At 39.3% G+C, this 133223-nt stretch overlaps 2 long non-coding RNA genes and 2 pseudogenes across 4 annotated transcripts; 2 read left to right on the forward strand and 2 right to left on the reverse strand.

The window, feature by feature from the left end:
* The first annotated feature begins 22651 nt into the window (after window positions 1–22651).
* On the forward strand, window positions 22652–87461 carry LOC144293717 (uncharacterized). Of its 2 annotated transcripts, XR_013360950.1 has the most exons (5): window positions 22652–23484; window positions 28928–29167; window positions 49877–50134; window positions 59855–59926; window positions 84527–87461. It is a non-coding gene; the product is annotated as an uncharacterized LOC144293717 (long non-coding RNA). The 2 variants fall into 2 exon arrangements; XR_013360951.1 differs by lacking the exon at window positions 59855–59926 and having other exon boundaries at window positions 22963–23484.
* Window positions 45529–106534, reverse strand: LOC144293719 (uncharacterized). 2 transcript variants are annotated; one of them, XR_013360952.1, is made up of 6 exons: window positions 106269–106534; window positions 104780–104844; window positions 101520–101669; window positions 76092–76290; window positions 48246–48348; window positions 45529–45638 (listed from the first exon to the last, which is right to left on the reverse strand). It is a non-coding gene; the product is annotated as an uncharacterized LOC144293719 (long non-coding RNA). The 2 variants fall into 2 exon arrangements; XR_013360953.1 differs by lacking the exon at window positions 106269–106534 and adding an exon at window positions 105146–105308.
* Window positions 56439–57211, forward strand: LOC144293580 (protein SET-like; annotated as a pseudogene).
* Window positions 57466–57534, reverse strand: LOC144294418 (U4 spliceosomal RNA; annotated as a pseudogene).
* Window positions 106535–133223: the final 26689 nt, after the last annotated feature.

The raw sequence follows: 133223 nt of genomic DNA on the forward strand, positions 1-133223 counted from the left end.
CACAGAACCATGGATTAAAATATTTATATTTTATACCTTAGTTTAAAAATGGCATGAGATTTTATCACAAAGGGCAAAATAGTATCTCTTAGGTGGAGAAGTGGAGAATAGTACCTTCTAAAAAATGTAGACAAATATCCATTCTGAACCATGAACTTACTAATTTTACTTAAATGCATCAAACTGAATATGATTTCATTGGTTGTTGATCAGCATTCAGGCTGTATATGATAACTGATAATAAAACAACATTTTTTTAAAAAGATACCCAATTTAGCAGTGTTTATATACTTAAAAGAAAAGTAGGTAATATTTTTGATAAAAAATGTTTTCCAAATAAATACATAATCAGAATAGTATTTCATAAGCAATAATTAAGATGGTCAACTGCTATAGCTTTGTTGTATAGCTTACATATTAGACTAAAACCTCCCTAAGAACATTGGCTATTCTATGACATGTCTCAGTATGCATAAAATGTCATTCTCTAGCTTCTAAAGTATTGTGTTTTTTTAAAATATTTTTATTTATTTATTCATGATAGAGGGGGAGGGGCAGAGGGAAAAGCAGGCTCCCTGCTGGGAGCCCAATGCGGGACTCCATCCTGGGACCCCAGGATCACACCCTGGGCCAAAGGTAGGCGCTAAACCGCTGAGCCACCCAGGGATCCTGTAAAGTATTGTTTTTTAAAAATATATTATCACCCAAATCTGCAGGATTAAAAGATTATTTATATTTACTAAACATTGTGAACATTAGGAAATGATCATTTTTAATAACTTTATTTTGAAATTTTTATAATTTTGAATTTTTAATAATTCCAAATACATAGAAAAGTAGAATTATATAACAAATGACACTATTTGCATATTCAACAGGGTTCCTAGAAAATGGAGAAAAAGTGGGCAGCAGAGAGAGAGTAGAAAAGAGTTCTTAAAATGTGTGCCAGGCAGTGTGGTAGATCCTTAAAGGTGTCTTCGTTTAATCTCTATAGCAACTCCATGAGATAACCATTAGCATCTCCAGTTTAGAGATGAAGAAATTGAGCCTTAGAGAGATTGAAGACTTCTTCAAGAGTTTAGAACTAGAACCATATTTGCACTGGGTCTGCATGTTCTTCAGGCCCGTGTTCTCTATATTACTCCATTTTATAATTTATGAGCCAGCAGATTAGATATTCCCAAACTTGTGAAGACAAACTACTTTCTGGGTTTTGGTCTTGTTTTGCGATCTCATGATGGTGGAAGGAGAGGCCAAGATAAAGGGATTGAACCTTTTATGGATGGCTTTGAGGAGAAGAGCTGATAGGTTCTTGGGTGGGAAGGAAGTGGGCAGGAGGTCATTGCCTGGCACATGAAAGAAACGATAGACCAGTACAGGCTTTGGGTTGTACTAGTTAATTAGGCTAGTGTGTTGGGAACCACTGCTGTGGTTGAGTAAGCTTCTCTGGAGAACTTTCTATTTACTTATATTAAGAAGTAGAATTTTTATAATATGAGATAAAGAATTTTATTTTTCTATTCTTAAAAAAAAAAAGAAAACAACTGGAGGTATTGGTCCGCCATTCTATTAAAATGAAGATGCATCTTTAGCAGGAATGTATGTGTAACTGTCTTGGAATTAGACTCTCCAAGGTCAGACTATCTCCACACAGCAGACAAGCAAATTCCCGGGATACCAGGCAATGTTTTCAGCAGGCTGCTGCTGCTTCCTGTCCCAGAGAAGAGGAGACATTGGTTCTCATCCCAGCTCTGGAACTGGCAAATCATCTCACCTCCCTGGGCCTCTGTTTTCCCTCCTCTGAAAAATAAAGAGGCTGCAGTGGACAATTCCTAGACCCCCTTCCAGGCCTTTTATTCTGTGGTTTTATGAGAACAGAAATCACAGCTATTCCTTAGGCCCTGTGGGGAGAATAAAACCAAAATAATTACCTTGCATGGTAAAATCCTCTGTCTGCTACACAAATTTTAGTGTCCAAAGATTTAAAGAACGTTTATCCTATAGACTTGCTGGGAAGCAGGTCAGTTGACATTTTCCTACACTTATTTGAATGTGTTTGAGCATTGTTCGAAAATTGTTCTGTAGGCTGAAACTTTGCTGGGAGTTTTTTTGCTTTGTTTTACATCTCATATTGAAGTTCAAAGTAATTGACTTGTTCTGTGTGTCTTATTTAGGTGCTTTCCAAATCTCAAATAATTTTGTCGGACACTCCAAAAATTGTACTCTGCTCTCAGAAATTGTCTGGGACAACTGCTTGTTACATGAAATGGGATAGATGAAAACTTAAATGTTATAATATTTCAGTTACTCAAACATTCACAACTTAGCGATGGATTCAAGCTAAGTGGAGACATATCTCACTATCATATGACTTTATGCTTTTCTACAGCATAAGGTTCATTTGTTCGTGAATGGGTGGATAAGCTTGGTGAGAAAATGAAAAGATTTTTGCATGTGTGAAAATGTAGACTCATCTTCTTTTGGAGTTATTGCTTGCTCAGCACACATATGTTGACTTCCTGCTCACTTGATAAGCACTGACCACTGACTGAGATGACTACTTTCACAGATGAGTAAGATATGCTCTCTGCCCCCTGGTAAATCAAGGCTAGTAGAAGATGCTTGTAGTTTGTACAGAAAAAGAGCTGATAAAGTTTTTCCACTCTATTATCTCATTGGAGCTCATGAAGTAGTATTATTGTTTTCTTTATTTTACTCTCAAGGAAACTGAGTCTTATAGAGGATAAATTATTGTAATGGTCTACTTGTTATTTACTTGCTCAGTATTTGTTGTCCTGTTTCTCAAGGCCTGGGACCATGTCTGTCCTTTTCACTCTATAGCGCTAGTGCCTAACACAGCACATGGAACCTAATAGGTGCTCAATACATAGTTAGTGGATTAGTAAATATTAGATTATTAGTATATCTAACAAATCTGATATCCCAGATTGGCATTAGTAGCATTAATCTTCTCCCTCTTCCAGCAAGTGTTTTTTCACTATGCCTTGCTGCCTCTTTAATTATATCTGTTTAGTATTAACAGAATGGATGCTTGAGGTCTGGAAAAAGAATTACGTACTACCTAATTATAAATAAGGAAAGAGATTGCCTTTGAAAAGCAGAAGCTGAACATCCTTGCAAAGCACCACAATAAATCCCCCAGAACTTGGACTTTGAAACTCAACAAAGTAGTACTCTTTCCTTCATAAAGAAACAATTATGTCATATGTATCAGAATTTCCAATTGTTTAATGGTTTGAAATACTTTTGAATTAGCCATTAAAAGAGATGGCAGCAAGTTTGAGAGTCTAGAAGAACTTGTGTGCAGTGTTAGTAATTTGCATGATATTTATGAAGTTCAGTTTACGGCGGAAGCTAAGATATTGGGTTATTAGCACTTTAGAATATAAGAATGGAATTCAAAATGACCTTGGCAAAACAGAGTTGTTAATCCTAAATAGGAACACATGTAGGCAGGAAAGACAAATGTACAATAACTGTAATATGCGACTTTGGCAGGAAGGAATTTAGAGTTCTAAATTCAGTAATCACAAAGTAATTCTTGTATTGCATTCTTCAGACTGTTACTAGAATACTCTGGCCAGTTGTGGGTCTACCTGTTTAAGAGATTTGTAACAAATCATATGAGATTCAGAGGATATAGAAAATAATTGAAGGTTGGAGATTTGGGAACATAAAAACATAGAAAATAAATTGAATTTCAATCATGTAAGGCCTCAAAAATTTTCACCTCTCATACACCCATTCTCAGAAGCTATGTTAGGACTTGCTGCACCAAAATGAGGGAATGAAGACAGAGAAAGGCAATGGAGACAGGATACAGGGAAGGGGGAGCCAGGGTGGCAAGTGGGTCTCCAGTGTCCAGGACTATCCAGCTGATCAATGCACATTACAAGGCTCAAGGAGAAGCTTCTTTAGAAAGATGAAATTAAAAGAATCCTGATGTGTTTGAACATTTTAAGAAAAAGGTTAAATAATTAATGGAGACCTTGGAGTTAAATTAGTGATAATACATAGAGTACTTGGCAAAACAAACAGAAAGTAACCCTAGGGAGACAAAAGTCTGAGCCAAAAAGAATAGGAGAAATATAGTATATATGGCAAATCTTAGCTGTAAATAACATTTATATATTTACTATAATATAAACACTAAGTATTAATTGAACCAAAATTGTGATCTTGTGATACTGAGTGCATGAAGAGGTGAGAAGGGGAGCTGTGCCTGACGGGGTGGAAGAAGGAGCTGAAAGGAAACTTTGTCCTTATCGTCCACAGTGAAGAGTCATGTTAATCAAATTAACAATCTGAACAAATATAGTATATTTAGAATTGTGGAAGTTAACACCAAAAACATCATTCAGCCAATTAATCAAATAGACAAAACAAATAGCTAAAAATGTTGGATATGGTTGCCTTTGGAATGGGGAGAAAGGTGCTGGGGGAGGGATGAGGGACTGCTGTTTTTCACAATAGACCATCTAAATTGCATTCTTTTTTTTTTTTTTTTTAAAGATTTATTTATTTGAGAGAGAGAGAATGTGAGTGGGGGAAAGGACAGAGGCTGGAGGGAGAAGGAGAGAGTCCTCAAGCACACTTCCCACTGAGCAATGAGTCCCAACATGGGGCTCAATTTCAGAATCTTGAGATTATGACCTGAGCCAAAATCAAGAGTCAGGCACTCAACCAACTGAGCCACCCCCTAAATTGGATTCTTTACACTGTGTGTGGGCATAGCTTTGATTAAAACTATAAAAAATCAAGTTATTTAACTACCAAAAAATATATTTAAGAGGTGACCTAATAATATCCAAACATGGAGAAATTTGTCTTTTCTCAAGGTGATAGCTCACTGCTTGTTGTATTTGTGAAGTCAAGCTTTTGCTTAATGCTGCATTCTGGTAAGGATTGTTCTGCTGGAGTTTCTAAACAGATGAGGCATTTCCTTTCCTGGAGCTGTGCGGCACTAGCAATCCACACTCAACAGTCTGGCATGGCTCGCCTTATATGCAGTTATGGAGTAAGGCCCCAGTGCATTGCCCTGGCTTATCTCCTGGGTTCCTTATAATTCTGTGGGCCTCTGGCAGGGGTGTGATGTAAAGGACAGAGCACTGGCCTTGTAGACACACAGACCCAAGGTCAAACTCGAGCTCAATCATATGCTATTCATGTGACCTCTTCAGGAAAGTTACCTAATCTCTCTGAACCATGATTTCATCATCTGTAAAATGGGTCTGTGCAATACATACCTCATAGTGCTGCTGAGGGATTAAATGCAATTATAAAGCACTTGAAAGATGCTCTAAAAATAATCCCTTCCCTCCCCTCTGACATAGTAATCTCACAGGTTCAGAGAAGTAATCATTTGAATCATATTATCATGGTATCTGTTTAACTCTAATACAATCAGGTAGAAAATTTTAAATATGTGTTTAAATACATGCTTGTTCTTTTCATTTACATGAGGCAAAAACAATCGGTTCTTCCACCCTAGATGAATATGCTTTAAAAATAGTCGATTTGTTCAAATTAGATAACTATTTTGATGTCTTGTAGACATAATTGGAGTGTTTATGTGTTACATGTGGTTTCGTAGCATGAAAAGACTCCAGAAATGCTCAAGGCCTGTAGGTGATGGAATAGTCAAAACATGCCCCATCCAACCAGTCTCCCAAATTGCTACATAACCCCTTGAGAGCCAGTGAATCATAGTTTGTAAACAACTATTTATGGATCCAGGTATTTCCCCTAGGGTAATTTTTATGTGAGGCTGCTAAAGAGCAATTTGGGGGAGGGGGTACTTGTTAGTGTTAACTCTAGTGCCTGGCTCACAAAGGCAAAGGGATGCAAGCGTGGAGAAGAATCCACTTAAGAAGAGCTAAAGAGACCCCTTGCAGAGCAAAGATGGCAAAAATTAAAAATAAATAAATTTAAAAAGTCAGCCTTTGAAGAAAAGTCTTCTTAAGGAACGGAAACCATGTGGTCCTATGGTCCTCCATAATCCAGATGCCAAGAATAAATGATCCTGCTTGATGAAGCACCTACCACTGACTTGATTTCATAATTCTGCCCAAAATGGATTTCCAGATGAAAGATTAAAAATAAATATTCTATGTTGCTGCCTCTCAAATCCACAAGATATTGACTATCTTCAGTGCCTATTTCCACATTGAATTTGTCATTTAATAAAAATATTTTCATCTTATATACCCTTAAAAAATGCAATCCCTAATTTTTCCAGAATTGGCTTAGGTTAAAAAAGATTTCTCACCTTTGATCTAGGTGAGAAAGGGCATGGAGTTCCTACTTTGAGTTATTCCATTTTCTTTGCCTCAAACAGGAACAAAAATCCTTTCCATCATTCTTCAGTTGAATTCATCAGTTCCTTGGATTGAGCACCTGCTGGACTCTGGGAATACTAAATGGTTGTGACAGAGTAACTGGCCAGGAGGAGCTCATTTTCTGTTTAGGGTTGATGGTGGAGGGAGAAGAACCCAGATTTGGAAATAGTGATGGTGAAGATAACAGAATATACAAAGGTTAAGATAGTATAAAAGCTAATAAGGCCAACCATGGGGTTTTCCGGAAAGGCTTCCACAGATGCCCATCAGTCAAAGGGAAATTGAGGACATTTATGAAGGATAGCAAAGGAGTGGTGTATGGTCAAGGAATCGAGTTTAGGACCAAACAGTATTTTAGGGAATGGCATGAAGCTCCCTGTGGCTCAGGTGAGAAGTAAATATAGGAAGGTGGTAGGAGTTGAGAACCAGGAAGTCAGTACAAAAGTGACAGGCTCCAAGATGCAATGCTGACAGGGCTGGAGTAGGTGAGACACTAGTTAGGAGTCATTATGGTGAGGGATATGGAGTTCCTGAGCTATGGCCATAAGCACATCAGCAGGAAATGAAAAGTCATCAGAAATCATTGACAAATGTGAAGTACTATGCAAAATCATAAAAAAGATATTAATTATTGGTGTTATTATCTGTCCTAACTTGGAGTGTGTTGGGACAACCCTTCCCCAGTTTAACTAGTCCCTATGGCCAATCTAATGTACAATGTCATCTACAGTAGGTAGGTGCTAGTATCACAGTCCCCTCATGGCTTCCCGGAATTTCTTAGGAAGGCTATTTATGGAATAAGCTCATTTTAGTCTCTTTAAACATCATAAAACACACTTAGATTGCCCGCTTCATTTTCTTTAAGTACCCCGCAGAAGATGATTAACTTTGCTACTAGCACAAAAGATAATGTCAATATAACTTTTGTGGAATTGATAGGATAGTGAAATTTAAGGATGTGGCCAAAGATGCCTGTGATTTATAGGCTTTTTCACTCAGATGAATGAATTGATGGTTTTGCCACAGCATTTTTAGCATTCCAGGCTTGTGATAAAATGGTATCCAGTTGGAGTTTCTTTAGCCTTCATTTTAAGGAGCCAAGTGGCACTTGTGAGTAGATGTGTAAACATTTGTCAATATACATGCTTGGATTTGAGAATGATTTAAATTCTGACCAAATACCTATGCTAAATCCATCAATAAGGCAGCTGAGGAAATAATTTCTGGAAGAATTTTTACTGTTCTTCAGTGTCCCTGGGCAGGAAGTCACAGGAAATAATGTATTGTGGTGCATATTTCCCTGCAGGATTTGGTGTGTCATTCATTGTGCAGAATTTTGCTTTCCAGCTGCCTGTAGTTCACGTTTTTGTACTTGCTTTTCCCTCCAGGATAATTCGATGAAGTCAGTTCCTCAGAGATAGAATATGTCTTTTTATTATTATTTTTTTAAGATCAGGCACTTCCCTCCCCCCCCACCCCAGTTGAGAGATAAACTTAATTAAACAAAATATTGAAGTAGCCAGAATTATTTTGACCTATGAAATAACCATGATTGCAATATGAAATAGTCATTAGATAATTTGAATAATCTAATTGGATAAATGTTTTTGATTAAATGGAAAAATAAGGTCTGTCAAAATCGGGGTAGTTGAAGATGTAGTAAATTAGAACCTGGAATTGGAAATGAAAACCACCCCTTCCGAGAGAACCTCACTATTCTTTTATTAGGTATGGTTTTTACCCTAAAGTTTCTTTGTGCTTTTCTTCTCACTTTCCTTCACACTGTCTTTATTGAAAAGTGAAACATTTTCCCCAGTCTTACATGGGAAAGTAGTAGACCAGAATGCTTTTAAGTCAGGACGGATATTCTCCAGTGAAGTAACTCTTTTCTTTTGAACACCTATACCGCTGATTTTTCAACCCTGTCCACCTGTTAGAATCACCTGGGAAATTAAAAAAAAAAAAAAAAACAAAAAAAAACGACTCACAGACCCCACCTCCAGAATTACTAATTAGTTGGTGTGGGGAGGGGCCTGGGTGTTCACATTTCTTAAAACCTCCTAGGCTGACTCTAAAGTACAGCAGAATCGAGACCACTGACCTCTATCATTCTTTGTACTCTTTGGACGAGTATCCCCAGGTTCATTTTCAACCTGCCAAACTTGGCCCCTGAGCCCCGCTTAAAGACTGCTCTCGGAATAACTGTGGCAATTAAGAGCAGTAGTCTCCAAGGAGAGGACCATGATGATTTATTAGGGTATGGGGGAAAAAATGAAAACTTCTGTCTCTGTTTTTAAATCCCATTCTCTAATGGTAGCTGTTCTTAAAATACTTTATGCTGCACGTACTATAGTAGCATAATAGACTTTATTTTTCAGAGGAGGATGCGCTATCAAAAAAGTTGACAACCTTTGAGGTAAGTGGAACAGAAAATGTTCTTTTCCCTGTCACTTGGGTCCCATAATTCTTTGCTGTCATCAAAAGTAGCTCAAATATTTTTGTGGCAACTAATTGACGTAGTTATTTATTTATGATTTTATTTTATTTTTTTAATCTCTATACCCAAGGTGGGGTTCAAACCCACAACCCTGAGATGAAGAGTTGCATGCTCCACAGGCTGAGCCAGCCAGGCACGCTGTAGCAGAGTCTTTTAGAGCTGTTGTATGGAGTCTTCTGGTCCCTTCTCTTAGTAAAGTTTCCTTAGCTTTTCTAGGTTGTTTTAAAATGCATAAGCCCTTTTGGGTACAGCAACAAAAGGAAAGGCTTTATCATAGAAATGACTTCAAAGTAGCCCCTGATATCAAGAAATTGTTTTTATGGTATAATAATGATATTGTGACTATTTAAAAAGAATAAAAGTAATCTTGATCTTTTAGATACATACTATATTTCCTGATGAAATGGAACAGTAGTTGGAGTATGCCTTCAACTAGTGTGAGAGTATTTTTAACCACAAAAATTAAAAAAACAAAAATCTAGTATGAGAATGAGGGAAATAGATGGAAGTTGGATGAGGCATGATTAGCTGCAATTTGACAATTATTGCAGTAATAGGTATATGAAGGCCATTTTTATATTCTGCTTACTTTTTTGTATGTTGATTTTTTTCTATGATGGAAAGTTAAAAAAAAAGTTTGGATCCTTTATGGTTCATTTATTTATTTACTTTGAAAGATTTTCTTTATTTATTTGAGAGAAAGAGCATGAGCAGGGGAGGGGCAGAGGGAGAGGAGAAGCAGACTCCTTGCTGGGGCTGGATCCCAGGACCCCAAGATCATGACCTGAGCCACCCAGCGCCCCGACGGTTCACTTATTTAGAGACAATCCTCAGCCCAATAATAAGAGCATCCCAAACCACAACTCTTGGGCCTGTACAATTTCAGATTGTGTTCTGCTGTGAATTCCACTCCTTCTGGGGGTGTTTCTTCTCCTCTCTCTTTCCTGTTGCTTTTTCTTCCTGACACCCCCCAGCCTCCCTCTCTCTCAACCTGCTGACTCACTTGCCTACAGTGAGTAGCCCCTCTTCTACCTTTTCTCCTTCACCTGCCTTCATGGTTCTCTATCAAATCATTTCAGTTTCTGCTTCACCTCAAAGCCCTCTCAGACATCAAACAGTCGAACCTAGTTGGTGCTCCCAGGCCATTTTCTCGAACCACCACCTAGTTTTGCCAAGTGGGCTGACCAAGCACCAAACCAATCCTCCTTTGCTGTGCTTCTGTCCCTGGGGGACTGGCCTTCCAGCAAGGTGAGAAGAACAATTTCCCAGCTTCTTTTGGGGGCTGATTCTTGATCTCACAGCTCTGGCCTGGAATCTCATCCTGTAGTGTCCTGTGTCCTTGGGCCTCGTATCACAATCCTGCCTGAGGGGATTTCAGATATTTGCTGACTGGGAGAAGGTGACCTTTCTGCTCCCTTCTGCTGGGCTCAGTGGAAACCACCCCCCACCTTCCATGTCCCCATGAAACGGAAAGTCTTTATGCAGGTTTCAGAGTTTGTTGGGGGGAATTTCTAGGATGCCTATTAATCTTCCCGAGTTTTTGTACTCTTTTTAAATATGAGTTGCTCTGAAAGTCCCTGAAGCATTTATCTTCATAATTGTAATTCATCCATGATATTTGGAGAATTTCAGGGTTTTCAAACAAGTTGGATGTATGTCATCTCATTTAAACAATTATTTCTTGTTCTTTCGTGAGGCACACAGCACCTGCTTTGCACGGGCCATGATGATAGGTGAAAAGGGCCACCCTCAGCCACGTGGATACAGGCTCCATTCACTGTCCGGATCTTGGTTATTTTCCTAACAGCTTTCTGGTCCCCTACCCCTCGCCTGGCTATTAGATATTGCATCACCACTTCCCTTTCCCCTACTGCTCTGTGACCTACCATGTGAAAAGTGGTCAGTGTGAACAAGCTGGCATCACAGGGTTGGCAGCTGCATTCATCTTGACCTATAGCTGGGCCTGTGTTGGGAAACTGAGTGGGGAGGAGCCAGAGCTGGGAGAGGGGAGAAGAAACTGAGAATTGTTCACTTTCTCTTCTCTCTCTGCACTTTCAGTTTTAGAGTGGAGCCTCCTCTTCAGCTTGTGTTTCAAGGACACTAGGAGAGTACAGCTTAGGACCTTCCAGCCTCACTTGCAGCCCCAAGACTGAGACCAAATAGGGGAGGGAGGTGGAGGGAAGGGAAGACACCAGGGCAAGGCAGTCCTAGGGAGGGGGAGGAAGGAGGAAGAGAAGTGGGAGGGGAGGCAGCCAAAGAGGGAGAAAGAGAAAATATTTACTTGTTGATTTGCTTCTTATTCAGAAGAAAGCTGGATTATCCTGTGCCTTATTTAATTAAAATGCATTTCATGAGACTTCTGATGAGGTATTTAAAATGTCTAAATGGTAGGTGAGTTACTGATATGCTAGGATGTGGGAGGCAAAATAAGGCAATTTTTCAGATGCTTCGTAAAGCAAGAAGATCCTGACATTGAAGAGACAGTCATCTGTTGACCATATTTTCCAAGTTTCCTTCACAGCTCCTCAATAATATTCTGCATAATATGTATTTCATATCAGGCTGATGTTTTAACTCAATTTTCCAGGCCATTGAAGATAATTGCTTAAAATTCTTTCTTTTGCCTCTATAGACAAAGCCTGTGTGTTGATAACATTGGTTTATTCTTTTTGTCTAAATCCTGGCAGGAGCCTATATATAACATTTACCTTTTTACCTTTTTGTGTAATCTGGCCGCCTAAGGAAATCCAGAAAAAGTACCAAAAAAAAAAAAAAAGGAAAAAGAAAAGAAAAGAAAAGAAAGGGTCGAAAGCTCAGAGAATTGCTGTTACTATTTGGTGTGTATCTGGTCCACCTGCTGGATGGATACATATACCCACTTCTCGCTCTCTTCCTCTCCCAGTAGGGACCATGGTGTTCATTTTAGCCTACATCCCTCTTATTTAACACTGTACTCCAGACACATGCCTGGGTACGTAACAGAATTTTTTTTAATAATAAATTTATTTTTTATTGGTGTTCAATTTGCCAACATACAGAATAACACCCAGTGCTCATCCCATCAAGTGCCTCCCTCAGTGCCTGCCACCCAGTCACCCCCACCCCCCACCCCCCCACTCTCCTTCCCTTCCACCACCCCTAGTTCGTTTCCCAGAGTTAGGAGTCTTCCATGTTCTGTCTCCCTTTCTGATATTTCCCACTTATTTTTTCTCCTTTCCCCTTTATTCCCTTTCACTATTACTTATATTCCCCAAATGAATGAGACCATATAATGTTTGTGCTTCTCCGATTGACTTATTTCACTCAGCATAATATCCTCCAGTTCCATCCACGTCGAAGCAAATGGTGGGTATTTGTCGTTTCTAATGGCTGAGGAATATTCCATTGTATACATAGACCACAGCTTCTTTATCCATTCATCTTTCGATGGACACCGAGGCTCCTTCCACAGTTTGGCTATTGTGGACATTGCTGCTATAAACATCGGGGTGCAGGTGTCCCGGCGTTTCATTGCATCTACGTAACAGAATTTTTAAAGTATGGATTTGGTTGCAGTGTAACACAAAAGTGCAAATACACAAACTGTGAGCAGTTTGACAAATGTTAACAAAGCGAATGCACCCACATAACCAACACGTGCAAAAGAGGCACCCCAGAAACAGGACGCGCCAGCTTTCCAAAAGCCTCCCCCATGCCCCCTTCTAGGCACTGTGCTCCATCTCAGGTCTTCCCACTAGCCCACCTTCTAAAGCATAGATGCTTCCCCGCCCCTGATTTTGAACTTTATACAAACAGTATATTTATAAAATGGATGATCTGTTATAAAATATTTATAAAGACTATAGTATGTATTTTTCACTTTTGTTTTTTTGTCTAGCTTCTCTCATCCTTATGTTCAGAGCAGCACCATTCATAATAGCTCAGGAGAGGCCAACACCACAAATGCACATGGAAAATAGAATGGTTAAATACTTTGTGGTGAAATACTATGCAACAAATCTTCTAGCAGACATACATACTCCTTTCTCTCCTAGAAAATGGATTGTTGGGTTGTATGGTAGGCATATGGTTAGCATTACTAGATGATGCTGAACAGTTCTCAAGTGGCCATACCAATTTCAGGCTCTCACCAGCAACGTATGTTTAAGGGTTCCACTTGTTTCTCATTCTTGCCAACACTTGGGATTCTCAGTTTAAAAAGGCCAGACCATTGAAGATAATCTGTTGAAGCTCTTCTTTTATGTACACTGATAAGGCCTATGTATATGTTTATCTTTTTTTGGATAAACTCTACAGAAGCTTGTAGATAATATTTGTCGTTTTTATTACCATGATGATATGTTCACTTAAAGAAATACAGGACAATTTTGGTCGTTTGGATGGGTGGGTAGTGGTACCTCATTGTGGTTTTAATTTTCATTGCACGTATTTACTGGTCATTTGGATGCACTGTTTTGTGAAATGTCTATTCAAATCTTTTGCTTATTTTTCTCTTGAGTTGTCTGCTTTTTTTGTATTGACCTGTAGAAGTTCTTGATATCTTTGAATGAGTCCTTTGTCAGATATGTAGTACAAATATATTCTCCCATTCTATGGCTTGCCTCCTAATGGTGACTTTTCATGGAAGGCAAGTTCTTATATTTAATGTAGTCGAAATTTATCACTTTTTTATGATTAGTAATTTCTATGTCCTGTTTGAGAAATCTTGGCCTATTTTAAGGCCATGAAGATATTCTCTTATGTTTTTTCTGAAAGTCACATATTTTACCTTTCACATTTAGGTCTATAATATATCTAAAGTTTATTTTTATATGTAGTTTGTGGTAGACGATCAAGATTTTTTTTCACATGTGTAGCTGATTGACCCAGTGTCACTTATTAAAAAATTCCTTTCCACACAACATGTCTTTTATGTAAACCTATGATATTTCACCGTATGAACGGAGAGGTACTATTTAACTAATTGAGAAAGCATTTTAAATGAGTATTTTCTTGTATATATTCTTCTTTAACATGAGACCCGAGTAACTGCCAAAAAAAAAAAAAAAAAAAAGAAAAATTACTGCAGAGTGCTAAAGCACTTTATCCTATAAAGAATAAATACTGAGATGCTAAAAACAGCCATGTGTGTTAAAATATGATAAAAATTCTTAGTTATAATTTTGAATTGACCGTTAAGAGACAAACAAAAGGTAGACTTTAAAAAGTGAATTTTTTAAAGAATATTTTATTCATTTATTTATGAGAGACACAGAGAGAGGCAGAGACACAGGAAGAGGGAGAAGCAGGCTCCCTGTGGGGAGCGCAATCCGGGACTCGATCTCCTGACCCAGGATCACACCCGGAGCCAAAGGCAGACACTCAGCCACTGAGCCACCCAGGCATCCCTAAAAAGTGAATTTTGACTTAAGGCTTGTATAAAGCAATAATTTGGGAGGTTTAGGTTAATTCTAATTAACAATGACATTGTTATTCTATTAGCTGTACATTAATCAGCTGAATAATTAAGCTAGTGTTTCACATTTTGATAACCAGTTTGGAAATGTAACAAATTATGTGATATTTACCAGAAGAAACTTGGTTTGAAAATACATAAATACTATTAGCATTTTTGGTTATTTCACTATTAGCATTCATTTCCCCAGTAACTTATTTTGAGGTCTCCACTTTATTTGATATGACTCATAATTGTAAAGGTTTTAGAAAAATGGAAACTTGTGAAGAGTTATTTGACAAAGATGGCTATAATTAAAACTTAGTTAGGAAGTGGGTTTTGGGGGTGCCTGGGTGGCTCAGTAGGTTAAGCATGTGCCTTTGACTCTGGTCATGATCCCAGGATCCCGGGATAGAGCCCTGCATTGAGCTTCCTGCTCAGTGGGGAGTCTGCTTCTCCTTCTCCCTCTGCTGTTCCCCCTGCTTGTGCTCACTTGCTCGCTCTCTATGTCAAATAAAAATCTAAAAAAACAAGGGAATTAAAAAAGGAAGTGGGTTTTGTATATGCTCACGATATATATGTGAACTTTATGATTAAAATTTGACATTTTCATATGGTTAGAACAACCATTTTGCATAGTTTATGAAAATACATTAATCAGGAAAGAATGCCAATTTTTCAATGGACATTAAATATATTATAAAATGGTATTGGAGGAAATTGCTATTAATCTTATTTTTAGTTACTGAAAGAGTATCAGTGGTATTAATTAGCCTTTGACATGGTTTTTTTTCCCCTCTATTTATATTCTTATGAAATCTGATTTCATGTATCTGATTTTTAAAACATAATCTTAGAGTATGCTTGATAGTTTTTGCCATTTAAAATGGTTGTAATCAGGGGTGTCTGGGTGGCTCAGTCGGTTGGGCATCTGCCTTCAGCTCGGGTCCCGTTCTTGGGATCTTGGGATCAGGCCTCACACTGAGTTCCCTGCTCAGAAAAGGGATCTGCTTCTCCCTCTCCCCCTGCCTCTTCCGCAGCTTGTGCTTCTTCTCACTCTCACATTCCCTGTCAAATAATAAAATTTTTTAAAAAATAAAATAAAATAGTTGTAATCAAAATAACCAAGCTGGATTTGTGATATTTTTTTTTGCGTTTGGTTGAGCAAAAACCATTAATTTTAATTTAAAAAATCTGACTAATCTGCAGTGCATAAAAATGCATTTAAATTGAATTTTAACCTTTAGCAATAAACTTCTTGTTTTTCTGTAGCATTTACATTAGTTTATAGTCACATATATTTATCATTACACCTATTAATCATTTTTAATTTTGTTGAAATTATTTTAAGGTGAATAAATTTGTGAATTAGATTTGTTGTAACTCATGTACTCTTTTATCTTTATACTTGCAAACCAAACTATTTTATCTTCTAAAGAATCCTATCTCCTTATTTATCCCTGAACAAAATGGAATTGGAAGCTAGAAATTACCACTGCAAGGCTTGTGAGCTATGGAGAGTGATTTAGACCAGAGCTTCCTGAAGTCCTGGTTCTCAGGACTTAAGCATTGCTGTGTTCAAACAAAGCAAAACAAAATAAAACACGTACAAACACGTACAATGGTCAAACTAATTGGGAAATCAAAATTAACCAGTTTTTCAAAATGCTGAATTATTCAGAGACCTTAATATGCTAAGGTACATTATGAGTGCCCCAGTGGTTGGGGGATGAGGGTTGGGAGAGTAGTGCTAGGAGGAGCAATATTTCCCCAAAAGACTTGAAGGTGACCTGGGATCTAGTCTGGCATTTCTGGAACATTCTTCAGGAAATCTTGTTTTACAGAAAGCTTCTTCATTTACCTGTTCTTCCCAGTTCACCCCCACTGCCCCCCAACCCTTAAAGGCCCCAAGTCTAAAATGGACTTGATCATTTTGGTGCTTTTCTCTGTCTTATACTCCCGAACTGAAAAGTTCGTATAATTCCAGTTCCCAAACAAGAGGAGTTTGAATCTCCTTTACATCCCAACCAATCCCTTCCTTCCAAAAGCATTTTGAGCTCTTACTTTTTTCCTTTAGCCTGGAATAATCTCATCCTTCATATTCCTTGACATGACTGGCCTCTCATCAGTTTATTACTCAAATGCCGCGATTAGGCCACTTTATCTTATGTTGTTCTTCCCCTCTCTTACCACATTTTAGCATATTATGCCATTTTGTTATCTTCACAGCTCTTGTCCCTATCTAAAAATATTTATTGTTGCACTTAACTTTGTTAATTGTCTGTTTTAACCCACTGGGCCATGAGCTCAGAGACATCAGGGACTTTCTCTTGCTTGTTCTTTGCATTCTTAATTCCTACACCTGTGCCCTGACACATAATGGGTCCGGGATCTGCGGTCAAGGAATGTACATTCTAGAGGGAGGGAGATACAAACACAGAATCCTCTATGTTCCCAGTTGTGCTTGAGGTTCATGTAGGCTGCTCTGGGACCTCTAAGGAGGGATGCTGCTCTTGGGCATAAGGGCTGGGATGGGCAAAGGGTATCATAGAAGACTCCCCACAGGCAACCTCCGAATTGACTCTTGAAGGCCAAGTAGGACATATAATGTTTATGGCCAAGGATACAGCCCATGCACAGGGCTGAAGGTGAGTTAGATAACTCAGATATGTGCAGTCAGGGAGGGCAGTGGCAGAGTAGTGGAATTGAAGATGGCAAGGCTGGTAGAAAGAGATAGGGACGGGGCTAAAGGACTGTGCTAAGGAGCTAGGACTTTATTCTGAATGTGATGGGGAGCAGTAAAATTGGAAGGATTATAATCACGTTGAAATTAGTATTTTATTTCTGGCAGCTGCAGGGATGCTGGATAGAATGGCATGAGACTATAGGTAGGGAAGCCAATTTGAAGCCTCTGAAACCAAATTAATTCATGTGTGAGAGACCCCCAGCATACCTTGCCCTTTTTCTTCTTTGTTCACAGTCATTTCTTGGGTGGAAACCATCTTTTCTTCCATTTCCACAGCTCTAGTGCTACCTGTTGTTTGAGGGCCAGCTTGAATGAATGAATATGGGTGCTGTGGGCCAAAGAGAACCAAATATATAACCCTGGATCTGTTTCTGAGGGCATGTGGCAGGAGATTATCCTGACCATTCATGAATTCACTCTGGGCATTTGGGACTACCTAGAGCATTTCAATGTCTTGTTGTTTCCCACATGCCAGTCACCGTGTAGAATGCTATATTTATAAGGATTATCTGTTTAATCCTCACAACCTCCTGTACACTAGGTATTATTATTATTAGCTTTACATTGTGGATTAATCAACTGATTAATCAATTTATTTTCAGTTTTGTACATAAATTGCTCAAAGTCACACCATCATTAGTAAAGATTAAATATAGAATCTTGAAAGATTGGCACTAGAACCATAGTAACAGCATTATCTTATACAGAGCATTAGGCTAAAATTCAACGGAGCTGGATTCTAGTTAATAATTAATAATGACTGTATATCCAGCTTCATAATCCAGCAAGGTAGGTGTTATCATCCCCTTTTTAATAGTAAGAGTATCATGGATTAGAGGGTTTAAATTAATTGTACAAGGGCACATAGCTTTGGATTTGAACCCAAGTGTATATGACTCCAAAGTTAATTATTATAATCACTTGGAAATGCTCTTCCCAGTAGCTCTGGTCTGGATTCAGATGAATGGTCTATAACATTGGACTCTGAGGTCCCAGCACTGTCATCTGTAAAATGGCAGAATTGGACTAGATGCCATCAAGGATTACTCTGCTTTATGATCTGCGATCTAAGAGCATCCCAAGCCCTCACTGATTTCTTCCTCTGTTACCTATCCTCTCTGCTTTGGGTTGGGTTTACTCTTTTGATCAAAGAGAAATATGAAGAAAAGGATGACCTGGATTGGTAATATGCAAGGTGATTATGGGGAAGAGGGCCAAGGGCTGGCTCTCAGCCAACTGGAAATTAAAAAAGGAATTAAGGTGGTAACAAACCTGAAGCCAAGCTCCATATAGCCAAAGTATTGGAGGAGAACACTGGGGAAATGATTAGGGAGTTTCAAGGTCACTCCGAGACCCTGTGAGAATCGTGAGGGAATAAAGAGGATGCTAGCAATGAGTGCACGTGGCAGGTGTGGTGGTGTATGGATAGGGCTGAGAATGGAAGTCAGTGAAGAAAAACCAGGACTTAGAGGATAGTCTGTTGAGACAACATTGTGTTGAGAATAAAGGTAGAGAAAAGCAGGTCAGTTGGGTGACACCCGATCAAGGCAGCTTGTCTAAAATGGAAAGATCACATGCCATCTGGGGACATTTCCTAGGAAATGTGTTTGTAGAAAATCCAAGCTTTAGTAGATAAATTGCTAGGAAAGTTTTCAGAAGAAGAGATGCAGGTCATGTTTATGGGGCTAATTATATCATACGTAGTTGAGACTTTGAGGTATACAGTTAGCAATTTGCCTTCTTAGAGTTTTTATGTCACAGACACAAAAGCATAAGAGAAGAGAAAGGGTGAAGTTTTAAGAGAGTGAAGGAAAAAGGCATAATTGACACATGATAAAGAAAAAAAGTAGGAAAATAGAAGCCTTTGTTGTGCAATCGATGTGCAATTCAACTGAAATAGATCATTAGGAAGGAAGGCCCCATTCCCAAGTCTCTCAGGCCTCCCTACAATTGCTTAACTCTCTCTGTCTGAAATACAAAGTTATAATGAGAACAAGTTGTCAGAGACCCAGAAACATTCTTGTATTGGAATGCTTTTTTTGCATTATAAATGTGATGAGAGTCAGTTCTTTTTAGAAGGATAAACCTAGTCACATTTTCCCAACTGGGGCCTGATAATTAGAGATATCCATTTCATTATCCTTCTGTCTCCTTTTCTCCATATCAAGTAAGGCTCATTTAAGGAAAGCATGCTTAACATAGGTTAGAGAGACCGATTACAAACTGATGTAAGAAATAAAGATTTGAGACATTTTGACATGTAGATGAAGTGATAGGAAAACATCATTTTCATTTCTGGGGTCCCAAACACTGTGATGTGAAGTTCTGAAAATGTGACCTGTGACAATGACATAACCAGCTACACTTCTGTGTCAACACTAGGAGTCTATGAAGATGAAAACAGGAGGAAAGAAATTGTTTTAGGGTGAATGATGATATAATGTAACATAGTTCTCCAGAGGTGAATGCATTAATAATAAGGAAAAAAACTTGAGTCTTCACAGATGTTTAAGTGAAAAAGGAAAATATAGAGCCTTCCTTAAGCAAAGTAACACACATAACAGTGCCTGATACTCAGTAGATCTTCCTTTTTCTCCCTTTCACGACTCCTAACTAGTGAACTTGGGAACAGAGAGACTGTGGGCTTAATTTTCCAACACTTTCCAACACGTAAACCAGGTTTACATGAGGATACTGCAGGGAAGAGAACTGGCGTCTATAGAAACAGGGCAAATCCTTTTAGGAATGGAGCGAGTAAATTAGATGCAATATTTATTGCAACATTTATGCAATATTTATTTTGTTCCAGGGGCTTTAGTATGTATTAGTGATTTCATTTTATGCTCACAACAGTCCAGTCTTAATCTTGAAAATGAGGAACCAGAAAATCAAAAGTGTAAAAATATGCCCAACATCACCTAGCTGCTATTAAGGCAAAATTGGGGATTGTCTCTAACCCTAATTGCATGATTTCTCAAACTACCCAACCTTGGCAATCATCATGAAAGCCATTAAAGGGCAACTGTGATGCAAGAGGTAGATGGTGCAGAAAGATCACCTGGGTGATGTGCTTCAGGGATGATGTAGAGACCTCTCTTGCTTCCACCTTTACATGCAGTTAAATAAAACAATACTAATCTTTCTTCATGCAGAGATAATACAAGTTATTTGAGCCAAGGGACAAGTAAAATAAGAAAATAAAAGTCACTCAAATTCTGACACCCAGAGGTAAGCAGGATTAACATTTTTATCACATCTCGTGAATTTTTTTCTGTACTTATGCATTTATTAGTACTGTGTTTATACAAATATATATTCTACAAAAAATGATCAAAATGTACATACTTGATTTGCAAACTGATTTTCACTCAAATAGATGGCATGTGAAAGAAGCTTTTCTACCTTAAAATTATTAAGACTGGATATTAGAACAATATTTTGACAAATCCATTCATATGAATGGAAGTGTTACAATATTTATTAGAGTTTTTGAGAGTGCCAGAGAAGTAAAACTAATCAGTATTAATGCTATTTATGTCGACTAAAATAATATTTATTCTGTGAAGCATAATAGCTTCATCTCATACAGATTTGATGTCCATTTAATAATTAATTAATATTAATATCAGAGTGCTGACAAGGCTAGGTACACAAAGTCTAACTGTATTTCCTTTGTAACTGGAGTTATTATATTCCTTCAATCAAAGACAAAATCACCAGAGTAACTTCTTTTTTGATAGTATAAGACCTTAAATTATGTTATCACATCAGTCTGGCTGAAAGAAAAAATATTTGGAGACCACTAAGGGACATATTATTCATCTTCTCTAGGGTATTCTGAGTTCTATCCTTGGATCAAATAAGGTGTTTGGACTATCACATATATTTCTTTTTTAAAAAATTTTATTTATTTATTCATGAGAGACACACTGAGAGAGAGGCAGAGACACAGACAGAGGGAGAAGCAGGCTCCATGCAGGGAGCCCGACATTGGACTCGATCCCGGGTCTCCAGGATCAAACCCTGGCTTGAAGGTGGCGCTAAACTACTGAGCCACCTGGGCTGCCCCCTGTCGCATATATTTCTATCTTGAAACCCTGTACTGACAGTAATGAGGATCCTTATAAGAAACATATGTGAAATATGTTCCTATGTTTGCTATAGAAATGCTATTGAGGACAGTGTCTATCATACCACTTGATGATCCCTACTACTAAACTCCTTCAGAGAATTTGTTTTACATTTCAGTGCCAGGAAATAATGTCTGACTGAGAGTCTGATATATAATTCTTCCTTCATCATAGTTATGGCAGTTTTAATGACTGTGAGTCCTAACCTTTTCATCACCAACCAGGAAGCATAGAGCCAAATTTCATGCCAAATCATATAAATTATGTTAAAGGCGTAACCATGTTGGCATTTCCTTTTTCATAGCATGGTTTTCTATCTCCAGTTTATTATCCTCATTATTATATTTGTATATAAAGGACATTATTTTCTCTCTTAGGAAGCTGAAGCAAATATCTTTATGTTAAAGGAACGTAATATTATAAATATTGTGCTTTACCATCTTACTAATTTATTTTGTTCATTTTATTTTGCTGTGTGTGTCATCTCATGCGATTTTTCTCCTCTTGATCCTTGAAATTTACAAAGTGCATCAGGATGTAGCTGACTGTGACTCCCTTTTCAATGATCCTATCTTGCTGTTGGTGAATTCTTGACCTGAAGAGTAAAATCTCTCTTCAGCTCAGAGAAATTTTCTTCTTTTGTTTCTTTGAGGATTGTTTCCCCTTCGTCTGATCTATCCTCCCATGGAGTTAACTTTTTCTTGGAATTAAAACACTTGTAGGGTGGCCAACTCATCCTGGTTAAACCTGGGACTTTGCCAGGTTTAGTGCAAACCAGGACGGTTGGTTACCCTACACTTAGCTAAGCTATTGTGTCCCTGAAGACAGTGGTTTTTTATAGTGACAGGGGAGCTTTTCATTTTTAATTTTGAATCCGTTGTAGACTGCTTTTTTTGAAAATACAATAAAAATAAATACAACAGAAGTTAAATTAAAAAAAGACGTACAAAACACCAGTCCAATTTAAAAAGTTATTTTTAGATGCAAAAGACAATCACCCTGTCAAAATGTTCCAGAAGTTTTAAATACTTTCTTTCTGTTTCTGTAGGTAGCTTGTAAGATCTGGTGTCACCTTGCGGACCACACTTTGAGTAGCCCTGCTCTAGGATTTCTCTAATCTGCTCCGATAATCCCTTCCATCTCCTCCACTCCACATTCTGTTCTCTCCAGCCTGTACTAAATGCCTCTTTTGTGTTCAAATACCCCCTTACATTAAGCTGTGCGCTTCTTAAGGGAGACAGTTGGAATCTTATTTATCTTTCTATGCCCAGCATCCACCACGCTCCCTGACAAAAGTTTGCTAGGCTGCTATATTCATTCTTTATTGAGAGTGGGAGAAATTGACAAAGTTTTAGTTATGATTTTTTGGGAGAAGGATCAGATTGTGGGGGGCTTTCCTTCCTTTTTGTACTTTTCAGTATTTCCTAAATTTTTTCAAACACACATGTAATACTTTTTAAATGGGAACCTTTAAGCATTATTTTAACAATGGATATTATGGAATAAGTGATATCCACCTCGTGGTTTGCGGTCAGTAAAAAGTCCCCTTTCACAGTGTAGTTGAATTGTAGGACAGAGGCCAACTTGTGGAAGAAAGAAAAAAACAATGCTAAATAATCCCTGTCTTCGCTGAGAAACAGGATCCTATTCTCATGCTATTTGGATTTGGAAAATCATCAAGCGGTTGGAATGACTAATTGGAGGCTACAGTCCAGAAAATATTGTACAAATTTTCCCTTAAAAATGGAAGATAGAAAGTGTTTCCTTTTCACACTGTGTCCCTTTTCAAGTGGCCTGTGCTGTTATGAAGTTCGATAACCACTTCATTTGCATGATTCAGATGCTAGAGTCACTGGATGTAATCATTTAAACTATGAGTGATGGGGCCCCGACTTCCCTAACTAGACAATAGTGCTATTTGAACTGGCAGTTAATCAGTTTAAAAGTGACTTATCGGTAACGTACAATATGACTAATTTAGCAGCTAAGCAGTTTCATTGTGATCTTGGTGTCAGTGGAATTCCTGTCACCTATCCAACAGTTAAGTCATATTGCATAATTGTTGGGTGACATCACTGGGCTGCAAGATCATTGGCTGAAGAAATGAAAAAAAAGTTTCCTGGAGTGTCAGCCTTTCCGGCATCTGAGCGAATGACTTGTACTGTGACTGCAGTGCAGCCGGAGAGCAAAGTAAAAATGCGGGTTGAAGTGGCTGGCTTTTGGTGTGTCATTGAAAATCACAGTCTGTAGATTCGCCAACACGCCTAATGATGAGGTCTCTTCCCTTTATGTGGGACTTCACGATGCCAGTCATTAAGGTATGGGGTGAGGGAGCAGAGACAATGGCACTCTCTTGTAATGAGGGCATTTCATTTTTCTGAGAACTTTACAGTCTTCTCTTTGGAGAGAACAGTTTTGAAAATGCAGCTCACCATCTGCTATACACATAGACCCTGAAAAGATGGTCAGCTGGGACCCAGTTGAAAACCTTTTATGGTTAAAAACCTGGCTTATTTCCAAGGGAACTGGTAGTTCAGGTTAATTACCACAGAATACATAAACTTTAAGTTTATTTAATTGTACAAAATGTCAAGCTTTACCACAACCCACAGAAATGCACAAAAACTGGAGCTATGGGTGATTGGAATTTATAGGACTAATGACTAATATTTATTGTTTACTGTGCATCAGCTTCATACATATGAATTTATTTCATCTTTATGAAGAAGATACTATTATCCCCAATTTACAGATGAGAGAATGGAGACTCTGGGATCATACAACTGGTAAAGAGTAGAACAAGGATCGGAAGCCAGCTAGTTCAGCACTAGAGCACACAGTCTTAACCTTTGCCCTCCACTACATCTTTTTAAATCAAAACAACAACAACAACTACTACTGCTGCTGCTGCTGCTGCTGCTGCTGCTGCGGCTGCTACTACTACTACTTCCACCTACTGAATACCTTTCATGTGACAGGCACTGTACTGTAACCATTGTATCCTCTCATCAGCTCTGTGAGATACTGGCTGCACTATTATCCCCATTGATAGATTCGGAAAGTGAATCACAGAAAGTAAGTTATACAGAGAGTAGGTAATTAAAAAAGGATTCAAACCCAGACAATCCAGACCCAGACTCCATGCTTTTAACCACCATGCAAGACAAGACTGCTTTTCATAGTTACTATTTATCATCTACTGATATGTAATCTTTATAATAATCCTGTGATACCTGTGATCCACAAAAATATCTGCACTATAGGAATTATTAACCCCAATTTATAGATGAGAAAACTGAGGCTACAGGCCATTAGGTAACCTGCCAGCTTCTAGGTAGCAAGCAGAGCCAGAAGTCTTCCATTGGACTCCACCCTCCCACACTGCAATTCTGATGCAGGGCGACCAATAGTATGTCAGGTAAAGGGCTGGGATCTCAGGAGTCACTGAGTGTGAGGAATAGTATCTTGGTCTGGGCATCCCCAAAGGATGGAACCTGCTAAAGAGATGCCAGAAAGGTCCTGAGAGTCAGCAGTGCTCTGATGAAGAGGCTTCCTTCTTTGATGCACTCTCTCCATTTGTGGATCCTGGGTGATCTCCTGAATGTGGTCAGACTCCCCTCTCTCCCTTAAATTCCTTTTCTGTTTGCCTTCTTGATATTTCCAAAACTGCACTTCCCTGCCCTCCTTTGGTTAGTACAGAAACTCGCACATGCTCAGTTCTCTTGCCTTGTAAGGGTTTCCTCCCCACCCCCAAGCCTCCTCTCCTTTCGTAGCACATATTCAGTTCTGTGGAATGTGGCCACCCATAAGCATGACACACATTTTCAGAAGGCTTTAGAAATGAATGTGATCAGCAAACTTAATTTTGTTAAAGGGGAAAGGCATCAACAAGGCACATGTGTAACCCATTACTTTTACAGTATCAATGTCCTGCCTTCAAGGGTGTAATAATTTAAAAAACCTGAAATCACAACAAAAAGCCAACAGAAACTAAAAAACAAACAAAAGATTGAAAAGGAGTTTGAGTATTGCAAAAGTATTTACCTTCAAGTTTTCAAAAGTAAAGAGTTCTTCTTAAATGTTATTCTAGTAAAGGATATCCAATGTATCTATTTGTTCATTTAAAGACTATTTATTATGGAAAAAAAGAATATTTTATTTTGGGGAAGTAGAGATTAAAATATGTATGACACATCCTGCATATACCTAAATGCTTAAAGAACAGACTCAAAGGCTAAGAGTGAAACAAATTGTAGGATAGGGTTGGTCCAATTAGGAAGTGAACTCCCTGGAGGGAATGATCAGGGAAACTTCTTGTAGGAGCAGATTCTTGGCTGGAACTAGAAGAACTAGTAGAATTAGAATAGGTTGATATAAAAGTGAAGGGAAGGACAGTCCATACAGGGAACTAGTCATACAGAAAGACAACATGAAGGTATAAGGCTGTGAATCCTTCTCAGAAGTACACAGCTAGTAAGTAATATGAGAATCTTCAATAAAAATTTGCAGAAATGGCCAGTTATTTGTTCTGCTTTTATACCAAAGATTAGGACGTAATGGAAAAGTGTGTCTCATACCAAAATTAGGAAAGGGAAAATCTTAACATTTTGATGTCTGTGAGCTGGCCATCCCTTGCACATATGAACCTCTCTTTAATGAAAATAGGAGAAGACTCAGCATTCTTTTTTTTTTTTATTAAAGATTTTATTTATTTATTCATGAGAGACACAGAAAGAGAGGCAGAGACACAGGCAGAGGGAGAAGCAGGCTCCATGCAGGGAGCCCAGTGTGGGACTCGATCCCGGGACCCCAGGGTCATGCCCTGAGCCAAAGGGAGTCTCTCAACTACTGAGCCACCCAGGGATCCCAAGACTCAGCATTCTAAACAGCTCAACACCATCCAGAAGGTGTGCTCATCTAAAACTCTTCAGTGGACAGGGAGTCTACTATTGGGTCATCTGACCTTTGTAGTGACCTCAGGTCAATCGCTCTGCCTTTCCTGATCTGAGTCCATATTCCTGAAAAATGATAATAAGATCCTTCAATTAGGAGAGTGGGTGAATAATGCATTGGGAACCTCTCTCAAGTGCTTTTTGTGGTCCTGGTCAGTGTCTTGGGAGACTATTATAGTTGAGACTGCCTTAAGATACGTAAGTTCGTTTTGGTTGTTTAATCAGTAAGTGCTTTGGGATATGGTCCAGAGGTGGTTCATTCATTCATTCATTCATTCATTCATCCATTTAGACATTGAATAAGTGCCTACTATGTTTTTCAACCCCTAAGATGGCTCCCAATGATTCCTGCCTCCTGGTATGCGTGCTCTGTATGGTGCTCTTCCACCTTACCAGGGTAGCTTTGTGTGCTGATATGTAACTTCTGAGATAGTTTATTGAAAAAAAATTGTGGCTTCTGCCTTCCTTTCTCTCTTGGATCACTTGTTCTGGAAGAAGCCAGCTGCCATGTCATGAGGACAGTCAGTGACCTATGAAGAGTCCCATGCGGTGAAACTGAGGCCTTCTGTCAACAGATGGACAAGAACTGAGGCCTTTTGTCAAGAGTTATGTGAATAAGCCATCCCCGAAGCAGATCCAACAGCCCTAGTCAAGCCTTTGGATGATTGCCGCCCTGCCTAACACCTTGATTTGGGCCTTAGGAGAACCTGAGACAGAATCCATCCTTCTACACTGCTCTTGGACTTACATATTTATTGCTTTAAGTGGCTTTAATTTTGTTTTTTTCACATTGCAATAAATAATATGTCTACCATTGGTTTGTTACTATGACGATGCTGAGAATGAACAGAGCTTGATTTGACTCTCTAGAAGCTAACAGTACCCAGAAAAGCAACAACAACAGATATACAAGCACCTATGTACAACAGAGTACAACAGATCCTACAAGGGAGATCCCTTACAAAATGCCATAGAGGCAGGAGATAACAATTAACTGCATTTGGAGAGAAAAGGGTCCCTAAAAAGACAGAAAAACAGATATTTGGAAGCTAATCTCCAAGAAAAATCAGAACTTTCCCAGTGAAGAAGAGGGAATAGCAAATGCAAAGATCCAGAAGTGAGAAACCATTGCATATCTTCTGAGAATGTGTTCTCTTAGCTATGGCCAAGGATTTCTGTGAGGATGCCTTGCTAGGAAAGATGGATTTCTTTTAAGATATGAGAAGCCCTTGATAGGGTTTAAGTAGGAGATTGACATGACCATATACCGTCTAGCTGTTTTAGATGAACTGCTATTGCAGATATCACCAGAAAGGCCTAGTCACTAGGACTTGAAGCAGGAAGAAATGGAATTCATACAGAAAACTGTTGCAGTTCTTCTCAGCAGCTATTCCTATTAGAGACTAGTGAACTTATTTTTTTTTCTCTAAGATTTTATTTATTTATTCCTGAGAAACACACAGAGAGAGGCAGAGACATAGGCAGAGGGAGAAGCAGGTTCCCCATGGGAAGCCTGATGTGGGACTCGATCCCAGGGACCCCGAGATAACGACCGGAGTTGAAGGTAGATGCTCAACCACTGAGCCACCCAGGTGTCCCTGAGACTAGTGAGCTTCTGATGTGACTATATCACTCATATCTTTTTATTGATCCTTTAATTAAGATACATATTTTTACAATAATTTTTATTTTTTGTTTTCATTGATTTACTAAAGGTTTACAAAACTAGAACAAGGAATTCCTATATACTGTTCACCCAGATTCCTCAAATGTTAACATCTTATATAACCACAGTACAATTATGAAAATGAGGACATCAACATAGCACTTTAAACTAGCCTACTATACTTAATTCAAATTTTGCCAATTTCTGATTAATATGCTTTTTTTCTGGTCCAAGATCACATTTTGTTTTTATATCTCCTTAGTCTCCTTAATCTCTTTTAATCTGGAACAACTTCTCAACCCGTCTTTGTCTTTCATGACCTTGATACTACTGAAGAGTACTACCCAGTTATTTTGTAAAATGTTCGTCAACTTGGATTTAGCTTATCTGATATTTACCCATGATTAAATTTAAGTTATGCATTTTTTGGCAAGAATACCACAGAAATGATGTTACGTGTCCTCAGTGCATCATATTGGAAGTCACCTGATATGTCTCATTGTGATGTTAATTTTGATAATTTGGTCAAGGTCACGTTTGCTAAGTTTTTCCATGTAAAGTCATTATGATTCCCTTTGTAATTAGTAAATATCTTGTAAGAAGATACTTTGAGACTATGCATGTTTTCTGTTTTCTTTTTTTAAAGATTTTATTTATTCATGAGAGACACACACACACAGGGAGAGAGAGAGAGAGAGAGAGAGAGAGGCAGAGACACAGGCAGAGGGAGAAGTCGGCTCCATGCAGGGAGCCTGACGTGGGAGTCGATCCCAAGACTCCAGGATCACGCCCTGGGCCAAAGGCAGGTGCTAAACCACAGAGCCACCCAGGGATTCCCCCTGTTTTGTTTTTTTAAATCAAACTTTTGCCCAAGAATTTTAATGCCCATTAATGCCTGAAAGAATGATTACTTTGGTGCTTGCCAGATGGTGACAGTCAAGAGATTTTGAATTGTGTTGTGTGGTCATTTTAAAACATGTACACAAGTTCTTTGATGCTCCATTTTTCAAGACACAAAGCCTAATTCTCCTCTCCTTTATTGTCTACATTTAGTGCCTCTCTTGTAAGGAACAGAATGTCAGAAGTGACTTCAAAGACCAGGTCGGAAAGGGCATTGTGATTGCCTCTTTGCTCCTCTCTTAGATCCCCCGCACGTAGAAGTTGGCCGCCATGCATGAAGACACTTGAGCGCTCTATGGTGGCTGCATTAACTTGTAAGGTGTCTGAGTGAGCTACCATAGAAGTGAATCCTCTGGCCCCAGGGAAGCCTTCAGACTGCAGCCCTGGCAAATACCTTGACTGCATCCTCGTAAGAAATCCTGAGCCTGAACCACCCAGCTAAGGCACTCCTGGATTCCTGACCTACACTGATGAGTGTGAAAGGTAATATGTATTTGTTGTTTGAAGCCACTAATTTTTGGTATAATTTGCTCCACGGCAATAGGTAATGAATTCGTGCTGGTAAGTAGAAATTAAATCATGAGGAAAATGTTAAGGAAGAGCAAACAGTAGGAAAGAAAATGTACCCCAAAGAGGGGGGAGTAGGCATGCATATTAAAATGGTAATGAGATCCTGCTTCTTCCCGGATAAGCTAAAAGTCTGATAGTACCAGGTATAAAGAATTCTCAAACACTGCTGGTCAGATTGTAAATTGGTGGTCATTTCAGAAAGCAGTTTGACATTATCTAATAAAGGTGAAGATACACATACCACCAGGTAAGTTATCAGAATCCTACTCTGAGACACACACACACACACACACACACACACACACACACACAACAGAAATAGGTGCATTTGTATGTCAGGAGACACGTACATGAAATGTTCACAGCATTATTACTCATAATATCCCGAAACTGGAAACAACCCAAGTATCCATCAACGGGAGAATGTGTAAACAAATTGTGGGACATTCATTCACTAGAATACTGTATATAAATAAAAGTATATAAATACTGTATGTAATAAAATATTGCAGCTACAAGCAATAATGTGGATAAATCTTAAGAACGATGTTGAGAGGAAGAAATCCAGCATGAAGAAATATATGTTGTATGATTCCATTTGTGGAAAGTTTAAAAACTGACAAAATTAAAGTTTTGTTTTTTTTTAGAGAGGCATACTTAGGTGATAAATCCATTAAGGAAAGCAAGAAAAGGGGCGCCTGGGTGATGTAGTTGGTTAGGCATCGGACTCTTGGTTTCAGCTCAGGTTGTGATCTCACGGTCTCTGTCTGAGGCTGAGTCCCATCAGGCTCTGCATTCAGTGCAGAGTCTCCTTAGGATTCTCTCTCTTCCTCTAACCCTCCTCCTGCCCCCCACTCTCACTTTCTCACAAATAAATAAATACATCTTAAAAAAAAAGAGAGAAAAGAAAAGCAAGCAAAGTGAATGCCATCAAAGTGAGAATAATGGTTCTTTTAGGGAGGGTTGTAGGAATTGTGGTTGGACAGGGGCCATGGGTAGGGTCTTTTGGAGGTATTTACAATATATCATTTCTATTTGTTTTTCCTTTAAAAATTCTTCCTATTGTGGTTTAACTGAAATGCAATAAAATTATTGTAATATTTTATATATGTATAATATATACATATGCAATGTAAATATAAACTGTGTTTTAGTCACATAAATATTGACTTTATGATAATTCATTAAACTATTCATTTATATTCTATGCACTGTGTATGTTATATTATATAGTTTAAAAAGTTAAGAATAGGGGAGTCTGGGTGGCTCGGTCGGTTCAGCTCAGGTCATGATCCCTGGTCATGGGATTGAGCCCCTTGTCAGGCTCCCGGTAGAGCCCTCTCCCTCTCCCTCTGCCCCCAACTGGTGCTTGCTCTGTCTCTCTAGTGCCCTGTCTCCCAAATAAATAAATTAAATATTTTTTAAAAAGTTAAAAATAGGATTTGCATACAGTCAAGGCTCTTGGGAACAGACTGGATCAAAGGTGAACATGAATTAGCAGTTAGGGTTCTGGTTAAAAAAATTAACATATGTTGGGAAATAAGAATGAAGGAAGCACACAGTAGACAAGAAGCTCTCCTCCCAGCTCATATGGGAAAACATCACTGGGTGGACCAGTGATAGATGGTGACTGCCAAGGCAGGTCTTAAACCCGGGCAGTATGCTTCATGAGCTTCTTACCCTGAGAGCAGAAAGCAAATGGGCCCTAGGGAAGGTAGGCTTGACACTAGCAAGTTTAGGAAGAAGATGAAGCCTTCAACATCTTATCCCATCTGTGTCTCTGCTTTTGCTTCACTTCTCCAACACCTTCTTCGGATCATCAGCAGCCCGTGTATTTATCCCCCTTCCTTCCTGCCATACCCATATCCGAAGTCAAGGCAGGTCTAAAGGTCAGCTTTGTTGACACTTGGTCTAGTCAGTGGTATCACACTGGTGGAAGGTATTTGAACCCTAATCTTTATCTCTGATTATGAATGGAAGGTTTTGTGTCCTTTGGTGAAATTTTTGTCACTAGTGACTGGTTGTAGGGGGTGTGTTTTGGGTGAAGTAGACCTTCCTGCCCCAGACAGCACACTGTAAGATCTGGTAGTTACACCGTGGGGAGAAGGTGTCAGGTAACTTAAAAAAAAAATCACCCCAGGTGATTCATATATGACACCCTGTATCCTGTATGACAGTCTGCCTTCTTTCCACACCCCATCCCTCACTGAGAACCACCCATTTACAGGAAGACCATTCACTAAGAAGATATAATATCTATCTATCTATCTATCCATTCATTCACTCATTCATTCAACAACTATTTCTTGAACTCTAACTATGTGTCTGGCTCTGGGCTAGCACTGATTCAGGGTTCAACAAAAACAGGCACGGGCCCTGCCTTCTTAGAATGGTTTAGTACACAAATTAATGAAACCAAGCAGGTAAATGTAAAATCACCAGTCAGGTAAGTGTTACAAATCTGGGCTTATTCATCAAGAAGAGAGCTAAATGGAAGAGGAGCTTAATAATTAGGATATAAAAAAAAATAAGTAGGATATAAGATGAGGAAATTATATGGAGGAGAATGACTAGTTATTTTAAATTGAGAAAAGACATTAAAAAGGAGGTTTGCTCTGTAACAACTAAAACTGATGAAGATCATTATTATTGATACTTAAGAATCCTGTTTATCTGCTCCAGTTATTCTCTCAAACTATCTTGAAAAATATTAGGCTGTAAAATTAATATCCCCCCCAAATCACAGGAAGTTTGCTGTAGCATAAAGAATTTAGCACCATAGCTATCATTATCAGAAAATTTGTCCTGTGCCAGGTACAGTATTATATATAAATATATATAAGGTATCTAAAAATATTATAAAGATATAAATATATTTATTATATATTGGTGATGATGTATATGTACATACATATATATCAATGGTTATATATATGATAGTGATTATATATCAGTATTAAATATATATCGGATATACATATTAGTAGAACCACACAGTACCCTATAGAAAAAAGAAATTAAGACTCAGGTTAAATAACCTGTTGAAGGTTACACAGCTAGTATATATATATTTTAATAACACTTTTTTGATACATAATTCACATAGCATAAAATTCATTCTTTTAAAGTGCACAATTGGGGCAGCCTGGGTGGCTTAGCGGTTTAGCAACTGCCTTCAGCCCCGGGTGTGATCCTGGAGACCCGGAATCGAGTCCCACATCGGGCTCCCTGCATGGTGCCTGCTTCTCCCTCTGCCTGTGTCTCTGCCTCTCTCTCTCTCTCATGAATAAATAAATAAAATCTTTAAAAATATATTAAAAAAAATAAAGTGCACAATTGGATGGTTTCTAGTATGGTTCACAGAGTTATAAATTGCTGCTAATTTCTAGATCGTTTTCATCACCCTGAAAGAAAACTGTCTGGACTTAACTTTTCTCTCGTCATTCCTCCTCCTCTTCCCAGCCCTAGTAATCACAGACTCTATTTTCTTTCTACATGGATTTGCCTATTCTGGATGTATCATATAAATGTAATCACAATATGAAGCCTTTTGTATTTGGCTTCTTAGAGTGATTCTTTTTTCTTTTTAAGGATTTTATTTTTAAATTACCTCTACGCCCAATGTGGGGCTTGAACCTACAACCCCAAAGAGTCCCGTGCTCTCTTGTCTGAGCCAACCAGGTGCCCCTAGGGTGATTTTAAAATAGCAATTCATGTTGTAGCATACATTAATTCTTCATTTCTTCTTATTTCCAAATGAGATTCCGTTACATGGGTGTATACCACATTTTACTCATCCATTTATCAATTGATGGACATTTGAGCTGTTCCCACCTTTTGGCTATCATGAAAATGCTGCTATGAACATGTGTGTACAAGTTTTGTGTGGACATAGGTTTTCATTTCTCTTGGGTATAATTTAGACATGGAATTTCTAGATCACATGGCAACTGTATCTCAACCTTTTGAGGAACTGCCAGGCTACCACTTTCCATTCCAATCAGTTGTGTATAAGGGTCCTAACTTCTCTGCACCCTCACGAGTACCTGTTATTTATTATCTGTCTTTCTGAAGATAGCTGTTCTAGTGGGTGTGAAATGGTATTTCACTGTGATTTTGGTTTGCATTTCCCTAAGGGCTAATGGTATCGAACATCTTTTTATGTGTTTATTGGCAGGAAACTATATATGATATGATTACTTTTTTAAAATGCAAGTTACCAACACTTACTAAAAGCATAAGAAGATTATGTACCAAACTGTTAGCAGTGAGTATGGCTGTTGAATAGAATCACCGGAGACGTTGACTTCTTAAATTTTACCTTCTGCATTATTAATTTTCATAGCAACAGGCATACATTCCTTTTATACTCAGAAAAACAAAGCACAGTTAATTAAGCAAACAAAGAAAAACAACAGAGACAGACCATCTCTAACCCTGGAGGCTCAGAGCATTCCCCCAGACACTGCGTTGCCTCCTTCTTGTGTCCAAAAGTGCAGGAAAGCATGGAGGAAGGGTAGTTAAATGATTTCTGAGCCATGGTTGGGAATGCATGTCCTCAGTGGTGAATTTCCAAGGCTAGCCCATTCTGCTATGGGGTAGGTATAGGCTTCTGAGGCTATCTGGTAAACTCAACTACCAAATTCAATATTGATCCTAAGGATATATGTGTTCTATTGTCAGAATGCTCAGCTTTTGAAATGCATCCTTAAAATCAGTAGAGAACTACCTAGACAAGTAAATAAAATGAATAAATACAAGAAGTTTGAGTGTGAATGTGGCATGTTATGGCAATGTGTTCAGTATTTTTAATTCTCTTTCACCATGGAACGTTTCTTTGATTTCTCACTTGCTGTTTGTGTAGCTTATGAAGGCAATTATATTTCTATTTTAGTATTGTGAGAAACAAAGTTGATAACAGAATGCATAAACCTTCAGAATGTATAATACATTCTTGTTTTCAAACAGATCAATTTTTCAGAATATGGTGAAAATAAGCAGTTCTTTTGGGAATGGAATTTTTTTCACTCCCAGACAGTTATCCTGGAGTGAATATTTATGGTCTAAATAGAATCCCCCGAAAACAGAAATGTTGTCATATTCTTATTTGTATGTAACACTTATTTATTACAAATGGCAGGAAATGCTAATTTAAAACTAACTCTTAAAAATGAGTTCAGAGAAGCTTAGTTCAGAATTAATTTATAACTTGAACACTGGGAATATTTGGGTCAATTTATTATTCACTGAGATTGTTGAAAATTTATATGATGATTATTCTGATTCCATCTCTAGGCAGAAGGTTACTCTCAGTGGAAAAAACCCAACAACATCCAAGGTTATTGAAATGCTACGCATATAAGCATCCAAGCTCCATCAGCAATTTGCATATGTATGTGTTCCCACCCCCACACACAATTCTTAAAATTACCTGGAATATTAACAAATAATATCCTTCCGTTCCACGTTAGTAATAGAGAGAGATGGTCATTTGTGAGAGTCTGTGACCATCTTGCTAATGACTAGTTTTATATCCCGACTCTACCATTCTGAGCCCACAGTGGTTTGCCCACATTCAGACAGTGAGCTAGTGACAGGCTCTGTGGAGAACAGAGCACTTCTCTGTCCACAAAATTCCAGGCACTGGGATGAACACATATGCACTGTATACTTTGAGTATTTTTATATGACTCAGTATAAATGTATACATTCATAGCTTCATGAGCGCATGTCTGTAAATATGGGGGTCTCAATAGCTTCATGCATTTTCCTCACTAACCAGTAAGTTCTCTGGTATATTTTATAAATCCTCTACTATTCCTGGATAGGAAGTACTAAATTTCTGAGGTTTTTTAAGAAATATCATGTTTCACTTAAACCATGTAGAAATTATCCCAGTATAAGTACTTTAAAAAATGTTTTTGATTAAAATTTTATTTAAAAATAATATAAGTTAATTCATGTTCATAGTGGAAACATATAAAATATAGGTAAGTAAAAAAAAAAATCACACCTGATCCCACCACCTGGAGATAATAACAATCATAATAAATTCGATGTATAATTTTTTAGATTTTTTTCTATGTACCTTTATGCATGCGTATTCATAAAAATAGATTATCATACATATGTCTTAAAACTTCCAAACTCTGCTTTTAAAATTTAATATGCCATGCATACTTTTCCATTTCCAACATAACGTTGAATGGCTGTGAGCCCAAGGGATTCCAGTTACATGGTACCGGGAATTCCTCATCCCAAAGAACTCAGCCCCCTCCAGGGCCTTATGGCCTAAGGGAGTGGGCTACATCACTATGGAATCGAGGGGCAGCTATCTCAGGTGGCTGGATGTTCACATAAATGTGAGTGAGTGAGTGCATGTGGGTGTTACTTCACAGTGTAGAACTGGGGCAGAAGGAGGAGTAGACTACAGGCCAGGGGCCAGGGACCAAGAGCTAGGGTCTAAGATTGAATACCCCTACGCTACCAATGAGAATTCTAAATTTAATCCTAGTTTCCAGATGGTTATGAAGCTATCTTTTTCAAGACAAAAAGAGTATATTTAATTGAATAGTTTGTTAGACTGCCTTTGAAACTTCAAAATATTTTGTATGCGAGTCTCCATTTATTTTCTAGGTGGGCCCCCAAAATGTGAGGAACAGGCTCACAGCATATATATTCTATGACTACTACTTTCTAGAAAATATATTTTGTTTTGTTTGTTTAATTTAATTTTAATTTTCCTTATGGATGAAAGGGAGTAGTATGTAAAAGGGCTCATTTATTTATTAGGTAAGATTTAGCGTAATGTATTTATTGAAGCTTTACCATACTTCACATTCCACCAGGTGTAGGGATAAGGATTAAAAATACACAGCCAGCCTGTTATGGAGTTCACGATATCCTACAGATCTCAGACATGTGAAATGATTACTACATGGGTGATAAGTAAATCAGTCAAGTGTAGACATGGGTACAGAAATCACAGAGAGAAAGGAGGGAAAATCTGTAGGTCAGGATCCTGAGATCAATTAATTAACCTGGTCAACTGTAACCTCACAGATATCTTAAAAAGGCTGTAGAAATAATCCCATCCAAGATGAATTGTTGTGAACTTTCTCCTTTCTTTCTTTCTTTCTTTCTTTCTTTCTTTCTTTCTTTCTTTCTTTCTTTCTTTCTCTTTCTTTCTTTCTTTCTCTTTCTTTCTTTCTTCTTTCTTTCTTTCTTTCTTTCTTTCTTTCTTTCTTTCTTCCTTTCTTTCTTTCTTTCTTTCTTCTTTCTTTCTTTCTTTCTTTCTTCCTTCCTTTCTTTCTTTCTTTCTTTCTTTCTTTCTTTCTTTCTTTCTTTCTTTCTTTCTTTTGATTTTATTTATTTATTCATGAGAGACAGAGAGAGAGAGAGAGAGAGAGAGAGAGGCAGAGACACAGGCAGGGGGAGAAGCAGGCTCCATGCAGGGAGCCCGATGTGGGACTCAATCCCGGGACTCCAAGATCACTCTCCGGGCTGAAGGCAGTGCTAAACTGCTGAGCCACCTGGGCTGCCTTGTTGTAAACTTTCTAAGTGGTTTAAAGTTTTTGATAAATTTGGTAAACTGGTCACTTGACAAAGTAAGCATTCAGGAATTCACTTTCAGCAAGTCACTTTTTAGCTAACTGGCTTGCTTCTTTGAGGGGAAGCTTCATTCAAGCGAGGGTATGATGCATGCACACACGTTTGAATGGGAAGGAATGTGGTGCCTTACTGAAGAAAAATATTCTGTGAAGAGAGAACAGCACATGTGTCATCTTGAAGGCATGAAATGGAATGACATGTTCTGAGACCAGTATTTAGAAGTGCTAGATTAAAAAGAGTGAGGTAGGGAAGCAAAAGGATTCAAAAGGCCCTGCCTTTCTCTGATCTGGAGGGTTTTGTGGCCCTGTGTCCCACAGAGTTTTATCCTATAGGAAATGGAAGCTGAGGTTGAAGAATTTGAAGTCAGGAAATGAGAACATCAGATTGCATTTTAGACAGATTTTTATGGCAATAGTACAGAGGAAGAATTGGAAGTGAGTAGTCCGGAAGGAGGGAGCCCCCTGCCAAGAAATCAGAATAACTCCAGGGTCATGATGAGAGCAAGTTCTGGATTCAGACTGCTGGGAATCACCACCTGTTTCTCCCACTTAGCACCTGTGTCTTTGGGCAAGTTCCTTAGCCTCTTTGTTGACCTGGTTTCCTCATCTGTAAAATGCAAATTATAATAGCTGTGAAGATTAAAGGCAACAATACCTATAAAGTGCTCAGGGCGGACACTGCCCTATGGAACACTCTCAATACCTGCTAAGTAGTAGTAGCAGTAGCAGTAATGGTAACAGTAAAAAATAATAATCTTTCAGTAGTTCAAAAGAGAGATAACAATGCTCAGAACTGGGGTATAGGCAGTGGAAATTGTGAGGAGGGGAAGGGGATGAGAAAGACAAGGAGTGGATTCGATAGGACTTGTAGTTGATTAGATTCAGAGGTGAGGAAGGAGATCTCTTGATCTCTAGCTTGAATGGCTGAGTGGAAGGTGTTGGCGCCAAAGAAGTTTGGGAAGACAGGAGTAAGGACAAGCTGGGTGATAGAAGATAACAAATTTTGTTTTGGAGATTCTGAGTTTTAGATACTCGTGGTTTCTAAAGGTGGAGATGTCCAGAAGGCAGAGAGATATGCAGGCTGGAGTTCAGGAAAGGGAAATAAAGGCCACATGAGCAGAGTGTCAGAGTAACAGGCATATTGATTAGAAATAGCTGCCCTCATGTATAAACTTCTTTTCATCTATTTGGCCTTTGATGCATGACTTCTGTTAGTATCCAGAAGGGAGGGCACCTTAATAGCTACCTCAGATGCAACTTGCATCATTAAATATTTGCTGATCAACCCAACCGGGTAGGGTCTCTTTAGTCTGAGACCCTATGCGAAGGACTGAATGTTTATGTCCCTCCCCACCCACAAATTCACATATTGAAGTCTTAACCCCAAGGCGTGGTGGTATTTAGAGAAAGGTCTTGGAGAGGTGATTACGATTAGAAAAGGTCTTGAGGATGGGGCACTGTCCTGACAGGATTAACACCCTTATAGGAAGAGACACCAGAGAGCTTGCTGTCTCACTCTGCGTACACCAAGGAAAGGCCACACAGCTGTGAGCACACAGCAAGAAGGCAGCTGTCTACAAGCCGAGAAGAGAGCTCTCAGTAGAAACCGGTACTGCTGGATCTTGGTCTGGGACTTCTGGCTTCCAGAACTGTGAGAAATAGTTTTGTTGCGTAAGCTATGCTATCTATTTTGTTATAGCATCCTGAACTACCTAAAATACTCTTGTATGAAGAGTTTGCTGCATTTCTCCCATAGGTAGGCCCTCCTTTCACTCTAAAAATGCACATTTCCTCTTACTGCTTTGAGATGGGTGGGTCTGGAGCCCAGGTCCTTCATACTTATGGTACATTGCTCTGCAAGGCCCTGTTTTGCCCACAGGAGATGTTTAATAAACATTTGATAACCTGAAGTCAGCTTGGCATGACTCAAGACCATGCAACACTTTGTTTGAAGAGGGTCACAGAGAATGTGCTTAGTGCGGGATATGAGGCAGATTCATGGGGTAAATCAAGACTGGAATTTAGGTGGAAGCAGGATGGTCTCAATATGCATCGGGGAGATTACCAAGATTGCCAGGAAAAAAGGGTTTCCCAAAGATCAGTGGGGAGAGTGAAATGGCCAATGTGTCCACATGAGGCATATTTTTCATGAGCATTTGGTACTGTGCAAACCATTATGTAAGATGACATGGTGGCTTATCTATTTCAAATTGATTTGAAAAATCATTTAGTTTTTGAGTTAGGATTTTTCTAAAGCAAATGAATTTAAGGGTTAAAATCAACAATAGTTCAGGCCCTTAATAGTTTGATGCTCTTCTGTTTAAAGAACAATCAACCAACCAACCAACCAACCAATCCAACAGTGACAGTTTCCCTCCAACGAGATGAAACAAAACAAAACATATTTTTGTTTATTTTATTTCAAACTCTCATCAACATCACTGGGAATCATTTAAAGTTGACTGAGTGCTCTTAAGTGAAGTCTCAGGGGTGATGCTGTGAGTCTTTGTATTCTCTGGGGGATGCCAAGTGTGTGCTGGCAATCACGGTAAGAAATACAGGGAACTTGCCCCAAATGTGTCAAGACACTCCTCTGTGAGGATGAGAGAAGTGGAAAGATTTATTTTTTTCTTTAGAGCGTCTTCCATTACCATCTTGCTAATCTCTTAAGAGCTACTAGAAGCAGGGACTTTCTAGAAGCATCCTCTCTAAAGCCCAACAGTACAGAGGAGAAGAGTGGAGCATATTTGTGCTGACCTGTCCACCTAAGAGAAACCAGAGGCACATGGACCAATGGATGACACTTACAACCTGGAGCTTTGAGAACTTCTAGACTTGAACTCTCATACAAGGGCCACTAGCCACAAGTGGCTAAGGAACACTGGACACCTGGCTAGTCAAACTCAGGATATTCTTTGAGTATAAAACATATACCAGATTTCAATTCCTTAGTATTAAAAAAAAAGAACATAAAATGCTCATTAATACTTGCTTATATTTATGACAGGTTGAAATAACATTTTGAGGTATATTGAGCTAAATCAAATATATTATTAAAACTATTTTACCTGTTTATTTTTATTTATTTTTATTTATTTTTTAATTTGGCAACTAGAAAACTTAAAATTACATATGTGGGTGAAGTTATATTTCTGTTGGACATAGTCTAAGGTTTACACCATCAAGGGGCAGATATACATTCTGGCCTTGACAGGATATAGAGCTTACAAGAATTTGTCTCTTCTCACGTGAATCATGCCCAGCTGTGCATAAAAGCAGTTTTATTATTTGTGTAATAGCCCTATACACATTCAGAGAGTCTTTCATCTGAGGATCTCAAACGTTAATTAATTCTCATTGAACAGCCGAGGAAGACTGGTAGTCTTAGTTCTATTTTACAGATGAGAAAACCGAGGCATGGGGAAATTTAAACAATTTGCCCAGGGCTACCCAAGGTAGAATGGCAGAGCTCAGAATAGAAACTGTGAATCATTATAATTAATCACGCATCTAGCCAGCAAACAATATTTTTTCTTCCTGATTAGGTGAATTCCTTCAAGGTGGGGACCATGCTTTTAGCATCCTATTCCCAACTCGTAAAATACCGAATCCTCAGTGAACATTACAGAACCGTAGGAGTCATTGCTTCCAGAATAACACATTTGGGCATAACGAATAGGTAACGTAGAAGAGGTAAGTAAATGGTCTTTTTCCTTCTGAGGAAGGAATCGTTATTATGCCTTCCTTTGGAAGCAGGTAAACAAATCCTACCTTTGATTAGTTCACTTGTTTTTAAAACTAGATTTTGAGGTCTTATTTTGATATTTTGAAGAGACGACATTCTGAACAAAAAGCACGTTGGTCTAGATTTGGATTCCATCTGGTAGAGGAAGGAAGTGCCTTTAGAGCTGTGTGGTGTATCTAACCAACGTTCTTCCATCAACTTCTTACCTGTGATATAAGCTTCCATTTTCAAGCTCAGGCATTACAGCTCTGGTGCATGAGTTCTCTCAAAAGAATACACATCTATCCAACTTATTTTGGAGAGAAGACCATCAGAAACAGACATCAGATTTCCCAAGCAAAAGCTACATGAAGCAAACCATTTCTTTTCCCCAATCTTCATGTTAATCTTCCTTATACAGCGTAGGGGGGAAAAAGAAAAATCTACTACCAACTTGTGATTACACTCCCTTTGACTGAGGCAGATTTTCAGTGTTACTCTAATATTGGGCCAATAAAGTACATGAGTTAAGATAAAAGTGAAGTACGTGAGCTTAAGAGTAGATTTAGGGGAGCACCTGGCTGGCTCAGTTGGTAGAGTATGCAAGTTTTGATCTTGGGGTCGTGAGTTAAAGCCCCATGATGGATGTAGAGCTTACTTAAAAAAAAATAAAGATTAAAAAAAAAAGTAAAAGTAAGTAAAATGTGTATATGGGTGGATTTAGGGAGTTCTAGAAACCATCCATCCATCTGTCCATTCATTTGACAATGCATATCCTCTTTTATGTATTCCAAAAATGTTTATTGTGACATGAGTGAAAGGTTACTATATATATAATTCTGCTTCTTATAAAAACAATATGAATAAAATGTACTATTTTTCAAGAATGGTTGAGGGATGATCATTTTTGCCAATGCATACATACGTGCACGAGGGAGTATGTCCACATGATGCCCTCTCTATCTTCATTGCCAGCAGCGTTAAACCTAGATCAGTGTGTCATCCTGTCCTTGTGACAGGAAGTATGACTGGAGTGCTGAAAGATTTTTAATTATACTCGCACTCAAATAATGATAGCCTACTTGTGGGCACACGTCTTAGAGGAGATTCATAGTCTGTGCTCTGTGCATCAGATTCCTTCATTTCCTTTGCCTTTTGCTTGAACCAGAAAAATGACTTAGAGAAATTCATGCACACTTCCCTGCCATCCCCACCCACGGTGGTGAGGCTGAGTCAGTAGGGGAAGAGTTTCAATATCTTTGGTGTCTTTGACACTCCAGGCTAAGAATGGGGGGGAGGGGGTGAGCGCGAGAGGAGGAGGAGGGTTGAAAACATTGGAGACTCCACCCTAGACAATCCCACACTTGACGTTTCTCATGCCTTCAAAGCTGATGAATTCCACTTTTGGAGGGTCAGGGTGAGGGGGAGGAGAAAGGGTGAAGTAGAGGAGATGGTATGTGCATGTTGGATCCTTTACAAAAATTTCCCCCAAATGGTCTTTGCATATCTTGGTCACCACTTCCCATCATTCAACTTGCCCAGATACAGACAGTCTCTGATTGCTACAAAGCATCCCACCACCAGAATCGTGTGACCCTGGTTCAAGCACATCTCTTTTGGTGGAGAAATTGAGGAGACTTTTTAGCAGTGGTCATTTATGAGTTCATGCCAATGAGAAAGCGCAGAGAGCTGCATCTTCCATACCTGGAGCAAAGAGGGAGTCATTGCACGGACTGATGCCTCACAAGCATCTAGTCTAGAAAAGGTCTGTGAAAACAGACTGTCTTCATTCATCCAGCAACTGGGCTAAATCTGTAGCAGCTAACCTAGCAGGGAGCACTATCTGAATGACAGTTGAACAGACAATGGAGAGAATTGTTTCCAACTTAGCTCTTTATTTGATAAAACTTTATGCATCCATTGCATAAAGAAATGATAAATGGAAGTAGTGAGAAAATAATCATACTTGAGTGGGGTTAATGAAATGATGCTATTTTGCAGCAGGGGTGGTGGGGAAGATGGGGGGAAATAATAGACTAATGGAATTTAAGGGTGTTCTAAATTCGGGAAACAAATGTTTCCCCCTTATTGATGAGCCCTCTAGGGACAATTCTTGGAACGTGGCCCACGAAAGTTCTGTCCGACAGCAGCCCCCTCTCCTTCCCAGCAGCAGCAAGGCATTGCTGGGGCAGGAGTGTGGCGCCTTCTGCCCAGGCTCTGATTCATGCCTGCAGAATAACAATCTGCTCTCGGAGCACCAGGCACAATGAAGGCCCTCTAAGCTGCCACTCAAGCGGGGCCTGCTAACACTCCCGGCCCTTGTTTCTGGCTCTTGGCATTGTTGGGGCAGGGGGTGTGGGGAGAGCTGCACACTTCCATGCTGGGAAAGGCAGGGCCCCTGGCGGGCCCAGCCGGTCATGGGATGGTCAGACAACAGCCGTGGCCAGACGAGCTAGCAGGGCTCTTACACCTCTGGGCAAACTTGCCAAACCTTCAGGAATTTGGAGATTATGGTTTCAGAGAGTCTGACCTCTGCAGCCTCATCCCCCAACTCCAAAACCAACACCCACCTGCCCCAAAAACCCCCAACTCATAAAAATTCTTTTGGCATGACAGACTGCTACAAAGTTTGATGATGGCACCAATGTCTTTCTAACACCCTTTAAATGACAGGGCTGACAAATTTCCAACAGCACTGGGGCAGCTCTCAAACTATATAATCTTGACCTGGGTTGGCTAGAAAGTGATGCTAGCGAAGATGACTGATGGGGGATTAGGATAAGCAGACAGATGACATGGTGAATTTTGGAAGTAGCAGGCTTATTGCTAATCTTTACACTGTAGGCAAAGGACGTGACATGCCAAAAACATCACACCCAGAATGTATTCATTATAGGAGGGAGCAAAACATGCGTAAACTCAGAGTGTAGTTGTGTATCGGAGGTAATCCTCAAAGCTTGTCTCCAAGCAAAGACTTGTGTTGGTTCCCAGCCAATCAGAAGGATGAAAGGGGCCATGAGACTATTTTAGGATACAAATAACTATCACTTTTTGAGCCCATGTTCCGGGGATTTTAAATATATTAGCTAATTTAGGCCTAATGGCAGCCTTGTGAGATAGAAACCATTGCTCCCAATTTATATACAACTGGGGATTGTGAGGCCTGCAACAGTTAGGAAAGTGCTGCCTGGCCCCGAAGCCAGTGCTCTTAGATTCACTGTATTAATATGCCTCTCTGGGGCTAAGAGGAGACACGAAGCTATGGCCATGAGACAAATATTTGTTTTGTTTCTGAAGAATTCCAGTTTTTCCTTCAGCCTAGCTTAGAGCTTCATCTCAGAGAAGTAATCAGCGTTGCTCTTTACAGGCAAGATGCAACAGATAATATCGAGAAAAGCAAGGGAGCATTTCCATTTCTGCTGAATGTGCCAAAACTGAACCAATAAAGTCTAGCCTTTGTGACAGTTCTTTGTCTCTTCCGAGGCTAAAAATGTCTGGACACACTGAGTCAGTTGGAGTGTCAGCACTCTCTTGACCTGGCACACAACTTAACATGAGTCACTAAAAGGATTCGAAACTCAGGGTCAGGAAAACACTGCTGTTAAGTTGGTACAGCCAAAAATATTCGGGCGTCAACCTTGTGCTCCTGGATGTACCTTATTCATTCATCTGCTTGTTTATTCATTCAATAAGTGTCTCTTCTACTCGCATAAATATAAAACACAGGGCAAAAAAGTTTAATAAATACAAAGCAAGTTTCACATCCCTGTCTTCCAGATTTTCTGTTTAAGGACCACCCCTCACACCAATTTTCTGGTAGATCCTTCTAGAGGTGTCCAAGGCATAAATGTACCTTTCACTTGCCTCTCATACCTGTTATTGAATCCTTGCTATAGCTTGGATATTGGTTCATATAAAGTGATGGCCAAGACCTGGTCCTAGCCCCTATGGTTGTGTAGGTACCTAAACCAATGGCCACCATACGATTGAGGAGTGCTGAGGTTTATGGGGATGGTAGTTGCCTGCGTAGATTAGGACTGAAATGCCAACGTGTCTGATCAGCTGTCACAGTTAATTGTTGTTACCAGTGTTTGCGAATTAGTTTAAGAGATTTTATTTATTTATTCATGAGACACACACAGAGAGAGAAGCAGAGACACAGGCAGAGGGAGAAGCAGGCTCCCTACAGGGAGCCTGATGTGGGACTTGATCCCAGGACCCCAGGATCACGACCTGAGCCAAAGGCAGACTCTCAAACACTGAGCCATCCAGGTGCCCCTGCAAATTTTATTTTATTTTAAAATTTATTTTATTTTAAATTTTATTTTATTTTTTAAAAATTAGAGTTAATTCCTGTGATATGGCTTATTCCTGTGATATGGCTTATTTCTGTGCTATCAAATTAATACACTAATTTGCTTTTGAGAGTGAGAGGGAAAGACACGGAGATCAAACTGGTTCACTGAGAATTGTATATGACCCTGGGTATGGAAATGTCCAGGGTATGTCCTCTTGCAAAGGTGATCTGATGCACATGCTGGGAGGTTGAAAAATTCAGCCATCCCGTGGTCAAGGGGGGGCCATAATATCCTCATCTTCTGGGAGACCCCCTAGAAAGCTTTCCCCAAATATTATATGCCTCTCATTCAGTTGGGCTCTCCGTCTCCTAGTTGCCTGGTTTCAAAATATTCATTCTTGTAATAGCAGGGAAGTCAGGAAGTGGCGAAGCCGCCCATCTGGATTGAATACAGTTTGGGACAGTAGTTTGTGCACAGTGAGACAGATAACATTTTGCAGATTTAAGAGACAGCTGAATCTGATGCATGTGGATGCAAGCTACTGGTGGAAGGCTCGGAGCAAACCCTTTCAGTGCAGCCTGGATTTATGGGAACTACTCAGGCGCTGGTAGGCTTTGAGGGAGGACATACAGTGGTTATTTTGTTCACAAAGAGTTTACTTCAGTTGACCTGGATTCTTACCCCATATTGAGTTTGACTTCCAGTATGAATGTAAACCAGCTCCAGACTCAGACACAACCTCTGCTCAATGTCTGATGGGGAGTTAAAGAGAGAAAATAAAAAAATGGTATAAATAAGTTTCACATGATTTCCAATCCAAGCTAGGAGTTGGCTCTTTTTCACTCAATCAACCAGGGGCAGAGAAAATTTTGCGAAATCAGGGGCCCTTTCAGAAAGCCTGGTCTATATCCTGTTTTCAAAAGAAAACCCAGAACCTGTCAGATGTGCCCTATTTCTGTTTCTGTGGCAGCTCGCCTCGTAGCTGTTCTAGGATAGAACGTGGCTTGAGTACATTCGTTCTCTTGTTTTTCCAAAGGTGCTCCTCTGAGGGGCAAGACATTTTGCTGGTTATTTGAACACGGGAGGCAGAAATGCATCTTTGAATGAATCACAGCTGAACTGTTGAGGATAGGACCATAAAATACAGTCCTTTGCAAAGGATTTCTTTCCCTGGGAGCTCAGGTGGGAGCCAGCTTGACAGCAGGGTCTCTGTGCTCACTTAGGTTCTCATTTCATGTCAGGAAAATAGAAATATAATAATTTTTGCCTCTCATTAAAAAACAAAACAAGACCATCATTCAAATTTGTATAGTTAAAGCACAAATCTTAAAGTCTCTTTTACAAGTGTACTGCAAATGCTAGGATACAGGGCATGGAGTTGGAGAGGGTTTTTCTCCCCCTGCCCCCCTCCCTCCTTCCATTCCTTCCTTCCTTCCTTCAACATGAAGCAAATCTGAGTGAAATCTTGCCTTCTTGCTCGGTTGGGTTTTTTTCCCCTAGCTGAGCTAAAGCACAAAAAGAATGTATTTTCCAAGTACCTTATGGGAGCCTGACAATTTACTTCTTCCTCTTGCTTTGAAAATGACCCCCAAAGAGATAAAATTGTTTGCATTAATTCTTACAGAAAAGCAGCCAAGGTTTTATTAAAAACATTGCCCTTCGTATTCTTGCATATTTTCTTTCTCTCTCTAATATGGGAAGATATCAAATGTGAAAGAAACACAAACATAAGACACTGCTCCTTTCATCTTTGCTCAGTTTCCAATATCTTCCAACATATTACCTTATTCTTCTTATTAAACTTTAAAAAGGACCAAGTGGAATGCTGCATTTGAATTTTGAAGGGTGAGGACCTGGGATAGGCTCTCTGCATTGTGTCCATTCATTAGATTCTCCTAAGATCTTCCCACCCTGTATTGGGACTGGCAAAGCATGATTATACCTTGGGAAACACATTCAGACTAACTGAGTTCCCATGAAACTCAATTCTGGAAGTTCATTTTCTTTGATGTGACTGGGTTCTTTAATTTTTAAGGAAAAAAGATGAAAAGTATCATTGCTGCCTGGTGGAGCAAATAAACTTTAAAACAAGTTCAGGATTTCCCTTAAACATATCTGATGTATAATTGAGTACTGCTTAGAACAGCAATACTCTGAAATACATATAAGAAATAATTCAATGATGAGCTATGGTAATGGAAAATAATATAATGAAAAATATGTGATGGCCTCAATTTTTCTTTTTTTTTTTTTTTAAATTCCCAGCCTAATTTTGTTCACTAAAACCTGGCCCTGTCAAAGCTACCTCTAAAAGCCATAGTTATGAAGTAGACTCTGTAACAAAATGGGTGTAAAATCTTGTGATCACAGGGGCACCTGGGTGCCTCAGTAGGTTAAGCATCTGCCTTCGGCTCAGGTTGTGATCCCAGCGGTCCTGGGATCGAGCCCTGCATCGGGCTCCCTGTTCTGCAGGAGAGTCTGCTTCTCCTTTTCTCTCAGCCTTTCCTCTCCACTCATGCATTCTCTTTCTCTCAAGCAAATAAAATCTTAAAAAATAAGATCTTGTGGTAATAGATCAAGCAGAAAAAAAAATCAAAATTTTATGTTTTTTAAAGAAGACTAAAAAAAAATAAATAAATAAGACTAAAAGGAAACACACCAAAGACTATCCTGGAATTATTTCTTGTATTCTTCTTTCTTTTCCTTTTTTTTATTTTTTGTATTTTTTGTAATTTGGGACAATTACTTTTCCAACAACAACAAAAAGACCAGCGTAGCCCTTATCTTTTTTGTAGATCTGATTTATCCTGGACCACCCTGTACTTGGAGATGTAGTCCCCTGGGATTTTTTTTTTTAAAGTACTTTAAACTTTGAATAGCTTATCAAAAGCTGTAATGGCAGCTGATAGAATCTCAGCCCTAAAAGAAAAAAAATATTGGAGGGGTACAGTATGTACGTGCTGGGATAAACAGTTTGAAACCAAGTGGATAATGAGGTTACTGATTCAGTGATGAGCACACCTGAGTTTTGATAAGCATGACCCAACCGCATGTGGTGAAATCCTCGATCCACAGAGAGTGTCTCATCTTTATGGAACTCACCAGAAGGAGCCTTTAGTCCCTATCAAGCAGGGTGCAATAAATCAGGAGAAAGCTGCAGATCCTGTCAGACCTGCCTGCATTCCTCTCCCCTCAGTGATTCCTTAGTTCCAGAGGATTCATCCTTTGGGAATATTCCAACACCCTTTTGGAAGCTATGCCAAAATCCAGGGATTTGACAGCTTGATAAAACCTTATTTTATCCTGAGCTAGAGAACAACCTGACTCTGGGAAGGCCTAAATTATCAAAGGCAGTATACCGTGTAGCAGCTGTAAGTTAACCGGCAGATCTGGTGGGGATGAGAGTGCCTTTGAACTTGCTGGGAAGTTTAACAGCAACAGTGCAGGTTCCTGGGAGAAAATCTGTTATAAAAGAAGACAAAGAACTAGTAAGTAGCTTTCCAGCTGGACAGAAAGGCAGGAGATAGAATCCATCCTCTCCAGAATCCGTGTTCCACTCTTACACCCGGGGAGAGAGTAAATGCAGAGAAATCTATGGGATGGTGTTGAAAACAGATGCCACAAACAAGAACTGGGGCAGATTCATTTTCCTTTAGTATTAAGGGCTAGAATTTAAAATATCAGAAGAGGGGATTAATTGGATGTGGTAAAATGACAAGTCAGGAGCCGTTGGTGATCTACTGATGCCAAGGCTGAGTTCAGCTCTCTTCCTGGGGACTCTCTTTGAAGTCAGGGGAAGTTGGGCACTTACAGGACAAAGGAAAAACTGGGAAATAGGATGAGAATGGCCTTTGTAGTTGTTTCATTTCCCTCACACATTTATTGCTTTTTCCCTTCCTTCTTCATGCAGCAAATATTTCATGACCTTCTCTCTGTACCTAGCATTCTACTGGGCATTTGGGATTTGAAATGAATGCAAGAGAATTCCTGGTCTTGAAGAGTCCACGGGTAATGGCAAATACTGACCAACTCCCATCCCCTTTCTGATGAGGAGTAGCTCTGAGGAAGTGATGCACTGCCCCATGTTTCTATAGTTCTATGTCTCAAATTTCAAGACATTTCTCATTTCACGTAATTTTAATCTTATTATCAAAGGCAATTCATTAAATGTATTAAAGCGAGTTTAATTTTGATGATATTTACAAGGTTTTTTCATCTAAATAAATTAGTTCATTTGAAAAGAAAATCCCAAGTCAGACAGACCTTCCATTCTGCTTGTTGTTTTTTTTAACAATATAGCTTCCGCATTGGTTTCATGAGCTGCCTTTTGCATATGTCGGAATCTGTGGAGAGTATTACAGAATTGAGGGGGGAGGTGTATTTTTTTTAATCAGTTAGACATCTAGCCAGTCTGAAAACAGTCACTAAAGAGTGTTTGTTTTGTTTTGCCTATAGAAATATTGACAACCATGCAATCAAAATGCTAAGATTTGTAAACAAACCCTGCCCCCTCCCCAAACTCTACTTTGTCCTGCTTGATCTTCTCTGAAGAGAGTGGGGAAAAAATTTCTGTAATGTTCCAAGAAGTGAAGCCAATTGACATTTTAAAAAGTCACTTATACTCATGACCAGTAACATAGTAAGTTTTCAGAGAAGCTGTTCCTGATCATCACAATACAAAATAGGGTTCAAATACCTATTTCCTTCAAAGGCTTAGGTTATTTTGACTAACAATCTCAATATACCTTAATGTATGGCAAAATTTTAGTTTCCCAACGATGCCATGGGGATAGGTCATTGAGGGCCCCTCATGATCCCTGCCTCGTGCCCTGGGTAGCTGCCTCCTACAGTCCACCACATCAGGATTGGCCCGTGTGACCAAAGAATATGACAAAAGTGATGGTATGTCCTTTCCTGGGCTAAATCATAGAAGACAGTCTGGCTTCTGCCTCTCAATCTCTCTCTTTGTGTCTTTGATCATTCCCTCCAGGAGACACCAGCTGTTGTGTTGTGAGGACAGTCAGGCAGCCCTGTGAATCATCGTGTGGTAAGGTAGTGAGGCTCCCTGCCAACAGCCATATGAACGAGCCATCTTGAGGCAGATCCTCCAGTGCCACAGAAGCCTTCAGATGACTGCAGCCTCTGCCAGACAGCTTGACTGCAACCTCGACAGACACTCTGAGCCAGAACCAGTCAGCTAAGTCATGACCAGATTCCTAAGCCACGGGAACTGTGTGAGATAATAAAGGTTTGTTGGGTTAGGCTGCTAAGTTTTGGAGTAATTTGTTATACAGCAGTAGATAATGAATACAAGGGTCCTTCCAAACCTGAGATTCATTGATTTTCTGATTCTCATATCACACTCATAATGTCTACCATGTGAAATACTCTTACTGGGAGTCTTGGGAAGCTTTAAGTCTCCTTGGTTGCCTGCATAGCTCATGCATTAATTTATACATATATCATATATGCATATATATATATGTAGTTAATGCATTTTTTCTAAACACTACTTATTTATCTATTTTTTAAAGATTTTATTTATTCATGAGAGACACACAGAGAGAGGCAGAGACACAGGCAGAGGGGGAAGCAGGCTCCATGCAGGGAGCCCGATGTGGGACTCCATCCTGGGACTCCAGGATCATGCTCTGGGCCAAAGGCAGGCACCAAACCGCTGAGCCACCCAGGCGCCCCTATTTATCTATTTTTAGAGAAAGGAAGGGAGAGCATGCACCTGTGAGCAGTGGGAGTGCGGGGAGGCGTGGGAGGAAGGGTAGAAGGACAAGGAGAAAGAGAATCTTAAACAGGCTCCATCCATGCCCAGTGTGGAGCTGGATGGGGGGCTCTATCCCACACCCCGAGATCATGACCAGAGCTGAAATCAAGAGTCGGATGCTTAACCAACTGAGCCACCCAGGCACCCCTTCTGAATGCTTTTTAAAGTTTATTTTTCATTTTAAAGACAATACATGCTTGTTAAAGAAAATGTAGTGGGTAAGTTAAAATAAATTACCCACGGTTTTAACACCCAAAGAGAACTATTGTTAAGATTTGCATGTTCTTCTCTCGATTTTTTTGTTTTGTTTTCTTTAAAAAGAAGTTGTGGCCATACACTATATGCCATGCTTTCAACAAGCCAAATTCATTTTCTTTAATAACAAAACCCAATAATGTGCCTTGCTCATTCTTGTCATTCAGCTCCCTGCTCCGAGTGACAGGTTCCCAGGGAAATCAGATGCGACCGTTCCCTGAGTGTGCAGAAGACCCGTGAGAGTGTCATGGGTTTGGAGCCAGAGCCTGGCAGGGAGTGATCAGTGCCTGGGGGTGCCAGACACATGGAAGATGATTTATACCAACGACCAGTCATCTCTGCACACATTCTTTTTATTTTCAGTACTAACATGTGTGTGAAGGGCCCCTCCCTGCCCAACAACTCATATTTATATCCACAAACTTCTTAAGAAAATCTACACTCCTTTATTCTCTGTTCCTCTTCAAATAGGGCTGTGTAGAGATGTGAATTTACTAAGATGCTGATGAAGCATAAACAGCAGGGCCCTTTCCAAGACCCTGGGAGGGGTGCTAGCAATGTGTTCATATGGTCATGTATTTATACAAAATTTGCAAAAGTAAGCAACTTTAATTACAATTGCTTAAGATTGCCATCTCTTCCCACTCTGCTCCTGCCCTGCAACATGCTCATACCTTCCTTTATGCAGGGTGGCATCACATGGTCATGACCATTTTATTCTTATAAATTTTGTATCTTTATTTTTTTGGCCAGGACCCCAAAATTGTATGATTCAGGACCTAAGATGTTGGATATATGTCTTGGCCTCTGAACTGCAAAAAATGTACATGTAAACTTTTTCAATTGCTTTGTACTGTAAACAGAATTTTTTTATTATTTGTTAATCTTAAGTGTGAAGTCATTGGGAATTTTGGAGCTGCGGGAGTCACAGAGTTAGAAGGCTCAATCTATTCTACGTGGTTGTATGTAATTCCTGAGACTGTTTCATCAGAATCCATAGATCCTCAAGAGATGCTCCTCTTTGCTGACTCCATTCTTCTATTCTATTTCTTCGTTGACTCTGATTCCTTGACCAAATGGATATTTTTTGGAAACAATGGCTGCCTCATCAGTTTTTCACTGTGACCCTTTTCAATTAAAAAAAAAAAAAAAAAAAAGAGTGCCTAGGTAGCTCAGGCAGTTAAGCGTCTAACTTCGGCTCAGGTCAGATCCCAAGGTCCTGGGATCCAGCTCCAAATTGGGCTCCCTGCTAAGCAGGGAGCCTGCTTCTCCCTCTCCCTCTGCCCTCTTCCCTGCTCATGCTCTCTCTCATAAATAAATAAATAAATAAATAAATAAATAAATAAATAAATAAAATCTTAAAAAAAGAAAAACAAATAAATTTATCCGACTCCATGCAACACCTTTGAACAAAAAAAAGGAATGCAAAATGAATAGTACCAACCAGGTGGCTGATGGACTTTATAAAAGACTGTGCAAAGAAAAACCCAACAGAGAAAAAAAGTGACAAACCAAAAAACCAGACTCTTAAATACAGAGAACAAACTGGTGGTTGTCAGAGGGCAGGGGATGGGGGATGTGAGGGGAATAGGTGAAGGGAAGTCAGAGAGCACTTACCATGATGAGCACTGAGTAATGTAGAGAATTGTTGAAAAAGTAAAAGAAAAAACAGGAAAAAAAAAGAGACTGGGTCACCCTGAATGTTTATTCATGTTACCTGCTGATTATAAGATTATTTGTCCTTTAATAAACTTTTGAACAATGTAAACATCAAATCAATGCCTACCATGGCAGCCATGGAGATGCATACAGATGTGCCTTTAAGAGAAGCTGCTGCGGGTGCCTGAGGAATGGCAAGCCCAGCTGCCACATCTTTGGAGCCTATGGCACTCACCTGAGCCCACCCTTCTAGGCTGCTGCCAGCCACTGACCGGACACCGCTGAGGTGCCAGGGTACCCACGCTGGCCCACCCTGCCTAATGAAGGATCCCCCTCTGGGACAACCTCTGCGCACACCCTCCCCACCAGCCCGGCTTTGCTTTCTCAGAACTGGGTGGGGTTCTGGGGCCCTTCCTACCCAAGGTTTCCTTCCCCCTCTCCCTTCACAGGCAGCAGGCTGGATCACAGCCTGACCCTCTCCCTGTCTATTCCCTTTTAGCAGTTACCATATCTCTAGGAGAATATATTTGTGACATATTGTTTACTATTTATATATTTTGTTATGTATTGTTTGTTATATATTTCACATACCTGTTATGTGTTAGGTATATTATATGTGTAAATATATCTTTATAATTCCCGCAACCATTGACAGTACCCCTTGACTCTTCACCTTGTGAGGTGAACCCATGAATGCCCTTATCTTTTCTTTCATCTCATTTCCTTCTAAGCACAATCGAATGCTTCCTTTCAATTTATGGTGTCAAGAAAGAAAACATGAATCTTGTTTTGCCACCAGACCTGAGTCTTCCTTTTGTCTGGCCTGTGGGTTGATTCCAAAAGCTGCAAATTGGTCAACAGCATTTACAACATTTTTTCTACGTAAAGATTGTTCACAGGTCAGCCGCATAGTACACTACAATTACACATCTTTTATACATCGTCTTGTGTGTTTCTTGGAATTTCTATTTGTCTCTTTTTCCTCACTCATTTCCTGCATTGCTGCATTTTTTTACAACTTCATTTTCCAACTTCTTCAAGATAGTATCAAATCTCGGAATTCTTTCTGGTCATATACATTTCCTTTCTAGACACCTACTTTCTGGAGCTCTTGCTCCACCAGCTCCAAACTGGACCTCTGTGCTCTACATTTGGTGAAAAGTTGCTACCCTAGGTCTTACTTCCATTTTCTCCTGATTGGCTTGTTTCTTGAATTCCATTTTTTTTAAGTATTTTTTTCTCTTATTTTGCTTGAATACATTCTCTCTCTCTCTCTCTCTCTCTCTCTCTCTCTTTTTTAAAGATTTTATTTAATCACTCATGAGAGACACAGAGAAAGGCAGAGACAGAGGGAGAAACAATCTCTTCACGGGGAACCAGATGTGGGACTCGATCCCGGAACTTTAGGACCACACCCTGAGCCACCCAGGCATCCCTGCTTGAATACATTCTCGAATCATTTCTATAGAAAGGGGATATGGTAGGTAAACTTACTGAGTCTTCCCATGACTTAGAATGTCTTTATTCTACTCTCAAATTTAATTAATAATTTGATTTAATATTGAATTTTTCACTTAAAATCATTTTCTCTCAGAACTTTGAAGGCACATCTCCACTGTATTATAGCATTTGGTGTTGCTAAAGAGAAGTTTGATGCCAATTTGATTTTTTTAAAAAGAAGACAATTTGGTTTTTTTCCTCTGAAAATTTTTGGATTTTAAAAAATCTTTGTTATTCTTTTAAGGATTTCACTAAATGTGTAGATAGCTTTGGTTAGTATAGACATTTTAACAATACTTGTTCTTCCAATTCTTGAGCATGGAATTTCTTGGTGGGGATGCAAACTGGTGCAGTCACTCTAGAAAGCAGCATGGAGGTTCCTCAAAAAGTTAAAAATAGAGCTACCCTACAATCCAGCAATTGCACTACTAAATATCACCCAAAAGATACAAAAATACTAATTCAAAGGGATACATGAACCTCAGTGTATATTATGGCAGCATTATCTACAATAGCTAAAATATGGAAACAGCCCAAGTGTCCATCTATTGATGGATAATGAAGAGGTGGTATACACACACACACACACACACACACACACACACTGAAATATTACTCAGCCATAAAAAGAATGAAATCTTGCCATTTGCAACAATGTGGGTAAAGCTAGACCATATTATGCTAAGCAAAATAAGTCAGAGAAAGACAAATACTATATAATTTCACTCATGTGGAATTTAAGAAATAAAACCAATGGGTAGAGGAGGAAAAAAGAGGGGGTGAGAGAGGGGCAAACCAAGAAATAGACTCTTAACTATAGAGAACAAATTGATGGTTACTAGAGGGGAGTTGGATGAGGGGATGGGTGAAATAGGTGATGAGGATTAGAGTGCACTTGTGATGAGCACTAGGCGTTGTATAGAAGTGTTGAGTCACTAGATTTTACATCTGAAGCTAATATTACATTATATGTTAACTAACTGGAATTTAAATAAAAGTCTTAAAAAATATTTGACATTCTGAAATTTCACCATTCTGTGACTGTGGTTCATTTTTAATTCATTGTGTCCGGCATTACAGCATTTGTTTCTTCTCTCTCTCTCTTCAGTCTAGAGACTCATGTCTTTCAGCCAAAAAATTCTCTTTATTATTTTTTGTTTTTATTTTCCTATCATTTTGTCTGTTCCCTCTGGAGATTCTAGTCATTGAACATTAGCCTCTTGGATTTACAGCTTACAATTTAGCCTTTCTTTTATATTTTCAATCTACCTGAATTTTTTTTCTTAGCAAATTCTTTGACTTTATCCTTCCATCTGTTTATCAAATTTCTGCTTAAATTATCATATTTTTAAGTTCTAAGAACTTTTTAAATTTTTGAACCATGCCTTTTTATAAATCATATTTAGCTCTTAAATTATAACCTTAATTATTTTTAAAATTCTCTCTGAGGATACTACTTATAGTTAAGATATAATTTTCTAGTAAATGTTCTTAAAATGTGCAAGTTTGTGTATATTTTACATGGTCATTGAGTCTGGACATGGCCATGGACTTACAGTTTTACTTGAAAATGTCATTTGTAAAATCTACCAAAAGATGTTATTTTTTCTCCTGGTAGATGTAAATTTCTTCAGCATGAGCTGAGTTTTCAAAATATGGAGTCCACATGTTCAGTGTATGTACTTTCTCACTGTACTAGACCAGCTGCTGCACTGAGTTAGCCATAGTAAAAGTTACTTTTCTCCTTTCAAAAATTTGGGAGGTCCTTTCCTTTTTACTGTATATTTATATTTGGCCTGTCAGTTGATAATCTGAGGCCAAGTGGTCAATACTGGAATAATGTTTGACTGGAGACAAATGGGGAGACTTAGCAACCAGGAAAGAAACTCTTGCAAGAGTTTGGAAACTGATTGATATGGTCCCTTAGAGTGTTCCTGGACATGAAGGGTAATGGAGGAGGTCATTAACCTGGTAGTTGGACCTCTCAGCATCTGCCTTTCTTTTAGATAGAATAGTTGGGTGATCTGACTACATGGTAATTCAGAGATTTAAAAAACATATGTAAGTTGATAAACTATGCATCCAAATGTTAGCCATGCTTAATTCTGGGTTTCAGCTTCTGGGGTATTATCTTTCCTTGTTAAAAAAATATATATACGGGGTGCCTTTTTGGCTCAGTCACAATAGCATGCAACTCTTGATCTCAGGGTCATGAATTCAAGCCCCATGGTAGGTGTAGAGGTGACTTAAATAAATAAAACTTAAAAAAATAAAAAATACATGTCTGTAGTAATCAAAGCCTCTTCCAGACATGTGTCTGCCCTTGTTTCATTGACTTCCCTCACAACATGGCCCCCAAATGCCACTCTTTTCTCCTGCTCAAAAGAAGAAACTGAGACTGCCTCCTGACCCCAAGCTGGAGGCAATGACCTCTCAGCACTTTCCAAAGGGAGAAAGCAAGAAGCAATTAAGCAATTAAATATAAAGATAAAGTACAAAATGAAATAGATTGGCTTAACAAGCCAGTGAAGAGATTTTGAACGTAGAACAGAAATATAATACATGCCACCAACCATTTTTTCAAAAGACGTCAGAATTGATTACCAAAATCCCAAATTTGGGGTAAGAGCATTTGTCAACTATCCACAAGTGTCTGCTGCTTGTGGTGGAGGATGAAGACATGCTGCATTATTTGACAAGAGTTGCAGTGATAGAATTTGAAGATATTGAATCAGGTTACAGACCAGGTTTTTATTTTGATGAAAATCTTTACTTTAAAATAAAGATCTGTCCAAAGAATTTCCTCTCATTGAGAGTGGTGATCCATCTCCAAAGTCCACTGAAATCTAATGGAATTCTGAAAAAGACTTGATGAAATGTTCAAATCAAACACAGGATAAAGCCAGCAGGAAGATACAGCTTGAGGAACCAAAGAGCTTCTTCCCCTGGTTTACTGACCACTCTGATGCAGGTGCAGGTGAGTTAGGAGAGGTCATCAAAGATGATATTTGGCCAAGTCCATTATAATACTACTTAGGTCCCAATATGGATGATGAAGGGGAAGGAGAAGAAGAAGATGATGATGAAGAAGAAGATGATGATGAAGAAGAAGGATTGGAAGATATTGATTAAGGAGATGAAGATGATGAGGAGAGAGAGGAAGGAGAGGATGAAAGAGAAGCTGACTAATGGAACACTGATGGGTTCTGACCTTTCTTTTTTTAATTTTCTCTGGGAGCAAGTTGCAGTCTTTTATTCCCCCTTGTGTTCATTTGCCATTTTTTTGAAGGTTCTTTTCTTTTCCTTTATACTATGGTTCTCAACATATTTGGGGAGGAGGAATTACCCTGAGCAAAATAAAGTGGAAAAGAATTTCTGCCCATTTCTGTTCCAATTAGCAATAATCACGCCTCGGATAAACCTCATTGGCTATGATACTGCCACTGTGCAAAGCTCCATTTCTGTTCCAAATTCATCTTTATCCCTTCCTGTGTCAACAAAAATTTTATGGGATCAACACCACTGTGTTCTGTGAGAAAAAAAAAAATCTGCTCCCTTAGCTCTGCTGGAAGCTGGAGGGTGCTAGGCCCCTGTGTAGTAGTGCACAGACTTGTAGCCTTTTCCCTCCTCTCTCTGTATATTGGGCTCAGAGATTACGCTGTGTCTCTATGTGAATATGGATGGTTAGCATTTACCATTGACCAATATGTATCTGGCTACTTTCTCTTGTTAAAAAAAAAAAAAAAAAACCTAAAGAAATGGAGTTACAGAAGTTCAGCAAAGTTCAGAAGTTAGGTTTGAGATGTTTGTGTGGGTTAACCGGGCATTTTGACAACACGGTTTCTCCTTTGGCACATTTAATTGTGATGTTTAGTGGAGATCCTTGCAATTTAAGATGACACTTTTAAAATAAAATTCTCTCCTAATGATGACTTTAGTCCTGACAAGGGCTAGAAGAATCAGGAAAACCTATAGAAATTTATTTGAAATTGACATTCTCTACTGTAATATTGTTCTGTTTATTTTTAAATTTTCTTTTTTATTTCACTGGAAAAGAAATATGCTCAGTTTTATTTTTTTTTCTTTTTTTTTAAGATTTTATGTATTATGAGAGACAGAGAGAAAGTGAGAGAGGCAGAGAGACAGGCAGAGAGAGAAGCAGGCTCCATGCAGGGAGCCCAATGTAGGACTCGATCACAGGACCCCAGGATCACACTCTGGGCAAAAGGCAGGTGCTCAACTGCTGAGCCACCCAGGCGTCCTTGATGCTCAGGTTTAAACATTGAAAGTGTACAGGTTGGGGCACCTGGGTGGCTCAGTGGTTGAGAGTCTGCCTTTGGCTAAGGTTGTGATTCTGGGTTCCTGGAATCGATTCCCACATTGGGTTCCCCGTAGGGAGCCTGCTTCTCCCTCTGCCTATGTCTCTGCCTCTCTCTGTGTCTCTCATGAATAACTAAATGAAATCTTAAAAAAAAAAAGTTTACAAGTGGTTTTGTTAAAACTAAATATGTATACACACAAAAATTTTAAAAATTTAAAAATACATCTGTATTTCTAAATTTTTTTACAATGACCATGATTACTTTCATAGTAAGAAAATAATTTATTTTTAAAGTATATATAAAGCTTTCTTCTGAATCTTCATTTACCCTATGAAAATTAGCAGGAAAAAAACCCAAACAAAACAAAATAAGATAAAAAACCAATTTTAACCACAAGGCTGATGGCTATACCTAAAACAGAAAGATGAAATCCTGCAATCTTCAGGCTCAACATACCTGAACCAAACAGGTGATGAAGAAGAGAGGGGCAGGGAGAAGGGAAGAGAATGTTGGGAGGATGTAGGGAAGCAGATGGGAGCAGAGAAAAGAGGCCTCAGCTATACCCTCTTGCCCTTCTCAAAGCTCACAAATGATGGAAGCATGACTTTGGAGAAAAGTCTGGATTTGCAGATTGAATATAATTGAAATAGTATATCTGAACTTCGAGGGTTACGGTGGTACATACTTATGAGGTAGGTTTCCTGACCTGGTATAATAATTCAGAAATAAGCCACACATGTGGTTGGATGGTATGCGCATCACTGACCGCCCATTTAAACAGGCGATATTCAGATCACCCATACCACCCAAGCAGCCTCTGCTTTGAAGAGGGCTTTTGACAGGATACCGACATCTCCCTACTGAAGATCTATTCATTTGTAAAATCAACAAATGCAACGGGACCTGCGCTGAAATTTTTACTCAGAGGCCAGAATTTAAAATGCCGTCAGGACTGAAAGGAATGTATAAACCGTATCACCACAGAACTGCACTCATGAATGATTTAGGAGACAAACTAAAAATAAAATGTTGATAGATTCTCAAGAGAATGAGAACAAAACATTGAGAACTGGCTTTTTCTTTCCCCTTTTGTTAAAAAGAATGGTAAATATTATCTCACCAGAGAGACTTTTTTTGTTGTTGTAGGGATCCTTATAAATCAGGGATTTGCATCCCTGGGCATTATTAGGAAATACTTATGTTTATAAATTTTGTGACTTGAATGGTTTATTGGACTATATTTCAGTGGTTGAGTCACACAACCATCAACTTGCCTCTAGACTGAGTTAAAAATCCTAACTCTAGGATATCTAAGAAGACTTTGAAACCAATCCCTTGTTTAAAAGAAGTCAAATTCCAGAATTGCAGAAGTCAAGCTATAATCTTTTATGGTACTTTTAATTTGGTGGTTGTTGCTAAAAATGTATTAACAATACCTAATAATAAATTGCAGGATAAATTCTAATGGTGGCGCACCTCTCAATGTATGGCATACCCCTCAAACTGAGTCATTTTCAAGCTTATGGTGAGTGCAATAACTTGCTATTTTTTTTGCCATACCTTCTATTGTATTATTAATGTCAGAAACTCACACTTGCTTCATTTTGCTATATCCTGAGAACGAGGACTGAAACCATCACCACTTCTCTTCAACCACTGCCCCAAAACAACGATACTGAACAGTGTAATTTCCTGTGACTTATTTTTAAGGGTCACCTTGGTATAAGACTTTAAGAAGTATAACAATATCATCTAGTGTTTTTAAAAACTTGCAGTATAACAGGCACTGTTCTTAAATGTTTTACATGTACTAATTCATTTTATCCTCATAAAAATCTGAGTAGGCAATATAGTTATGGGTTGAATTGTGTTCTCTTCCCAAAAAAGGTATGCTGGAGTCCTAACTCCCAATATCTTGAAGGTGACCTTATTTGGAGATAGAGTCTTTATAAATGTAATCAAGTTAAACCGAAGTCATTAGGGTGAGCCCTAATCCCAAATGACTGATGAGCTTATAAAAAGGGGAGATTTGGACACAAAGACAGACACGCATTGAGAGAAGACCATGTGAAGAGACACAGGGAAAAGACAGTCATCTACAAGCCAAGGAGAGATGCTTAGAACAGATCTCTTCTTCATATCCTTCAGGAAAAACAAATGCTGCGGACACCTTGATTTCAGATTTTAGCCTCTAGAACTGTCAGATGATAAATTTCCATTGTTTAAGAAACCCAGTTTGTGGCATTTTGTAATAGCAACCCTAGCAAACCAATACAATAGTACTATTATTATTACTTCCATTTTACAGTTGAGGAAACCAAGAAGCAGACAAGTTAATTTGCCCAAAGTTGTATGGCTAGTTATGGCTAGTAAGTGTGGTATAGGAGCCCAGGCAGTCTGGCTCCAGAGTCTACCCTTATAAATAGCTAAGATATTTGACGTTTTTGAATTCAATTATTGCAATGTTCTTAGTTTCAATACTTCCTGACAGCATCTTGCCACAGGATGCAAAGCACAATTATGAGGAACCCATTGATTTAGGTGCACGTGAAGTAAAACAAAACAATTATAAAATATATAACAATAGTCACAAAACACTAACACATATATTGAGTTCTTGTATTGAGCACTTATTATGAGCTAAGTGTCATTCCAGAAACTGATACTGTGAAAAGGAAAATGATCTGGTCTCTTCAGGAGTTCACAATTTAGGAAGGAACCATGCTCCTTTGGTTGGAAGGAAAAGACCCCATAGAGGAGATAATCTTTGAGATAAGCCTTGAGTTGGAAAGAATTTGGGCAGGTGGCTAAGTAGAGAAAAGTTTATAAATAGTTTCATTTTGAAGAATGTAGTTGGACATGTAGGCATTATTAGGTCTTAACTTTAAGAACATGTGAATGAGAGAGAAACACTGGAGCTCCAGACAAATGCTTGTCAAGATTACTTGTATCAAATGAGAGAACAGCTTTAGGTAATAGGTCATTTCCTGCCTTTCACAATTATACACCAAAAACCATTGGCTTCAAGTTTAATAAGCCTGCATAACAAATTGGGGAAAGTCTTAGAACCTTAACTGGATTTTAAGGGGCCATTGAAGCCGGGAACCAGTAGAAGAAGCTGGCTAAAGTCCAGGATCAGGGTACACTATAACACTGGGGCAGAGGTGGTAAACTGGTAGTCCTTGGGATAGATCTGGATCTTGGTCATGTCTGACCTTCACAGTATTGGCTAACACTGAAAATGAGATGTTTTTTTCATAACATTCAGCAATTCTGTCTTCTTTAAAACAAACAAACAAACAAACAAACAAACAAAAACAAAAGATCTGGCAATACTGGGCCTGCATTCCTACAGGGGAATTAGTGAGGATAAACTGCCTTATGCTGTGGTAACAATAGACCTGAGACCTGAGCATGTAATGAATCTACTTGGGAAAACTTTGTTTCTTACTCGTGTCAAAATTTACATGTCAATGTAATTTATGCAGCTCTTCTCTAAGTGGTTACCCAGGGATTTTTCTATCCTGTGGCTCTGCCATATGCATTGCTTGGCTCCTAAGACTTCCTGGGGCATCTTTTCTACTTCAGTTGAGGGAAAAGAAAGAGTATATTATTGAGTGAGAAACTTTTTTGGGGGCCAGGACTGGATGCAGCATTCATTCCTGCTATTCACATTATGCTGGCCAGACCTCAGTCACATGGTCCCAGATAATTATAAGAAAGCCAGGAAAGAAGTCTAGCAGGAGAAAAGGGATCTAGAACTTGGTAACCGCATATATGCTCTGCAGCCCAGTCTTCATCACTAATTTGTTATCCACCTAGCATCTATAGGCATTTGAGTTCACAATCTCTGAATTTGATACTTGAATTGTAGTGGAAATCACCCCAATTTGGAATGAGACCTATGTTTGCAAATTGGTTGGCCACAATATTGTTTATAATAATGACTTAACTGAGATAGTTTATTTCTCTCTCATTTAAAAGCCCAAGTTGGTAGGTGATCCCAGGATGTAGAGCAATCTTAATCCATGAGGTCATTCAAGAACATAGGCTCCTTCTATCTTGTTGCTCTGCTGTCTCTTGAGGTGTTACCCTGGTCCATGTAATTGAAGATGGTTCACCATTACCACCAGTGAGAAGAAGGAAAGAGGAACTGGAGGGCATGACCAAGAAGTTGATCACATTCCTTCCTTCCACTCACTTTGCATTAACCAAAATAAAGTCATTTGGCCCACAAAGCCACAAGGAAGCCTGGGAAATGTGACCATTTCTGAGCACCCTTGTGCCCAGCTATAACTTGGGTAATTAAGTTCTTAAAAGAGGAATGGGGGGGGGGGGACAATTATCAGTTGGCCACAGTCATTTATTATTTATGTGACTTTTGGAAAAAGACTTCATCCTTCTGTACCCCTTTATCTGTAAGAAGGTAGTAATAGGGCCTTCCTGTAGGAGTTAAGAACATGTTTAGGTACAAGTAACAGAAAATCTAGTGACAGTGGATTGATTATACAAGTAGGATTTCAATTTTCTTATGTAATAAAAGATCCAAAGGTAGTTTATTACTTAGTAGGTTGATGATGTTTGGGAAAATATTTGTGATTTTTTTTTTGCCTTTCTTTTTATAGTCTCAAAATAGTTAATTAAAGGCAAGAGAAGGAGAAAAAGGACAGCACTGTTTGCATCTTTCACCTTTATGAAAAAGCAAAAATCTTCCCAATCTCCCAAGCACTCAGTGAGTGATAAATATTATCTAAAAGAGTTAATCTCTCTGAACCTCATCTATTATATGAGATGCTAGTACCTATCTCATGGGGTTGTGAGAGACAATGAAATAATATTGTTAATATGTTTAGAACACTGCCTGGCATATTGTATTTGTCTCATATCCAGGGCAGCAGAAAGAGTGCTGGCTTCGACAGTTCAGTGTTTGAATCTTGACTCCAATCTATGTGACTTTGATTAAGTCTGTTAAGCTTTAAATCTGTTTCTTCTTCTTAAAAAAATGAGGATAATATAATTTCTTTAGAGGGCTATTGTGAAGATTAAGTGGAATTACGTATACCAAGCTAAAAGTAAAAAGAAGTAAAGTAAAAAGAAGTAAGTAAAAAGAAAAAGTAAGTAAAGTAAGTAAGAAGTAAGTAAGAAGTAAGTAAAGTAAGTAAGAAGTAAGTAAGAAGTAAGTAAAGTAAGTAAGAAGTAAGTAAGAAGTAAGTAAAAAGAAGCTCCTTGGCTTTTAGGAGAAATTCTTTTGAAGTTTAAGCAGGAGCCACCCTGAATTTACCTGGGCTGAGCAGGACGCAGCTGGAGATGTTGGGTGCACGTAGGCCAGCTAGCTTCTCCCAGCATGCTCACAGAGGGGTGGGGCCGTGTAACCATGGATTAGTACAGGAGCAAAACCACCAGCACAGAGGCATCTGGACAGGATCTTGCAAGCAAAGGGCTCAAGGCAGGGCTCTGGTAGGTAGATACCTTCCCTAGCAAGGAGGCTGAGCAGCTGTGTTGAGGCTGTGCCAAGTGGATGTGGCTGAGGTCAGCTCATGAATTATAAGGAGGGTGGAGGTCATGACTGGCTGTAAAGGCTTCATTTTCTGGGGGCAAATTTGATGAAGTAGAAAGAGGAAGAGGAACCCTGGGAGGGGCCTATTGGGGAAAGAGATATGGAGAGGGCGAGATTACACCTAACTCAGTCTTTACCCCAACCAGGCTGCTTCCCTTCCTTTCTTCTTCCCTAGCTTGTTCTTTCTCTTTCTTTCTTTCTTTCTTTCTTTCTTTCTTTCTTTCTTTCTTTCTTTCTTTCTTTCTTTCTTTCTTCTTTCTTTCTTTTCTCCCTTCCTTCCTTCTTTCTTTCCTTCCTTCCCTCTTTCTTTTTCTTCCTTCCTTCCTTTTTCTTTCTTTTGTTCTTCTCTCTCTCTCTTTCTTATAGATTTATTGAGCTACAATTTCTGTACTGTCGAATCCACACATTAAAATGTTACAATTCGGGATCCCTGGGTGGCGCAGCGGTTTGGCGCCTGCCTTTGGCCCAGGGCGCGGTCCTGGAGACCCGGGATCGAATCCCACGTCGGGCTCCTGGTGCATGGAGCCTGCTTCTCCCTCTGCCTGTGTCTCTGCCTCTCTCTCTCTCTCTCTGTGTGCCTATCATAAATAAATAAAAGTTTTAAAAAAATAAATAAAATAAAATGTTACAATTCAATAGTTTTCAGTATATTAACAGAGTTGTGCAATCATAATCATTACTATCTAATTCCGAAAATTTTCATCACTACAAAAGGAAAACCTATACCTGTCAGCAGTCATTCGCCTCCTCCTCAGCCCCTCATAACCATTAATCTATTTTCTGTTTCTATAGACTTGCTTATTCTGGACATCTCATATAAATGGGATTACACATTATATGGTCTTTTGTGGTTGGCTTTTTTCCCACTTAGTATATGCTAATGTTTTCAAGTTTTAACTGTGTTGTACATGTACCAGCACTTCATTCCTTTTTTATGATTGAATAATTTCCCCTTGTGTGGATATATATATATCCATATATATCTATATCTATATCTCTATCTATCTATCTATCTATCTATATATATACATTTTACTCATCCATTCATCAGTTGATGGACAGTTGGGCTTTTCCCACCTTTTGGCTATTATGAAATAACTTTGCTATGAACATTCATGTACAAGCTTTTCTTGTGGCATATTTCTCTTGGGTACCTAAGAAAAGAACTGCTGGGTCATTTGCAGCTGTGTGTTTAATCTTCTGAGGAGCTACCAGACTGTTTTCCGCAGCGACTGCACCCTTTTAAATTCCGACCACTATACATGAGAATTTCAATTTCTCCACATCTCCACCAATACTTGTTATTATTTGCCTTTTCTATTACAGCCATCCTAGTGGGTGTGAAATAGTACCTCATCATGGTTTTAATTTGCATTTCTCTGGTGAGTAATGATGTTGACTATCTCTACCTTGCTCTTAAGAGCAAGCTGAGTGGTTCTTACAGGAAATAGTGTGGCGATCATGTAGCTTTTGGGGGAGGGGAAAGAATGGGCCTTCTGCATCTCAGAATAGTTTCTGAGAAGAGGTGTAGCTCATGCTCAGTTATTCAAGAAAGGCTAAAAAGAATGAGAAAGAGGGTGTTCTGAGTCCACTGACCATTTCCTCTTGGTTTCCTAACTTGGGTTATAGAGACTGTTGTTGCCTCTCCTGGGTTGCAGAATGGAGGCTCCTGCCCTAAGTGGAGAGTTGCTTTCAAAGGCAAGGTAGTTAATATAGTCAAATATTCAATAGTGTTAAGGCTGTTCCATTTGACTTTGCTGAAAACAAGGTTTATGAACGGGGTCAAGAATTTATCAGGTACCCTAGCAAGCCTTAGGCAGAAAGAATTTAGCATTTAGAACTCTGGTTCCCAGCCTCTTGCTGAGTTCTATTCTATGAGAATGGCCTGGTAATTAAAGACCCCAAGTTGTTAGAAATAAGTGAGCAACATTTCATGGCCATCTCCATGGAACTAGATGGAACTGCTCCTTCCTCCAGTACCTAGGCACCACGGTCATGGAGAGGCTGCCATAGGCCCCTGGGGGGAAAGAGAAAATGAGCTATTTCATTACCTGTGCTCTGTTTTCTTAAACACTAAATTCACTGCTGCCACTTCCCCCAGAATTCACACTTTGCCTCCTCTAAAACCATGATTTTTTAAAAAATTATTCGTAGTTGGTATAATCTTGAACCACAAATTGTAACAGAACTGAGAAATTACTGAAAATTAACTACATTCAATGAGGTGGTTAGTTACACAAATATATAATTAAAAATAACTCCTCTGTAAGAACAGTAATCAACTAGAAAAAATACAATGAAAAAACTATTTACAATTAAAAAGTTGTACAGAACTTACATGAAGAAAATTAGAAAAATTTATTCAGGAATTTAATACTTTAATAAATGGAAATGCATGTTTTTGGACGGGAAACAAAATTTTAAAGCTAACAAATTTTCCCAATAGTTTATAGGACTAACTTATTTCAATCAAAATACCAATGGAAAACTTTAGAAACCTAATAGAAAAGCAAAAACTGATCAAGAATCTTTAAAATAACACACCACAGGATTGGTCCCATGAAAGCACCACTGGCCTTGCCTCTGGGCAGACAAGTCAGGAAAGTCTGGGTATGAGGTGAAAGAGAACAAATATCCACTACAATGAGGACATTGGAATCTCATCTCTTTGAGGGGCAATGTGAGCAAGCCACTGGAGACAATTGCTAAAAATAAAACACTTTGCTTATGAGGTAGTGACCACCCATTGCCAAGGGTCTGATGACTGCTTCGGGGGGAATTAAGCACCTGGTAAAGTTATTGACCAGTCAGGGGTCTAATGCAATGTCATAGCCAATGTCTTCCTCTTCCTCTTCAGGCTCTTGGATTTCCTTTGTAGGCAAGTTTTCTTCTTGGCTCATCAGAGAGACAAGTAGATCTTCTGAAATCTAGCTTTAAAGTGCTCATCATGAAGAATTCTCTTCAGGCTCGTTCAGAGAACTAGGAAGGAAAAAAATCTTCCCCTCTCTGCCTGGGCAGAATAGGGAAATATGGGAAGGCCCTTGTAGACTTCTGTCCAGGAGAACGCCTCAGGAAGGAGCAATAACTCTCTGCTGGCTGTTCTTTGAAGTGGGAGAACCTGGTATTTTTTGAAAAACCACCACTATTTCAAACAACATTCTAATGACCCTCTGACAGGGATGTTCTGGAAGGGGTGGGTAGGGAGGATAGAAGCTGGTTTGCAAATGGAACGCCAGTTGTCTGAATGATCTGCTCTTTTGAAATGTCTGGAATTTTCTTCTTCAAAGAACTACTAAGTGGACTCTGGCCTTCAGGTATTCTGAAAACTTCTCCAGACTTCCAGCAACTTCCCTAGCTTATGTGGAGACCACTCATGTACTTATAAAAATAATAATCTATAAGATTTATCACATTCTATGTCTGTTCTGGGTAAATTCCCAGCCATGAAAGACATGAGTCATACTTTGTGTGGTAAAGGGAGTTGGCTGTATTTCTCACTTGTTGGTCAAAGATGAGGAATAAAGGTGGAAGGGATTATCTTAAAAATCAGGATGGGAAGTGGACACATGTGTATGTTGCAATTCAGGATCAAGAGATTTCTTGGTGTGCTCTTGTATGATTTGGGATGAAAAATCCTTGTGGCAAAAAGAGAACAGGAAAAAATATTTCTTCTGGAGGGTTTTTGGGTGGGTGAGAAGTGGGGTGAGGAAAAAAGGACAAATGGTATCAGAACTTGTCTTTATTCTAATGACTGGTATTCTGATGGAGAAATGAATAGTGCAATACCAAAACTTGCTCCAAAGCTATAAATGTTCCTAGAATTAAGAATTTAAAAAAAATCTTCCTGTTTTTTTTCCCCCAAACATGTTCCCCCAATACCAACAGTTGACTATTAACTTCTCTTGTGGGGTGAAGGGATAGAAGGGGAAGGGGAAAGAGGCAGTGGAGAAGCTGCTACCAATTTATAACAATGGTGCAGTCCAGGAATCCAAAATAAAAGGCATTCCTGATCATTATTCAATTATAATTAATACTTTTGGATTCTTTGAAGGATTGAGATAATTTACATGAAAATTTTTCTTCATCAAACTCACCTTGTTAATCTACTTGCTGGAGGGGATCCATAGCCTCACTGAAAGTTAATGAGTTCTTAGACTAAAAATTGGAGTGTGTGCAACATATTTGTAGAATTTAGAAGAACTATGTGGGAGGTTAGGATGCTCCAAGTATACTGATTCCTTAAAAATAAAACTATTTGCATGCCAAAACTGATATAAAAGCATTCTTTCACATTACTAAGAAAATAAACACAATATTCTGGAAGATGTTGTGTAATTATTTGGTAAAGAATTGATTCACTGATGGGAGAGACAGTAATGTATATATTGTATCTTTCATTGAGGTCCGAGCCTTTTTATTTTGCAAGTGAGATTTGGAAAATTCAATAAATTGACAGAATGTATATTTAAAAATTGCCAATGTATATTTAAAAATAGTAAAAAGAAAAAAGTTAAATTGCTTGTATATGTTCATTATAGTCAGTGACCATAATCTTAAAACCAAAAGTAGGGCACATGGTCTGCAAAACAGTATTATACAATCATTCAATTTGCAAGTATTGCTTGAGTGCCTACTGTGTGCTAGGTACTATACCAGTTTCTGGCTATAAAATGATGAACTAGAGAGTCATACAGGGTGATCACAGAACAAAACATTTCAAATTGAACCTGCCTCAGAAAATATACATGACTGGTTGTAATTACACATCATGACTCGTTGAATGTTACAAATTTCCCACATTTTTTGATCGACTTTACCGGGTAATTTTTTTCATATGACAAAATGTCAGTATTTATACATAGGTTTCCACACATAAAATACAGTGTGTATGTCGTGGTTTATAGGCTTTTGTTAATGGTAAGTCCCTGAAGCCTACAATTTAGAAATGGCTTACATTCCAGAAGTTTGTTTACAAGTCACTTGTTCAGTGGTTGGTTTCCAAAGCCAATCAGCAAAAACCTATTTAACCTAAAAAAGAGCTGAAACAAAACACCAGTCTTATAATTAAAACTAACCACTAAGTTTAACAATGTGTCTAAGGTTGAGGGCATTCAAAGTTCAATTTGTGGTTCTAGAAGCACATATTTCCTAGAAGCAGCGTTGTGATGGGAGTGGGAACATTCCCCTGATTCCAAGATAATAAGGAAATTATCACCTAAGTAGGAGCAGACCCAGGTTTTGTGGCCTGAAGTTTTAACACGTGTGGGGCCTTCTTTAGGAGGAACACACCATTATGAATGCAAAACAAGACATGAGGCCTTGGAAGGGACCTGTGCAAGGACCTCTAAAATTTAAGCTTCATTAACACTTTAGTAAATCTGTGTCTACATCGATGACAGGGTCAGGTCAGGAGTAACAATTGAGAGATGGGAGATTTGACAAAGAGGGTGAAGATTAATGGGGAACAGGTAAAGGACAAGAGGGACAGATACCGGGACCCTCACAAGGTGAATGCCTGGGGAGGAGATGTTTAATAGTTGAGGTTGTTTGTTCCTGCATCAGGGATCATGTGCAGAGTCAGGACTAAGGGCACGTTATTGGAGGGGCAGGGCCTTTGGGGTTGCAGGATAGGGCCATGTGTGAGACATCAACAGGGTTAGTGAAAGGTTGGGTGGGTCTGTCCCAAAGGCCAAAAGTGGAGAGATGGGGATGGGGACAGATTCTACAGCTGAAGTGGGCTGGGGTGCAGGGGTTCAGGTTAACTTCATATTGCTGTGGTTAGGGGGTAGAAGGATTGGGTCAACTTCAGGGAAGAGGATTGTGAGGGAAGAAGGAAGGTACATTCTCACCTGTAGCAGATGGAGGAAAGAAGTGACAGGTGCAGGGGTGGTGAGGAAGGGCGGGGTCCCACCAAGTGCAGAAGAGCAGTGATGTAAGGGTCATGCATAAGTCAGAAGCCTTGAGTCAGGCACTGCCTGTGATTATGAAGGATGATAATGCTCACACCAGGCCAGAAAATGATTTGGATAACTTATGAATTGAGAAAACCTAATTATTTTAGATGAATTAAACCCTAAGCAAATTAAAACGTGTTAGCAAACCTTCACAAACCTATAATTGATCTGTATCAGTTAGGCTTAGGTTAAATTTTAGCAAGTACCCTGCGGTTGACAAGAGATAGGCCCATGGTCTTTAGATAAAGGCCACTGGTCTGGTCAAGAACAATTATCTTTCTTGAGGAACAAATGAAATGAGATTTTGATTTCTAAGAGTAGAACTGCTGGAAACAAAGCAAGCCGAGAAATGGAAAGTCCATATTTGAGCACCACACAGTCATTTCCCCCCTAAAATCTCTGCCAGAGAGAAGCTGTATATCTGACTTTTTCACAATTCAGCTACTGCCTGATACAGCCCCAGGCCAGTGTCCTGAAGAGTCTCACCAGAGAGGTTTCCACTTTTCATGTCCTAAGTGTTCTGACTCTGAGAAGAATGCAAAGGCAATTATTCCTAAGTATGTATCTCCAAATAGTATCCTTTAAAAAACCATTTACAGCATTGGGCAATGATGCAGAATGGTAGTTATGGAATATAGGGGTAATATGCAAAGAAATAACCAAATGCTCAGTGTGTTTGGAGTTCTGCAATCTGAATCTAAGATCATATAATATATGAGAGGCCCCAAAGGTGTCTTTCTTATTCGTGGGCAAGGATATTTCCAGCAAGAAACAGAAAATGTGTGCCTGTGAAGTGTATCAGTCAGGCTGTCTGACCAGAAAAGCAGAGCCATTCCAGGTTTTTCCAACAGAGGAAATTTGATACAAAGAATTGGTTACCTAGGAAATGGAAGACCTGAGGAGGCAAACTTGGAAGCTAGAAAGGAGAGGGATTCCAGAGATTAGGAACACTAGGAAGCTGCTCCCACTTTTAGACTGGAGGGACGCTGGGAAATGTAGTTCCCTGTAACCAAAGTGGGGTACTGGATTCAGATGAGAGCAAAGGGAGTGTGGCCTGCACATCGCAAAACCTGAAATTTTGGATAATGCATACTGTTACCAAACCACATTGGAATTAGTAACCCCTTCTATTATCAACCCTGCATTATATTTCCATAAGGTGACTCGAAAATGTTACTGAATCACCACTTAGATTCCTGAACTTAACTTTTAATTATTTTTTTAAAAGATTTTATTTATTTATTCATGAGAGACAGAGAGAGAGACACACAGGCAGAAGGAGAGGCAGGCTCCAGGCAAGGAGCCCGATGTGGGACTCGAACCTGGGAATCCAGGATCACACCCTGAGCCAAAGGCAGGCACTCAACCGCTGAGCCACCCAGGCATCCCAACTTTTAATTATTTTTAATATAAAAATTCATTGTGAGTAGATAATACAGGCACACAAAACAAAATTCAAAAGTCACAGTAAGATAATAAGTAGTGAAAACTCTCCTCCACTCCTCATCACTCCTAGCCCCCAGGTCTGACCAGTGTTCTTATGTAGCCTTCTATGTATCTATACTATGTGTCTACACCCATATTCATATCTTAATGTATACCTATCTTTTTCTATATGTGAAGGATACATATTCCTACTCCCATCACCCCCTAAATGGGAGCATACTATATGCACTGCTCTACTGACCTATACTTCAGAACCAACTGGGACCTACCAATTTAATGCCTAAGATATTTCTTCTCTTTGGAAATACAGTGGGTGTAACCATTGGGTCAGGCATGTGCCTCGATGATGAAGGACTATAAATCATAAGGCTTGCAGACATTCAATGTTCAACTAGTCATGCAAAGAATTCTCCAAGGCAGTAATTCAGCAGAAGATTTGTCAAGTCTGTCAGGATGATTCAAAGGTTTGGAATGACTCATTGGGGCTTGGGTTAAATAATCTTGGCTTAATCATATCAATTGGAGCAAAGGTAAGTTGAAGATTAAAATCCTAGTAGCTTAGTATCTCATCTGGACACTGGCAGAGAGATTTTCTGCTCAGCCACAGTGTCAGGATTAAAAAAGGTCCCAAATGCCTCATATCGTATGCCATGATAATGTCTATGTGGATTAAAGAATTTGTATATTGTTAATGTTTATGTACATTTATATACGCAAATACAAATGCATATGTATATTCATATATTTTGCACACACACACTGAAAGGAAATATCAATTTGAAAATTTCTCACATTTCTGGAGCAGGGATATCTTTATAAGCTTAGAAATGATAGAAGAAATTACAGAGATAAAAGTAAATTGAATTCATAAGGACATTAATATGTTCTGCACATAAGAATGCAAGAATGTAAAAAATATAACACTGAGAAAATACTTTTAACAAGTATGACAGATGAAAGATGATATCTTAACTATTTGACACATTCATATGAAGCCACAGAATATGATAACAGCAAGAGCCTCAACTCTGAAATTAGACTTCTTACGATGTGCACATATCTGGGGCTCAGTTTCTTCATCTGTAAAATGGTGACACCAGTAATATGGAGTTTTGTAAAGTTAAAATGTGATTATATCTGTGTAGTACTTAGAACAGTGCCTCTTGACACTCAGTAGGAGTCAACTATTATTACTAATAAAAAATATTGTTAGACAAATAAATGGACAAAGGACCTGAACAGTTAATTCACCAAATGCAATTAATAATTAATTAATAAAAGAGAAACTTTCAAATGTATAATTCATTCCAGGAGTATATTGTTCTACTTTTCCCAAAATAGTTTAAAAAAATTAATACCCAGTGCTACTGAGAATAGAGTAAAACCAACAACACCTCTTGGAGCAACAACATTAGAACTATTCTTTTTTTTTTTTTTTTAAGCTATTCTTGGGAAAAAAAAAATTGCAATGCATATGCAAGCCATAAAATGTTTAAATTCTTGTTTAACTTGATAATGTTGCTATTTACAATTTTCCTTAAAGATATAATCCAAAGAGATAAAATATTATGAACTTATTTTTTTCTGCATTATTTATGAGAACTGTAAAATGGTTTCAATTTTTTGCTATTGGAGACATTGCTGCTGTCCTATAGTTTTCATGGGTATGTGTGTATATTTCTTCAGGATCCATTCCTAGAATGAAATTGCTGGCTCAAATATTTGCACATTCAGATTTCTTTCTTTTTTCTTTTTTAAGATTTTTATTTATTCATGAAAGACACAGAGGGAGAGAGAGAGAGAGGCAGAGACATAGACAGAGGGAGAAGTAGGCTCCATGCAGGGAGCCTGATGCTGGACTTGATCCCAGGACCCCGGGATCACACCCTGAGCCGAAGGCAGACCCTCAACCGCTGAGCCACCCAGGCGTCACTCAAGATTTCTGATAGTGACTTCCCAAACCATATTGTGAGAAGACTTTATCAATTTATGGCTCCATGAACATTTTTTAAAGAAAGAGTCAAAAACAGAGGTCCCATGAAACCAACATAAGACATAATCAAATGTACCTAAAAGTAGACCTATACCTATATTTCACCTTCATCATCTTCATAGAGGTGGCTTATTTTTGGCTTTACTCTTTCAGATATCCTTATGAATTTGGCTAACTCATGATCCTACCATATTTCCTACCCCCCTTTTTATTTTGAGAATACTTGTGATTATCATCTGGTCAGAATACTCATTTCTGGGCTTGGGCGTAGAAATATGTATCAGTTGGCTAGAGGACACTACAGGTCAATAGCTTTGTAGGTTAAGCTCATTTTTATACATCATTGTGTAGGGCATGGTCATGCAGGTTACCTGGGCAGGTAGGCACTGACATCTAGTGTGCTGCAGTCACCAAAGAACCTGTGCCCTGGGTGTAAGCAGGGGAGAGCAGAGCTCTCCTGGAGGCAATGGCTCTTTTTCAAGTTCAAGCAAAGAGGGTTTCTGGGGTCTCAATTGCCTTGATCATTCATAATTAAACATTTCTCTATTTAATTGATTCTTCAGCTCTTTGTTTAACTGACTCTATTGATAGATCCCATCATATTAAAAGGATGATGAGAAGTTTATATTAATAGTTGGCCTTAGGATTTAAAATATAAGTACAGTTCAAGCATAGTTGAGCCTCTGGCTTTGATGAGAAAAAGTTTTGGTGAGCTAAGGAACCCAATGAGATTAGGGCTGGTGGTGGGAGGGTGGTGGGGGAGGATGGATTAAATAACTGATGGGTATTGAGGAGGGCATTTGTTGTGATGTGTGCACCAGGTGATGAGCACCAGGTGATGTATGCAATTGTTGAATCACTCTATTGACGCTAATAAGACTCTATTTTAACTAACTAGATTATAATAAAAACTTTAAAAAAAAGAGAAAATACAGACAGTCTGAAATTTACCTTATCATTGATAGATTTTAGAATATTATAAAATCTGGGATGCCTGGATGGTTCAGTCAGGTAAGGGTCAGACTCTTGATTTCAGTTCAGGTCATGATCTCAGGGTTGTAAGATCAAGCCCTGCGTCTGGCTCCACGCTCAGCAGAGAGTCTGCTTGAGATTCTCTATCTCCGTCTTCCTCTGCCCTGCATCCCCATGTGTGCCCTCTAAATAAGTAAGTAAATAAATAAATAAAATCTTAAAATGAAGAAAATCATAAAAGTTATCTCTGATTTGTATACTTTCAAGTGATGAAATAAAAATAGAGCTAAGATATATCTAGCACACAATTGTCATAGCTGTTGAGTATGGTTCCACTGCTAAACTTTTTTCCTCAGGTGTCAATTGAGGTATTTTCAAGCAGATATAATTATTGCTATGCAATGGATATGAAATAGGATATTTCCCTCATCTGTCACTAGGCACAAGTAACGATTCCAACGGTTAGCTCTCTGATAAGTTGTGACTCGTCTTCTAAAGTAAGAAGAAATCTACATTGTAGTTCACATTGTGTAAAGTAGAACATGCACAGCGTGTCTGCAAAAGCAATCAATAGTGAATGATTAAGAGAAAATCCTGAGCATAGAGATGAGGGACTGATGTATATAGACTGGGTAAGGATCTCACAAAACTCGCAGCATGGGTTAATCCTATGAACCTAAATAACATCAAGAAAGGTTTAGGTTAGACCTAAAGGAGAGAAGGAAAATAGGAAAGAAGAAAGGCAGGGAGGAAGGAATAGGAGTTAGGAAAGAAGTTAGGAAGAAAAGAAGGAAAGGAGGAAAGGAGGAAGGGAGATGGGGTGGGGGGTGTCTTTGTGATCCAGGAAGAGGGAAAATGAGAACTGAATGCATATGAGCCACAGCTCTCAGGCTCCTTCTGGGAGCTCCAAAACCTTTGAGTCTGAAGACCCATGTCCTTGACTATTCGGGGAGTTTGGATCTACTAATGGGAAGTTGCCAAGTCACAGTAACGTTGAGTCCAAGCCAGGTGTTGAGTTCATGAGGATCCCAGGCAAAATGAGCATGTACAGGGCTGATAGGACCAGGGTGTCGGGTGGGCAGGCAACATTAGGCATGTGTGCTAGAGGGTACATGGAACAGGAGGTACATGGCAGCGACGACTATTTGCCAGGTTCTCTGGTGATGGCAGTAGCTTTGGGGCAAACTAGTTTGAGTTACTGGGGTAATAAGGGGTGGGACTGGTAAAACCACAGGTTGTTCTTATATTTTGCCGAAGCCTCAGAACCAAGCATCTTTCTTGTCAAACTACTAAACTGGGTCAGTTTAGGGGCGCTTGAGTGGCTCAGTTGGTTAAGCGTCTGCCTTCGGCTCAGGTCAGGATCCCAGGGTCCTGGGTTCAAGTTCTGCATTGGGCTGTGTGCTGTGCTCAGCGAGGAGCCTGCTTCTCCCTCTCCTCTGCCCCTCCCTCCGTCTGTGCGCTCTCTTTCTCTCTCTCTCAAATAAATAAATAATAAGTTAAAAATAAATACTGAGACGGTTTACAAATAAAATTGCATTGATCTCAGTTACCTCATCAATCTTTCCTTTTCTTTTTAGCAAGAGCACTTTCTGTCACAGAAACGAGTCTTTGTCTCCCATCCCATTTCCTAAAAAACGGAGGTACTATGAGGGCAATGTATCTTTGGGATGATTCCCTGGTTCACATGAGTGTTGTCTACATGTTTTTATCTAGAAGATATAAACCCTGAGGTTAAATGGCAGGTCGTGATAGGATACTCATCACTTACCTTGACACAAGACAGGAAGCTCAACTTCAATAAAAATAGGTAACGTGGGATCCCTGGGTGGCGCAGCGGTTTGGCGCCTGCCTTTGGCCCAGGGCCCGATCCTGAGGACCCAGGATCGAATCCCACGTCGGGCTCCTGGTGCATGGAGCCTGCTTCTCCCTCTGCCTGTGTCTCTGCCTCTCTCCCTCTCTCTGTGTGACTATCATAAATAAATAAAAAAAAAATTTATTAAAAAAAAATATAGGTAACGTTCACGAGGTGGTTTTGCTGAACTGGGCCCTGGGCTAAGTACTTGTACACATTGCATAATGCGAACTGGATGACATCCCCTTTGATGTCTTTATTGCATTGCATTTATTAGCCACATATAGATGAGGAACCTGAGTAATAGGGGAGTTAAGGAACTTGCCCATAATCACCTAGTAAATGGCAGTAACCGAGACATTTTCACTCTCATAAGATATTGCATTCCCAAACCTAAGGAAATCCTAAACCTCAATATACTCAAGTAATGGACTGGCTCCATCTACCTATTGTAGTTTCCTTTTGGTACCTTTAGCTAGGAATATAAACTGTTTTTGAACCCCAGCCTGGAAGGCCAGCTTTGAGTTGCACCCCCCTGTGCACACGGCATGCACATAAATACCGTAATATCATCAAAGACTGAGCCCAGCTGGCTGCTCAGCACACCACAGGCTCTGAGTCCCCTCGCAAGACCCCCAAAGCAGACTTAATACTCCTGGGAAAGCACTGTCCTCCCTCAGTCACAGAGTTCGGGGGAAACACTGTGACTCTGTAATAATCCATGACACGTAATGCGGGAGGAAACCACTTTATCTGCAGAGCTTAGGCCCAGTGATAAGGGACCATTCGAGTAGGGTTTTTTCTTTCCTCATGGTTGGCAGAAACCCAATCGAGCTGCCATCAGTTCCTCCTAAGGCCAGAGACCGAAAGAAACTTCTGAGGCCAGAAAAAGACCGAAAAAAAAAAAAAAAAGCTATGTCACCCAGCAGTAGAGCATGACAGGTGACAGATGACACACCGGCTGCCAGGTACTCTTCTCACAGCCCTGCTCTAGGAGGTCCTTCTGAGGGGCTTTGGACTTTTGCTCTCTCAACCTAAATACTTTGGGATGGCACAGAAACGTGTTGAGGCAATGCAATGCCAGCTCCATCGGGAGGGGCTGCCTTCAGAATGGTCCCTGCCCTCCCCTAGCTAGGAGGCTGCAGGTCAGCATTCGAGATACGGGTAGATCTGACCCAGCTGAACCAGGGAGTACCTTGCAACTAGTGAGGGATCTGGAAAATGTTCACAACGCCCTGTTAAGTGAAAACAGCAGCTTATAAAACAGCAGTGTGCTCAAAATATGCACGGAAAAAGACTAGAAAGATAGATACCACAAAGTTAATGCTGGTTACCTCTAGACAGTGGGAATATGAGTGAGTTCTTTTTTGTTTTATTTTTTTTTTATCATTTTATTTTTTATGAGTAGCTACCGTGAGTGAGGCATCATAAGTTCTCATGAGCATTTTCTTTTAGGTTCTAAAAACACATATGATATATGACCATCTGTTTCTTCTGTAATAAGAAATAAGCTATTTTTCAAAGACCGCCTCATATCTATTAAGAAAACTTTTACCACCTTGGAAGGAAATCCAATGCTCGAAAACCCCAAACATATGTACAAATAAGCTGGGAAGTGACCATTCATTTTACAAATGGATTCACCATACACTTCTTTTAAATAGAATGTTCTTTAGCACTCAATATCTGGTTCAGTTTGCAATAATTTGCTTCAATAATGAGGGTAATATAAATTCAAACTTTATAAATTGTGTTAAAATTATTTACAGGCCTTTTGGCATAGCCTTTTAATCCAAGTTAGAACCAATAAAGGAGAAAAGTAAACTAGGCTGATGAAATGTTCTTGTCTGTGGAGTACAGATACACAGATACTGTGCTTGTAGCAGAGGTGCCTTCCTGTCTACGGACATCTCTAATAGGCTTGGCAAGCTGAGCTGGCTGCAGGCGCTTGGCAGCTTCTACCCCAAGCCCACCCCTTCCCCCATTCCTATAAGCCTCGCAGCTTTCTCTCATCTTTAAGTGCATCACCTACAGTGGAGGCCAGTAGCCGTGAGGGAGGGAGGTGAAGAAGGAGGAGTCCTGCTATGCTGCTTGGTGTCATGGCCTAATGTTAGTTCTCAAGTAACAGACTAAAACAGACCTCACCATTTTCAGAGTTACCTGTAGGACATGAGCATCTATCAAAGGGGTTTTTGTGCAGTCCTAGAGGCTGCAGGAGGCCTTGAGTGAAGGGTATGTTGGGTGCTGGGACCCTTCAACCTCCCTCTTTAAGGATGGAAGTTGTAAGAGGTTAAAGCAAGAAGCAAGGATCCCCCTATAACCAGGTATGGTAGACAGGTGAGTTAGAAGAGTGGTTTGGTATGCCCATCTGAGCCCACTTCTATTCGGTTCCTATCATGTGCCAGGCACTGGGCTAGCGTGGAGGTACAAGTGGTTTAGAGGGCAAGGCAAGACAAAGCTTACAAAAGTACACAAACCTATAACACTGCAGAGAGTAAGCTGAGGGATATGAGAGAGAAGTGTCAACAGAAAGTTAGCATAGAGACGGTCCTTCTTAAAGGATGGAAATGTTTTCTGGGGCGGGTGGCTTCAAAAGGGTCAAGAATTTTTTTTTCTTTTTAAGATTTTATTTATTTGAGAGAGAGTGAGTGAGCGAGAAGAGGGGAAGAGGGAAAAGAAGAAGCAGACTCCCCTGCTGAGCAGGGAGCCCGATGTGGGGCTCGATCCCAGGATCCTGGGATCAGGACCTGAGCCAAAGGCAGATGCCTAACTGACTGAGCCACCCAGGTGCCCCCAGGGGTTGAGAATTCTGACAAGCAGAGAAGGCAACAGGGAAATCAGTGGATGGACCAGCCTGAGCAACGGCAATGGAGCGCTTTCATTTTTGAAAAGCGTGCAATGCAGTGGTTTTTAGTCTATGCTCTAAGCTGTACAACCAACACCAGTATCTAATTCCAGAACATTTTCATCACCCCCAAAAAGAAACTCCATACTCACTAGCAGTCTCTCCTCTTCCCCCAGTTGCTGACAACTACTAATTTACTTTCTGTCTCTATGGATTTGTCTATCCTAGACATTTTATATCAATGGAATCATGTAATATGTGGCTTTTTTGCGTCTGGTGTCTTTCACTTAGCATAATATTTTCAAAGTTCATTCAGTTGGTAGCAGACATCAGAACTTCCTTTCTTTCTATGGTCAAATAGCATCCCACTATGCAGTTATAACATTCTGTTGATTCATTTATTAATTGGTAGACATTTGGGTTTTTTTCTACATTCTGGCTATTATGAATAAAGCTGCTATGAACATTTGTTTATCCATAGGCATCTGTCTTAGTCAGTTAGGGATGCTTTAAAAAAACAAAACCCAAAAACATAGACTGAGTGGCTTATAAACAACAGAAATTTGTTTCTCATAGTTCTGGAGACTGGAGGTTCTAAGATCAGGGTGTCAGCATGGTGGGTTCTGGTGAAGGCTGGCTGTCTTTGAGGTTTTAGATGTCTGTCTTCTCAGTGTGTCCTCAGATGGCAGAAAGAGAACTAGAGAGCTCCGTGGGGACTTGCTGGGCACTAATCCCATTCATGAGAGCCCCACCCTCATGACCTAAATCACACCCAAAGGCCTCACCTCCTAACACCACCACACTGGGGGTTAGGATTTCAACATAGGAATCTTAGGTTGATATAAACTTGAGTGACTGAATTCCCAAGTATTTTCTTCTCTATCAAAGAACCTGGCAGTCTTCCTAGGGCTTCCCTCTGGCTCAGACCTCATGAATCTAGGTAAACTTTTTATTTATTTATTTATTTATTTATTTATTTATTTATTTATTTATTTTTTTTTTTTTTTTTTAGATAAGCTTTTTAGGGACCAACTTGGCTAGCTTGTTCTTTTTGCAGGCTCTGGAGTGAATCCATTTCTGAGCTCCTACTAGATAGTTTCTTAACCTAAGCTCAGGTATTTCTTCCTCATTCCAAGAATGGACAAGGCACAGGCTGCCACCTGTCTGTGCCAAGTTAGGCTGTCGTTTTACAGGTGGGAATCCTCATTCTCATAGCATGCAGGCTGCTTTGCCCTTCGTGGCTATCTTCAAAGAGACAGGATTTCCATCCTGCTTCAGTTGAAAGAGAAAAAACTCAAAACTTTTGGCATTCTTAAGCCATCATTAATGCATGAGAATGTTACCTAAACACTTATTTCAAAGAAGGAAATATTCCAAGTTATTGTTAAAAAAAAAACTCTCAGAGCATAACCCTTAAAACTGTACTGTTGTTGTTTTAGGTACAATTTTGAAATGTACCTAATATATGAACTTGAGTCTAAGATAAGTAAATCTTGGCCTGAATCCACAGATGACTCCTTAAAACTATTCTTCTTTCTCCTAACTCTTCTCTTAACCCCTTGCCCCAAACCACAGCCCTCTCTCCCTTATCTCCCTCTCAATAACTATAGACCTTTCTCTCTCTCAAAAAAAAAAAAAAAACAAAAAACAAAAAACAACAAAAAACAAAAACCCTAAATCATACTTTCCCTTCTTAAAACTCTCTTTTCCAAACCACAGCCCCTGGCCTTTTCTTTCTAGTTACCTCATCTCCCAAGCCGCAGCACTCCTTCTCAAAACTTCTCTTTAAACTCATTTCCCAAACATAGTCTGTTTCCCAAAACCCACATCCCTGAGCTGCAGTCCACTCCCAGAAACCAAGACACACATGTCCTATCATTCGAGGACAGTGCTGGGACGGGATCCAGGAGAGAAGCATCAGGGAGTTATGACCTGCGGAGGATGTGCAGCAACATGAGGAGGTTGTGGTGGTCAGTGATGTGAGAATCATGATTTAGTGCCCCCTGGACAAGCTCTAGCTATGGGCAGCTCCCTGCACTTGGCTGGGCTTTGATTTTCTCATCTGGCATGTGCTGGGCCTCTGGCTCATAGGAGGCTCTCGGCGATATGCGTTGGCTTGGTTAAGTGGTTGGGTGAAGTACTGGGATGAGGGGACCTCCAAGCTCCTTTCAGCTTGATGTAAAACACTAACATCCACATAGTCAAGATGGAGTGGATCACAGAACTATGGAAGTTTGAATTATCCCACCAATTACCTCCATTTGTTCTTCACTTTGTGTGGCTGAGTTCTTTTTTTTGTTAAGGAGAACAATAAATGGAATTTTACTGGGGAGAGATGTAAGACAGTTGCTTTTGCCTTTGGACTCCAAACTTCTTGAATGTATATCTGTCAGTGGGCTGCTAATGAAAATAGTTTTGGTTCCATGGGAATAATTGTGAGGACAATGAAATCCAGAGATGTGAACTAGGAGTACAGGATGTCGACCCAGGAGCGTTCTAAATTGCTTCAGAAGGCACTAATAAAAGAAAAATGCCATGGTTAATAAATATTTGTTGACTGATTAAAGAACAGGAATACTGAAAATGCCTCTGATAAAGATATCTTGTAGCTCTGAGCTCATATACGTACCGGGGACCAGATGTAAATGGATATGCTGGTTTCAGTTAACAAATAACCCCTTCTGAAAAGTTCTAAAAAAATTTTTTTTAACTCCAAATGGATCATGGATAGAAATGTAAAGAGGTAAACTATATACAACTTTTAGAAGAAAACGTGAGAAAATCTTCATGACCTTGGGTTAGGCAAGGAGTCGCTAAAAAGAAACACCAAAGAATGACCCTGCACACACACACAAAACATTGATGTCTTGGTCTTCAAGAACATTTAAAACTTTGCTCTGTAGATGATGCACTAAAGAGAATGAAAGCACATGTTATGGACTGGGACAAAATTTTCAGAAATCACATGTCTATCAGAGAATTTGTACTCAGAATATATAAACAGTTCTTTTTTTTAAAGATTATTTTTAGACAGACAGAGAGAGAGAGAGAAAGAGAGAGAGAAAGCATGAGCAGGCAAGGGGCAGAGGGAGAGAGAGAGAGAGAATCTCAAGCAGACTCTCCTCTGAGCACAGAGCCTGACATGGGGCTTGATTCCACAAACCTGAGATCATGACCTGAGCTAAAAGCAAAAGTCAGACACTCAACCGACTGAGCCACCCAGATGCCCCTAAAAAGGAATTCTTAAAAAACAATAAGAAAACAAATAACCCAATAAAACAAAGCAAAAGATTTGAATAGATATTTAATTGAAGAAAATACATAGATAGCAAATAAATACGTGAAAAAAATGCTCAAGTATATTAGTTATTAGGGAAATGTACATTAAAGCCACAATAAGATACTACTATACACTTATTAGGATGGCTAAAAGTAAAAATAAAATTGATCCTTCCAAGGGTTGACAAGGAGGTGGGCCAACTGGCACTTTCACACATTGTTGGTAGGAATGTGGAATGATGTAGCTACTCTAGAAAACGGTTTGGGAATTCCTTCCTTCCTTCCTTCCTTCCTTCCTTCCTTCCTTCCTTCCTTCCTTCCTTTCTCTCTCTCTCTCTCTCTCTTTTTTTTTTTTTTGAAGAGAGAACAATGGAGGGGTAGGGGGAGGGCCAGAGACAGAGGGAGAGAGAATCTTAAGCAGGCTCCAAGCCCAGCGCAGAGCCCAACTTGGGGCTCGATGCAGGGCTCAGTCTCACAATCCTGAGATCATGACCTGAGCCTAAATCAAGAGCTTAACTGAGTCACCCAGGTGCCCAATTTGGCAATTTCTCGTAAAATAAACAGATACAAACCACAGGACTAGGAGTCCCACTCCTAGGTATTGACTCTAGAGAGAAGAAAACTCAAGTTCACAGAAAAACCTATAATCCAAATGTTTATGGGAGCATCATTTAGAATCACCAACAACTGGAAACTACAACATCAATGGTTTTTAAATTCATTAGACAAGTGAAAGAAGCCAGAACTAAAAGTTTACATGATATATAATTCGATTTATAGGACACTCTGGAAAAGCCAAAACTATAGTATGGAGTTGCCAGAGCCTGGGGATGGGTGGAGGGTTTGACTCCAAAGAGGAGGAATCAAGGATGTTTTTGGAGTGAGGGACATCCTGATTGTGGTGATGGTTACATGACTTTATATATTTGTTAAAATTTATAGAATTATACACCCCAGGGATCCCTGGGTGGCGCAGTGGTTTGGCGCCTGCCTTTGGCCCAGGGTGCGATCCGGGAGACCCTGGATCGAGTCCCACGTCGGGCTCCCGGTGCATGGAGCCTGCTTCTCCCTCTGCCTGTGTCTCTGCCTCTCTCTCTCTCTGTGTGTGTGTGACTATCATAAACAAATTTTTAAAAATTTTAAAAAAAGAATTATACACCCCCAAAAAGGGGCAGTTAATTGTATATATACCAAGTTTTATTGTAAAAAATTTTTTATCTAAAAAACAACTCTGCAAGCAACAAAGGTGAAAAAAAAAATGGTCAGAGAACTACCCTAGGTTAGTGGTGAGGATTTAATGTTTACTCAGAATAATTGTGCTTTCGATAGTCAACCAATTGCACAATGAGTACAAGTGAACATTTTCCTGATACTATATTTACACTGCAGCTAAGGTGACCCTGACAGACATTCCCAAACACGGGGCAGCTGTATCCCCTTGCCTTTCCCAGCCAAGCTATCTGACACTCAAGATTCTGTGACCTCAGAAGAATTATGACTGCCCAGTCAAACAAAGTGTTGATAACGCCACACCCTGCACTTTTCACCTGAGCAAATGTCACCAAGATCTCATGTGCGCCATCTGCCTTGGTGACTATGCTGGGCCTGAATGCAGAGGCCACGGGAAGCTTCCATAACCTCCTTGCCAAATCCTCTCTGGCCTTGCCCACTGATCAGCCCCTACCCTGATGACAGGTGAGACCCAACCTGGGTGCCTCCCCTGAGCTGGGCTCACTTAGGACAGGCTGGATTTCGCACTCCATTTCTTTCCCTTGCAAAGCCTGGGTGTAATCCTGTGACCATTCATTGTTTAGAAATTAAAGGTCTCCTTGGGAGTCGTTTGTGTCCTTGCCAACACCCCGCCAGGCTTGCTACCACTATTCCTCTGCCAGCCCAAGGCTTTATACTGAGGCTTAGGGAAGTGAGAGAGAACTTCAGTGCACACATCCCATACTTAACTTCTTTGGTTCTTAAATTACCGACCTCCTGAAAAATCCACCAAAGTCCCAGGGAAACACCATGGAGTCCTGGCTGACTAGGAGAGTTTCTGCATTTTGGTAGTTTTCCAAAGTATATTGTATGAACCATTCTTCGTTGGAGTCTATCATAGGTCTGGATAATGAATAAGTTTCAAAAATGTAACTAGCAGAAATTCCAGTTGGATTTCCAGGGCTCATAGAATTGTGTTCTCTCTCTCTCTCTCCTCCTCACCCCCCAACTGCCACAGCGTGTATGAAAAACCGACCTGCCAAACTTGCCTTCCTGTAGAATTACCTCAGAAATGGAGCTGAGATTCCAGGGGTCCTGGCCTTGAGGAGAATCTAATCCAAGAAGACAAGCGGAACCGAGGAGCCTAGGAAGACTTAAAGTTGGCAGGAAAAAAATTCACAGCTAATTTGGGGGATAAACAGAAAAGTGGTTCTGCAAAATGTGAATACATTTTTTCCAAGCTCTCCAAGCAGAGGAAGGGGCCAGGGGGTGTATTTAAGGAGGGTAACTGCCCTTCCTACCTTAGCTTTCCTCTCTGAGGCTTAGCATTCAACAGCAATGGAAACATCCACAACGAAGATGGATATTCCCTGTCCTCGGACTCCTGTAGCTTAATTCCCACACATATCAGGTCTCCAACCATCATGGCAGGGCTTCTCACCAATTTTTTAAAATTCATTTTTTAAAAAAAATTTATTTATTTTTGAGGGGGACAGGGGAGGGGCAGAGGGAGAGAAAAGTCACAAGCAGACTCTATGCTGAGCATGGAGCCTGACTCAGGGCTTGATCCCCCAAATCTGAGATTAGGACCCAAGTCGAAACCAGGCATCTGGTCGCTTAACCGACTGCACCACCCAGATGCCCTTTAAGATCCATTCTGATTGTTCATGAACCTTTTTTACTTCTTCTATCAGCTTTGTGTCCTGAAATTTCACTTTGCCTGGCACGCCCTCCCTCTACCATAGCTAAAGGAGAACTAAAATGGGCTCTCTCTCCAGAGTGGGAAAGGACCCAGCTATGTGGGGTAGTATCTGTTCCTTCCTGTGCCATTAATGTTTAAACCCTTGTGTTTTTTTTAAAGATGTATTTATCTATTTGAGAGAGACAGAGAGAGAGAGAGAGAGAGAACACACACATGCAAGCAGGGGGGAGAGGGAGAGGGAGAGGGAGAATCTCAAGCAGACTCCCCATTGAGTGCTGAGCCCTGAGCCTACATGGGAGCTCGATCCACAACCCTGAGATCATGACCCTGAGCTGCAATCAAGAGTCACACACTCAACTGACTGAGCCACCCAGGCACCCCCTAAACCCTTGCTTTTTAAAGGAAACATAATCCTGACATTTCTATCTCATTCACATTAGATTTAAGGAAGTATCTTTTTTAAGTGCAATGGGAACTGTGTGATGCCTGCCTTCTTGAGCATCTAGAAGGCTTCTTCTAGAAGACAAGTGTCTTCTTGGCAGCTTTTTTCATGAGCCCCTGCATGTCTTCTACTTCCCAAGTAGGAAGCAATATTTTCTCAGCCTATATTGGCTGCATGCACGCGCGCGTGCGCACACACACACACACACACACACAATTTAGTGAACATCAAGGAAGTTTAGTCCTGAATTTCCGTTAATGCTTTCTCTCACATGCCTATTTGGGAGCACTGAAATTTGAGAATTTAAGAGTCTTAGTGTGCGCAAACAATTCATTTGTGTAACATCAATGAACTCATACTCCAGCAAGTCACGTCACCAGGAAGCCACACATTTGAATTCCGTAGGTCACTGTGAGCCCCTTGTAGCAATCTGAGGATATGGGCTCTAGGGCCAGACTCCCTGCATTTGAATCCTACCTTAAACTCTTAAGTTGTAAATATTAAATGAGCTAAAGGTCTTTACCACAGTGCCTGGCTGTCACCGTTGAGTCCTCCTTAGCTGTCACCTCTAGGCTTTTGCATGCTTTTGGCACTCCTTTTGCCTTTCAATGTCCCTTGTGGAAAATACTCCTTTGTTAAATTCATGTGGGATGATTCAAGTTGGAAAACAAATCTCTCTCTCCTCATGAACAGATAGGCTTCTTTTAAGGAAGTAAATGGAAATGAACCACTGATTTTTAATTCTTTGCTCTGGCTGCCAGGAAGTTGGGGCTTATGTTCAATTGTGGTAACCATCCTGAGTTTAAGAATAATAGCTAAATAATAACTCTTGTTGAAAAAGACTAAAGCTAATGCTTAAGAGCATTTGTGAGTGGTCTTGTCTGATTATGTGTACTAGCTCCGGAAGGAGGGCTATTACTACTACTAAGTATACCTGAAATTAATAGGCAGGGTTTTTGGAACCACTTGCTTTATGCCTGTCCTGACCATGACCTATGGTATACTCTCCTGATGTAAACTAGATGAAAATATATTCTAATAGTGCTGATTTAGGCAGCTGTTAAAATTACACAGTAATTGTCCGTTCACACTGTGTTGAGTTACCGTGATGAATTTACTGCTATTGCAGAAGGAAAGAAACCAGCATTGATGAAACTAGGCCTTGATGAAGACTCATTAAGTCAAATAAACACAAGCAAAATACTCTGATGGACCATTTTCCTCTTTTGCCTATACTTCAGTGCTGTATAAAATATACAGCCAAGGTTTTCTGGGAAAGTTTCTGAGTCTCCACTTCCTCAGGAGCTTGCATATGAATATAAAGCAGATGAATGGCCAGGATCCTTGGCTGTACCCCAATAGTTACCAGGTACTCCAGACACCCCCAGCCAGAGGGCAGTCAAGAAGGGCTCACATTGGGATTATAGATCCTGGATATTTCTGATGGGATGTATTTATAATTAATCATCTGAACAAGAATATCTTGGAGAGTGAAAGGGGGCACAATTAATAGCTTTTCCTGGGACCATAGGTATAAACATATTCTAGATAAGTCAGGATGTATGATCACCATGCCTCACTGGATAACATCAATGAAAACTGAGTAATTATGGCTCCTAGGGCACTGGGAAGGCTTTTGAGTTAAAATATTTCTGCATTGGGACACTTGGGTGGGTCAGTGATTGAGTGTCTGCCTTCGGCTCAGGTCATGACCCTGGGGTCCTGGGATCGAGTTCCACATCAGGCTCCCTGCTCAGTGGGCCATTTGCTTCTCCTTCTCCTTCTGCCATTCTTCCTGCTCATTCTCTCTCTCTCTCAAATAAATAAATAAAATCTTTAAAAAAAATGAAATGAGTTATCAAGCCATGAAGAGACATGGGAAACCCCAAATGCATATTATTAAGTGAAAGAAATCCATCTAAAAAGGCTATATATTGTTTATTTCCAACTACATGATGTGCTGGGAAAGGGAACATTTTAGAGACCATAGAAGGATCAGTTGTTGGCAAGAGTTAGGGAGGAGAGAAAGATGAATACATAGAGCACAGAAGATTTGTAGGGCAGTGAAACTATTTCATATAATACTACAATGGCGGGTACAGAAGCGTGTCATTACACATTTGTCAAAACCTATAGAATGTACGCCACTGAGAGTGAACCCTAATGTAAATTATGGACTTTAGGTGATAATGATGGGTCAGTGTGTGTTCATCAATTGTAACAAACGTAACATCTAGATGTCGAAGGTGGGGAGGCTGTGCGTATATGGTGGCAGGTGTGGGGTGTATAGGAAATCTCTGTACTTTCTGCTCAATATTGCTATGACCCGAAAACTGTTCTAAAAAAAAGAGAAGTCTATAAAAAAGAAGATAAATGAGGAGAAATACATACTGCCCATTGAATGATTTTACCAAATGATAAGCAGCAGTGACAGAGAAAGGAGATGCCAAGGTCAAAAATGACCACCCTTAGCATTTTGCCTCTGCTGCCTCTACTAGTAGATGGGTCAGGAGATGTGGGAGGTGGATGCTTTGAGAGAAGTTAGGAAACTCATTTATTCGTTTTATACTGTCTGCCATACATTGTGGCCTCACCCAATTAAGAGGTTAGAAAACAGAACAAAACCAAAAACAGATGATAGGAACAATTGGGTGAGGATTATTAGCACCGTTATTTGGGTTTGTGGGAGGACTAGATCTCCTCTCTTGTCTGTAGGGTCTGGAGGTTGGCTCAGGGAGCTCCCCTTCCTGAGTATCCTCTGCAAAAGTACTTCTCCTGCCTTGATGACATATGCATTGGAGGAGTTTCTGGAAGAGATATTTAATAGCCTGTAATGATTTCTGAAGGAAATGAGACAGTGTTGCCAAAAACATCAGAGAACTAATAGTGTGGCAGCCTAAGCAGAAGGGTAAGGAATTGAGAAACAAAGAAGGAACTGAAATATCCTACTGGCTAAGGAAATCTAAGTCTGGGGCTTTGTCTGTGAGTTCCCAGGTAGCGGTGTTATTTCTCAAATGACTGTGATGAATTACTAATATACCGTAGAAACCATGTCGTCCTGACCATATGGGTCAAAGCTTCCTTTTAAAAACCCTGGCCCCAGATTCCCAGACACCTAGTATCTTAATGAAGATGAGCAGGAACTTTAACTTGTACACAGGGATGAATAATTTTCACATCATTTTCCGTGTGGCATCTTGCAGATGTACTTATTTTCTTTTTTTAAAAGTCACATGGAAGTTAAGCAGTCTCAAATATTTCTTGAAACATGTAAGCCACTGCTTCGGAATGGAAGTGCTCCTTTATGTATTATTTATTTGGAAAAGAATCTGCTTGTCCTAACTAGATTGCAAACTGGCACATAATACACATTTATTGGGGGTTAGAGGTATGTCTTTTATAACCTTATATCCCCAAAGAACCTAGCACAGAGCTCTGTACATTGTCAGCACTTAACAAATATTTGCTCAATCAATGCACAAAGGAATTAATACCAAACCCCAGTGGAGCTGGAAGGGACCCCAAGTGATCAGTGTACTTCCCCATCTGGAATGAGGTAAACAGACACGTGCACATGAAGGGTTCTTCCTTCCTGGATTTGCTTTTAATATGGGAACAACAGGGCCAGTCCCTCATTCTTGAGGATCCATGGGGGATTGGCAGTCACAAGCCAAGTTCCCAATTTACAGAGTGCTCCAAAACAGTTTGACATGGAGAAACTCTGTAAGGACAAAAGAGTTTCACTCATCAAAGGCTTTCAGCAGTCCCATCAGGCATTCAGAACAGCCCTTATTAAGTAACCATACAGGCGAGGCAACATAGGAGGTTCAAACAAAAATAAAATACGAGGAGATCAAAATCATGCCTTCTGAGAATTTGTACTCCCAACTGACATGCAGATCTATTAGACACACAGCCATTCCTTTTCCCATAAAGTTAACGAATGTAAGGCTAAACCAAAAGATTTTCTCAGTTTCATGGTTGGCCAAAGGGGGATTTTCTATAAGGTGAAGGGGACAAAATGAAAATACTCTACACACAGGTATCGTTAAAGAACTTACAGTGTGAGCCAGCAGTTCGTTTTGTTTCTTGACTTGTATAACCTGTGACTGATGACTGGTTAGTGACTAAGCAAGCCCAGAACACATGTAAGGAAATGATGATTATTTCTTATCAACAGAGATAAACGGGTCACTCTGATAGTAGTAATTAAGTGTGCTGTGTATTGGCACAACTCTAACTGAAAGTAGTATTTCTATGAAGGGATGTTGGGATTACTTGTAGTACATTCACTACCTGTAAGCAAGACTTTGGCCTTCTTCACCGCACGAGTGTTTCCGGGTCACACCATACACAATGCACCAGGTACTAGAGATAAAGAGATCAAGGACAGAGCAACCGCCCTGTGGAAGAGGGTTTTGTACACAACATAAACCTCAGGGAACACAACCTAAGGGAAGCTGAGGAATTCAATTCTACAATGGGTTTTTTTCCCCTCTGAAAAGATAACACGTATATTGCTTCGTCTAACTGATTTCCTGCCTCCTGCCCCCACCCTCACTTCACCACAAACGGGGTCAAATAGACCCATGATTCAGAGATGATGATGTCATGGTCTCCAACACGATGGTATTTTTTTTAAAAGAACCTTATGTGATGTAAGCCACAAGGCTCAAGTTTGCTCTAAGTCTGTATATTGGAAACTACAATTTTGTATGTCTTTCTCCTGATAAATTTTCATTATTTAATTACATGTAGCAGTACCTAATAGCTACACATTATTGATTACACCTCCTAATTGAGCCTTGTAAAAACTTACATGAATTTTTTTAATATAGCATATTGTGACTGAATTGAGATATTATGTACTGAGAGAGAGAACACTGATTTGTTCGGCAAGCACTGTCAGATTATGCCTTATTTACTTTCAGTATCACTTTTTTGTTCTTTCTCTTCTAGTTCAGGCCTTTTTTTTTAAATATTTTATTTATTTTTTCATGAGAGACACACACAGAGAGAGAGAGAGGCAGAGACACAGGCAGAGGGAGAAACAGGCTCCAAATGCAGGAAGACTGACGTGGGACTCGATCCCGGGTCTCCAGGATCACACCCTGGGCTGAAGGCGGTGCTAAACCACTGAGCCACCCGGGCTGCCCCTAGTTCAGTCTTAAAACAACTGTTTTCTATCTTAGAAGTAACAGATATGGCAGAAAACTTACAAAACAAATACAAACAGGTATATAAGTCACCAGAAATCCTGCCACGCTGAGACAGGCTCCGTTATGTTTGGCAAGGTCTTACATTGTGGGGTTTTTTCCATGTATATTTAGTGTATGCTGTTTGACAAAAATTGAATGCATTATACTTATAGCTTTGCACTTATTTTTCTCATGTAACAGCATATTGGGGGCTGTCTTCTCATGTCAACAAAGATTCTATTTCATGACTGCCCAGCATCAAAGTGTGTAATTCTTAAACTGCTACATGCTGCCTTGCCGTGATCCAGTGGAAATAGAGCCCCTCAAGCCAAGGTTTTATGTAGACCAAGAAGCCATTCTTTGCATTCTCAGTAGAGGGTCCTCCCCTTCGGAATGTGGGGCTCGTGATGCTGAGCGTGTCCTTGACCTTCTGGGCAGGATGGAGAGCTCTTCTATTTTCTCAGGCCTCTGCCTGATAAGGGTGATCAAACAGCAAGATTCAAGATTTATTACTTGGGAATCTAGTTTATTTGCAGTTGTTTAGAGCTTTCATTTGTGCTCTGATCCCTTTATCTAGTTGCTGCCTTATTCTAGAAACTCACTAACTGAAAGCAATACCAATCAACAAAACCCAAAAGGCTTTAGTTTGCACCCTATTTCCAATTCTCAATCAGTTGCTTTTCTTATTTATTGTTTCTCTTCTTGTGCCATTGCTACTATAGTGATCAATATTTCATATTAGCCCAGTGCTTTATTTCTGTCAAATGCATCTAAAACATGCTCATTAATTGTTTGTTTGTTTTTTTAAGATTTTATTTATTTATTCATGAGAGACAGAGAGAGAGAGGCAGAGACATAGGCAGAGGGAGAAGCAGGCTCCATCTAGGGAGCCCCATGTGACACCCAATCCCGGATCCAGACAACCGCTGAGCCACTCAGGCATCCCCAGAGTATAGGTTTTAGAAGTCCTAGAAAAACCTAGGTAACTGAAAATGATCCATTATTTTCAAACCATGACAGAAAACAGTAATAATGGCAATAGCTATTATTGTATTCATACCAAGCCTGTTCTACTTAAGCACTTCTCAGATTTCATTTCGTTAACTTCCCAATACCACTCTAAAAGACCAGTGCTATGGGGGAGCCTGGCTGGTTTAGTCAGTGGAGTATTTGACTTAGTCTTGGGTTGTGAGTTCAAGTCCCACGTTAAGTGTAGATATTACTTAAAAATAAAATCTTAAAAAAAAAAGACAGTGCAATTATAAGCCCCATTACACAGATGAGGAAAATACAAGTGAGAGTTTCTTAGAAGCCTAATTTTTGACCATTTTTGCTACCGTTCTCCTCTAAGAAACTCAGGATGAATCTTAATGGTGATTGTCCCTTTCTAAAAGCTAACGGCAATACTATTAATAGTAATATGAGTCATCATTCACAGGAGCATCTACCATGAGGAAGGTACTTTGTTATTGCTGATCTTCATGTGATAGATTGTATCTGTAGCCACAATAACATCTCCCTTCCTTCCACATGCTCTTCTGCATTGTGACCTTGCCATTACCCCATCAAGAGAACTTGATTTCTCCACCCCCTTCAATCTCTATGGATCCTATGACCTCTTTGATCAAAAGAATATGGCAGAAATGACACTGGTTTCAGGACCCAGGCCTTAAGAGCCTAGTTCCTTCTCAGAATCCTTATAGTTGGAAATCAGTCACTATTTAAAATGTGTGACTGCCTTGGGGCCACCATGCTGTGACAAGCCCAAGGTATCTGTAGAGGCCCCAGAGAAGGGGTCAACAAACTATAGTCCATTGGCCAAATCTAGCCCACCTCCTTTTTTGTACGGCCTTAGAGCTAAGAATGGTTTTTACATTTTTTAATGGTCAGGGGAAAAAAAATCAAAAGAATATTTTTTGATATGTAAAAGTATACATGAAGTTTAAATTTCAATGTCATAAAGTTTTATTGAAACACAGCCATGTTCATTTATTTACCTTGTCATCTATAGCTGGTTTCATGCTAAAAGAACAGAGTGGAATAGTTGTGACAGAGATCGTGTGACCCTCAAAGCCTAAGATGTTTACTCTCTGGCTTTTTATAGGAAAAGTCTGCCTACTTTCCACCCTAGAGGATGAGAAGGAAAGGCCAGGAAGGACTAAGGCACTGATACATTTGAGTGCATGTTTACCTCTGAGCCGTGCACTCAGACCTCCAGCCCCAGCCAACTCAGCTGATGCCACATGGAAGAGACAAATTACCCAGCTGAGCCCTCCCCCAATTCCTGAACTACAATACTGAAATTGAAATAAATGGCTCTTTTAAGGCAGTAAGTCTTGAAGGGTTTATTCCTTAGCAGTTGATAACTGAAACATCTCACAATCTATCCCTACTAAAATAGACATTATCCAAATATTTAGATGAGGAAACAGGCTCAGAAAGAGTAAATAACTCATTCAAGGTCATACAGTTGATAAATAGGGAACTGGGATTTCAAGTCCGGTCATTTTGCTTCCTATGTTTTATTTATGACACTAACCCTCAAATATTCAACGTTTTTTCTCCTCATTCCCCATGTCAATCTTCTTTCATTCAAGAAATGTTTTTTGAGAATTGTCACCACATGTAAGCACTGCCCTAAGCTTTATGGGGAAACAGATGAATTCAGGTAGAATCTGAAATTTTTACTTAATGTTTTACTCGGCTGAGAAGACCAAGAGTTATAATAATATGATAATACATGAAATATTTCAAATTCAAATTCAGCACACTTATTCTGAAGCTCATGATCAATAGAATCCCATTCTAGGTAATCAAGCTTTCGGAAACACTCTGTATTTTATTTTAATGTCACAGTTTTAAGACTTTTTTTATTTTTAAAGATTATATTTATTTATTCATGAGAGACACAGAGAGAAAGAGAGAGAGAGAGAGAGAGAGAGGAAGAGACACAGACAGAGGGAGAAGCAGGCTCCCTGTGAGGGGCCTGACATGGGACTCGATCCCGCATCTCCAGGATCATGCCTTGGACCAAAGGCAGGCGCTAAACTGCTGAACCACCCAGGGATCCCCCAAGACTTTTTTTTAAAGAACAAGTCAGCAGTCAGCCCTAGATGACTTAAAAGCTCATTTCACTTACCCACAAGATTAGTTACTGTTAACTGGTTGTTTCTTCTTCTTTTTTTTTTAACTTCAGATTAACCATCTTCTTCCACGTTCAAAACTTATGTAACCACACCTGAATAAAAGTTACCTAGTTGGAAACCATTAGGATTGTAAAGCAATGAAAGCAGGAAGCAGAAGCCTAGTGAAAATGCTTTTGAGGGACCCGGGTAAGGAATGTGAAGGGAAGTACTATAGGACATTCTAAGTTGCCAGTCTTTCTCTGAGGTCTTTAGTAGAAATACATCACTGATTGAAGTAAAGATACGCTAAAGGGCTAGGAGATATGCTAAGACTGAGGCCACCATGTGGGTAAAAGCCATTTCCTGGTTTATCAAGGGCCTCTTTACTCCCCTACTTAAGTATGGTGTCCTCAAGGTAGAAATATGACACAGTCAGTGGTGCGTGAAACTGGCTTGTATCAGTTTAAAGATCAATTGTTAAATTTTCAGAAACTTGTGAGCCAGTTGGTTAATCTTTGGTAGCTTGAAATCCCTCATAGGAGGAAGATTTGTACCATGGAATTTGGCAAATGCTACAAATGAGGGCTTCCCTGCCCCCTGTCCTGAAACTAAGTTTACCAGCACAGCCCTAAGACAGGGTCAATATGAAGGGTTAGCTGGTAGTGAGCAACCCTCTTCATATGGAGTTTATGACAAAATATTGGCAGGCAATCGTTGAAATTTTGCTTTAAATAATTTTTAGTGATGTGAGGAGAAAAAGCTTTAATCAAACTTTATCTCTAGTATAGTCTTAAGAGTTTTAAAGCATATGGCAATGTATTGAAAAAATTAGAAAATAGATCAAATATGTTCACAGTGGTTATATTTGGGTTGTGGATTTACAGGTGATTTTTGTCTTGTTCATTATAACTGTACAAGTATTCTACTGGAAATGGAGGTTAACTTTTTAATTTAATATGAAAATTAAGGCTCAGCGGTTGAGCATCTGCCTTCGGCTCAGAGTGTGATCCTAGAGTCCCAGGATCGAGTCCCACATTGGGCTCCCTGTGTGGGGTCTGCTTCTCCTTCTGCCTGTGTCTTTGCCTCTCTCTGTCTTTCATGAATAAATAAATAAAATCTTAAAAAAATAATAATATGAAAATTAAGAAACTATGTGCCTATGTATTAGTGCTTTTTTATTTTGTGTACTGAGGCAACTGAGGAAAGAGGTACAGGAAGAGAGAATGGAAGAGGAGGGCTTTCCCTTCCTTCCTTGTTCAGTCCTGTGAGAATGGGGGTGAAGAGTAACCATCACAATGTGATGGGGCCAGTGTTCTGTTAGGAGTGGAGGTGGCAATAGGCAGAGAGGCAAAGGACAAATGAATAGCAAAAAGGCAGCAACTGTCTCAGAAGGAACACTAGAATAAGAATAAGAATGAACCAGAAGTTCTTTTTCCATATGCTAAGTCCCATGGTGATTCAACTTCTTGGTCATCAATTTCTTCATCTCTAAAGTAAGTAGGTTACATTACAAAATGATCCACATATTTCTGGATATTCTGTGTGAGCCAGCTTTCAAGGTAGATGTGCGGCAGCAGGCAACTCAACTGACAAAGGAGAAGTAGTGCCAAGTAGACTCTGGAGGAGGAATGTTTGCTGGAGGGGAAGAAAGTGAATTTTGGCAAAGTGGCTGTTGGAAGGCGTCATTTAGTGGTGGTGCTAGAAGAAAACTTTGTCCCTAACTAAAAACTCAAAGGTATTATCAAAGCGGGATGTTGGGAACAGAAATAAGATTCCAATTTTATTTTATACATGGAAAACCTTTGCTTTCCCAGGTACACTTCTAACTTCTACAAAGCATTTCTGAATATGGTCTTCGTGACAAGATCCTTGATTGTGTGTTATAAGAAAGTCTGGGGTCCTCTAATATAGACTCTCAGTTTCTTGGAACACAATAGTTTCCATCTTGTAGCACTTTAGACACATCTCTTAAAAGTCTAGATCTTTTTATAAAATAGAAAAATCTTAAAAATACAATAGGATTTTCGCTGGTTGTTAGCTCTGATACTAGTTCAGTTAAATGGAAATAGAAACCAATAATTCAATATATTGCTTTATATGTGGGTTCTTTAAAAAAAAAAAGACTTTATTTATTTATTCATGAGAGACACAGAGAGAGAGAGGCAGAGACACAGGCAGAGGGAGAAGCAGGCTCCATGCAGGGAGCCCCATGTGGGACTTGATCCCAGGACTCCAGGGTCACGCCCTGGGCTGAAGGCAGGCACTTAACCACTGAGCCACCCAGGGATCCCTATATGTGGGTTCTAATTATCTATGCAAAGTTACTGCTTATTTCTACAGATTGTTTTAGGTCTTTTCTAGCTATTCTCAATCATCTTTGAAGAAAAAAGTCCCCCGATGTGATCAGATAGATGGTTCCAGCCAAGATATTTAGTAAGTTTTATCTTTTCATATAACTTGATTCAAGACATGGCATGTGCATGCCTTCTCTTCAAGGAGCATTGTGGTTTTTAAAAATCTTTATTAGTGGGCAGCCCTAGTGGCGCAGCAGTTTAGTGCCGCCTGCAGCCCTGGGTGTGATCCTGGGTACCCGAGATCGAGTCCCACATTGGGCTCTGTGCATGGGGCCTGCTTCTCCCTCTGCCTCTGTCTCTGCCTCTCTCTCACTCTCTGTGTCTATCATGAATAAATAAAATAAAATCTTAAAAAAAAATATTAGTGAGCAACTCTCATATACATATATGAAGTGGAAGCTAGTTGGTGCTTTCTCTCTGTTTTAACTGTATTTTCGAAACACTCTAAGAAAAACATCAGTGTTGCTTGCCACGGAGTCCTCCTCCAAACAGGCCTGGATTAGTCTTCCCCAAGGCCATGGCCTTCTGTGCTATATGGGGCTGGGTGTCGAGGACGTGGACACATCTGTAACCAAACCAGTGAGCCACAGTGGGAGCCGAGATCCATTTCTCTGGAATGAGAGCCTCTCATTCCTTTGTTCTTGATATTTCCTGGCAACGTGTCCACAAGCACATGTTATTAACAGATGGTGGAAGGCATAATTGGGATTTTTATCATAACATATCCTCTATGCTTCCATCATGCACCAAAGAAGCAGAGATGTATGGGCTAGTTCACTCTATCACAGCAGGATTAAAAACATCTACTTCAAACCTCCAAAGGCTCTTATGACAGGCTCGACCGCTCAGTTAGATGTGGTTTTCCATCAGAAGTACAGAGCTCACTTCAGCAGACTCATTCGTATCAGATTCCTTTTAAGATCAGCAGTTACTATGAGAAAGATCGGTTCCTCCAGAGCTGAGTTGACCCGGTAAGTTGAGGCATACATCTGTGCTGCAGAGCTGGAACCTGTGAGATTGGCAGAGAGCCCTGAACTTTGTATGGACAACTGCGCCTCAAAACCCGCACAGATGAAAAGATCTCCTTTGCTTAAACCCATAGTTATGTGCTGAGCAAGTTTAAGGAAAAAAAAAAAAAAAAAAGCAGGAGGAAGTATGGAAAAGAACTTATCCAAAGACGCTGTGAGGATTAATTTCAATTTTTTGTTGTTGATGTTCAAATCTAGCATGTGCCTTCTCGATTCAAAAATCAAGATTGTTGAGGTCTGCTCTCTCTATATATACAGCGTGTGTTTCCTTAGAGAAAGTTAATTCCTTCATGATTTATGGGTTTCTAAAGAAGTACTGTCCATAATGTTCGTAAAGTTTCTTGTGCATTTATGTGGCTTGCATCATCCAAAGAATTTGAGAGGTTTTGTTCAAAGTATCTGCTGGTTGGGAATATTCCACATTTCATCCAAGATGATTAAAATTGCAAGACTGTCCTCTGGCAGATGCCTGAGCATTGCAATCAGTGAAGTTTATATTTGGAGGTCAGAAACATAGCAAAAGAAGTACCTCAAAAGGCTTGAAATCTAAGATGGCAGTGGTTATTCTGGAACTGTTTCTGGAATCAGGCAGCTTGGTTCAAATCGGATTCTTTGTCCTATCAGCTAAGTGACATTGATCAAAACACTTGACTTCTTAAATCTTGATTTCCTTATTTACAAGTGCGCATGAAAATATTACCTATCTCTCAGGGTTATTGTAAAGATGAAATGAAATAATATATGAAAAGTACCTAGCATAGTCCCTGGTGCATAAACTGTGTTCAACAAACATTAGCTATTATTATTCATACAGTGATAAACAGGGCCGGGTACATAATTTTCAGACACAAAGGCAAAGTGAAAACGTGGGGTCACTTATTCAAAGGAAAAGAAAAAAATGCTATTAGAGTATTAAACTATGTAGCTTTCTCTTTTATCCCATGCCCTCTCTCTCAACTTGTCATGTTCTTGTTTTGTTTAACTAATAGACTTTTTTAGAGCAGTTTTAGGGTTATGGAAAAATCAAGCAGAAATACAGAGTTTCTATATATCCCTTGTCCCAGCCCCGAGGTTTCCTTTATATTAACATCTTGCATTAGTGTGGTACATATATTTTAATTAAGAAACCAATATAGAGGGCAGCCCCGGTGGCTCAGCGGTTTAGCGCCGCCTTCAGTCCAGGGCGTGATCCTGGAGACCGGGGATCGAGTCCCACATTGGGCTCCCTGCATGGAGCCTGCTTCTCCCTCTGCCTGTGTCTCTGCTTCTCTCTCTGTGTGTCTCTCAGGAATAAATAAATAAAATCTTAAAAAAAGAAAGATACCAATATTGATACATAATTCTAAGACTATAATTCACATTAGAGTTCACTCTAATTATTTGTCCACTCATTTGGATAATCATCTAGGAGTGCAATAGCTGGATCATTCTGGAAGGCTGTGTTTGCCTTTGTAAGAAACTGTAAAATTGTCTTCAGAAGTGGCTGAACTATTTTGCACTTTCGCCAGCAATGAAAGAGAGTTCCTGTTGCTCTTACATACTTGCCAGCATTTCATGTTGCTAGTGTTCTGGATTTTAGCCATACCAGCTTAGGTATGCGGTGGTATCTCACTGTTTTAATTTATGATTTACTAATGATATATGATGTTGAGCATTTTTTCACGTGCTCATTTGCCATTTGTATGTCTTTGGTGAGGTGTCTGTTCTGATCTTGTGCCCACTTCTTAATTAGCTTGTTTTCTTATTGTTGAGTTTTAAGAGTTCTTTATATATTTTGGACACAACTCCTTTCTCAGAAATGTCTTTTGCAGATACTCCCTCCTAGTCTGTGGCTTATCTTTTCATTCTCTTAATGGTGTCTTTTACAGAGCAGAAGTTTCTAATTTTAATAAAATCTAACATCAATCTTTTTTCTTTTAAGGATCATGCTTTTGGTGTTGTATCTTAAAAACTCAGCCAAACCCGAGGTCACCTAGTATGAAATAATAAAAGATATATGCATTGGCCTCTGTCCCCATTCCTGACACAGAGCTCCTAAAACCCACGTAATTGTCTTAAGTTATAAGAGAGAATACTAGGAGCAACTTTTGTTCTAATATTTGATTTTTGATTAGAACTCCTAATTCCCTGGAAATTTCCTGGGTAATAGGAGCATCTTGTGTTCTAATGAGGCAACTCTTGGTTGGCTCCTGCACAGCTTCAGGATGGAGGCTGGTCACCAGAAAGACCAAGCCATGATTAGAAGTTTAGAACTTTCAGCCCCATTCCCCATCCTCCAGGAAGCAGAGAGGGGCCAGAGATTGAGTTAATGATTGATCATACTACATAAGGAAGCCTCCATAATAATCCCCAAAGTATGGAGTTCAGAGAGCTTCTGGGTTGGTGAACACATCCATGTGCTTGGGAGGGTAGTGCATCCCAACTCCATGAGAACAGAAGCTCCTGCATTTGAGACCCTTTAATATACCTTGCCCTACACTTCTCTTCCATCTGGGCATACCTCTGTATCTTTTATTATATCCTTTTATAGTATATCAGTAAATGTAAGTAGAAATTTCCCTGAGTTCTGTGAGTCATTCTAGCAAATTATTGAACCCAAGATGGGGATTGTAGGAATTTCAATTCATAGCTGGTCAGTCAGAAACACAGGTGACAACCTGGGACTTTTGTTTAGCCTCTGAAGTTGAGGGGGAATGCAGTTCGGTCTCCAGGTAAATAGTGTCAAAACTGAGTTACTATGTGGGACACCTGCTGCTGTCAGAAAATTGCTTGAGGCGTGGAAAACCCACATATTTTGTGTGAGAAGTGAAGTTCATTGCAGGAGGAGTGTGAGAATAAAGGAGAAACTAGGGGAGATTTTTCCATACACCTAGATTTTCTACTGCATTAACTTCTAGAAGTTCTATAGTTGTGTATTTTACATTTAGGTCTATGATTCATTTTGAGTTAATTTTTGTGAAAAGTTGGTCAAGATCTAGATTCTTTTGGTGGGGGTGGGGGGTGTATAGGTGTCCAGTTGTTCTAGTACTATTTATTGAAAAGACTATCTTTTTTCCAGTGAATTACCTTAGCTTTGTCAGGATTGGTTAACTATATTTGTGTGGGTCTATTTCTGCACTTCTTACTCTGTTCCATTTTTCTATTTGTCTATTCTTTCACCGATATCTTACAATCTTGATAACATAGATTTATAGCAACTCTTGAAGTTGTATAGTGCCAGTCCTTTGTTCTTCAATGTTCTTCTGCAGTGTTATGTTGGCCATTCTAGGTCTTTGCCCTTCTCATAATTATGTTGACTGCTCTAGGTCTTTTGCCTCTCTCTATAAACTTAAGAATCTTTTTGTCAATAAAAAAAAAAAAATCAGTTTGTCAATCACCACAACTTGCTAGGACTTTTGCTGGGAGTGCATTGAAGCTACAGATCAAGTTAGGAAGAATTAACATTTTAACAGTGAGCTTTCTCATCCATGAACATGGAATAATCTCTATTTATTTAGATCTACTTAGATTTCTTTCATGAGAGTGTTATAGTTTCCCTCCTATAGATCTTATACATATTTTATTAGCTTTATACAAGTATACCATAACATTTATTTGCTATCTAATGCTGTTCTAAAAAAATAAAATTTCATCCTAAATTTTATCATTCATTTTATATCATGTAAAGCCAGTTTTAAATGCAACTAGGAGAACAGTTAAGTCATATGTAGAATTACCAAAATTATACAATTTGTATTTCATAGCTTGCGCATGCATATGTATTTTTGTTCTTGCCAGAACAGTGGAAAAGTTGTACAAAATTAGTTCCACTGCTTTAATTGAACTTCTTGATACTCACACATTCTACCAACACTTTTTTGCCTTCAGCTTACTCTTAAACAAGGAATGGCTGCAAAGAGAAAGACTCCTGGGTTGCCCGACCTTTACCTCTCCTTCTCTGTCATCATTTTCAGCATAAGCAGTTGGCTAACATAGAGAAATGATATGAGTAACAAAGAATATGTTCGTATTCCTTGATCATTCATTCATGTATCTTAGAGAACCATTGTCTTCTTTCTGAGTTTGAAGCAAGTTCTAGTTTGAATAGAAAGCTTGGCCTCTCAGAGCTGTCAGCACTCCTGCTTACTCAGTAGTAGACATAACATACTTGCTTTGTACTTACATGGGTCTTGATGTACTCTCGGGCATTGTGGGTTCACTGGGCTTCTGTGTCAGTGGGCATCTTGAAGGCAATGGAAATGGGGTGGCAAGGAACAGCAGCAGTGAACATGCATATTCCATGTATCTCTTCTGTTTATGTGCACCCATTGGACTTCATGTACAAAATGCAAGTTCAAAAATGAAATTATTAAGAATTTCAATGTGGAGCGGCATAGCATTAAACCAAGCACAGGGCTTTCTGAAAGTGGGGCCCAGAGCATACACAGGGTATATATGTCCATGAGGCCAGCCCTGCTGATAGCTAAGAAGCACTGGAGATATAAGGCAGAGCAGCTGATCAAAAACTAGGCTCCAAAAATATAAAGTGACTGGCCATGGTCACATAGGCATGTAGTAGGATGGGAACTCCTCTTTTCATTTAAGGAGCATTGTTGAAATTCATTATGTGATACTATTTCAAACTTCTTATTCACTGGATTTCAGGTCCCCTGGCTTACAAATTTTATTGAGCTTGACTTGATACTTCTGCAAACATATAGATTTATATACTGGGAGTCCACGCTGAAACTCAAAGCAGCTATGACTGTCATAGACAGAGCAATACCTAAATCAAGACTAGTTGTAACAATAGGTTTTTAGTATTAGGCATTGATCTATTAGAAAATAGAAGAAGAAACCTATTTCTTCATGGAAGAGAAGAATGTCTGGTTTGTGTATGTTCTTGGCAGCAGTTTTAGCCATCTGACCCAAGCTCAGATTCAGAGAGAATATGAGATTCAAAAGAGACCTCAGAGATAAACTTACCCAGAGGCTTTTAAACTGTGCTCTGTGGAAACAAGGATCCTATAGAAGTGCTTTAGGAGATCCACAAGCATTTGACTGAATTTATTTGTAGTTCTTTCAAAAACTAAGTTAGAAAATCATGATACTCAAATGTAGATCAAAGGTTGAAGCAATAGAGATCACAGACTGATCTCTTCAATTTCTCATGAAGAAATATTATATATTTCAATTTATAAATAAATTAGGTATGCCCCTCCTACCTGCTCTTTGTATTGGAAGCCATGTGAGACTTTATTTTATTGAAGGAGAGTCCCTGAATAAAAGTAAAGTGTGAAAAACATTGGCCATCCTCCTCCATCTAAACCTCTTAGAACAGTGGCTGAATTCACAATAGGTACTCAACAAATATTAGCTATTATTATTTCCTACAGATGGAGAGATGGAGTCCCATGTTGACCAAGTGGCTTATATAACACATCCAGATACTTAGCAGTAAAGCCAGAATACCAGCCTGTGTGCTAATTCCTTTTCATGCCATCCAATTGCCTCCAGGTCCAATCCCATCCCCAACATAGCAGCTAAAATTTTAAGTCTGGCAGGCATAAACTGTCTCTACTGTTTTTTGACTCTACCCTCTTCTTGGTCTTGGGCCACACTTGAGAAATAGAGGAAGAGAAGAAGAGGAAGAGGAGGAAAAGGAATAAGAATGAGATGAGGAGGAAGGAGGAAAAGGAGAAGAAAGGAGGAGAGGGGAAGTGAGAGGACTTTTTAAAAATAAGTTTGCTTATCTCAAGGAGGTCAAAGGATGACTTAAAAAGAGTCCCAGTTTCAATCAAAACCTGAGCAAATTATTTTATAAATATCAGCAAACTAATTCTATAATTTATATGGTGGGACAAGAGACCCAGAGCAGCCAACATAATATTGAAGGAGAAGAATATAGAAGACTGATACTACCCAACTTCAAGACTTACTGTAAAGCAACAGTAATCAAGACAGTGTGATGCTTGCAAGAGAATTAACAAAGAGGCCAGGAGAACAGAATAGAGAGCCTTGAAATAGGCCCACATAAATACAGTCAGCTGATCTTTGACAAGGGAGCAAAAGCAATACAATGGAACAAAGATAGTCTCTTCAACAAATGGTGCTGGAAAAACTAGACATCCACATGCAAAAAAAAAAAAAAAAAAAAAAAGAGCAAGAATGTAAACACAAACCTTACACCCTTCACAAAAATTCAAATGGTCCAAATGGAAAATGGAAAACTATAAGTCGGCATAGCAGAAAACCTAGATGACTTTGAGTTTGACAATGGGTTTTTAGGTACAGCACCAAAGACACAGTCTATGAAAGAAATAACTAATAAGCTGGGCTTCATTAAAATTAAAAAAACCCTGCTCTGTGAAAGACATTATTAATAGAATGGAAAGACAAGCCATAGAATACCAGAAAAAATTTTGCAAAAGGCACATCCAATAAAGAATTGCTATCCCAAATATACAAAGAACTCTCAAAACTCAACAATAAGAAAAGAAAAAACCTGGTTTAAAATGGGCCAAAGGCCTTAACAGACACCTCACCAAAGAGTATATGCAGATGGCAAAGAAGCATACGAAAAGATGCCACACACCATACAATCCAGCAAACATGCTCCTTGGCATTTACCCAAAAGAGTTGAAAATTTACATCTATACGAAAACCTACACAAAGATGTTTATAACAGATTTATTCACAATCACCCAAACTTGGAAGCAATCAAGGTGTCCTCCAGCAGCAAGTGAATGGATAAATTAATTGAAGTACTTTCAAAGAATGGAATATTATTCAGCACTAAAAAGAAATGAGCTATGAAGCCATGAAAAGACATGGAGAAATATTAAATGCATATTGCTAAGGGAAAGAAGCCAGCCTGAAAGGGCTACATACCATATCATTCCAACTATATGACATTCTAGAAAAGGTAAAACCGTAGCGACAATATAAAGATCATTGGTTGCTGAAAGGGGTGGTGGGGGTAGGATAGGAAGATTAACAGGCAAAGTACAGAGGATTTTCAGGGCTGTGAAAATACTCTGCATGATATGACAAGGACAGATATATATCATACATTTATCTAAATTCATAGAATGTATAACACCAAGAGGGAAGCCTAATGCAAAACACAGACTTTGAGTCATTATGATGTGTCAGTGTAGTTCATCCTTGGTAAAAAAATGTACCATTCTGGTGAGTGATATGGTACATTTTGATAATGTATAGTAGGGGATATATGCATGCGTGGGAGCACGGAGTATATGGGAAATCTACCTCCTTCTTAACTCTCCTGTAAACGTAAAAGTGCTCTTTAGAAGGATTTTTTTTTAAATATTAAAACAAACAAACAAACAAACAAACTCCAGGCAGGATAGGAGAGAGAGAAGGTTGTGATGGAATTCTGTCTGCTCTCAGAAACTTAGCAACGAATCCCTGAACACTTACTGTATGAAGGATACTGTAGTAGGTTTTATAGGCTTTCAAAAAAAGTTGTCTTCAGAGCTTAAAATCTGGTTTCAGAGAGAAGACAAAAATATATGAAAAGTTAGTTAAAAGGAAAGATATGAGTAACTTTCAAAACTAGGAGTTCGGCAAATGGCATTAAATGAAAATCATTTACAGAAGAATTAAAACACTATCTCCTCAAGCCCTATAACATCTCAAGCTTAATAATGCTCCACCCAAAACATTAAAACATACTCTCTGTCCCCCACCAAATTCCTGACACGAGGAGGCAGCCAAAATAGAGTAACGGGCAAAAGCATGCACTTTGGAGCAAAGCTGCCCTGGGTTAAATCCTGACCCTCTAACCTGCTGTCTGGGTGAGCCTGAGCAAGTTACCCAACTTCTCTGTGCCTTGATAACCTCAGCTGTTGACGGTAATCATATCCCCATCCAAGAGCTGTGAGGACTCCGTGAAAGGCACTTTGGATAGCACCTGGCGCACAGTAAGGCTTCAGTACATTTTAGTAATTACCACATTGTCCACTCTTATTTCCGTCATGAGAATTTGGAATCAAAGAAATACTTAGAGTGCTCTGGTGTTCCTTCCATGAGGTCACCTGTGCTGTGATTTTTCTCTCTAATACAGTTCCTGCTCTGCAGTTACTGACTGCGTAAGCTGTGATAAGGAAAAATATCTCCTGTATGGGTAAAGACACTTCCAAGAAATCAACCAGGTGGGGCGCCTGCGTGGCTCAACCGGTTAAAGCATCTGCCTTGGGCTCAGGTCATGATCCCAGTGTCCTGGGATAGAGCCCTGCATCTGGCTCCCTCTTCAGTGGGGAGCCTGCTTCTCCCTCTCCCTCTGCCCCTACTCCCTCGTTCGTTGCTCACTCTCTCTCTCTCAAAATAAATAAATAAAATCTTTTTTTTTTAAAGGAAGAAATCAACTAGGGACTGACTGAATCTGGCCTTTGAAGACAATGACCTGTGATTTTAAGAGAGAGGGGAAGGGTAGAGATACTGTTACAGTTTTAGGGTGCTATGGAAAAACCAATGGCAGTTATTGAGAACACCAGGCTCTGGGAATGCGGCTTGAAGGAAATCAGTCCTGGCTTGCAGACCCTGAGAGAAAGGTTACATTTTTTTGTCATCACTCAAGGGCCTTGGCTGACAGAGCAGCTGCCATCTTGAGCATAGCTGACCTCTGTGCCAGAGAGAACAGAGTGCTCTGAAGACTCTCAAAACAGCAATTAAATGCTCTGATTTATTTCATTTTCTTCAACTTGTTTGTCAGAAATATTCACATGGCCTGAGCCAACTAAAAAGGGCTGGGAAAATGCAATCTGACCATGTGTCAGATTGTGGAGAGTTAGAAATACCTGGTGAAGAATTCTTTCGGTAAAAGCTGGTGAAAATATAAATATTTTATATTATAAATATAAATATAGACTTGGCGTAGATTAGAGAAAACAAAACAAAACAGAAACACCTTCTTGATTTTCCAGCAAGTAGAGTTCCTTGGTTGATCTTCTTAATATATTCTTAATGTAGGATCCATAGTCAGTGGAAATTTTCTGGCGTCGGTTGAAGCTAGTGAGTGCAGCTGACAGGGAATGAGTTTGAACTAGGCTAGAAGTGACCAGGTAATTGATTCACAATTTGCTGCTTATCTTATTAATCGTCAGGCCAAAGGACTTCTTTATCTATGAGGGATGATTCTTTACCTCATCCCCAGCACCCCGGCAGGAAGCCCATGGAATCTTGCTGGTTTATGGCAACCGTATATTCTGAATTCTCCGTGACAATACTGATTTTAAACGTTCCATTCATTTTCCTCCTAATGACATTTGTATTTGTCAGACCACAGTTCCTAAATTTTGGTCAGAAATGTGGGATGCCTGGGTGGCTCAGCGGTTGAGCGTCTGCCTTCGGCTCAGGACGTGATCCTGGAGTCCTGGGATTGAGTCCCACATCCAGCTCCCTGCATAGGGCCTGCTTCTCCTTCTGTCTATGTCTCTGCCTCTCTCTGTGTGTCTCTCATGAATAAATAAATAAAATCTTAAAAAAAAAAAAATGTGGTCTCCCTTTCAGAGGTCCAGAGAACCAGTTGTTTAGAGCCTGGAAGGCAGGGAAGAGCCCACAGCATCCATGAAGGAATGAATGAACTTCTGATATCACCTTCCAACTCTACACACTGTGGCACCACACACAAATTTGAAATATCCAGAAATCCCACTTTTGATAGCTTAGAGTCATTTATACAGCCTGTTGGGAGGGTGTTCTCCAAGCACTCTTTTTACCTTCCTTCAAGAGATACTTAACTAGTGGTCCCCTTCATGCAACGGACTCCATCTTCTATACACTGATTAAGTCTTGTCTGAAATCACACTGTATCACACAGTATCACACTGAGGTTGTTCTTGATGTAATTGTCTTTCTAGACTGAACGCCTTCAAAGTAGGGCAGAGATAAACACATGAATAAATGTGTTAACAAACTAAAGACCCAAATCCCTTTTAAAAGGTTTAAAAGTATGATTAAAATGTCATTTAAAAATCTACATGGCAAAGAAGAACAACTCAAGAAATGCTCGAATTAATGAATTTGTGTTTTACATATGCTTTTTTGAAGACTTCTTATTTTCTACCTGCATGTTAAAGTGATTGTTGCAAAGAACACAGACTGATGAAATGAATAACCCAGCAAGCAAAGAGGTCTTTAGGGTGGATTTTGCCCCTCCTCTGCTACACTTGGTTGCTTGCCTGCCCATAGTTTTTAGTAGGAGTGGTGAGTGATTTGCCCAAATTCAGCCGTCTCTAACCTGCTCCCTCTTGTGGTCGGTGTGAGATTTTTTTTTTTTTTTTTTTTTTTTTTAGGTGGCTGGTTTGGGTTTCCTTCCCTTTGTGGCTTTCAGTCCTTGAGCACCATGTTCTGACTTAGAGATACAATCATTCACAGATAAAAACAAAATTCAAAACCCAATACTTTGATATCAGACAGATATTTTAATAGTAGACTTAGTCTAATGCGAACACAGGAAGAGCTAAGGAGCCAGTCCCTTTACTTCTGATCTTTTCCTTTCCTGACCAGCAACTTTGCCTTTTGCAAGAACCAGCAAAGGGTCAATCCAGAAAGATGATTTCTTGCTCTCTGGATTTTGGGCTTCACCTTGTGGCATCCTCTAGCAAGAGACCTATCACTCTGTATGTCTGCTTACTGAGTAGCCATTCCCATAGACCGTGAACACCTTGTGGCAGGGGTTGAGGGTGCAGGAACTGCGTCTTGCATCTCTTTTTTCCAAAATATCTTTAGCACCAGCTATGGAATAGTTGTTCAATAAGTATTTGTTGAAACAAACAAGTGGTTCTTGCCACTAAAAACTTCGAGCAAATGGTATAATGGCTCAAGTCTCAATTTCGCATTTATACATTTAGGGACTTTGAACTTTAAGTCCCTAAAGAGCCTGGCATTATTTTCTCATCAAAATGTTCTGTAAGAATTGTTCCCTTTTTAGCCTTCAGGTTCTTTGTGGAGGCTTCTGAAGACCTTTTTGGTTCTATAGGGTCAGGTGTTGTATGTCATGGTATGTTAATATTGGAGATGGAAATGGAAAATAGCCCTGTAATTATTAGCTAAGGATGGAACCAAAGAGAGTTCTTTACGGTATAAGTAATTGTACATGAATAATTCTTTTTCAAAGAAAAACATCTATTCCGTGAAGAGGTCAAGGAAATTCATATTTACATATTTTTCAATTTGAAGACATACCAGCTCATGGAAAGTTCTAGAAATATTTCTTCCCCTTGATTTGGAGCTCTCTTTAGTCAATTTTCTCAACATATCAAGTTTTAATGACATTTGACTCAAGAACCACAAAGCATTATTTAGTAAATACTCAGTTTGTGTTCAAGACCTTTGAGGATAATAAAAATGTGAAGAAAGGATTTACTAAGTTTCCTCCACCAAGTTTTAAATTTCTACATTGACACAGTGGCCGAACATTGAAAAATGTGTATGTTTGTGATTGTAAGAACATTAACCACTTATACAGACTCTGCCATTAAAAAAAAAAAAAAAAAAAAAAGACTATCCACACCATCCAAGATCTAGAAGACATTAGAAAGGGTGTTATACAAGTTTGGCAGTAAAACCAAATGAGAATTCACTGTCTCATTCATCTCTGTTTTTATTTCGTGAGATTCTAGGTCTGTCTGTGGCAGAGCGGGGTGCTCTCAGAGTCCTGAAACTTGGGTTCTCCAGAAAGTAGGAAGCCTCAGGAGGAGGAATCCTTTGGAGAGACAGTCTCTAAGAATGGAGGTAAAAAATCTTTTCAAGGTAAACTAAATTTGGACGCCGATGGATAGAAATGGATCTTTTTGATGAACTAATTTAGGACAGGAGAAATCTCCAATCAGTCCGAAAATAGAATCTTGAGTGAAGAGAAGAAAAATAAATTTTTTAGATAAGAGAATCTTTGTTGTTAATCAGGGGTTGGGTTTGTTTTGTTTTGTTTTGTCTTAGGAAAAGCCTCACTGCTAGCTTGTAAAGGTAGACTGTTAGGCTATAAAGAACTGCAGTTTGAAATGTAAATTAGCCCCATAATGAGGCCTGTATTTACCTTTACTGCAGTCTTTCCAGGAATGTAGGTACAGGTAAATCCGTGTGACAAGATTACATTTCCTTCTGGCAGGCTGGCTGGGGAAGGTTAACGCCATTAAAATCATGAGGGCCTTTTCTACTATGAGTATTTTATTTTTGCTAGATAAGAAATGTAGGAAAAAAACATTACCATGTATCTAAGGATGATCACAAGGAGTGATCTCAGATCTATTTTTCCTTGGGAATTTCTAATAAATTGGATTCATATTGGTTTTGAGTTCTGATAAATAGTAAAGTTCATTAACTTTCTGATAGCAAAGATCTGTTTCTTTAGGAATGCATATGTATTTCTTTTTTGTCTGTTCCTAGGCAAATAGCTGTATATTCATTTACCAGAGCCATTAGTGGTTTTTAAAGGTGTTGGGATTTAACAGAGTGTGGCACACAGGAGACACTCAAATATTTGTTGACTGATTGTTAACAGATATCAATTTGGAGGATATAATAAAAATTCCGCTTGGGTTATAACAGGTTTTGATAAATAAATAAAATCTTAAAAAATAAATTATTTTGAGAGAGAATGCACGAATGCATGAAGAGAGGAGGGGCAAAGGGAGAGGGAGAAGCAGACTCCCAGCTGAGCAGGGAACCCGATGCAGACTTGACCCCTGGACCCCTGGATCATGACCTGAACTGAAGGAAGACACTCCACCAGCTGAGCCACCCAGGCGCCCCTCCATATAATTTATCTTAATCACAATTTTACCCGAAGTTTTCATTTGTCTTCCTTCATTTGGATTTCCTGATCTCTGAAAAATAATTTTAAGTCATCAAAAAAGTCACCTCTAAAACGTCTAGAATATTGTGCTGTCTGGGATTTGCTTCAAAACAAGCTGGCAGAAGGCAGGGAGTGGGAAGAGTGGAGATGAATGAGATTGGCCACTAGTTGACAGTTACTGAGTTGAGCGACACTATTCTTTCTACTTTTGTATGTATCTGAAAAATGTTCAATATAGAAGGTTTTAAAATAAAGACTGGTAAGGCAAAGATAAGGACCTGTGTAATACAGTTCCTTGTCTTTCCCAAGCATTTTTGCCCTTCTGGGTACCTTACTGCAAAGGCAGATGGGGATGGGAGGGGCGTCTCTAGGATCCAACTCTTTGATAGCATTGTTTATCTCCCTAGCCCTAGGCCTCCTCTTGAATTTCTGGGCAGAAAGAAAGCCTTCTAGAACCTTCCCAAGATTTATGGCTGAACAGCTTAACTTTTAGTTCCCTTTACCTTCTTTCCTGGACTGGAGAGAAATGACCCTTAGGTTCAGCAATCCGTGGGGCGGGTGTGGCAAGGGAGATGGTCCTCCACTGAGAATAAGATAATGTCAGCATTCCCGCCTGAGGAAGGGGCTGCAAAGATGTGTTTTCCTGTGGCCTCAAGGTACGCTCTGAACAGCTCAAGTCAGCTCTTACTGACTGGGCTAGGTTTTCATGAATTATTTTGGTAATCAAATTGGCAACTTTTCTTAGCCTTTGAAGAAAGCAAACACGTCTAACTTTATATAGCTGCTAGAGGAAAGGCAAGATTCTCAGGTATTCAATTAGGGTGCCTTCACCAAATTGTATTGTGTCCCATCAGCATGGATTGCCACCATACTGACCATCTAACTTGTGAATCTTTTTTGATCATATACACTTTACTAGTAATAGGTTTCAATGAAGGAGAGAAGAAATTCAAAGGTTGTCTTTGCTGTTGTCTTGTGAGATTTTCTCACCCCCCTCCAGTCTGTTCACTTGGCTTGCATAATAATCAAACCAGTATTAGTTTTAATCTTTTTCTTCCATTAACAAGTGCTCAGATTTACATATAATACAATGAAGTCCAATATATTTCTAAGACGTCCACTCCAGACAGTGTAGAAGGAAACCTACATTTGTAACACCACAATGATGCAAAAATTGGTTTTGTTCAACTTGAAATAGTTAAATATTGGCTGATAGAATTGGGGAATTTTTAGAGCTTGGAAGATTTTTTAAAAAGCCCCTGGAGATTATTCTCGCTGAAATTTATACAGTAGTTACTGAGGTCACAAAAAGCAAAGGTACTTGTTCACTGTCATAGGTCCCTTTCTAGAAAACTCAAGTTGCTTTTCCTCTCTGAAGAGCATTATTATAGGGCTTGACAAGAGATACACTGAGCACTCCATAGTTCAAAAGTTAAGGCCCTATAGGAGCTACAGCAGGATAGAAAAATGAAATTGATACTGTCCTGGGTTTAGTTCATGTAAGACACATGCCACAGACTCTTGAGCGTTAGAGGTCTCTGGGAGACAATGTCATATTTCTATTATAGAATAAGAAGAAAGAAAAGTCACCCACGAAAGGATCCATTTCAAGAATCCAGTTAATGTGCATTTGAGAAATCAAAATATCCTTTTCATATTCAAAGAAAATAATTACTGGTAAGGTCCATTTTGTGGATGTCTGCTTTTAACAATACTTTCGTTAGAGAATAGTCACACCAAAAAACTGAGAAGAGATTCAACCTCAAATAAAATATTCTTTATGCATCATACTGATAAGGCAGAAATGGGGGTGGGGGAGTGTTTTTTGAAAAGAACCAGTAAATGGAAAAATATATTACCAAGTGAAATAGGTTCAACATTTTAGCTCCGTCAAAAGAATAAAATACGTATATGCATCAACTTTATTCTTCTTATGAACTGTGTATTATTTATAGCTATTTAAAGGTACTGAAAGAAAATAGAAAAAGGCAATTTAAAACTGTTTACGTTCGCTTATCTTTTGTTATTTTGACTTATTCCAACCACTGCCACCACACAGAAAATCTATTCTAAAGGAGATGAGACCACTCTGAACAAGAATGGCTTTAAATACTTATCTTGTGGCTTTAGGGTGAGTGGAGGTGAAAGGAAGAAGAAAGAAGTAAGGAAGGTAGTGGAAAGAGTTCCTTTCTAGCAACCTTTCAAAAGTTAGATTCTCAGGGGTACCTGGGTGGCTCAGCTGGTGGAGCCTTGGACTCTTGATTTCTGCTCGGTGTCCTGAGACAGAGCCCCAAGTCGTCCTGGTGAGTTAGAGCCCAGGGTCCCCTTTGTTGTCGGGCTCCCTGGGGTTCTGTGGGGTTCCACTGGGCTCTGCATTCAGTGGGGAGTCTACTTCTCTCCCTCTCCCTCTGCCCCTCTCTCCATCAAATGAATAAATACATCTTTAAAAAACAGAGTGAGATTCTTAGAAATACTTAATTCTTAAAAACTTTGCTTCACACTATTTGTCTTATGCTAAGAAAAAGAGTAAGGCAAATTCTAATAGTGGGTAGCAAGATGGAAAGGAGAAAGACAACAAAGATAAATCCAGGACAGGACTCCCATCCAAGTACTAACCAGCTCGACCCTACTTAGCTTCCAAGATCGGATGAGATCCGGTGCATTCAGGGTGGTATTTGCCATAGAGAAACTTAGGAAAGGAATAATAGCTACACACAGACCCAGGATAAGGTAGTGGGTCATAAATGTCAGGACCCTTGGAGCCTGTGAAACACATGCCCTTCAGATCATCTGGGGATGATTTAAAAGAAATTAATACCCTATACCTCTTATTTAATTCCAATGAATTTAAGTGCATGAACTTTGCGAATTGCGTCATCTGTTCTTATTGCTGCTAAGAAATTTTGAACTGAATAATTTCACTAGGTATAAGCCTGACTAGCTATCAAAGGGATCTTCTGAGAAAATCAAACTATTGACAAACCATGGACATTATTTTAAGGGCCTTGGAGCATCCCATAAACCAATATTTTCAAAACTTTTTTTATACACAAGCCATTGTAAGAAATACATTTCATATCACAACACACATATACTATACACCCACACAAAACTAAGTTACTTAAATAAAAGTTCCATGAAAAAATATTTTTCCTTGCTAAATATGATGCATTCTCATATTTTCTTTCTTTCCTTTTCTTTTTTCTTTTTCTTTTAAGTAGGCTCCATGGCCAGCATGGAGCCCAGTGCAGGGCTTGAACTTAACCACCCTGAGATCAGGACTTGGGCTGAGATCAAGAATCAGATGCTTAACAAATGAAATGCCTGGGCAACCCTTTTAAAATTTTTAAAATTCTGGTTTTAACCCATTAAATTTATTTTACCATCAACTGAAGAACTGAGGCTCCAAGTGTGAAAGACAGACCTGAACAAATCAAGGTGCTGGTTGGACTCTAGAATGACAGGAGATTCAAGTATACTTTACTTGAAGCAGACAAGTTTTATAGAATTCAGAAGTTAGCAAATTTATCATTATTTGCTATAATGGGAAACTTCAAAGTTTTTTTTAAATTTTTTTGCAATCAGTATGTGACTCATACTGGCAAGAGATGATTTGGCATCATAGCTCTTTGAAATATGAGACATTTTGCAATAAGAAGAATGATTTCTTGGTTCCAGGGCACCTAAGTATGTAGTTGGGATTTGAAGTAAGAATAAAATAGTGTCAGTAGAGAATTGCAGGAAGGAATTGATAACAGTCTGGAGAGAGCCAAGAGTTCCAGAAAATTGCAAAATATTCACTATGACATTATACCTTTACCACTGAATTTGCTTTTCCCCAGGACAATGAACCCTTCCAAGAATTTCACAATTAAGGGATCTTAAACTTTCTCTGTCCAATGTTCTACTCAATGAATGCTAGTTACCTCCCCTCTGTGTTATTCCTTCATTCATAAAAATATATTCATTGAAATCTACAATGTGTCCAGAAATCCAAAAACAAGCCAAATTAAAAAAAACCTGTCCTCAGCATGACTAGACTATATTAAAGGAGATAAAATATAAGCATAAATACCCTGACACAAAGTGGACAGCCACCCCAATAAGCAGGGAGAGCCTTCTCTGGACTCTCTCTTTGCACAGAACTCAATTCTTCCAAATGGCAGCCTATTTTTTTTTTTTAATTGAACAACTCTGGTTGTTAGGAAGTTCTTCATATTGAATTATTTTCTCAATGACATTTATCACCAATCCTATATCTGTCCTCAGCAGACACGCAGTTTAATAAAAAAAAAAAAAAAACAAATTTGGAGTAAACTCAGCTTTACTGGATTGACATCCAGAAGGGATACACATTCCTAAGACACTAGGGAATTCTGAGAGGGGCCCGTTCACTGGCATTGCAGTTTGTGGGAGGGTACCTCCTGGACTGAATCCTAAAATAGAATCAGAACCATAGTCTATTTTAGTTGACAGAGGCCCTACACAAAGGCTATCCAGCCAACTTCTATAATTCTTCAAATAAGAAAATAAGTTCGCAACCGAATCCACTGGAATATTTTCTAGGAAACACAATTCTGATTTCATTAAGGGCATCCGTGGGAAAACAGAATTCACTTTTCAGAAGTTCAGCTCAATCAGCTTTGCTGCCACAGACTTTTTGCTCCCTGAGGCTGACATTTGATATGGTTCAGCCCCTAAAATAACCTTAGACATAAAGTTCTTTGCTTTCATGATGAAGAATATGTGTAGGTAATATCCCAAACGGAGCTAAAGTTAGGAAGAACTAGTAGATACAATAAACTGTAATGCAGAATTTTTTCAAGCTATGGATCATTATCAGTAAACTGTATTCACAAATTTACAAAGTGGGCTCTCAAACCAACTCATTTAAAGCGTCTCAATAATCTTTGAAGAAGATATTTTGAAGCCCTTATTTCATGAAAGGAAACTGAGGAAGAATACTTAACACACATAGCAAATTAGAACTGCAAGAGGTGTCACGATTTCCTAATCTACCTCCTTGATTTTACAGAACTCGAGGTATAAAAGAGTTAAGCAGTGTGGTAGAGTCAGGAATTTAGGAAATAGACTCTTAGGGGCTCTCTTTGTGCAAGGTTCTGCACCTGTTTATCACAACCCTATTGGGGTATTTTCTAAGTCTCTTTAGAAGAGGATGTTCCTCTAAACTTTTACAAATGGAATCATACATAGGGTTCAAACCTTTTTTCTTTTTCTTTTTCTTTTCCTCACTTGGTGTATGACACCTATGGTGCAATCTCGTTGAATTTGAAGTGGGGAAGACTGGTGTTGGGGAGGTACATCCCCGTGCAGCCGGACCTATCATTTGTGGCCAGTATCCATCTTGTCCGTGCCCAGGCCATACTGACTATGACATATTTTGAAGGTTTATTCCGAGTCCTTTCTCCGTATTTCAAAAATAGGACAGCTTAATCTATCAATTGCTGAATGTAGCCAATCATATTTCTCGATGAATCTAGAACTCCACAAAGACTTGGAGTATGTGGTAAGCATGCAGATCTTAAAGCAAGGCAGCCCATCACGTATTTTGAGGGCAAAACCGATGTCTTCCTATAGCTTCCTAGGCCAAATGTGGAAGTTCATGGTTGGTAACAGCAGGTAAGTTTTGTTCTTTGATTTTCAACAAAAATTTCTGACTTGGAGCACCTTCCATGGGCATTAAGATCATTTTTACTCATTTGAACTAATTTAAGAAACCATAAGCCTTAATGATAATCTCCAATATTTAGCAAGATAGAATTTCTCCCTACACATCATCTTTAGTCACATGAGCAAAGAGTTGAGCAGAACATTCTTTGGATGGAGCCTCAAAATGCCTGAAAGGACAATGATTGGATTGGTGGTAACAATGATGTTTGTCATTTGTTGGTAGGAAATGGATGAGGAAATATTTGGGAATTTTTTCTTAATTTTCTCCCCAAATATAGTTTTGGAAGAATGCAGAATATGAAGTGGTAGGTTTTGTTTTGTTTTTTTTCTCCTACTTTCATGATAGAAAACCTTCACCACCCTGTGAATTCTTGATGTTTTAATATTTTCAGTTTTGTGTGTTGCTGACACTTGTGACTTGCAGAAAAATAAACAACTGTGCAGCATTTTAAATTAGATTTGAATGATTATGACTCAAATGTCCCTCAAGATGATAGTCACATAGTGCTGCTGTCGAGTGTTTTGGAATTTGTAACACACTGGGAAGGGGGATCTCTTCTTTGGCAATAACCGAGAAGCCATAATTAAAAAAAAAAAAGAAAAAGAAACAAAAGTTAAGATTTTATTTATTTATTCATGAGATATTCACACAGAGAGAGGAAGAGACACAGGCAGAGGGAGAAGCAGACTCCCTGTAGGGGGCCTGATGTGGGACTTGATCCCAGGACCCTAGGATCAGGCCCTGAGCCAAAGGCAGATGCTCAACCACTGAGCCACCCATATAGGTGCCCCCTATATTTGTTTCTCTTTTTCTTCCTATTAACATCAACCACCCATCAACCACTATAATATTATATCTTATAATATAATAATTATATAATAATAATAATAATTCAGGAGTACTGAAGGAAAGGTGTCTAGTCAGTCTAGTCAAGCAATAAAGGAGGCCTGATAGGGGTGTTGGATGGTATGGTTTTCTCCCCTCAAGGACTTAATTTTCCAAGATCTCTAATAAATGGAATTTTTGTTTATTTTCCATTGACACATTTGCTCAACAGTATAATACCTGCCACCATTTGTTGATGCCATTAGGAAATCTAAACAAATTTACTTACTTACTTCACACTTTTTTCAACTTTCTCAATTTATGGGCTGGAAGAAATAGAAGAAGAAAGAGGAATACATTTTAAGGGCCTGAAAGTCCTTTCATTGGTACTATATTACTGTAATATCAAGGCAAATTTTAAATTGAAACAAAATTTACACTCATCTTAAGACAGAAAACATCCTGCTCATGTCATGGCAGAGAAGTATACATCGTACCACATAGTTGATGATACCACAAGTAGCTAACAAATAGGTCCTTCCCTGAATTCTAGGACCAACTCTGAATACTTCTCATTCCAACTTCAGTGCACCAGATCAGTCAATATTGTTTGGTTTAGGTTTTCTTCTTTTAGGTACTTTTATAAAAACAACAGGTATTGCTTTTGATTCTTCCCCTGCCCTGAGAACAACACACCCACAATCATATTAGAAAATTGTATATGATTTTCAAATGATAGCATAGCCCTCTTTGGAGATTCTGTTATATTACCCTCAATTTTCTCCTGCACCAACAAGCTTATTGATAACATTCCATATCTGCTCTTGGATATTCTTTTCTCTGATCTAAGGGACTGAATCCTGTTTAACTGAAAGTAAACACTTTTAAGAAGGGTGATGTGTAAAGATGCTATCAGTCATTAACACCATAGTACGAATTGTTGAAGTCAGGTGATAAACATTTATTGTCGGGCCTCTGAGGGCCTGTGTCAGGCTCAGTGACATGCCTCTGAGGAGCATGTGACCTTTGTCATCATTTCATTAGGCAATATTGGACAAGTTGATTCAATTTTGGGCTCAAGTTTGTCATTTGTAAATTGAAGGAATGCATTAGATTGATGTTTTTCTAGGTCTCTATACATTTTCAAGTTCTCTTCTGGGAAGGGAAAAGTCTCTGATCAAAGTAGCTCTTGAGTATCTTATTTATATGTTGGACCTTTTCTTTCAATTTTGTTTTTTTCTGAAGAAAGAGTTTTACAGCTAATTTAGGAATTAATAATTTTTAATATTACTGGATGACTTTTAGCATTTTTTTTTAGCATTTTTAAAACTAACTTGTGATGGCTTTCAAAATTCTGTAATTTGACCCTATTTTCTCCATTTACAATAGGATAGTCCCCTGAGAGGACATTTTCAGAGAAGAGAGAGAAGGAAGAAAATTCTACAGCATAGGACACTTGACAGGACGTTTTCTAGACATTGGCCGGAGTAGGGTTCAAGGTGCTTGGTATCCGCCTGGGCCAGTGTGGGTGTGTAGGGGTTTGCAGCAAAGCCTGATTTTGCCAGTTACTCAGATTTGCCAAAGGCTAGCCCCAGGGCTCAGTAGAGCATAGACCACCTAATTCGTGGTTGATCCTTCTGAATGAGAAAAATTCCCTCTGAGAAACAGAAATCTCCACAATAGCTCCACTTCACAAATGTCATCCTCTCTAGGAACTACATTTTCTGCTACCTTTAAGAAAAAAGTTTAGAGTTCAATAATTCCACTAGCCACATTTCACCAAGTAACATGCAGCTTAAAAAGTAAACATAAGAAAAAAGAACTTTCTATAAAATAATCTTATCTGATGTGAAGAATCTCTAAATACAAAATGTATTATGCCTTTAGGTCTTTTCTCCCACCCCCAACTTGGAATCTTCTCTGGAATTGTTCCAAAACAACTATGAACAATGTCAAAAGAGATTTTAGGACACCCTTTCAAAAGTTCCTTAAAATATTAGGAAGTACAAAATCATTAAAATAATTAAATAACTGATTTGAGGGATCCCTGGGTGGCTCAGCAGTTTAGTGCCTGCCTTCAGCCCAGGGCACGATCCTGGGGTCCTGGGATCAAGTCCCACATCATACTCCCTGCATGGAGCCTGCTTCTCCCTCTGCCTGTGTCTCTGCCTCTCTCTCTCTCTCTCTCTAGGTCTCTCATGAACAAATAAATAAAATCTGAATGAATGAATGAATGAATGAATAAATAAATAAATAAATAAATAAATAAATAAATAAATAAAAACTGATTTGACCTGATAGAAATGGAGAAAGGCTGTTGATGTTATTTCTATCATGCTCTGATAAAAATCTCTTCTTGGATTAGGAGTAAGAATGGAAAAGATTGGAGGCTACCTAGGATAGGTTGCCCCTGGAATCCTTTTCACTGAGGACCATGGATTTGAGGCTTGAGAAAAGGTGCTAACCCTCCCCCACCATTAAATTCTGGAAACTTCGGATCAGAATGATCGAAGGGGCAAATTTATAAGGGCCTCAGGTGAAGCTTTCATAAAGGTGAAGATGATGATGATTGATAGTTGGTCCTGGGAGTCTTATATGGCCTCTGTTCATCATGACTGTGATAGCATATATGGTGGGAGGTCTGACACATGACATCCACCTTATAGAAAATAGGAAGACGTCAGTAAAGCAGGAAGAGTTCCCAGATTAAAGGGATGCAGGCAAGCCAAGGTGAGAACACAGCGATGGGCTAGCTTGGTGACTAAGGTACAGGTAAAAAATCAAACTGTTCAAAATATGCTTCAGTGATCTTTGAATGACTCAGCCTAGTGAGTGACTTCTGGTCAAGAACAAGCTTGGATTTTAGGCTCATGGTAGATATAAATCTTGTTTTTAACATCTCTTGAGATTTCTTCTTTGACCCATGTATTATGTACAAGTGTGTTGCTTAATCTCCCTACATCTGGGGATTTTGTAAGTGTCTTCTGCTACTGTTCTAATTTAATTTCACTGTGGTCTGAGAGCAGATGGTAGGACTTCTATTCTTTTAAATTGGTTAAGGTATGTTTTATGGCCCCAAATATGGCCTTTCTTGGTGAATGCTCCATAGGAGGTTGAGAATGTGTGTTCTGCTATTGCTGGATGAAGCAGTCTATAGATGTCAATTATACACAGTTGATTGATGCTGTTGTTGAATTCAACATGTCCTTACTGATTTTCTGCCTACTAGATGTATCCATTTCTGATAAAATAGTGTTGACTTCCAACTATGAGAGTAGATTCATCTATTTCTCCTTGCAGTTCCAACAGTTTTGCCTCATGAAGTTTGACACTCTGCGCTAAGTGTACACACATTAACGATTGTTGTATCTTCTTGGAGAACTGACCCGATCATTATGTAACACTTCTCTTAATCTGTGATAACTTTCCTAGCTTTGCTGTCTGCCCTGTCTGAAATTAATATAGCTACTACTGCTTTCTTTTGATTAATATTAGCACGGAATATTTCCCCCCATCCATTAACTTTTCATCTGTATGTGTCTTTCTACTTAAGGTGGATTTCTTGTAGACAATATATAGCTAGATTTTGTTTCCTTATCCATTATGATGAAAAATTCATCATAGTTTTAATTGGCACATTTAGATCATTGACATTCAAAGTAATTACTGGTAAGGTTAGATGAATAGCTGTCATATCTGCTTCTGTTTTCTACTGGTAGGCTTTGTTCTTTGTTCCTGTCTTTTGTGGTTTTTTTTTTTTTTTAAGATTTTATTTATTTATCTATTTATTTAGAGCCAGGGGAGGGGCAAAGGAAGAAGGAGAGAGAATCTCAAGCTGACTCTGCAGTCAGCATGGAGCCCAACTCAGGGCTCAGTCTCTCAACCCTGAGATCATGATCAGAACCGAAATCAAGAATCACTCAACTGACTGAGTCACCAAGGCACCTTATGCCTTTTGTGTTTTTTACTGAGCATTTTATATGATTCCATTTTCTGTCCTTTTTTATCATATCAGTTATACTTCTCCCCCCCTTTTTTATAGTTGCCCTGGAGTTTGCAATATGTACATTTACAACTAATCCAAATCTACTTTCAGATATCACTATACCACTTCATAAGTATTGTGAGTACCTAATAATAATACTGATAATAAATAATTCCTTCCCCTATCCCCTGTATTACTGCTGTCATTCATTTCACTTACTTGTAAACATACATGAGCCATGTATACATAAGATATGTAAGCATACATAACTGAATATATTGTTGCTGTTATTTTGAACAAATTCTTATCTGTTAGATCAATTAAAATTGAGAAAAATAGGGATCCCTGGGTGGCGCAGCGGTTTGGCGCCTGCCTTTGGCCCAGGGCGCGATCCTGGAGACCCGGGATCGAATCCCACGTTGGGCTCCCGGTGCATGGAGCCTGCTTCTCCCTCTGCCTGTGTCTCTGCCTCATTCTCTCTCTCTCTCTCTGTGACTATCACAAATAAATAAAAATTAAAAAAAATATATTAAAAAAAATTGAGAAAAATAATTTTTTTCTACTCTCACTTATTCTGTCTTTTCTACTCTTCCCCTCTTTCTGTAGATCCAATTTTCCGATCTATATTATTTTCCTTTTATCTAAAGACATGTTTATTTTTTAAATTCTTATTTAAATTCAATCGATTAACATATAATGTATTACTGGTTTCAGAGGTAGAGGTCAGTGATTCATCAGCCTTATGTAATATCCAGTGCTCATTACCTCACATGCCCTCCTTAATGTCCATCACCCAGTTACCCCATCCCATTACCTACCTCCCCTCCAGTGACCCTCAGTTTGTTGTTTCCTATGATTAAGAGTTTCTTACAGTTTATCTCCTTCTCTAATTTCATAGACTTCTTTAAACATTTATTGCAAGACAGGTCTAGTGGCAATGAATTCCTTTAATTTGTGTTTATCTGAGAAAGTCTCATTCACTTTTAAAAAATAATTTTGCAGGGTACAGCATTCTAGGCTGGTGGGTTTTTTTCCCCCCACTCAACACTTTAGATATTGCACTATACTTTCTTCTTGCTTCCCTGGTTTCTGAGGAGGTTGTATATAATTTTTATCTTTTTTCTTCTATAGGTAAGTGTTTCTTCCCCACTCCCCCAATCTTTCAAGAGTTTTTCATTATCTTTGATTTTCTGTAAGTTCAAAATACATTCTTAGATATAGAGTTTGGGGCATTTATTTTGCTTAGTGTTCTCCGTGCTTCCTGGATCTGTGGTTTGTGTCTGACATTAACTAATTTAGGATAAATTCTCGGTTTTTGAGTACATTAATGAATTTCAATAATTTGAAATTATTTCATATATTTCATCTGTTTCTTTGTCTCTTTGTCTTCCTTTCAATGTCTCCACAGTCCTTAGATGTTGTATTCTGTTTCTTCTCAGTCTTTGTTCCCTTTACTTTTCAGTTTTGGAGATTTCTATTGGGATTTCCTCAAGCTCAGAAATTCTTTGCTCAGTCATGTCCAATCTACTGCTAAGCCTATTATTAAAGCCCTTCTTCCTTTCAGTCACAGTGTTCTTGATCTCTAACATTTCTTTTTAGTTTTTTCTTAGGATTTCCATTTCTCTGCTTACATTGCCCATATGTCCTTGCATGTTATCTACTCTACCGATTAGAGCCCTTAGCATGTTAATTATAGTTCTCTTAAATTCCTAGTCTGTAACTCCAACATCTCTGCTATGTCTGGTTCTGATGCTTGCTCTGCCTCTGTCTCTTCAAACTGTTTTTTCCTTTTAGTATGCCTTGTAATTTTTCATTGAAAGCCAGACCCAATGTATCAAGTAAAAGGAACTGCTGTAAATAAGCCTTTAGTAATGTGCTGCAGGGAGAGGGAAATCATCCTGTAGCCCTATAATTAGACCTTAGTCTTTTAGTGAGCCTAACCCTCTGGACTGTAAACTTCACAAGTGTTTCTCAGTGTTTTTCTTCCCCATAGGTGGGACAGAATGGCCAGATTGAGCTGGAATTGGAGTGATTCTTCCTCAGGTCAGTTAGGCTTTGACAACACCACAGCTGTTTAGGCTCTTGTTAACTAGTATCCCCTTAAGGCATGCCTGTTGTTAAGAGAAACAGAGGGCTCAGGGGTACCTGGATGGCTCAGTCGCTTAAGCAGCTGACTTCAGCTCAGGACACAATCTCAGGGTCTTGGGATTGAGCCTCATATTGGGCTCCCTGCTCAGTGGGGTGTCTGCTTGTCCTCCTTCCCCTACTTGTGTGCTCTCTCTCTCTCCCAATTAAATAAATAAAATCTTTTAAAAAGAAAGAAAAAGAATGCTCTGACATTATTTTTAATTGACTTTTTCCCTCTCCTCTTTCAGGAAGCACAAGAGGATTTTTCTCTGATATTTACTGTGAGAACCCGGTTGAACTCCTGGAGGTAAATCTTGCAATATTGTGTGTGTGTGTGTGTGTGTGTGTGTGTGTGTGTGTGTGTGTAGGGAGGCCTGAATGACTGCCTCTCCCCCCCCCCCCCCCCGGAGTTTTTAACTCTCAGGCTTGTCCCCACTGAGCTGCCAGCAATTCATGAATTATAGTTCAGGTTTTCCTATCCTGGCACTGGTTCATGTGGGTAATTTCTACTCTTGAGTCTCTGTTTCAATAAGCCAAGGCTCTCTGTATTTGCCTGTCTCTTCAATCTTGGGTGCAGGTATCTGCCCTGTGTTTTCCCCTCTCTCACGGATCCATAGAGTCGTTGAGTTTTCAGTCTTGAGCTTTTCACTTGTTGTTAGGACAGAGAGAGGACTTTCCAGCTCCTTATATGCAGAACCAGATCTTGATAAATGCCAGTGTCACTGAGAGAGCTTTTTTTTTTTTTTTTTTTTTTATTATTCATAGAGACAGAGAGAGGCAGAGACACAGGCAGAGGGAGAAGCAGGCATCATACAGAGAGCCTGATGTGGGACTCGATCCAGGGTCTCCAGGATCACGCCCTGGGCTGCAGGCAGCGCTAAACTGCTGTGCCACTGGGGCTGCCCCTGAGAGAGCTTTTTATCAGGGTAGAGGAATTTAAAATATATCAGAAGAATCCAGATGTCCCATGAGTCCTAATTATAAATCTTTTACTCCAACTAGGAGGATCAGAACAATTGTGAAGAACTGGTTGGAGTGATGGATGGGTGGGGACTAAGAAAAAGTCTTATTGCAATCACCGGGCTAAACAAGGTGCTGGCCTTTCTTTAATTCCTATAGTCTTTCTTGGAAAGGCAATATTCATGGTGAAGGGATATAACAACTCAGGCAATATCTATTAAAAAATGGGTATATTTCTAGTTAGTAAAGATGCTCAGAGCATTTGCTGTATATAGTGTATATACACTGTATTTGCTGTATATATAGTGTTGTGTTATTTTTTTCTCAACAAATCCAAGGTAGGTGTCCCTTGACAATTCTTTCTATCAGTTCTAACTCTTCACATATTAGTTTTTTGAATAGAAGTGATAGAGTATGATGTTTCCTACAATATTGAGTATTTCTTTAAAAAAAAAACAGGCTATTCATTTTGGGGGAAAAGGTGAAAACCACAGTGTATTTATATCTTTAAATAAAACACAGCCTAAGAAATAATACAATATTTTGTGTTAAGTTGATGCTGTGTATTGCATATCATGCTTTTTTGGTTTTGTTTTTGACTTCTGCTAAGGCTTGGTAAAGAATCTACAACCTGGTGTTGAGAGAAGACTGTGTTCTAATGGAGAATGGAAGAGATAGATTCTGATAAAATGGGCCTGTGCCTCCAAATATAATAGCAGCGCCTTCTGATTTTGCAGTATCTCTAGTCAATGAAGCCAGAAGGTGAGACCATTCAGAACATTTTATATTAACTTAGGGATGGCAAGATAAAGGAGAGAAGCAAAACTTGAAAAAAGCAAAATCTGGTTTAATCAAAATCAGGGGACCATGAACTGTTTGGGACTCAGATGGAAAAAGGAGAACTTGAAAGTAGCTCTAATAAATGAGCTCCAATGCTGCCACCTGTGATGGCTTCTACTTAATAGAAAGCTGTGGTTCTCCAAGGTAAAGATTATAAATCTGATTACGGATCTGCCTGGAACAGGGAGTGTACTCTGACCTCTGGGAGAGGGTTTTGCCCTCTCAGAAAGCCTCACCACATCCTATGTGTACACTGGATGACTAATATTTATTATAGAGCCATGTGATGGGACAGCGAACAAAGGTTGTCCTTGGTCACGTTGGGTCCATCCTCACAATTGCTCTTCTTGTGGAACGTGACATATTGCTGGCCTCCCTCAGAAGTTTTTGAGTCCAACAAATGCTATTTTATGACTACAGCTGAAACCCTCGGGCATGTGTTAGCATAGCTTATCAGACATATTGCACACTCACTGTGACTCTCAATTGCAAAATGATTCTCCCAATACTTTCTTTACCTTTGTGACTGTGCTTGGATTGGCTGTGAATGATGTCATGTCACTGTTTACTTTTCCTGGTGAAAGCAAGGATCGGAGTGTGACGTGCGTGTCCACATTGCATTAGGTAATAGGAGAAATTCTAAGCATGGATCTTGAGCCATGTTGGACTCATTTACTATGAGCCCATGATGTGGCAACTCAATGAAATACACATCAAATGTGTGCCCTTTGTTATTTACAACTTTTGGAAATGTCTGTTTACATTGGATCCTTTCTCCTGGACTATCTTTCTAAGTTTAGTATTCAGGCTCTACTGTTAACAAGTTGTATCTTTCCACAAACACAAGGCAAGCTACTAGGCACAATTTAAGAAGAGATTTACCGATAGAATTTTGCCTTTACAAATTTTTAAGACAAGGAAGCTTTGTTTATAATTGAGAGTTGAATTGTAGGTCTTCATAGCTCATTTCCACAAAGCAGAAAATGCCTGTAAAGGAGGCATTTGACTAGATGGTTTTAGAAAAAATATTGACACATCTTGTGAGCCTAGAGTAGGTTAGATAATTCTCATTTCTAGGGAGGTAGGAAAATACTCATTATTGAGTCTACAGTTTAAGTCGTAAAGTTGAATGTACGCAATACTATTCAGCCAGATGTCATGGAAGAGACCAAATTTCAGGAGACGTAAAATTCCATCAAAATGTCTTCAAAGTTTTTTTTTGTTTTTTTTTTTTTTTTTTTTTTTTTTAAGTATGATTTCACTCTCTTCTATACAAAATATATTCCAGGATTTTGGTTGCACAGTCAAAATAAAAACAGTAATTTTTCACAAGTACTTTTGTTATAAATTTGGAGGTAGAATGTTCAATAAAACATTATAGACTCCAATTAAATAAAAATTGCATTTAAGGGAACCCTGGGTGGCGCAGTGGTTTGGCGCCTGCCTTTGGCCCAGGGCGCGATCCTGGAGACCCGGGATCGAGTCCCACGTCGGGCTCTCGGTGCATGGAGCCTGCTTCTCCCTCTGCCTATGTCCCTGCCTCTCTCTCTCTCTGTGACTGTCATGAATAAATAAAAATGTTAAAAAAAAAATTTTTTTTAAAAATTGCATTTAAGAATCCAAGGGAAAAAAAAAATCCAAGGAGCATCCTGAGGCATTGTTTGGCTTTTGAACATTTAATGCTTTCACATCCTCATTATTCCATCCACATGATAAGCCTAATAAACATTTGTTAATGTGGGTAAGAGACATTTCACATGATTTTAGCATACCTATTAGAAGCAACTGTATATTAAAATATTCTTCAAGGTTAATTCTTGTTTCATTGATAAATTTGGCTGGCTCCATAGGATTTTCAGAACTTACATTATTCTTTCAGGGTGTTGAGCACAACTCACTCACTTAAAACTTCTTTCCTGGACAAAATTAAAAATGTGTTGTTTTTGCTATACCACATTCATATTCTAAAAGGTGAATTTACATTATACAGATCAACATAATTTTTGGATTCCCATTAGAGTATGTATTTGTCTAGAACCTATCAAACTTCTTTAGGTAAATATTTATAGATATTAAAATAAAAATTTCCTAAAATATTTAAAATCTTGAACTTAAAAAATAAGATTAGTGTAACCGTATTTAAAAAGTTCTGTAAGGGATTATAAGTCACTAGCCAGTACTGTGCTTTGCAGAATCACAGCTTGGACAAGACCACTTGGACTTAAGGATAATCTATGACTCAACATCAGCCTGTCCTCAGATACTTCCTATGATGAGGAACTCACCTTTCATGATAACTCTTTGAACTTTATACAGCTTTAGAGGAAATTTAGCTGGTTGCCCTTGTTCAACATTTTTAAACTTTTGGGTCTCAATTTTACACTTATAAAGGTGTTCAAGACATTTTTTGCATTTGTACTATGGGCCAGGAAATCCCTTTTTTTTTTTCTTTTTGGTGGTGGGGGTATCCAGGGTAAGGTATAAGTGCATGGATGAAATGAACAAATAAGACACACAGAAATTTTAGGCTTTGGGGATATAAAGCTGAACAAGATGATAGTCTAAAGGGAGAGACTAGGATGTAGACAAATAGTTAAAACAATACAATGAACAGTTTAATAAGGTCCAAGGAATTCTGGGCACACTGAGAGCACTGCTATTTGCTCTTTTAGCAACTCCCTTCCAGCCAATCTCAAGTTGCCAATTTCCTACAAAAACTGACCAGTTGCCATGCCCTCTGGATCAGGACTTCTCTCCAGGTGCCTTCTGCCTACTTTTTCTTTTCCCCTAGACTATAAACTCCTATCAAAGAAGAGATTTCATCTATTTGTTCATCTTTTTATTCCATATCACCAAGCCCAGAGACTGACATATGGAAATCCTCAATCAATATTTGCTGAAAAATAATTAAATGATCCATATCCAGAAGCTAATGGGGAGTTACTAAAGGAAGTTATCTAAACTGGAGACATGAACTTCCCTTATTATTCTATCTGGAAACAATTCTGTTAGCAGTGCGTACATGGATCAAAGTAGATTTGAACTAAGGTGCTCATGAAGAAGGATATTGCAATAATTCAGATATGGACTCATAAGGGGGTTAAATAGGGTGATGCTGAGAATGCTGGGCGGGGGCAGCCTCAACAACTGGATACGGGGGTGAAGGAGTGACAGAAGTTGAGGATTATTTTCTGAGTTCGGGTTCATATTTCTGATCAAATGAAGGCATATGGGAGGAAGAGCACTTTCTAGGGGAAGAAGAGGAGTTCACCTTTGGACATGTTGCATTGAAGATGACCGTGGACAGTAAGATGGGGAGACAGCCAGTGGTGGGCACACATTAGAAGAGGTCTGGGGCTGACATTGCAGCTCTCTTTGACACCTCGATACCTGTTCTGCTCCTCTCTCAGTGTGATTTTGGAAATTAACCTCATCTTAAACATGGGACTGACTGATCTAAAAGTACTTATTTAGAAGTAATTACTTGTCAATAATTACATCAAGGACGGGCATGTGATCTAATCCCCATCAATGAGAGACAAAGAGAGGTTTGCAGGAGGCCTTTGGGAAAGGTGCAGGAAGTCAGGATTTCTCTCCCAATAGATATGGATGAGGAAACCTAAAGCCCTAGTGTTCCTGACAGTTTTCCTCCAGACACAAAGACACCCAGCCACAGGGTGAAGCCAGTTCTGGACTGCAGAGTAGAAAGAAAAGAATCTGCTTCCTTGATGGCACTGTTGAACCTGTGCATCAGCCATTTGGGAAGCATATACCACCTCTGGACTGCCTCTTCTATGAGCATTTCGGTGTCTTTCATGATCATTAGGGTGAGGGTCTTGTTAGTGACAGTTGAAAGCATCTTAATTGAAGCAGCTGAAGATATAAATTTGGTGGTCACCAGTCAATGGGTGACAGCTAATGCCAGGGACATTAAAGAGATTCCGGGAGACATAGCTGAGAATGGAGTTCTGGGCATCTTACACTGAATGCAATTCTGAATTCCAGCCTATGACTCAAGATCCCTTTTTAATCAAACTCAATCTCCCTGAGTCTATCCTTCAACAAGTAGCTCTGTGACCCTAAACATTCTGCAGGTCACTTATGTGTTTCAATGAGCTCAACTGTGAATTGAAGGTATGTATTGTCTACTTCCCATATGGGCAGATTCAGGTATCTTAGGGTTTGAAATGTACAGAATTTTGAGAGGCCCTCTTAAAAACTGGGCACAGAATCTTGGAAGGAACCCATGCAAGTGAGGGATCATAAAGCTTCAAGGCCCATCTTCCTCTGCTTAGCTTCTGGGTTATTTTGTGGAATGGGTAAGATAAAGCAGGAGCTTGGCACATGGTAATTGTTTAAGAAAGGTTAGCTGGCATGATTAGGAAGACTTAATACATGATTTAGATCTAGATTGTAGAAATACACAAATATATGTACTTTTGGAATTTTTGTATTGTTCCTTTTAACTCTGCCCTCACTTTTTTTTTTTTTAAGATTTTATTTATTTATTAATGAGAGCCACAGGGAGAGGCAGACACATAGGCAGAGAGGGAAGCAGGCTCCCTGCAGGGAGCCCGATGCGAAACTTGATCCCAGGACCCCGGGATCATGACCTGAGCAGAAGACAGGCACTCAACCACTGAGCCACCCAGGTATCCCACTCTGCCCTCCCTTCTGAGCAAAGTGTTCTTCCTATCTCCCTCCTCCTCACTCTATCTGTAGGGCCAACTTTGCCCCTAGACACAGTGGGCACAGTATCTTGGGCTCATCATCCTTTTAGGAACACACAAAAATATGTTTATTTCCTTTAAAATCAGAAGAAAAACTGAACTTTCATTTTCAAAGAAAAAATTTAATACATTATGTAAGTATAGTTATCTTTATTCCAATGCAGTAGTAAAATCTCATTTTAATATTTTCTTCTGAAGGAAGACACCCACAAAGGCAAAAGTTCCCAGGGCCCACAAAAGGCAGAGCACAGCCCTGCTATCTGCTTTTCCCTTTTGCATTGCTTTTTCTCTCTTTCCATTATTTTTTACATCTTTGTCTCTTCCTTGCCTCTCTCTACTCTGCCCCTCCATTTTCTTTCTTTTTTTTTTTTTTTTTAAGATTTTATTTATTTGTTCATTTTGGAGAGTGTGTGCATGAGCAGAGGGTGGGGCAGAGAGAGAGGGAGAGACTCCTCAAGCAGACTCCCCACTGAGTGGGCAGCCCAAGGCTGGGCTCCATCTCTCCATCTGGAGATCATGACCTGAGCCAAAAATCAAGAGTTGGACACACTTAACCCACTGAGCCATTCAGGCATCCCTCCACCATTTTACTTATTATTCTCCTACCTCTAGCATTCTCTGGCCTATCTCCCTGTGACCCTCTCCTGTAAAATGAAAACAAAAAATAAAAATGAGCATTTCTCACGTGTTAGCTTTTCTTTCCTGTCTCAGCTGCTTATTTCCTCAGGTTATCAGCTTTCAGAGGGAAGACACATAATCCCTTTTAGAATGGAAGGCTCAGAATAGCGTTTGAGACACACCTTCTGAAATGGCAGCCTCTTGAGAGCCTCATTCCCAGTAAAGAGTGTTGCTGCTCCGCATTTTTCACACCGAACACAGTGAAGACAACGAACATTAATTAGGATTACAGAACCAGAGAGGCTTACCACCCTGTGACAGCTCACAAGAAAGAGAACGCCACTTCTTTTTTTGGATGCAATCCTAAGTGTCATGTATGTATTAATTCTTGGGCTCAAGCCAAGTTACTTTGGGGGTGAGATGTAATCTGTTATTTTTAGGTCATATCAGAAGGGGTATAGGCTATTATTTTAGGTTAGTAAGAAGGTAGGTTTGGCTAATTTTAGATGATCAAGTTTCCTATTATGAGCCTTCCTTCAAAAACTAATTTTGAAATGTTATCATTTATAGTTCATGCTTATGAAGAACTTAAGGCTGGAAGCATTCCTTAGTTCAAGGGGATTTTACGCCTGGGTAGTTTTCAAGTTTTATTGTTTTCCAGCTTACTTGCCTGACTTAGAATCCCTACTGCTTCTTAAATTTCACAAATTAAATGAAGTAAAGAAAAAAGCATACACACCAAAAACAAACCAATTCTTAACTCTCCCTTCTAACAACCCTGCTCTCCAGAGGGAGATATGTGTAAGAAATAAAGTAAGAAGTGGCAAGTTTCCTGTTTCATGAATGCCTTGGATTCTAATTATTTCTTACAGACAGATTTAAAACAAAGACTTATGAATAATGTACAGATCATTAAGATTGTAATCTCTAAACTCTGGCATATAATATAAGCCTCTGATTCACCATATGAGTTCACGCTGATTACCCAGGATGATTTCCAGATGTTTACTCTCTGCATGTAATTAAATTTTGGTAAAAATTATAACTTAGCTAGTTTAAAACAACAACAACAACAACAACAACAACAAACCCTCTCAACAGAAACATGAAAGAAGTTTTTACTGAGATATTCCCTAACTCCCCACAGGAGTCACTTCTCTCATGACATAAATCTTCTTCCTCAAAAATCTCTAGCTTACTTAAACCCACTCCTGATTATAACCAGAGAAGAGAAAGCTGCTCTAAGAAATGTGGTGGATTGATCACCTCAAGTCCATCACTTGTGAGGAAATTGCCACAGAATTTGCATAACAGATAGAAAACTGGTACAAGTAAATTACTATATTCACAGACTTAAAAGGAAATAGGAACATATTACAATGGGCAGTAAAATTAAATCTTCAGGGAGAATCAAAGTATCATGGAAAAACAGGATATGAGCATTGTCTTGTTATGTGTTGGGAATTGAAATGATAAGTTTGAGAAAATCTGTGCAATGCATCAACTGGAACGTGACAGGATAATGTGCAACAGCTAACAAAGAGACAGATGCCCCCAAGATGAAAAAGGAACAAAAGTTAGATCCGCAAGAAAAGAGTTCAAAGGTACATGTTATGTAGAAATCGTTTAAATACATCAGAAAAAGAGGAGACGGTAAAATAATCAAATACCGACTAATAAAGCAGAGGGGAGACGCTGAGAGACGAACAGAGAAGTAGAATAAATTGACAAGAGAAAGGATGGAGAGGTGGAATGAGAGCAAGCTCTAGGCACTGGTTCTGTAATGACCTGTTTCTCATGAAAAATGCATTATCCTAGAAGGGAAGGATTTTTCTCCTCCCTCACACTACTTTGATTTGTGTGTCTACAACACGCCAAGCCCATGGGGATGCAGCGGATGGATTCACAGTTCCAGAATGTTCAACTGGAGACTGCCATTCCAGACACCAAATGCAGTGTAAATAATTAAATATCAATGCAAGTCAACTAACATTTATTGAGTGTGCACGCCCAGAACAAAGCACGTGTCAACATTCTGACAGAAGTTTCCGGATCCTGACGGAAAAGCAAAAACCAAGGTGGTCACTCTGGTTTGGGGGCAGGTGGGAATGGGACTCAAAAAAGGGTTAGGGTAACTTTGGCCCAGACATTCTTGACATTTTTTAGAATAACGGACTGCCTATTTGAGGAAAGCCTCAGATTTTTACCCAGAAAAACACACACTGGTGGGTCCCAACAAAATTTTGTTTCTATCAGGAGGTTTACAGATCTTCTGAAGTCTAAGTTGTGTTCCCGGTAGTTGAGAACCTTCGAGTTCTGAATTTAATAGAGATACAATATGTGGTATGCCACTCTTTAAACTACTTGCTGATGTGGTTCAGTTACACTCTGAGGACTAATTGGAGCTACTGAATTTAACTAAAGGGTGAGACACAGATGTTGCCCCTGAGAAATCTTTATTAAAACGACTTCCTCAGTCTTCCAGCAGAATTTGAGTTTTTGGTTTGCTTTCGTAGTATTTATACCTTGCTGTGTACTAGAAAAGAAAGTTGCTCTTTTTAATGCATAAACAGAATTGCAAAATAAGTACTTGGAGGTAGTGGGGTAAAAGGAAAACATAGATCAGCAAACAAACAACCAACCCAGGGGGAACTGGCTGGCTCAGTCGGTAGAGCATGGGACTCTTGATCTTGGGGTTGTGAGCTCAAGCCCCATGTTAGGTGTAGAGATTACTTAAAAATAAAATATTAAAAACCAAATAAACACCTCCCAATACAGAGACAAAAATTAACAGCATATGGTCTCATGTAGACAGGGTTACAATTTGGTAACCTCTCCGGGGAGCCAAAGCTAAGACAAGAGGCATGCCTAATTACAAGGCTTATAACAAGGTATAAAATGGAAACCAGTCTGGCTGTTGGATTATCGGTTAGGGCGTGTTAGGTTGCAAGTAACAGAAAGGCCAACTAATAATGGTCTACATACCATTGGTGGTTATTTTTTTCACTTAGCAAGAAGTTTAGAGGAGGGCAGTTGTTCAGTCTTGCTATCAAAGATCCAGGCTTTTCCTGTCTTTTCCACTGTCCTTAGGGTGTTGATTTTCCCCTCTTACAGTCTCATTGCCTCAAGTCAAGTGAGGACTACATTTTTTCATCAGGAAAATTGCCATCCAAGAAACTTCTTTGCAGATTCCCTTTTATGTTTGATGGCCAGACTGGATCATGTGATTACTCCTTGCCCCAAAGAGGCTGGAAAGTCAAGCATCTATCTTTTTGGCTTTTGTAGAAAAA

Source organism: Canis aureus, chromosome 22 (genome assembly GCF_053574225.1).
Source record: "Canis aureus isolate CA01 chromosome 22, VMU_Caureus_v.1.0, whole genome shotgun sequence".
NCBI classification, from domain to species: Eukaryota; Metazoa; Chordata; class Mammalia; order Carnivora; family Canidae; genus Canis; species Canis aureus.